Below are 144,179 nucleotides of genomic sequence, written 5' to 3' on the forward strand. Positions count from 1 at the left end.
TTCTAAACCCTTTATCCGTTTTTCCTTTTTTCCAAATCAAGTTAATTCCACGTTCCAATGACATTCAAGCATTCAAGATTCAATGTATAAAGTCCCCTTGTTATTCCAAGAATATCACATCATACTCATTGATTCTATCCAAGAGCACATCAAGACTTGACATTCAGAACCTTGGAGTCATCCCATTGGATCATGTAGTTTAGCACTTAGGAGGATTTTGCTCAAGAGAGTATAGAATACTAAGTATTTTATTATGTGTTGCATAGTGCATAAAAATCACTTCAACAAATTCCTAACTAGGAATAAAGGAATGCCCAAGACATCACTACACATAAAAAAGGTAATTTCACTTGTGTAACTTGGTTAAGTTTTCACTTCAATCTAGTTATAGAGAAGTTGCTTTGAAAAGAAATTAATCATTGCACACACAAATATATTCCCCATTACTTGGGTATTTTGTGGTTCTCATCTTCTTAATTTCTTTTGCATCTAGATTGGTTGACTTAAATGAGTTTAAACAAGATATAGGTTTTGGAATGGTTTAAGGTGTACAAAAATACATTGAGTATTTTCCCAGTCAAGTCGCCATTTGTTATGACCAACATAAACATCCCATAATTATATTTTATAAATCATGGATAAACCCATTATTTTATCTTTCTTTGAATCCCTTTAGTTTAGTTTATTAGTTTCTTATCCCTTTTTCAAATTTTCCCCTTAAGATTTCACCTATTTCTAAGAGATTTTGAAACCCTTTAAGTTTGTGTAAAGCCACGGTCCCACTTGGAACTTGGAACTTAGTTACAAGTTCTTCCAAATCCTTATTCACCATCATTTTTATTTCCTATATGGGTTATTGTTGAGCCACAAAACCCACTTGAAATTTCGAACCTAGGTTCTAGGTCTTGGGTTCAATCTATGACTGGACTCTCAACACCTCTTCCCACCTACTCCATCCTTTGCACATTTATGACACAATGATACTTAACTTGTAGGATTATGTACTCTTCTCTTAGTCAATTTTTATGCAGTTTGCACTATCAATATATTCTATCTTTCTAGAAATCGTATTGCCAAGTGTAATTGGTTACCATTAATCTCCTACTCAGAATAGTGACTTGTTTGAAATTAAAAGAACCCTAGCCCTCACATGTGCTTGAGTTTCCACTCCCAACTCACTCCTTAAGAGTCCTCTAGGTGATTTCAACTTTGAGGTGGGTCTTTGTTCCTTGTTCTTTCTCTTCCTATTAGAATAGTTAATTTGCAATATTTTAGTTATTTTTTCTTGTTGTCATCCAAAAAACCTAATTTCAACCATGTACTAAAAGGTTGGCTTGAAACTTTGGTTTTGAGTTGAATCTTTCAACATTTTGTTAGATTAGTTTTTAGTTTTTTTTTTAAATTTTGGGTTGTGGGAATTAGATGAAACCCAAAACTTGGAAACAACATTCCAAGTTCATATTTCCATATGATCCCTACCTCCCAATTCACCACTTCACCTAAGCCTATGACCATTCACTACTCCATGATGGGTTGTGGACATGAGGTGGAACTATGGACCCGGGACCAATGTTCCAAGTTTGCATTACCACCCATGTACCATGTTAATTTTTATAAAGCTTCAATTGATAATTTCTTGATTTTCTAGCCTGTAACCTAGGATCCAATCATAATTAAACTTCCTTGCATATTTCCTATCAGATTCTAGAACCTGATAGAAATAAAGAACTTAGTTCCAAGTTCCTAGTTCTCTTAGCTCTCACCTTTCATATTTATTTATAATTTGAACCCCTTCCTAAAGGATTCCAAAGCTCGATAGGAAATAGGAGCATGGTTCCAATTTCTTGGTCCAACCCATGACTCAAAACCAGCAACCTTGAAAAGCTAAGTTCTAGGTTCCCATTCCAACTCAACTCTTGGACTCAGCCTATATAGAAAAATACCAAATAAATAAATTAATAGCATTTTGCAAGATAAACCCCATGATTAGCCTTGTATTAGATGATGGGTATAAATACCCAAATATCATAACAAATTCGATAAACCAACCTTATGGGAAAATCCCATATTGAAAACAAACAGTAACAAAATATAAAAAACAAACAAACATAAATACAACCTATCTACATGGAAATATTGATGGAATATGGGAAAATCCCATATTGAAAACAAACAGTAACAAACTATAACAAACAAACAAAAATTAAACAACATATCTATGTGGAAATAATGATGGAATATCCAACATTCCCCCCTTATTACATCATTGTTTTATAGTACTAATAAGATAATCCTAAAAACTTTCAAACTTCACACATGCAAGAGGCTTGGTGAAGATATCCACACGTTGTTCCTATGCGGAGCAGAATTGGAGTTGAATGTTGTTTTGTTGAGCATGTTCTCATATGAAGTGATAGTCAACTTCAATATGCTTCATCCGTTAATGAAACATTGGATTACAAACAAGCTTGAAAACACTCTGATTATCACAATAGAGGATTGTAGATTGGTTTTGTGATACCTCCAATTCTTCTAATATGCGATGTAGCCAAATTGCTTCACAAACTACTGCACTTGCTACATGATATCTTGCTTCTGTTGAGGAACACGCAATTGTGGCTTGCTTCTTACTTCCCCAAGAAATAGGTCCTGAACCTAGGAAGAAAACAAATCCAGATGTGGATTTCCTATCATCAACAAAACCTACATAATATGCATTTTTGTACCTTGTCAAGAAGAATTGATCACTCCTTTTATATTCCAAACCATGATCCGTTGTGCCATGTATATACTTTAGGACCCATTTTGCTGCTTTCCAATGACATTTTTGGTTCTTGCATAAATTTTGATAGATAATTCATAGCAAAACTAATATTTGGTCTAGTGTATGTCAAGTAAATCAAACCTCCAATCATTTGTCGATAGAGAGTTGCATTCACCCGAGGAGATGGATTAGAAACCAATAACTGCAATCTTGATTCCATAGGTGTGGAGAAGGGTTTGGAGTCCATCATTTTGGACTTCTCAAGCAGTATCTTGGCAAATTTTCTTTGACATACAAAGATGTGGTGATTAGTTTGCTATACCTCTAAGCCTAGACAATAATGCAATAGCCCAAGATTTATCATATCAAAAGACTTTTTGAGATCATCTTTGGTTGTTTCAACCATTGCCTCTGAGTTGCCTGTGATAATCAAGTCATCAACATATACATTAATGATTACAATATCCCCCCCTTGATCTTTGAGGTAGAGATTTGGATCATATGGATGCCTTCTAAAACCACATTTTAACAAATCTTCATCAATTTTGATATACGAGGCTCTAGGAGCCTATTTGAGACCATATAGAGATTTTACAAGTTTGCATACCCTTTCTTCTTTACCAAGTGCAATGTATCCCTTCGGTTGAGTAGTATAGACCTCTTCCTTAAGGTCTCAATTGAGAAATGCACTTTTTACATTCATTTGATACAATTTCCATCCAAATTGTGCAGCTAAATCAAAAATCATTCTAATTGTTTTATTTTTTGTAGTGGGGGCAAATGTTTTCTTATAGTCTATCCCTTCTTTTTGGGCATAACCCTTGACTACAAGTCTAGCCTTATATTTATCTTTACTACCATCTGCTTTATACTTAGTTTTGAATATCCATTTACATCCCATTGCTTTCTTACTAGGTGGTGTTCAACAAGCTCCCAAGTGCTGATTTTCATTAGGGATTGATACTTTGCATCCATAGCCTTTTTCCAAGGCTTTGATTCTAGTGCTTCATGTATAATAGATGGTTCAAAATTGTCAACAACCGAAGTCATCGAGGCTAGATTTACCTCATTGTGAGTCATGTTGTGAGTCCTCGGACTTGAAGTTGAAGTGTCTAGGACTCCATCTAGCTTTGCATCGCAAATGGTAAATGTTTTGTGACATTTGTGGGTGTTGATTTACTATCAAAATTCCCATTATTTTTCTCATCCATATTGAATATAGGAGTATTATTTGAAGTAGGGGATGATGTCGGTAAATAACTTGACTCACTCTTCTCATAAAAAATTACATCTCTACTAATATATATCTTCTTTGTATAAGGATCCATAAGTTGATATGCCTTAGATTCATTACTATATCCAAGAAGAATACATTTCATGGATTTTTCATCTAGCTTCTTCATTTTTTTGTTTAGGAATGTGCATATAGGCAGTGCATCCAAACACACAAAGACGAGAGATAGAAGTCTTTACCCTCATCCATGCTTCCTCTAGAGTGATGCCATCAAGGGCTTTGGTTGGTGTACGATTCAATAGATAAACCGCGATGTGTATAACATCAGCCTAATATGCATGTTCTAGTTGAAAATCTTTCAACATACTTCAGACCATCTCCACGATGATGCAATTTCTTCGTTCAACAAATCCATTTTGTTGAGGTGTGTATGTTGCAGTCAATTGACGTCAAATTCCATGTTCCTTCGGATATGTGGAGAATTTTGTGTTGGTGTATCCTCCCCCACCCTTGATTTGAGCGGAGGGCACAAATACGATGATTCGTATCTCTCCAAAAGAGTGTGAAACTCTGTGAAGTAGGAAAAAGCTTCATCTTTATGCTGCAAACAATATATCCACATTTTTCTTGTGTGATCATCAACAAAAAGCTGAAAATATCGGCATCCTTTATAACTAGGTGTCATAGGGCCACACAAATCAATATGCACCAACTAGAAAGGTTGGCTTGCACGATGCTCACTTGGAGAGAAGGGTGCTCTGTGTTGTTTTCTAGCAAGACAACTAGTACAAATAACACTCGACTTCTCAAGTGAGGGAAGCCCTTGGACCATGCTTTTTAGACTAATTTTTAGCAAGAAACTAGTGCTCAAATGACCAAATCTACGATGCCAAAGCATAGAAAGATCATTGTCCTCAGTCACTAAGGCTTGATTATTAGCAGTTGTATCAAGCCTAAAGAATTTACCAATCTCCGTTGCACTGACAATAATCTTTTCATTTTTATACTTATCTTTGATAAGACATATTTTTATCCTGATTTGTATCAAATTCAATCCTAAGATTATGATCAAGAAGTTGATAAACAGAAAGAAGATTTTTGGTAAGTCCTCGCACGTATAGGCACGTACAAGACATTAGTAAGCCTGCAACTATGTATGTCATGTTAGCAGCAGCCAAGAAGGAAGATTGAGAGGGGGGGGTGAATCAGTCTTCACCGAAATATCAAACAAAACACAGATATGATAAACTGCAGTAATAAGACAGATAAGCAAATTAACAACACAACACACAACACCAAGATTTTGGTGTGGAAAACCCGGTTAAGGGAAAAACCAAGGTGGGAACCTACCCACAGTAAGATGATAGATGATAATCTACGGTAGTATGTGAAAATGTTACAATGGGGAATGCACATGCATTTAGGCACACTGCCTAGAGCTCACTGCTCAAATATAATGGCTCGGAAGGCTACAACCCTCAGGGAAGTCTCACTGACTTATAATAAGATTCATACTACAATTTGGAAGAAGTGAACTGAAATAATAGCATCTTCAAATGCCTGATTATAGTTCCAATTAAGCACAAATGTCTACCCTGCAACACCAATATCACCTCAAACTCAACACCGAAGGATAAATCACTTGTTCGCACACAAACCTCTCTCTGATAATGCAAACACAACATCAACACCTACATTACATGACTATATCACCTATATAGACAATTCATCAACCTTGACAACAAGGTCGGCTAAACCCTCAATTACAAAATTACATCTCACGATACAAAGATCAATCACCGAACCAATACAATGATTTACATAGCATAACATGGTCCTAAATCAAATTCCCAAATGCACAACTTCATCGAAAATTACGCCAAGATCAACTGCAACACGCTACACCACCAGGAAGACCGCATAACACGAAAATCATCACTGGTTAATAGAAACCACCAAAAACTCGCACAACGATCAATGCGAATTGCCAAACAAAATAGGACATGACTAAGAAACATCAACAAGCACGTTAGAATCATCAGGAACAACTACACTAACACCACTTTTCAAATCTTCATCGGTCAACATCTGAAATTTCAAGAATACAACCAATCAACAACTCTGACGAAGAAAGATAACTTGTGGAGCACCAAATCATGATCCATCTGAATTGAAGATACATAAGACCATCCCAAGCAATGTCCCAAAATCTTAGCACCAGATCTGATCACACCGAAATATACCAGAGGATATACCAAACTTTAGAAAACAATGATCAACAAACCAACACTACAAATTGGATCATACGATCTTCCCAATTTGCAATCACCAGAGCAAATCACAAGAATATGTTGACATCAATGACAACAACATATCCTAGTAGCAACAATGACCAACAATATTCAACATGTCAAACCTTAGAGATATCACCAATACCTTTGATGTCGTAGGTGGTATCATCTCCAAGAGTGATTTTACCATGATGAGGTTTCAATGTGGGAAACCACTTCTTTTGTCTAGTCATGTGCTTGGTAGCACTTGAGTCCACATACCATATAGAGGTATATTGTGAACCATCTTCTAAACTGTGAGCTGAAAGTATGTATTCCTCATCTAGAGAATCTTCTACTTCAACAAGATTGCTTTGTTGTTTTTGCTTTCCTTTTGAAGGTGGTTTGTTGCATGATCCTTTGTTGAAGGAGTTGTACCAACAATTTTTCACATCATGTCCAACTCTGTCACATATTAGACACTTATGTAATTGTATACCCTAGGCATGTTAATCGGATTTATATAGTTAATTATGCCCTAGATTGTAATCAGATTTGCAGTATTTTAATAAGCCAACATTCAGTAAAATCAGAAATAAAATAGTAGACAAACAAGCATACCTTGGGAAAACCTCCAAGGAGGAAAAACCCAGCATGAAAGACCCACAGGTCAGATTATATATTCTCCTCTAAATCATAAGTACAATACTTAGCTTGAATTTGATCTTCACATATCAGATCTGTCCCTTTGCATGCTTCAGAACTGCATCAAAATATACTATGTCCTCTTGGACAATTTCGCACAAATCTAGATAGGTTCACTCTCTTCCTTGAAGTTAAGTTCGCACCCTTCTTGGAGAATTCGCACCTTAGTAGCAGAGCTAATTCACTTTTGCATGAGATTTACTTGATGTGTTTGACTTGTGAAATGTCCTTCATTTATATGCACTTTTAACCCTTGTTTGCAAGTCGGCCTTCTTTAAGTTTTGGCACCAAAATTATTGTGGCGTGAGATATTTAGGATAGTGTGAGAGATAAGGTTGGGCCTAGGCTTGGGCTCACGTTACCCTTTAGGTCCCAGACCTAAAAGGGTTCGGATGTTGCCTTAAGGCAATCCGAACCCTATATAACCCTAGTTATAAACAACACTCCCTCTTAACTAGGGAAGAGGAGAATACATAATCTGAACTTTTAGAGTTCCATCTAGCACACAAGCATAGAGTGGATCTAGCACACAAGCATAGAATTACGTCTTCCACCTAGCACACAAGCATAGGATGGTTCCAACACACAAGCATAGAAAGTGTAATACACAAGTGGGTCTTTACATAATTACAATCATCCATCTAGCACACAAGCATAGATTGGACATAGTTCATTCTTGCACACAAGCAAGAGATGATTCAAAGTGTTGTAGAAAGAGTCACTGAGATTGCAGCTCCCTCTCAATCAGGGTTTCGTTTTCCACAACACCAAGTCTGTCTCTGAAGTACTCGAACTTCACTCTGGATAAAGGTTTGGTAAGGATGACCGCAATCTGTTCATCTGTGCTAATGTACTTTAGATGAATTGCACCTCTTTGCACCATGTCCCAAATGAAATGATAGTGTGTTTCCACATACTTGGACCGATCATGGAATACGGGATTTACTAACATCTTTATACAGCTTTGATTATCACAATGAATGGTGGTAGGATCACTAGCTTGACCAAATAGTCCAACAAGGAGCTTACGAAGCCACACTGCTTCCCTGGATGCAACAAATGCGGCAATGTATTCAGCTTCTGCAGTGCTTAATGCTACCGAAGATTGCTTTCTACATGCCCAAGAGATCACTGCGGAGCCCAAGTTGAAGTAGATGCCTAAAGTACTTTTCCTGTCCTTGACACTTCCTGCCCAATCTGAATCTGAGTAGCCTTTCAAGAGGATTGGGGTATTAAGTGAATACTTCAGCCCATAACCAATCATGCCACGCAGGTATCTTAGAATGTGCTTGGCAGCAACCAGGTGAACACGTTTAGGTGAGCTCATGAACTGACTGAGAGCATTCACAGCATAACAAATATCTGGCCTAGTATTGACTAGGTACATCAAGGAGCCAATCAACTGCCTGTACTCAAAGGGATCTGTAAAATCAGAGTTAGCTGCAGAAACACTTAACTTCTTTAAGTTAGATTCCATAGGAGTACGCATAGGTTTACAATATATCATTCTAAATCTTTTCAAAATATCAATAGTGTATTTTCCCTGACTTAGAAAGATTTCATTAGCTCTTTGCCATACTTCTAACCCTAGGAAGTAATGCATTAGACCTAAGTCCTTCATTTCAAATTCTGAGGCTAATTCCTTTTTACATCTTATGATTAATTTACTTTCACCAATGAAAAATAAATCATCCACATACAAAACTAAATAAGCATCTCATCATTATAAACTTTCAAGTAAATGTTAGCATCAACATCATTCTTGGAAAATGCTAAACTTAGTAAGTACTTATCAATTCTTTCATACCAAGCACGAGGAGCCTGTTTGAGCCCATATAAGGCTTTCTTCAACCTGCAAACATGAGAATCCCTTTTGTGGATTGCATAACCTTCTGGTTGCTCAATATAGACTTCCTCCTCAATGACACCATTAAGGAAGGTTGTCTTAACGTCCATTTGATGCAGCTCCCAACCTTTGGCTGCATCAATAGCTATAATAGACCTAATGGAAGTATATCTAGCAACAGGGGCAAAGGTTTCTTCATAATCTATTCCTTCCTTTTGAGAAAAACCACGTGCTACAAACCTAGCTTTATATTTTTCAATACTACCATCAGCATTATGTTTAATTTTAAACAACCATTTAGAGGAAACAATAGACTTACCTTTGGGTCTAGGTACAATGTCCCAGACATCATTCTTGATGATAGACCCATACTCTTCATCCATGGCTAATTTCCAAGCATGATGGGACATAGCTTCTTTGATATTGTGAGGTTCAGACTCAATTATATTGCACATCATAGAAATGTAGTTGGTGTGATTTTGGAAACTCTTGCTATTTCTAAAGGTTCCTCTGGGAGTAGCAAACCCTTCAACATCTTGAATCGTGTTTCTAACCAAAAGTGGTATCTTCTTGCAGACCACAATATCCTGAGGTATATCGGTAGAGTGCATGGGTTCTGATGGGTCATTCTGAACTTCCTGATCTGGAAGGTCAGTAGACTCCTCCTGTAACTCAGGGTTAGCATCAACTATTGAATCTTGTTTTTCAATCACCATATCATTATTGTTGGTTAATGAACCTTTAGATCTTTTGAAAGCAATATCTTCTTCAAAAGTTACATCTCTACTTACCTCAACATACTTTTGACCTAAAATGTAGATCCCGAAGGCTTTGGAAGATTCACTGTATCCTACTAGGATGCCTTTCTTTCCAGATGGATCCAACTTGGTTCGTTTTTCTTTAGGCACATGAACATACACAGGGCTTCCGAATATCCTTAGGTGACTAATGTCAAGTTTGATTCCTAAAAAGGCTTCTTCAGGTGTCACATCCTTTAGGATGCGATGAGGACATCTATTCTGAATATAGACTACGGTTTTGGATGCTTCCGCCCATAGAAAAGGTTGCAAGTCTTGATCATGGATCATGGCTCTTGCAGCTTCAACAATAGTCCTGTTCTTTCTTTCAACAACTCCATTTTATTGAGGGTTGTAGGGAACACAGGACTCCCTCTTAATTCCTGCGTTAACACAAAAGTCATAGAAACTACTTGAGGTGTATTCACCTCCATTGTCAGACCTCAAACATTTAATTCGATTTCCTGTAGTATTTTCAACTAAGGCTTCAAATTCTTTAAATCTGTTTAGGACTTCTTCAGACTCTTTAGATTTAAGAAAATAGATCCATGTTTCCTAGAGAAATCATCTATGAAGATAACATAATATAGGAAACCGCTAGGAGATGCTACAGACATAGGACCACATAAATCTGAATGAATAAGCTCTAACCTTTCTTTAGCCCTACTATCACTTTTATGAAAAGGATTCTTTACATTTTTACCCATTACACAACCTTTACAAGCATCATCATGAGATAAACTGAGTTTAGGCATACCTTTGACCATTTTACTGAGAGTGGGAAGAGCTTGAAAGTGAAGATAACCCAATCTTCTATGCCATAGCTCGCATGATTCAGGGGTCTCATGAATGAGAGCTTGAATTGGATTAGCTGCAAGCTTATATAAACTATCACATCTATTTCCAATAATACGAGCCGATTTGAAATTAGATTTCTTAGGCCAAGCGAGTACTTTCCCTTCAGAAAATGCTATTTGCAAACCCTTATCTTCTAAGGCAGAAATGGAAATAAGATTTCTTTTAATACCAGGTACAAAGAGAATATCACAGAGTCGTAAGAAAATACCAGAATCTAGTTTTAAAGAGGTAGTGCTAGAACCTTTTACCGAGTATCAAGCATCATCATCGATTACTACATGAAGATTGGTGTCTTTTTCAATCAGATCTGAGAGATGCTCACGAAATCCTGAGATGTGTCTGGAGGCACCACTGTCAAGTATCCATGTATTGTTGTCCGTAGGAACATTGTTGGATAGAGTAGAGATAAGAAGGTAATCTTCACTTTGTTCGACAACTTCATTTAAATTGGCTTCCCTTTCCTTTGGGTCATTCTGACAATCTCTGACATAGTGACCATACTTATCACATCTGAAGCAACAAATGTGAGAGGAATCTCTTGACTTTTTCCTTGGATCATAGGAGGAGGATCTAAAATCTTTGCTTCTCTTCTCTTTCTTCCAATGACCACCTTTCCTAGATTTAGTTAAGAGAACATGATTATCTTTGAGAGAGTTCTTGAGTTTTCCTCTTACCTCAATTCGAGATTCCTCTTCGATGCAATCAGATTGAAGACGCTCAAAGTTGGGACGATCGGCTCTTCCACCAATGCTACGAATGAATGGTTCACATTCATCAGGTAGACCATTTAGTGCAATCATAACAAGATCTTTATCTGAGATTTGGCAATCAAGAGTGCTTAGCTTGTCCTTTAGTTCATTGATCTTCATGAAGTAGGCTATGATTGAGTCTTCTTCTTTCATTTTCATGTGAAGAAGCTGTTGTCTTAGAGCAAGGGCCCTGCTGAGATTGTTAACTTCATACATCCCTTCCAAGTGTTTGATCATTTCTCTGGCAGATACAAACTTTGATATGACAGTGACAAGATGATTCTTGACGGACTCAATTATGATCCTTTTAGCCTTGAGGGAATCTTTCTTGAACAGTTTCAGCTCTTTAGCATCTCCTAGAGGAGACATCCTTTCTTCTTCTACAAATTTCAATAGGTCGTTCTCTTCAAGGATCAATAGAATACGAACTTTCCAAGCAGCAAAATCAATGGCTCCCTCAAGTCTATCTTCAGCCTTCAAACCTGACATTTTAATCTGAAAACAAACAACGGCTATATGCAACAATTGATTTGCTAAAATCATAAGTTAGTGACACCTTAGCTCTGATACCATGTAATTTTCTACCCTAGGTATGTTAATCAGATTTATATAATTGATTATGCCCTAGATTGTAATCAGATTTGCAGTATTTTAATAAGCCAACATTAAGTAAAATCAGAAATAAAACAGTAGACAAACAAGCATACCTTGGGAAAACCTCCAAGGAGGAAAAAACCAGCATGAAAGACCCACAGGTCAGATTATATATTCTCCTCTAAATCATAAGTACAATACTTAGCTTGAATCTGATCTTCACATATCAGATCTGTCCCTTTGCATGCTTCAAAACTGCATCAAAATATACTATGTCCTCTTGGACAATTTCACACAAATCTAGATAGGTTCACTCTCTTCCTTGAAGTTAAGTTCGCACCCTTCTTGGAGAATTCACACCTTAGTAGCAGAGCTAATTCGCTTTTGCATGAGATTTACTTGATGTGTTTGACTTGTGAAATGTCCTTCATTTATATGCACTTTTAACCCTTGTTTGCAAGTCGACCTTCTTTAAGTTTTGGCGCCAAAATTATTGTGGCGTGAGATATTTAGGATAGCATGAGAGATGGGGCTAGGCCTAGGCTTGGGCTCACATTACCCTTTAGGTCCCAAACCTAAAAGGGTTCGGATGTTGCCTTAAGGCAATCCGAACCCTATATAACCCTAGTTATAAACAAAAACTTCTTCTGCGATTCAGATGAATTACTAGATTTGGGAGGTCCATTGAACTACTTCATAGGCTTCTTGCCTTAATGACATGCAGTCATGGCATGATCCTCCTCACCATGATCATGGCTTATAAACTCCTTCTTTGAAGGAGATTTACCATCTTCTCAAAATTGGGTGTAGTCTCAATGATATTCAAAGTTGTCACAAAGATTTTATATCTGGAAGGTAGTGCTCGTAGAATAATAGACACTAAAACTACATCATCAAGTGTTTCCCCCAATGCTTGTACATTGAGGCTCTCAACTCTGTAATCCTTTTGAGAAAGGATTCTAACTGTTCTCCTTTCTTCATTTTCAGGCTGTGTAGCTGACTTTGCAAATTTAGGATCTAATTCTGATTATTTGCCCTAGACACCGTCTTTAGTTTGTCCCATGTATCTTTGGCTATGGACGAGTCACAAAGAAAAGGATTAACATCATTATACACACTGAACAAAATGATCAAATTTACCTTTTCTGTCAGCTTGATCAAATTTCTTCTACTCATCAACATCTATTTTATGGCTTGTTGTGGTTCCACTAACCACTTCCTAAACTTCCTCAAACGAGGAAATAATTATTCCAAGCACAGTAGCCAAAAATCTGAGAGAAGGAACTGTGAAGAACTTCCAGCCATATCAAAGAAGGAAGAAAAATAACACCCCCTTTAAAGAAATGAGAATTACATAATTTATTTCATAGGGTTACATTTTTTTATTTTTATTTTTTTGAACTCTCCTTGCATATCACCAATCTGCAGAACTCTCCTTGCATGACACCTAGATGTGGTTATGCCCTTTTCCATGGTCCCGACACTTTGCATACAACTTTGGTCATGGTCAAGACTTTATAAAAAACTAGATCAAATACTTTTGAATTGCCCACCATATTGAAATAGTCAGATCTCAAAGCAGGCTTGATCCAAAATTTAATACCATTTGCCAAAGATCTCGACAAAATGAAGAAATTGATGCATATAAATGTTGATCAAGCATAAAGAAACTTCAAACCAACTATGCACCGAAACTCAATCTATCAATTGTCAAATGGGCCGCTTATATGCATCTGTCCAAATCCACATACACACTTGCTCATAGGCTCCGAAACTTGATCTATCTATTCCAACGAAGAAGCCTTGCAAGTTTGGACACTGCATCTTCTTGAACTCTTTTTGAAAGAGCGTTGAAAATGACATCAACAATCAACAGTTGTGGCTCGAGGATCAACTCAATCCTGTCATTGAATTTCCAAATCAAATTTGCTTGCATTTTCTATTGTTGGAGCTTCAGAACTCAATCTTCAATAATAATTAAAAATCCTACACGATTCTTGCAACATATTGGGTATCCCCTTGAGGCGATTTAAACTCCTACCAATGCGGTGAGAACAAAGGACCGCATTGTTATGAGAATGATCTGCCAAGCAATGCAGAGTGATTGAACAAGAACACTTGCCAATATACGCCCAACACAAAGATAATAAGGAAGAAAAATGAATAGAAGTGCCTACATTAGAGTCTGTTGTCCACTAAAGTCGATCTCTGATATGAAACTTTATCGAACTGCATTCCAAAATAGTTTGAATATGATAACTGTGTTCTCTAAAAATCACCAACAATGACAAAGACAGGTAGAAGCAAAATGCAACATCTTCAAAACTTCAAAATGTAGAGACCCATGGAGCAAATCAAATGTGACTCGCTAAATTCAAAATCCACATAAAGATCCTCAACCTCATATGCACCACATGCACGGGAATACTTCGTGTTGCTCAAATACCATAATAGCATTTTGCAAGATAAACCCAATGATCAGCCTTGTATTAGATTATGGGTTTAAATACCCAAATATCATAACAAATTCGGTTAACCAACCTTACGGGAAAATCCTATGTTGAAAACAAACGGTAACAAATTATAACAAACAAACAAACAAACATAAAAACAACCTATCTAAGTGGAAATAATGATAGAATATCCAACATTACCAAACTTCCCCTTCTAGAAAACATTTGGTAGTTTTTCTAGGTTTTAAAACATCCCTTTTAAAATATAACAGCTGAAAAAACTAGAGAAAATGGTAAATTTCTAAATATGGAGATTTATTAGATTATTGCCTATGCAAGATGACTGACAAAGTTACTGGCGAGATCACTGACAAGGTTGGTGAGAAGTCAAAAATGATTCTCATCATCATTAAGTATGAGTTTCAAGGGGTTCCTAAGGTATCAAATGTTACCTCCACATTCGAGGACTTCTTAGATATAGATTTGGGTTATATTGACTTGCATAACTTCAACAAAATAAGTTTTGGAGATGGTACTGTAATGTCCCTACTTTGAAACATAATTTACTAATAAAAAGGATAATAAAATTAAAATATTAAAAAAAAAAAAAAAATTAAATTAAAATATAAAAGAATATAATTAAAATTTAATTAAAGTTAATGAATGGTCAAAAGGCATGAAATGATAAGTTGTGACTCCTCCAAATATGTCGTATAAAAGGGAGAAGAGAACTCATTTGAAAGGGGGGATGATTGGGAATGAGAAGTGCAGATCTGATTTAAATAAGGAATGCAGATCTTATTGTGAAAGGTCGTGTCCCTTTCAAAGGGCAGAAATAATGAAGAGTTGCACTCTTTCAAAGGGTGCTAATGGTGAAAGGGCGTGTCTCTTGCCAAAGGGCATCCATAATGAAGAGGTGTGACCTCTCCCTCACATTAAGAGATATAAAGGAAAGGAAACAATAGCATCCAGTGACATCATCGTCGATCAGATCAGATCACAACTGTTACTAAGTTACAGGTAGTAACATCCTTGTTCTGGGTGGTGTGCATGGGGATGTGCTTAATATATATGTTTAATATATGAAGCCTGATAATGTTCTTATGCAAAATTTAATAGTAATATTAATATAGACTATGACAGTCATAATATACATCCACAGTACAAAGTGATATTGCCGTAACTTTGTCCTAGGTCATAAATCTATTCTAATCCTTCTATTCCCCAAGGGAGATGGGTGCTGCTAGGGAAGGGCACAGTAAAACCACTTCAATAAAAAGCCCCAAGGGTGAAAGGACGACTCCTGAAATCTGGGTTGCAGGCCCCAAGGGTAAAAGGACTCCTCCTGAAATCTGGGTTGCAGACCCCAAGGGTGAATGGACTGAGTTTCGGTAATCTGGGCTACATTAAGGAGGTGGTGTCAAGTGCCCTAGGCAGCCAAGATCTCTTTTGGGAATGGGGTCAGATTGGTTTGGGTTTATGCATGGTTTTAATGGCATCATTATATTACAAAGAATTAGTTAGTTATGCTCAATTAATAGTGATAAAAGGTAGTAACATAGATGTTGCTCTTGGGAATTACAGTGTATAAATAGGGGACATTACAAACCACTTGCCAATCTCAAATCATAGTTAACTGTGGCTTGGCTCACATAGTTGGATTCCCAACCACTCTTTAGTGCCAAAAGTTTATCTTGGGAGGTGCAATATATCACAGCCTTGACACCAATAATTCTAGAGACCAAGATGGAAATATCATTCATGACATCAACCTAGATCTTATAGCATGTCTTTGGTTTTCCCTTCAAGGTTGTGCTGAAAACATTAACAAAAGAAAAGGCTCTAAAATCCCTTGGGCAGAAAGAAGAACAACATATAAGGCATCTCACCAATTCTTGGTTAGCAAAATTGAGGAAGTCTTTCATAAAAGTGCTCAAGAACCTCACTAGGTTATATTTCCATTAAGAACTAGGAGAAACGATCACTCTTCTAAGCAATGTAATGGCGAAGCCAAAGTCTTGGGTATATCATACCTACATGTATAAATAATTTATGTAATCTTGAAAGATAAGGAATATTTTGACTAGGCTCAAATGGTCAACGATAAAATTCATGAAAAATTGATTGATGTCCATGCAACTAAGAAAAATATGATGAAAACATGAGGAAAATTATCTACTGTGCAATCTCATAAAGATGTTCATCAACAACATCAGCACATATTGAGGTTACCACATCACAATGGCAATGATCCCTTAATTGCTCATAGAGATTATCTATTTTATACATCCCTTTTGATTTGTAGTGGAAAGTTGAATTTATTTGTGTGGAATACAATGATTCTTTAAGAGGGCTAGGTACATAATTGAGAAAAATAGCACTTTTGTATTAATAGCTTTTTATATCCACAATATTTTTATAAGTTACTATAACCAAACCAAGCTTCCCATCATTAGATAAAATTTCATGATATGCGATATGAAGGTAATAAATAATCAGTGAAAAAGTGCGAAGATAGATTCTACTCTCACCTTGGTTGTATCATCACAAAGACATGGCCAACTCCAAAGCTACTGCAACCATTTATCTTGATCTTGATCAAGGAACAGGTAATGAGGATATTAAAACTTCCAATGGATGCTTTTCTTTTTCTCAGCCCTACAGATTTTTATATGAACCTAGATTAATTGTTTCCCGCTTTTAAAGGAGAATTATTGTTACCCTTTTTTGCTGTCTGCAATATTTTCATTAAGCACCATATGGAAACCAAAATTCCCTGCATCATTGTTGTCTGCACAATGTGACATTAAGCAGACAATTGACCACCTCAAACATGCAATGACCCATGCTACTGTCACCTGTGTAGCGTTATCACGAATGTGTGTGAACATCTTCTTGCTAGTGCGCACCATTAACTTCTACACTGATCAAGTGCAAATATAGAGAATGTTCATCATTAATTTTTGCTCGGCACTAAAGGGTTTTGTATAAATTTATTTTGATAGAATACAATCTTCACAGGTAGAAAATATTTCATAAAAAACATGATTCCTCTAAGTTAAATTACATATAGCATGCATGCTAGACATAATTTTCATCTTTAAGGTTAGTTGGTCATAACTGAAAACATTCTAATGGTATTGCAATGCAAATGATTTTATAACCGTAAGTGTCCATTACATAACTGGTTATCCACTACCTACCAGAAAAAATAAAATCTAGATTAAACTAATCCACATACCTCACTAGATGTATTGAATCATTGATATTCTTATAAGCTTTATATTACAATATAGTGTGGTGATTCCTACCTTTGATTGTAAACAAGAATAACCAACCAACTTGTCTTCTATATGGTTTACAAGTCTCCATTGTCGAAGTGATTTCTATCACCAGTACAATACTAGCAGTTAATGTTTTCCACTGAATTGGGACACGACCAACAAAAGATATTGACCACTTGACAGAATATTTTGCAGGTAATGGAATCACAACAAAGTCTATTGTTACGTCCTCTTCATTAAACTTAAATGCAAAGCCAACATTCCATTGATAAACTGTTTTCTGGCATTCCTGTATTTTTCAAGAAGAAATTGAAAACCTTTGAATGCTTCCTCAAACTTAACCTCATTGCAAAATTCGGATTTCACTTGCAAGAATGCCCTTTCATAATCCAATATTTTCACTTGATCTGGTGGAAATATCTCCTTCAAATATTCAGAAGGATCATTCAGACCATGTTGACTGCTTGAATTAGTGTCTCCTGAATATAGATGCCGAAGCCACTTCATCCAAGGGAACAAATCATAATCAAAATGGCTCACATTAATTTCTATATGTCTATATGCAACTGCAAAGTTGCATCGTCTTCTTACCATGCCTACTAAGCTAGAAAACACTTCCTCTGAAGATGAAACTTCTTCATCGCATCCAGGTGAATTAGTATCAATGTTTGTACCAGGTCCAAATTCAACTTCCCACTCTTTGTTCCTTCTGTTACAATGCAAAAAAGGTGCAGCAACTGTACAAGCCTTTCGTAAAAGGCTGTATGAATTTCCCAAGTCCCTAATTGCAATATGTAATATTTGTACTGCAATGTAGAAATTTTTCTCTGAACCATAATTGTGTATAATATTTTCCATTTTTTGGCATTGTTCCCAGTAATGAAGAGCAATGTGTATGATACCTTCCCACCTTTAACAGCAGTGATCACAGTAATATAATGTCAGTAAACACAAAACAGCATCCAGCATTAAGCATTATTTAATAGATTAGTTCTAAATTATTGCATCAATTTCTTTATTTTACTCGAAAACGGAAGACCCAAAAAGGGAATAGAGAAAAGGTGACTAGTATCGGAAGTCATGAAAAAGTGATACGTAAACCAATTGAAAAGATCTTCAAATGTAAATTTTGTAATTTGCATTACCAGACATTACAAGTATACATAGCTTTCGTTAATTACGAGTCAGAAAGTGCACTTTGCTGGTTTGATGTGTCTCCTTTTACATTAAATATTAGAATATTACTAATGTTTAGCATCTTGAATGCACCATTTAACCATTTAACCATTCTGCATTTGCTTTTTCCCTTTTCCACAGCAGAAATATATTTTGGAACCAGAATTAAAGACTGGCCATAGTGTGTGACAAGTAAAACCCCATAAGCTACATGGATGAGTCAAGGTACCATATACCAGCCACAACAAAATTCCCCATCTGGTAAGGCTGCAACTGAGCAAATATACTCAGGCATAAAGTAAAAAGTTGTGGGTGAGTGGCAGGCCGTAGGTGGGACATAGTGGTCACTCAAAAATTAAATGCAGTATTTAACAAAATATGATAAAAAAGAGAGTCATGAAGGATGCTATAGTTTATAATTAAAGATCATTAATTATCGAGAATAGACAGATATGACCTTAAAAAAAATTCCACTCCTCTTAAACAAAGTTAAACCAATGAGTGACCTTCTAGACTTACCCTCTTCTCAAATACCCACACAGATTTCACTTTCATACAGTTCACAATTTTGACTGAAGCAGCTACAAAGCAGAATAAGCATGAAAATTGTTTTAGAAAGAAAGTATTCTTTTATTAAAAATAAAACTGAAGGTAAGATGAATTTCAGGTCTCAATCAGCCGGCAGGCCTACTGGGCATTTGAGACTCTCATTATAGGAACAAGAGAATTTTTTCAATTTATCTTAATATTAATTTTAAAAAAATTGTACAGAAAGGGATTCTGAAGTCAAAACAAGAAATAATGCCTGTTACAAATTGCTTTCTCCTACAAATTCATAACATGATGTATTTAAGAATTTTACCAGTTCATAAAGCAGCTCATCTGTTAATGTTTTCAACGAAATTGCCTTTGAGCATTTATGTCTGAGGTATTCTTTTCAATTTTGACCATTTCCTTTTTCATTTGGGATAAATTTGTAACAAAATCAATAGAAATACTTTTCAATTTATGGTTGGAACTGAATGGGTCAATAGATTTCCTCTAACAGAAGGATTTCTTTCAGTTTCGTTCACTTAGCATTTATCAAGTGTTTTAAGTCTTTTTCTCTTCTTCATTTGTCCTGTTTTCCAACGCATATGTATGCACATGCAAGTGTAGTTTTTCAAGTTTTTGTAATAAAAGCATCTTATACTACACCAAAGAAAAGACTGCTACACTACTAGTTACATCACCTAACAATCGTAGTCACATGGAAAGTCCCTTCCTCTAAAAGCAATAAATGCTACTGTACAGACCATTTCAGGGAAATAGAGTCGACATCTGTCCAGAGACCATTAATTCTATATTTTAATAAAATTAACTGGCATATTCAATATATATTAGAGATGGTATTTCAGATCTCTGATTCCCTAAATTTAGTAGGTTGTTAATACATACTGTGAGATTGAATCCTGCCATTGAGTATCTACAACCAATGAAGCAATAGTCTGCAAAAAAACGCGATTATACCTGATTAATCCTGAATCATGGAGCTTACCGATTTATTCCCCGAAAAAATCCCGATTCATGAAAAAATTGTTGAACAAGCTTTGACCCAATTTTCAAAGATTTTTTGCATTTAAATCATGTTAAAAACCCCCAAAATGAAAAAAAGTGAAAAAAATCATTGTAAAAACTTGCAAAACCCTAGAAAAACGCGTAAAATTACTGAATTGCTTAGAAATAGGGTTGGTCTGAGACAAAATCAGAGTAAATGTGGATTCAACGTCAAAAAAGTTTGTTATTTTGTCCATTTTCGGGGGTTCATCATTCCCCACACTTGTTCAAACCCACGAGCTCAACGACCCAACAAAGGTAGAAAGCCCACGAGCTCAATGGCCCAGTAGGGGTTTGAACCTTGGTGGCTACCTCACCAATGGAGTTTTTCTACCACAACACTAAACCTTCAAAGAAATATTTAATATATGTAGATATAGATATATGATTTTTAATTTATAATTGATATAGTTAATTTTTGCTCAAACAAAGACATACAACTCATTATGTGGGCAATATATCTAAAGTGCTCCACAAAATAAATCTGAATGACAACAAACAAGCTTACATAGTTGTAATAAAAGAGCCTCCAACACACAATCATTAAAATTTGTCTCTACCTAAAATAGTAGTTGCAAGCTAGGTATTGCCAAAACCAGTGGCTTGCTAATCTTTTACTTCAGCTAAACAAATGCCTTTTGTTGAATTCTACCCCATATAAAAGACTTACCAATTTCCATCACGGAATATAAAGCATTGCAACTATGGAATATGATTTGATAAGCTTTCTCAAATATTGAACTAACCCTAGAAAACTCCTTGCCTCAATCACAATGAAAGTCTTGGATCACTTCAAAATGGCTTCCACTTTTACTAAATTCCTAACGATTGTTGGATCTCTGTCTAATAAATTTTGATCTTAGCTACTACATAGACTTAGCTAATCTTTGATCTCAGACTTGGACAACTATTTGGTGTATTTGGTGACTGCCCTTTTAAAAAGTTAAATGAATATTTGCCTATGTAATCAGCAATATGAATAGAAACAACAAAAATCTATTTTCTACAATTCATGGGTTAAACTCCTTGTCTCAATCACAATGAAAGTCTTGGATCACTTCAAAATGGCTTCCAATTTTACTAAATTCCTAACAACAGTTGGATCTCTGTCTGATAAATTTTGATCTCAGCTACTTCATAGACTTAGCTAATACCCCAAGAAAACTCCTTGCCTCAATCACAATGAAAGTCTTGGATCACTTCAAAATGGCTTCCGCTTTTACTAAATTCCTAACAATAGTTGGATCTCAGTCTGATAAATTTTGATCTTAGCTACTTCATAGACTTACTAATTGTTGATCTCAGACTTAGACAACTATTTGGTGTCATTTGCCTATGTAATCAGCAATTTGAATATAAACAACAAAATCTATTTTCTATAATTCATGGGTTAAACTCTATTTTATTTACTCTCTATATCTCTATCCTATGGAAATGCCCTTAAGTTTTTAAAATGAAGTAGTTTGTTTCTATTTTTCTACAAATTTTTACAATTTTTAAAAATCCAATTTCTTACCCATTTTTTCAAAAAATCTTATACTTTTGGTTTGCTGAGTTTTTCCCCAAATGATTTTTGTTACTATGATATAAAGCATTGCAATTGTGGAATATGATTTGATAAGCTTTCTAAAATATTGAATTAACCCTACAAAACTCCTTACCTCAATCACAATGAAATTCTTGGATCACTTCAAATTGTTCAAAATAGCTTTCACTTTTACTATTTGTCGGTTAGCTTTTGATCTCTGTTACTTCATAGACTTAGTTAATATTTGATCCGACTTAGACAAATATTTGGTGACTGCCCTCTTAAAAAGTTAACTGATTATTTGCCTATGTAATCAGTAATATGAATATAAACAACAAAAAAATATTTTCTTCAATTCACGGGTTAAACTCTATTTTATTTGCTCTTTATATCTCTATGCTATGGAAATGCCCTAAAGTTATTTAAAAAAGATAGTTTTTGTCTCTTCTTCTACAATTTTTTATGTTTTTTTTTTAAATCCGATTTTTTCCCGATTTTTTCAAAAAATCTTATACTTTTGGTTTGCCGATTTTTTCCCTAAACGATTTTTGCTACTATGTCTACAACCACTGCCCACTCTATTCATTGTCCTGCAAGAATGTGCCCTGCTGCATGAACTCTGCATAATTTTGATCTTACAACCAACCAAAGGTCTTGATTATTCCAATTTTGAGGCTTTCTTTCATATTGCTTGATTATCCCCCTCATATCTGCAATGCGCCACTCAACACCGTTGGTGATACCCAAGTACCTTATTTTGCCTGTGTGATGTCCCCTATTTAGCTAAGATAGGAAAGACAGGACAATTGCTTCAATTTCCCTTCTACTATGTCAATTGAATACTTATTTAAGCAAGTAGTGGAAGATAAATCAAAATCAGTTGCAATTCCTGATGCAATTATCAGTATCAATGATACCAACAATGTCTGATATGACTATTATGAAGTATGCTATGTAAATGTTTCATTATCACTTATAATGATATGCAATATCTGATATACACTTCGATTATGAAATCGTTATTTATTGCTTACAGCAATGGCTATAATATCTGATCAATCTGATTATGTATGCAATAATTGATGAGAGGATGTCGCCAAGGGCGATACAAATTGCTATGTCTGATCTTTCTTTATGATATATGCAATGGAGTCTAATATGTTGCTTATAGCAAAAAGCTTGCTGTTTCTGATATGTAATTAAATACTTCCAATGCATGAAGTAGTGATCGCTTTGTTAGCAATATGGTTGCTGTGTCGAATAGGGATATAAATACTTGCAATGAATGCTGATGCTGTGTCTAATATTTCTATGGTTATAGCTTGCTATCAATGATGGATGCTATCTCTGATATGCCAATATACACTTGCTCCAAATGCCAACGGCACGTCATTCTAACCAGAGCAGATCCATAAAGGATGAAATAACAAAGAGAAAATGATCCAAAATGATCCTGATTGAAGTGATTTCAAATGTCTTCTTATATGTTGCAATTGGAACGACAAGTTGTGTCCATTCACCATCGTCTCCCTTCCTCATACTAATCACACCTCTTGAAGATGATTATGGTTATCAGTTAGACTTCTTAATTGCTGCCCAATGAATGATCTGATTGTTATTGCTGTATGTAATTGAATGTCACTTTATATCCCATAGTTAGTCTTCTTAATAGTCGGTGCTTGCTAACAACTAAACACTTCTGTGTTTTCCCACACTCAATGATCATACCATTATCGATTGTTATATCACTGACAATATTTATGTTTCCGTTAATCGCTGTCCTCTTACCCACATACGATTAGATTCCTTGTATGGTTCGATGCCTTTCATGATTAATCTCCACTTGTCCAATCAAAGTTATTAATCGATGTTGGCACTTGTCTTTCATTATATATGCCATAGGCGACTTGTATACTAATCTCCGATCTGCGTATCATACCATACTTGATACCTTCAGAGTCTAATCGTTATATATTAGTCAATAAAGAAAATATATCGAGTTTATTTGATGCTCATTATTTGTTCCAAGCTTGATGATCGATCTTCTCATGTCTTACTGCCTACTTGTGTCATTGTTTGGTTTTCCTATGTGATCGTTCTTGGATATGCACTGTAATAATCTTGTTAGGCTGCTTACGTTTCTATACCCCTACTGTTTGTACTTGGTCATAGTCTACAATTCTTTTGCAATTTTGTCTCTTTAGAGACTTCACAAAATTGGATTCCTAGGATGACCGAACAGGGACATTACAGCCTGTGAGTATAATCTAAGGATAGCATGGAAGATGTAGAAACTAGCAGTTGTATGGATCCAAGTTTAACCCCCCCACCCAGGGTGTGGTGATAAGGCTTAGTGCAAGTCCAGGGTGACTTCGATGCATAGGTTCAACCCAATGTGTGGCATATTAGCCTAGGTTGATTTTTTTGTGTATTTATGCAGTATTCTTAATTAGAAACACTTTATTTCACCCTAGGTTTATGATATTTCACTTCTTTATTCAACCAAGTAGGCAAATTTTCTTTACCAAACACAATAACTTCTATTGGTTTTCCCACTCACAACTGTCCCCAATGCTTCATAAACATCTCTAGACTCCAAAATCCAAACTATTGAGTCGAGAGTTCATTAATTCCCAAGTCCAAGAGATGATGTTTCAAAAACAAGTCAAAATCAATACACTGATCTCCATGTTTGGATAAGTCTCTCAGATTATTTCCAAGTTTTGGCAGGTCCTGTGCATGCAACTTGGGCGCCTTGAAAAAAGAGGCAAAAAAAGATTCTTACATTGAAATTTTCAAGTCAAAGACCTTGGAGAAGCCAATCCTTCCAATGTGTTTTTGAATTAGTTTTTGCAGAGTTTGAATCACCTTAGTAAATTGGTCTTCTGAGTCAAGTCTCATAACAATGATCCAAACCAACAAAGGTGACTTCAGTTGACCAGTAGGACTGTAGGACAACATTGAAGGCAAGGTTGAATGACTGCAGATTGCACATTAGCTAATTGGGTACCTCTTGGTGGGATAACTCCTTTAATTTCTTCTTCGATCTAACTTAATAAAAATCCTGGAGCATCTACAAGACTACAACAATCACATAAAGGTGGGGTGTCAAACAGTATCACTATCTAATGGACCCTCTATAAGCAAATAGAACAAAGAGGAATCACATTCACAAATGCGAGGAAGAGGCCCTTTTAAAAAGTTAACACCAAGCCAATCCAGGATGTGAGATATGCCGTTTGACTCGATCCTATTTTTAAATCTGTGGAAATCAGTTTTTGAAAGGAGAGCTTTTGACCAGCTGTGTGTGCCCATTCAATAAAGGATTCCATTTCGCTTGATAAATGAATGCTATGAATTGGTAGAGGAGTTTCGAGTAAAGGGGATCATTGTTAGGGACAGCCATTGCACTTTTTTGCAACAAAAAGTTATTTTCTATTCTATAATTAGAAGCTATATAATTTTGTTTCAAAGTGTTCTACGCAACAATGTTTACAAAAATGTGTTTCTAAGACCATTCTCTAAGGAATTTCTGTTCTAAGGAGATGGAATATGCACAGGAAAAGGAATCAGCTACAATATTGCTTTGTCCTCAATCATGACTGATTTTGGGCTTGTATTTGTTAAAACCAATAACTGTCTATATTGTTAATTATCGCCTGGATCTCCTAACAACATGTATAGGAATTGCTTATAGCCTTACTTCTATCTTGCAGAAAATATTTCAAAATTTTGTTTGCATATAATATTATTATGAATCCTTGGTTGAAAACTGGGTGTTGTTGTTTAGCATCTTTTATTTTCCTCTTTGAAGGCAACTCTTTTTTCATCCTATCATAATAAAACACAATTATGTTCCAAATTCCAATAGCATCAGTGCGTATAGTAAATGATTTGATGGGTTTGTTAATGATTATTTCAGTGCTTTTTTTAGGGTACAAAGGAGTTCTCTTATTTTATCTGTCCATTACAACCTCCCCATTTAGGAGTTCCTTTAAAGAGTTTGTTGTTTGGGCAAACCCATGTACAATCTTTTGCAAAATTCTACAATCTTATGAAGCTTCTTATTTCTTGGTCACTTGTCAACATTTATAACTTTATTTTGATTTTGATCTTTTAAAAGCTAATTTGTATAGCATTTTACATTCCTCTATTACTTAGGAAGGCTACCTCCTTTCTGAAATAATCACATTTTAACATTGGTTGTAGTATGTTTACTACCAAATAATAAGAAACTATGGCCCAATATCTCATCTTGATTAAGGAAATTGTTTCCACAAGGCATTAATGTACTCAACTCATCAATCATAACCTATTGAGCATATTGTCTTCGGACATGTAATGCCGTGGTTAAAACACTTCATTGGTGAAGCGGCCACCAAATTTCAAATCCCTGCTGAGCCACTAAGCTCGCATGCCTTGTGCTTTCGCTGGGCCGTTGCGCTTGCAGGTTTGATCAAGTGAAGTGTGGGAATGAGGTCCCCCGTTTGTGGCCTCACTGGTTCATTTCTCTGGGTCAAAAGCGTTTCATGTGGAGTCAGAGGGCATGTCATGCCAGCATCACCAGTCACGTTAAAAAGTTTACCAAGCATAGAATAACCAGAAAAAACAAAAACCTATCAAGCATATTCACTCCTCAATACAAGCATATAATGACATGACAATGGAAAATCTCACACACTCCTCATTATAGGCATACATAATATTGGGGAATCTCCTTCAAGCTTGTTCCCAATCAAATCCCAATCCTTTCTCAATGAAAATTATCTACAACATTTGTTTCTTGCTGAGAATTGGAAATATCTAAAGGCAAAAAACAACCAAAAAAGGTTTTCAATGAAACATTCTGAAATGAAAAACATTGTCATAAATGTTTGTCATCCTTTTCAATGTATTTTTATCTTAGCTTCATGTTTTGTCAAAAATGTGGTTTAGTGGAAGAAAACCCTTGCAAATACATTTGAATATTTTTTTTATTACATAATTTGCAAAGAAATAAGCATGACATCCAACTTTTATCAAAAACTGAGTTGATAGTGTGTTATACTACCTTTGTAATGATGGCAAGGGCAAGCATAAAACAAATATCAGTGTTTCCAAATTTTATTATAAAAGTGGAGTTTATCATTTCTCTGAATTTCATTGGGGTATTACCTAGAACAAAATTGTTTTTCAGAATTCATATTGTTTAGCTCTTGTTGTAAACATTATTTTTGCAACATTAGATTCACTAATTCTTACTTGATAACTTGATAAGTTGATAATATCCACTTTAAAGAAATAAAGAAACAGTTATAATGTTTAAAAGTGATCAAGGAGGTCAATGGAACTCATATGTACATTCACTTAAAATAGCATAATGTAGGAAAGAATCCTAGTAGTTGGAAAAGCAATTAAGGATGAAACAATGAAAGCGTGAAAGCATTTCTAGAGGTTGGCCTTAACCAGGTGATCCTTAACCACAATATACAAGAGCAAATATAGCTAATGTAATAACATGAAATAGACAAAATAATAAAACATTGAGGTGAATGAAGATCAAAAACCAACAAATGAAAATGTGTTGCTAGATTAGAGACAAGCATCCATCTAGTCCAAGTTAGTTTCATTTTGCAGATGCTTCTGAAATGGGGAAAAAAATACAACAGAGAGCTTGAAAATATTTTACACTTTGCCTAGTGAAATGTGTGCACAAGGATTCAGTTGCAAGTGCATTTCCACCACACTTCCATGTCAGTAAAAGATTTGTACAAGACAGCTTTCCAAAAAAAATCAGTAGAGCAACATTTTATAAAATACAAACAAAATACTGAAATATCAATTCAGAAAACTTACTCAAATGGAGGCTCCACCTCAATTCCAAAGGTCAGATGCAATGAGTATCCATCCCTAGCAGATTCATCTGCAAATTTCTGTGAAGCATCAAATCCAGTAGCCTTATGGAATAAGTGGTAACTACTTTTATTGAGGCAAGCTGACTGTGATGCCTGGAAATTATCAAAGCCATGTGTTTGCTCAGTCATGTTTGTCTTTATAGCCGTAATACTAGGGTGAATATCATGGCCACATAGACATGCCTCACAAAGCTTTCTCTCATCTGACATTTGATTATTACAAATAGTGTGTGCTGCATGTGGAAATCCTCTAGGAATATACAAAATATCTCTTTCCATCAGCAGAACTTGTTTAAAGTCAGTAATGTCAACTTGTGCATTATGCACAGCACTTAAAGGTTCATATAAACGAGGAAGCAATTTTTCCGGAGAAGAGATAGCCCATATCTTGTTTCCTGCAAGTTGGCAAACTAGGACACAATGATCATCATAATGAACAGATAGCCCCTGAGAGTTTGGAGGAGTCAAGTAGAGATTGGCACCTACAGATGCTTGTCCAAATATCATGGCTAAAGCCTCTGCTACTTCAGCAATCTTATGAGATCGGAATTCCATGCCTCTTATTGCAATTGTATAGCCCATTTCATATGCTTTCTTACAGTCTTGCAAACAGACAAAATTAGGCATCTCTGCTTCTACACTGTGATTTAACCCTCCAAAATAGTGTTCTTCTTTTGTCCTTGGTATTGTCTTTGAAAACTCTCCATTTACCTCTTCTGTAACTGATCTTATAATTCGAATGTCCTGGCCATAAACCATGGGATGACCCAGACTGTCCTGTATCTCTCTGAGAAAATCTATTACATCTAAGTTATCTGCTGAGACAGGTGGACAAGAAACCATTCCTGTCAATATCTGGTCTAATATATCATCAATACTTTGCTTTGATGTTGCTCCAATCAATAAGGAAATGAGGTCATTGTCACTTTCTCTCTCTTTTATTTTTCTTATCAACATTGGACTGCTCTCCCAATGATATCGTGCAAAATGTTCAAAGCAAGAACCTGCATCTTTAAAAATGCTTTTCTTCACCATATCAACAAAGCATGTTGAGCAATTGAGGACAACTTGCTCTATAGCTAATCTAAAAATCACCTTTGCTATCAAATTCTTTGCAGAAAAATCTGACCATTTACTGTTATCTTTACAACTTACATTCTGCATTTGTTTCTGATTCTGCTCTTGGATCCTAGCCCACAGTTTTTGCATGAAAGACAGAGAAACAAAAACAAGATCCTTTGACAGGAATGCCATACCGTTGCCATTGTCATCAGATACCAGAATTGATATTGCCTTGAGAATCAGCATCAGAAACTCATCCTCTTCCATCTGTAAGGCAGAATGTGTGCCACTTGATCTTGACAAATGCTTTTGATCAGCAAATTCTACTTTACCTTTGCACAAAGAATGGGAAACCTGACAAAACATATAACTACCAAAAGTCATATTAGCAGTGATGTTTATATCCTGAACTAAATGCAAAATGGCATATGTATCATAGACCCTTAATAAAATACGCAAGGAAAAAATATGTATTCTACTTTTCTGAGATGTATAAAGGACAGAAGTAGCTACAAGCCTACAAATATGCAACTAAACAAATGGGCCTATCGTTGCAAAAGTATATTTCCACAATCCATGCAGCAACTAAAAGCAATGAGAACCCAAGTGAATTCTCTGGCTGTCCTTCAACTAGCATAGTTGATTTACAATGTCAATTCAATTACCACCAGTTGGCATTGCTCATATACATGTAATGTAAAGATTTACTAGATATAAATTCCATTGAGTATAAAAAGTTTATTGCATCCTATTAAAAATATCAAATTGACACTGACAAACTAAATGAGTTCTTTTGGGGGCTCAGAACTCAGAACTCAAAAAGGTATAAAGTGGCAAGGAGAAAATAAGAATCTTCCAGCCCTGAGCTTTGCACACTGAACAAAGGCAAAAAATGTGAACTTGGAATTTGAAACTTGGAAAGGAGAACACACTAGAGATAAAGGATGATTCTCAATCTTTGAAGTCCAAGTGTTAACTGATATTAAAATTGTCTTCCACTACTCCCTAGTAAGGTGGTGCTTGCAAATGCCATCTGAAGGAAAGCAGATTTATTACTGCAGTTAATGCATATAAGTATTGAGCGTCTATGCATATGACAGAAAAGGCAGATTTTTAAAATCGTATTAATCCTTTCTTTACCTTTGACATTCAGAAGAAAAGCACTCAAACCTATCAGGAAAACAGGGCTTAAACAAAGGAAGTGAACCTGCATGAAGACATTTATTCTACAATCATAGTAACACGTCATGACTAAGGTGGCTCCTCCACACAACAAGTTGTGCCAACCTCAAAAGCTCAACCCCCCAAAATAAACAAACTTCTAAATCCCACCCTGCCTGTACATTATGTAGATTTGTTTCTCCAATTTTTTGAGACAGCAGGATATGGGATGCGTTTCTTAGACAAAAAAAACACTTCCTGCATTCTGGGGATGGCTAACAACAAAAATTATTATATTGCAAAGCATTTTGTTGCTTTTCATATGTATAATTAGTATTTCCAAAGGGGTAAATCCCCTGTCTTCCCGGAAGGAAACTTCTCCCCACCATTCTCCTTTGTGGCATCCCTGCAGGGGCCTGTCCTAGAGGTGGTCCTGTCCTGCAGATGCAAGAACGTCCAGAACATTCTTTGGGGAGAGCACTTTGGCAGCCACTAGATGAGCAAACATGCCTCAACTGTCTCAGGGACAGAGTCATCCCCACATCCTTTTATTTTTTAAAAACAAAACAAAAAAAAACTATCACCGAACATTTAAAAGAAATTAAAAATAACCCTAAAAGGGGAGCCCAACAAGGCCCCCACCCTAAAGAACCATAAATACACTTGCTGATGCTCAATTATAATCACCAATGGCAAGAGCAGGAGGAAGAGGAAGAGATATGTTCCAAATCTTTGATTTCCCAAATTCAAGTTTCTTCTTCAAAGTTCAAATTAAAATTTTAAATGGTTGGTTTTTAGTTTCTTAAATCTTCCAATTTCAAGTATTTACTTTTAAGTTCAAACTAGATAGCTGGTTTTACTTTTTTTTCTTCCCATCTTCATGTTTTAGTTTTTACTTCAAAAGTTCAAAGTTAGCAATAGATTATCTTATTTTTATTTCCATAAATAAATTTATGTTAAAAGAGATCAAACTTATATGTATCTTCTTTTATGCCTTGTGTGATCTGAAGTAAGAAAAAAGAAGGAAAATCAGAAATCCTATAGCTTTTTTAATTTAAATTTTATATAATTACTAAATATTAGATAAATACAAAATAAGACGCTAAATGGGGTTTCCCTTTTGTGATTCCTCTATATTTGCACTTCATGCAATTCAGTGTTCCCCAGGGATGCATTCCCTAGGTAAAAACCACTGAAAGTAGAGCAGGGATGTCTTGGGGACAATAATCTTCAAGTGCCACTGAAGGGTCATCTTGAAGACATTCCCCTTTGCAAGGGATATTCATTGTCATTAGAAACAAAAAAACTTGTTTTTAAATCAAAATTAATCCCTATAAAATTTATTTTCATTAATATTTATGAGTTTAAAAATCCTCGTTACTATTTATTGAGAATCAAGCAAAGTAAAAAATAAATTAAACGAATTACAACATTCCACTTGTTCAACCATGCAGCCCTCGCCCTCAATCCCCATGCCATATAAAATACAAACCCTCTTCTATAACCTTTGAGCTATGTTATCGAGCTTCCAGGACGGGGACGGCAGGGGACGGGTGTTGTCGGGTGATTATGTCATGTCGTAATTAGAATGTTAAGTGTGTTAAGGATCGGTGGTTACCTGGCGGTTGCCGGCAGTTGTCACCAGGCAACCTGTACCGACACCTATATATATGTACTTGTCTCTCTATTTTGGGATGTGGATATTGCTTCAGGAAACTATGTTTTAAATGTACTGGCATTTTGGAATCAATGAATACAGACATATGAGTTCTTCTTACTTGCATCTTTGTGTATTGTTAAATTTCCTATATCTCTATACTGATATGCACTGAATGCACACACCCCTCGGGGGCAAAATATTTGGCGCCGTTGCCAAGTTAAACCTGGGAATGACAGGAGCATACTACATGGCACGACGATAATGAGACAACCATTGAGCGAGGAGACAAGTAGCAATCCCAAGGAAGAGCCAAAGGAGTTGTTCGAAGGCGAGAGGGCACTGATAAGGGACTTCACCTGCATCTTACAAGCATCAATTGAAACTTACGTACGAAGGGAAGCCACAGAGGAGGACGTCCCTGAGAGCGCTGTGTGGAGTGCCCTTGCTGTAAGTCCGGCGGTGAACCGGTTGATGAATAACTTGCCTACCCTGTTGGCACAAGCATTTCTTGCCCTAAAAACTTGCCGAGAGGAAACCTACCATGAGAACCGTTGGCAACAAATTTTACAACAATTCGAGGAGAGGAGTTGACAAGAGGACGACGAACGTGACGAAGGCCGCCGACAAATCTTCCACTCGACGGAACGCAAGAATTGATGCATGTGACGTTGAACAAAGACAGAAATCGTGTACCAAAGGGACAAGAGGAAGACGGGCACGAGGCAACAGCGAGGGCACTAAGGTTGGAGCAACAAGCCGAACAAAGGAGACAACTGAAGAAAATTGCCAAGGAAGGAAGTGGAGGGAATGGCAATGATGGCTCCACTGGCGAGGGCTAAGTTTCTATATTGATAGAAGCCACGAGGAAGCAGTTGGGGGACCTTTCCCTCACGTTGGAGGAGATTGGCGATGGGAGTACGGTAGAGCCGTACACGCCATTTAGAGGTGACGAGACCTGGAGAGAAAAGGAGATCGAGACCGAGAACAAAGAAGTGGGAGATACCAGTGCAGCCGAAGGTGTTGGGAGGACACAAGGGCACAGTAGTAGAAGCAATCTGTTCGGTTTAGGCTCATCAAACCCTGGTAGTCAGAGTAACCTGGTGGGACCCAATGTACCAATTTCTAGAGGGCCGAGTTCTGGAGGGCAGAGTGGGCCAAAGCCAAGAAGCATAATGGCGAACAAGCAAAAGTTGCCTAAATTCACTGGAGACGGGAAGGAAGATCCTATACGGCATTGTCGTACATGTGAGACGATCCGGTCGGCCAATGGAGTGACCGACAAAGATGAATGGGTGGTATAGTTTCCCGCCACCCTACACGGGGTAGCCATCGACTGGTACTTTGATATAGACAAGACGAAGGTAAATACTTGGGACGAGTTAAAGAAAGCCTTTGAGATAGAGTTTTGACTCCTTTGGGACGACAATGAAATCGTCGCTGAAATCTTGTGCGCAAAGCAGGGGAAGAATGAGACTATACGAGCATATAGTCGGCGACTCACAGTTGCTCGGAAAGATGGATAATCAACCCACTGACGGATTGAAAAAGTGGTGGTTCGTGGAAGGACTAAGATCCTCCCTCATGAAGAAGATGAAGATTGTCCCTCCCACCTTGTACGAGGGCGCATACAACCGAGCCATGGACCTCGAGAGCGAAGGCAAGACCTCGAAGAAGGAGGATAAATCATTGGGTGACGATGGTTCCTCTGAGAGCAGCAGTGACGAGGAATCAAGCAAGAAAGTTCACGCTCTACAGAAGGACATGCATAGGATGATGAGAGAATTCAAAGCAATGAAGGGAAGCAGCAGTAAGAACGAAGGGGACTTGTGGTGCGCAGATTGCAAGGAGGGAGGTCACACTAAGGGTACGTGTCCAAAGAAAGCTTTCTATGACATTTGTCAAGTATTGGGACACTCCACCAAGGAGTGCTTGTACAATATGAAAACAAGAAGCACCCAAATGCTTCTGACCCAGGAGCAACCTTCCATAGCCGCAGCAGCTGCTAACCCACAACAATCGGCCAATACCACAGCATTTTCCGGCGGGTACAGAAGCAATAGACAAGGAAACAATAACAACAATAGCAACCGCCAAGTGCAGTATGATGCAAAAGGCTGCCCGATGATCCAGTGTCGAGCTTGTAATGAATGGGGACACTATGCACGCGATTGTCCCAAGGGAGACACCCCTCAGCATATGTGTCGATGGTGCGGGCCAGGAGATCACGACGACAAGAGTTGCCCAAAGTCTGGAATAAATTTGTTAACAATTGAAAAGCCCAATGAAAGGGAGACGCTTGCCATCACTAGAGCGCAAACGAAAAAGGCTACTTATCCTAACCCCCGTACAAAGAAGGAACGAGTACGAGAAGCCAAGGCCGATATTGAGTGGGAAATGAGGAAGGAGCCCCGAGAAACCCCGACAAGTACATCTGCTGAATCCGAACATAACATCCTTCGACAAGTGTTGCAGACCAAGGTACCCATCAAACTTCAAGACCTCCTCAACACCATGCCCAGATTAAGAGAAGCCATCACTAATGCCATAGAAGTGTCGACCCGTACAGCAACACTTCACACAGAGGTATCGGTTAGCCCCTTGGCTGACCCCATGTTGTTGGCGGTGAACAGCGGTGTTGTGACCTTTTTCATACATCGCCCCATTGCAAATGGGGACCCTCTCTTTTTTCCTACTTTCTAGGGTTTTTGTTAGTGCTCGTTGCCTTCCACTTCAGTTCTGCTCCGTTCTATCAAGTTTTGAATGGTTTGAGTCTAAAAGATTGAAAGTCAATTTTTGCGAGCCAAGTGATAACAAAGTCCGGATACTGCCAAAGTGCCTAGAAAGGCCAAAGGACGAAGAACGCAATTGATTTGAACGAATTTGAACAACTTTCTATTTTTAGAAAGTTTGTTTTTTTTCTTTTTCCTATTTTTTAGGAAGTTTTGTTATTGGCATTTTTAGCCCGATCCTCGGTATGGCTATTTTTAGAAAGTTTTCCCTATTTTTTAGGGACGTCTACTTTTTTCTTTTTCGGAATGGGGGCCTAGGGTTTGCACTGGTAGCACTGGCATGCATCGAAAGCTATCGAAAATTTTCAAGTTTTGACCCAGAAAAGCTAAGTTCCTATATTTGAGGGGGTCATGGCACATTCAAAAGATAATCAGCTCGAAAAATCATCTAAGTCTGGAAATTCGCATATGTCATCCTGATTTGCCCTGAAATTTGATTGTCTGAAATTTTGAAAGATCTCCTAAAAGTATAAGAAACCACTCTCAAACATCCTGACAATATATATGAAATATAACTTAAAGTATAAGTGGTCTTTTCTCTTTCTTATACTTAGATGTTATATTTCATATACAAACAGAACAGACTTGGTGTCAAGAATTGTTCCATCCTCAGAGTGCACACTTCAAAGTCCGCCTTGGAGGTAGTCTTCAAAGTCTACCTTGATGATCTCTCCAAACTCCACCCTCCAAGCAAAGTAGTGGAGCCTAAGACTTACACTCCGCCCTATGAAGTGAAAGGTTCTCAAACACAAAAAAGTCCGCCATGTGGAGAGGGATGAAAAGTCCGCCCAAGCTGTGGTCTCAAAAAGTTCGCCCTATGGAGAGGGATGAAAAGTCCCCCCTATGGAGAGAGCTAGAAAGTCCGCCTTGATCAAGCTCTCCAAAGTCTGCCTTAGGATGAATAGAATAGTTCCTTGCCTTGTGTCATGAAGCTCAAAGTCCGCCCAAGCATGATGATGGAGATGCCTAAAAGTCCGCCCTAGGAGGAAGGCATATGAAGTGAACAAGAAAAAGTCCGCCTTGGTGATGGTCATAAACTCCGCCCAAGCAAGTGTTATAAGTCTCAAAGTCCGCCCTGAGGAAGAGGCCTATCTCTCCAAACTCCGCCTAGGAAGATGGTTTCAAAGTGAACAAAGTCCGCCCAAGCAAAGTGGTGTGTAAGACTCACAAAGTCCGCCTTCATGTGCCAAAGGTATCAAGTTGAACAAAGTCCGCCCTTGGAAGTATGAATATTGGAAATGGACTCCAAAAAGGTCCGCCATGATAAGTGTACCCCTCAAACTTCGCCCTCTTTGTGGTTGAGCTCCAAGTCTTCAAGAAAGTCCGCCCAAGCATTATGATGGAGCAGCCAAGAGTGATGACAGGAGGTATAGAAAGTCCGCCTTGGGTGATGAAGGAGTTTCAAGGGTATCATCAAATTCCGCCCTGTGAAGTGAAGAAAAGTTTCTAAGTATTGGCCATGGTGCAAGGAAGTCTCACCAACTCCGCCCAAGTAAGGCACTTAGCTGTTCAAAGTCCGCCCAATGCTGGAGCCACTTACCTATTAAAATCCGCCTTGCTGTAGGTTGAAGTGCCTAACTCTTCTTCAAAGTCCGCCTTCTTGATGCCTTGGTGCCATGTGTTGCTCAAACTCCGCCATCCATGAGCTAGAAAGTCCGCCCTACACTTAAAGGTCAAGCAAAGTCAACAGCAAGTTCGAAAATAAGTCATTGCTAACTGATTTAGAAAGTATTGGAAGAAGATATAGTGCAGATTGAGAAAGAATTCGAACTGTGGATGGAATTAGAAAGTTTTGAAAGAAGATATCTCAAGATCAAATTCGAATTTATGGACTAAAAATCAATTTAGAAACTTGCACTGTGTGGACCAAGAAGAAGATTTTCGAACTTGAAGAGATGACAAGCGAAATATAGACTAAAATAGAAACTTTCTCCATGAATATTCAGGACTGAAGCTAATTTAGAAACATGAATTGGAAGGATATTTGCGTGTTTCTAATTGTGAAAACCAACTCTAATACAAATAAATCATTTCTCCTTTCATTATTACACAACAAGAGTTCGAATTTTGTGAAGAGTGAGAGCATTTTCAAGCAAGCTTCTTGAAGGTCTGAGAGTTTTTAAGAAGTTTTATTGCAGAATGGAGGTGTTGCATGGTGATCTCTTGCAGATTGAGCGAACTTTTGGAGGAGTTTTAATGTATCTGCAGATTTTGGAGTTCAATCAACTAATAGAAGGCAGAACTTTCAAGTTTTCTGAGTTTTGTTCCTTCTATATTCTCATTTCTGTCAAAGGTGAAGTTGATTGGTGGGCAGACTTATCAATTTTCTCAATATTTTTTGAGTGTATTGGGGGTGTCTTTATCAGGTTTATCCAAAATTTTGATAAGAGGATCATTTTGGATTGAACGCTCTTTCTTTCAAGCATAACCTTCTAAGTATTCGCAGCTTGTTTCAAAGCTAAAAGTATTGAGAAATCGGAAGATCAAAGCATTCTGCCATCTAACCTTCGAAACTTTGCACTAAAGATAGATTTCTAACTTAATTTCCTTTGGTTTTGCAGGTCGCAGATGGTAGTAGAAGTGGGATCATCTTAGAGATCGCAGCTGGAGTTTCAAGCCAAATGGAGGATTGAGGACAAGTTCACGAGCAAGGTTCATCCGAGTGTGAAGATAGCCAAAATTTGGCTTAGTATGGGAAATGTTTCTCAAAGAAAATTCCAATTTCCTCAATTATGATGAAGGCATGGAGAAATTCTTCTCCAAATTTCAGGGTATCAAGAAGGAAGGCATGATCACAACTTGATCCTATCATTTCATATTTGCATGGGGTTATCTAGAGCTTTCACCCTCCTCTCACGCAACATAAATTGGGGCCACGAAGAAGCAAGCATAGAGTCGTCAACAAGAAATCATTCGAAGAAATTCAACAATTTTCCTTCCGAGCTTCATGGGCCTGCCAATCATTCCTCCTGAACTAGGCAGAGAACCTTGTCTAGTACTTCAGCCAGACTTGGTATTCAGCGACGAACAAGAGCACGTTATCACAGAATTGTACAGCTTGGCGTGGTAAGTGAAAAGAAACACTCTTGATTGGCATCGCTTGTGTTTTATCCTTGATGAGGAGCTAGAAATTGCCCCACGTATCAACGCTGAGATAAGAAGAGAACAAGAGCCATCTCCCGTACCTGCTCCTGCACTGCCTCAACAAGATTAGGAGTGACTCACGCTACAGTGTCGCCTCATCATCTTTCGACCAATCAGATTGCTCCAAGTCAACATGTCCAGGTTCAATGAACCTGACTTATCCAAAAGCTTCTAGAAGGGCACACTTCACAATGCAACAGCCTTCTATTTTCATTAATGGTTCATATTTAGCAAGAAGTATCCTAAATGTAATTTTCTCATTGGTCAAGGGTAGTTAGTTTTGGGAAACCCTAATTAGGGTTTGTAGCTTTCAATTTGGGCCCTTGATCACTGTTTTGATCTCGGCCATTCATTATTTTCTGAAAACTATATAAGGCTACCTCCTCTCATTTGGAGGGTGTGAGGTTTTTTATATATTGTTGCGTGAAGGTCATATTTTCAAATAATATATTACATGTGCGCTTTCTCTTAAGGCTTTGTAAAAATTATTGTTTGAGTGATTAGCATGGTTTGAATTTCCTCAACACATTAGTTAAAATTAATTTAGATTTGCTTTCATGTTGTTAAAATTGAATGAAGGATTTGATAAGTGTTAATTGACGGTGTACCTCTGCTCATACTTTTGGTGAATGGATGATTTCCATTTCACTGTGCAAAGTTAGTCTGAGCCTATCCCCTGTGTATGCCATCATTTCGATCATAAGCACAACCCGTTGAAGATTGCACCCGCTTTGTGTAGTTGTCCTCAGTGTGGCGAAGCAAAGTGCGGTTTCCCGAGAACACCTAGTTAATACCGTCTCCAGAATTCATAGGATTAGATCAGCTTTCTTAAACCCTATTCCTTTTTCCCTTTTTGAAAGTCTAAATCTCGAAAATCCAAAAAGATAGAGAGAGAGAGCCTGAAATCGATAAATCTATCTAAGTCCAGAAGCTTAAAAGACATTTGTTAACGTAAGTCCCCCTTGAGATTTTCAGCAAACACTATCCAAGTAGCTATCCCACTAAAGTCGCTTGTTCACACATATAGACCTTGGAATTAGTAGTGATTTTTCAGGAGAGGATAGAATACCTTTGGGTATCTTATTCTAATGTTTGGTAGATGATAAAATAGACAGCAACAAGCGGGAGACACCCGACAGTGGTGGAAATGGGGATATTGGGTATGATCCTGACCGACACCAGCATAGACCCGTTCAGGGTGAATGTAATTCCTGAGGAGACTTGGCGAAAATTGGGCAAGCCAACACTATGGCCGCCGACCTTCAACCTGGTGCGTGCCGACCAACACGGTATCAAACCCATCGAGACATTCATGGCTCAACAGGTGACGATCGACACTCAGCCCTTCGTTTTGGACTTTGTGGTGATCCCCTTGAAGAAAAGGGGCTATGACGCAATCCTTGGAAGAGGCTGGCTGATTAAAGCCAAAGTAAATCACAACTGGAAGCAGAACACGTTGTCCATGGAGAGTGGGGGCCGGAAATTTATCATCGACCTCTGGACACAGATGGTGAGTGAAGAAATGGCCTCTTCTTCAGATTCGGACTCCAATGGGGACCCGGGGTGGATGAGAACAAAAAAAAGCCAAACAAAGGTGTCCTGGAATTAGAAGACTGCTCTGAGGATGAGGTAGGCTCGTTGAATGGGCTATTCCACTAGCAGATGGAGGACTATCAAGTCTTCCATCCTGCATGCCATATGCTGCAAATTGAAGAGGAGCCAAGCGAGAAAGATGAGTTTCCGCCAGAATACAAGGAGTATAAGGAGGGAGATGCCACAGTGAACGACGTTCTGGCATACGAGTTTGCAAAGGACAAACCGATGCGATACGAAGACCCCACCCTGAAGGAGACGAACCTAGGGGATGCTGCAACCCCTCAAAATATCTTGGTGGGAGACGATTGGAATCTCGTGCTGAAGGCGGGAGCCTTCAAATTTTTTATGGAATACGAGGATGTGTTCGCTTGGACCTACAAAGATCTAAAAGGAGTCACGCCCGAACTGTGTGTCCATCAGATACCGTTGGTCCCCAGAGCCCAACCGATACGGAAGAGGCCATACCGCATGAATAAAAACTATGCGTCTAAGGTGAACGAAGAAATCAAATGGATGTTGGAGGCCGACATCATATTTTGGGTGGAGACAAGTGAGTGGGTCTCACCGATCATGATCTCGCTAAAGGAGGCTAACCAAATCCGCATCTGCGTGAATTTTAGGTGCCTCAACGCCCTCACCATCAAGGATCCATTCCCTATACCTTTCACAGACAGCATCCTGGAGGAGGTGGCTGGCCATGAAATGTACTCATTTCTGGACAGCTTCTCGGGATACAATCAAATTTCAATAGTTGAGGAGGACAAGTTAAAGACCACCTTTGTGGTGGAGGATGGAGTATATGCGTACAATCGAATGCCGTTCGGTTTGTGCAATGCTCCGACAACATTTCAGAGGATAGTTCTCCACATCTTCGACAAAATGTTTGTGGGAAACTTTAAGGTCTTCTTGGATGACTGGTCTATTTTTAGTAGCGAAGACACTTGGTGGCACTGTGGGAGTGCATGGAGAGATGCCGGAGGGTCAAGTTGGCCTTCAATCCGAAGAAATGCAGATTTATGGTGTCGCAAGGGAAGCTATTGGGCCACATTGTTTGCAAGGTTGGATTAAAAACTGATCCGGATAAGGTAGGGTAATTATGGAGATGGAGCAGTCCATTGACGTGATAGGAGTAAAGTCCTTCCTGGGCCATATAGGATATTACCGGAAGTTCATTAAGAACTTTGCTCAACTTTCATTCTCATTGGACAAGCTGACACAGAAGGGCGAACCGTACGTGTGGGGACCGACACAGGGGGGAGCATTTAATATACTCAAGAGGAGACTGGTGGCCGCACCCATTCTGGCCTATCCAAATTGGGACCGAGAATTCCACGTACATGTGGATGCCTCAAACTATGCAATTGGGGCTATGCTAGCACAGGAAGGAGGACATGGATTAGACCACCCCATATATTTTGTTAGTCGCTTGTTGTCGAAAGCCGAGAAGAATTTTAATACCACCGAGAGGGAAGCCCTCAGAATGGTCTAAGTCGTACAAAAATTTCGGCACTACTTGCTAGCAACACCATTCACTTTTTATGTGGATCACTAGGCGTTGATGTACTTGGTGAATAAACCCATTACTCAAGGCAGAATAAGCAAGTGGCTACTACTCCTTCAAGAGTTCACATTCACAATAATTGTATGGCCAGGAAGGAGCCATGTGATCACGGATCAATTGTCCCGGATTAAGTTGGGAGAGCCACCAGAGGGAGTCAATGATGACTTTCCCGATGCACATCTGTTCCAAATTGCCGCACTACCTTCGTGGTATGCAAACATCGGGGAATATTTGTCCACTTCTCGGTTCCCAGCCGATATGTTGCCAGGAGAGAGGGAAATTGGTCCTGAGAAGCGAGACATTCCAGTTGATTAATGGGTTGCTCTAAAAAATGGGACCCGACCAAGTCCTCAGAAGGTGTGTGATGGAAGAAGAGATTCCAGGAGATCTATGGGAAGCACACGAAGGGCCCGCAGGAGGCCACATGGGTCCAGACACCACCGCACGCAAAGCATTGTTGGCAGGTCTATGGTGGCCGACCCTTTACAATGATGCACGCGAATGGGTAGTGGGTTGTGACACTTGCCAGAGGGCAGGAAAACCATTGAAGAGGGACTTTATGCCCCTCAACCCATCCCATGCCCAGGACTTGTTCGAACGCTGGGGCCTAGATTTCATTGGACCCTTGAAGGCCAGCAGAACATGGAGGTGTCATTACATTGTGGTGGCGACAGAGTACCTCAGCAAGTGGGCTGAGGCACGAGCATTGCCAAGTAATTTATCGAGTACGGCTAAGTTTATTTATAAACAAATCATCACAAGGTACGACATTCCGATCCAACTAACTAGTGATCGAGGTGGGCACTTTGTGAACCATCTAGTCAAACTGCTCATGACGGAATTCAAAATCTTTCATTCCTTGTCAAGTCTGTACTACCCAAGGGCCAATGAGCAAGCCGAAGCCACTAATAAAATACTGGTGTCTGTGATCTATAAGTCTCGTGGAGTTGAACAGGAAGATTGGGAAGAGAAGTTGCCATTGATACTGTGGGCGTATCGGACCACCTACAAAGTGACGATAGGTCAGACACCCTTCCAGTTAATGTACGGCCAAGAGGCCATTGTGCCAGCAGAGATCATGGTCCCGAGCCTAAGGATAGCGATTGAGAACCGGCTAGGACATGGAAAGCTTGCGGGAACAACTGTACGCGTTGGGCAAGTTGGATGAACGAAGGATGATGGCCCAATGGGCCACCGAAGCCGCCCAACAACGGAAATTTTGGCACGATAAGCACATCCGATGTATGGAATTCCGTCTGGGACAATGGGTGCTGAAGTTCAACAGGTGGAATGAGATCAAACCTGGAAAATTCAAAGTTAGATGGCTGGGCCCATATAAAATTCACAAAGTAGCTGAGAATGGAGCCATTAAGTTGTCCACATTAGACGACCAACCAATAAAGGAGACGGTGAATAGGTCGAAACAAAAAATGTATCACCGCAGGCAGCAGCGGAATGACCTAGTTCGTCCAGAGGCGGGGCCTAGCTGGACAATTTGAAAAGGTAATTATTTTATCTTTTAGTTAGAAAAAAAAATAATAATAATCATAATTTTGGAGAACTTATCGTACGGCTATGCAAAATTGACAAGGAAAAAAAAAAGTGTATGGCGATCTAGACACAATAAACACACTAGTGTACAACAAAGGTAAGGGAGCAATGGTGTGTATGGCAAAATATGATAAAGGCAAGGAAGCAAGTATATTGCACGAGGAGAAAATCGCAAGATGATGTACACCAACAGATCAGGAGGAGTCGTACGGTGAAAAGGCAGATCCATACATAAAATCCGTACGAGATAATTTGCAGAAGTCGTGTAATTGAAGGGTGAAATTCGTACAGTGGCAACAAAGAGCAATGAAGTTGAAATCCGTATGACTGCCGGTGGAGAAGAGGACCATACGGCCGCAAGAGAAGAAGAAGCATCGTACGGCCGAAGGAATGGACAAAGGGGTTGTATCGAGACATCAAATCTGAACGATTCAATTTGCAGGGGCCATACACTTTGAGGACGAAATCCGTATGAAGGAGCACTAAATCCGTACGGTCAGGCAACATTTTCATACAGCATAACAAAGGAGGTCGACAGGAGCATAAATCCGTACATCGGCGGCAAACGAGATGATGCGTACGACAACATGACTTGGAGAGGGAAGTCAGTACATCTACTGGAGGTGTTGAGTGAAGGGGTTGTACATTGAAATCTGTACAAGCGGAATCCTGAAGAGTAATTGCTAGAAGAACACTGTACAGGAGCAGACAAGAATTCCGTCCAACGTCGTACAAGTCAAAGTCTTCATGAGTAGGAAAAGTCATATCAATAACGGTAATTGGAATTCATAAGTGTCGCTGGCAATTCAAAGAATCAATTGATGGAGTTAGGAAAACCAAGACTCGGGAAGCTGGACTGGCGAAAACGGTTGCAGCAGTTAGAGCGTTCCACGGAGCAACCGTCTAAGTCAGGAAAGATGGTGGAAGCAAGCACTGCAGGCATGGACAAGGGAAAGAGAGTATTGCAGTCTGGAGTAAAAGTTGCAGGGCCAACAGACATAGCAAAGGGCAAAAAGAAGACAATGCCGGTAAAAACTACATCCGACACCATTACATTTGAAGGATTAAGTGGAAGTGTATGCAGAACCTGGTGTTTGGAGACCCCAGATAATAATTTGATTAAGCAGTCTCTCAAGAAAGCACGAGTGCACTTGGCAATTCAAATGCCCATCTTTGTGATCAGGGATTTTGAGCCATGTATGCGAATGATTGTGGCCACATACGACACCGCAACAAGGGTATCGACATTCTCTTATCAGCAGAGCACTGTGACAGTATCATTTGCATCCGAGGATTTTGCCAGGGTCTTTGGCATACCAGATGAGGGGAAGAAAGTAGACAAGAATGCCACCAAAATGTCGCCAGAGAGGAGGGAGCAACTGCTACAGTTGATATGTCGAAGTGATCTCTTAGAGCAAGAATGGGCAACAATTAAGGCACCTTAGGGCAGAGGATTGAAAAAATCGTACATAGTTCCAGGAGAATGGTAGTGCCTGCTAGATGTCATGAAAGCAAACTTACTGGAGCCAGCAGGGCATCAGACATGGCGGTACCCATGATTGCACTCATGAATGGAATGAGGAAAGGGACGGTATACAACTGGGCTGCAGTCTTGTCAGATAGAATTCATGAATTTTTGACCTTACGGCACAAAGCTTTTTACATGTCGTACCATGCCATTGGGTTATTCCTTGATGTTGTACGCACACAAGTTTCTCCAGAGAGGCATGTTTGGAAACCTCGATAGATGTTGGAATCTTCGCAGCCAACCATATTCTATTGGACCCACCTGGATACCTTCACGGGTAGTGGGGAAGCCCATTCCAACAGGAAGCGAAGGAGACCACCACAAGTAGTAGAGTCAGAAAATGAGTAGGAGTCAGAGACAGTTGAAGTCGACGCTGAGGAAGAAGTTGAAGAAGAAGATGATAGTGCAGAGGAAGGGGAAGATTCTGATGATACTTCTTCTAGGAGCAGCCAAAGTAACGACGCATTTTGCCTTGCTAGTCGAAAAGGAGAGAAAACCCCTGGTACAGAGGAGAGGTTGGAGAGTAGCCGTCGTGCGGTGTCTTTTGGGCACGTGACGAGAGGTATCCGTGGATTGCCGGCGAGTGGACTGCGACCTGTGGGAGTGGGCCGACTGGTATTTGCGCCAACAATATTGACTTCGGATGGAGGATTGACACCACTCTCAGCTTCGGGGGTGACGATGGGAGTAATACTAGCTGTGCCCATTCCAGGATTTGGGCAGTTGAGACCTCGACCTTCATTGCCGACACCCTCTACTGTCGCCAAAGCAGTTCCGACAGGAGACGTACCAGTGGTTCAGGCATAGAATGTGGTAGAAGGAGTTGCAGCAGTATCATCAGTTCACAACAACCCTCCTTGCACTGAGTCTGTTGCATCGAGGGAGCTTGTACATAGAGGTAACGACAGCGAAGGGCACGGTGACCATAATGGACACAAATGTTGATGCCACCATGGATGAGTGGTTGGGTCGCTATGAGATGCCTCCTATGTCACTAGTGGGACCCCCGCCTGCCTCACCCCAGCCATGTCCTTTTCCCGAGATTGTGGACCTAGATGAGGGTAGTTCTCATCAGGAGGAGGGGCGGCAGGAGTTGGCAATGGACTTCCTGCAGGACACCGTTGGGTTTGGGGAGGAGACGAGAGATGCAGTAGCAAATGATGGCCACTACCGAGAACCAGCCAGGGATCATGGAGATGTTTCTGGCAGAGATGGGAGCCACCATGCAGAGAATGGCAGCGAATGTAGAGGCCAGTGCACGGAGATTGGCAGACTCTATTCAGGAGTAGGCTCTCGGGCAGCCCGCGATTGAGGGTAGAGCAAGCATTTTGGGACATGTACTACCAACTCCGACGTACCCAGCATTGTGCATCTGCAGTAGAGACAGAGCGGGTGGCGACCATCACAGCTCGGGAGGAGTTAGTCACTCGCCTGCACACAAGGGAGATGGAGTTGGCACAACAGAGGGCTCGAGCGACCAGTCTGGACGAGGAGTTGGCTCGTGCCAAGGCAGGATTGGCCTAGGAGACGGCGGGGTGAGCACAGGAAATGGTAGAGCGAACAGCTCTTGAGATCCGTCTCACATCTACCCTAGAGGAGTTGGACGAAAAGCAAAAGGAGCTCATGGAAGTGGTTTTTATGGTGAAGAAATCCAGGGAGAGCTAGTTGGTGGTTGAGCGAGATCTGAAGCATAGGACACAGCAGGTCCACCAGTTGAGGGAGCAGTTGGCAGCAACAGCACCGTCGGCCCCTTCTTCATCAAGGAAGCCCTCTGTACCCCCTCAACTTTGATTTTTCTTGTTTGGTTTTGGTGTCATTCCCCATTTTGTTTGTAAGTCGTTAGGAGACGACTTTTTTGGGGGGTATGATGTTGTCAAGTGATTATGTCATATCATAATTAGAATGTTAAGTGTGTTAAGGGTCGGTGGTTACCTAGCGGTTGTCGGCAGTTGGCATCGAGCAACCTATACCGACACCTATATATATGTACTTGTCTCTCTATTTTAGGACGTGGATATTGCTTTAGGAAAATATGTTTTAAATGTACTGGCATTTTGGAATCGATGAATACAGACATATGAGTTCTTCTTACTTGCATCTTTGTGTGTTGTTACATTTCCTATATCTTTGTACTGTTATGCACTGAATGCACACAACCCTCGGGGGCAAAACAACAAGGGGGACACGTTTTCGAGACGGTGAATTTTTTGCCAGTTTTGGAGATGGCTAGGGGACGGCTATATAAAAATAGGGAAATTTAAAATATTCATATGAAAACATGGATAAAGCATGCACATATACATTAAAGAACCTTAACATATAGGAACTAGCATAATTCTTATGCCAAATTTGTGTTAAATTGAGAGTAACAGTCAAATTTCTTATAAATTCACTATCAATATGCAGAATTTAGGGACCTCCCCTAGGCATCCCCTGTCCCCAGGATGCTTGAAAAAAAACCCGGGGACATGTCCTTGAGTAACGTAGCCTTTGAGCTATCGAAGAAAAATCAAAGAAATATTTAAATCAATATCAGTTGATTTATTATTAATTTTGTGTTCAATAAACCTTGATTTTCAGCTAGATATAAGAACAAATCACTTCAAGGTAAATTTTCTGCTAATTCAAAATATTTATCATATATTTATAATATATATATTGACAATCCCCTATTAATGGGGCTGGTAGTGTTGAGAGTCTTGAGACCCTTGAGAAAAGGGCAAAAGAGAGATGGGAACCTCCTCAACAAGGATGGATCAAATTGAACTTTGATGGAGCATTGACGGGAAATCCCAGCCTTTTGGGTGCAGGATATCTTATCCAAGATTGGAAAGGCAACACTATATGTAAAGTCTCAAAATGTATCAAGGATGAAACCAATAATGAGGCCGAGCTCCAGGCATTGTTGCTTGGGTTGCGAATTTGTCTAGACTTGAAACAGCCAAAAGTGATCATCGAGGGAAATTCTACACTTGTAGTTAATGTCTTGAGGAAACATACTCTTCAAAATTGGAAGCTAAAGTCATTTCTCTGGGCAATCCAAATAATATTCTTCAAATTATACGATTTCATACAAAATCATGTTTATCGTGAGGCCAACACGGATGCCGACTCACTAGCCAACTTGGCAATCAACAAAGAAACTGAACTAATTTATTAAGTACTAGATAATAATGAAGGTGGGATGAGAGATGAGGAAATAGAGTGAGTTTCACATATCCTATCTCCAAAATCATTAATTGTTAGGCGTCAAGCTTTTATTGCATGTAACACTTGGTAGATGAGCCTATTTGATAAATACATGGAAGAACACAAAACACATTTGAAAGCTAGCATATTATGATGGATACTCCGATCAGACTCATATTTTGCTAACAACAAATGGCCATTTTAGGCACTATCACTGGGCAGCACTTACAATGTCTCTTCAAAACTAAGTACAACGCAATTCTTTTTGCTATACAATGAGTGCTAGGGGAAAACTTCTTGCACAGACCATTGGTATAGGGTTAACGTACACATTGCATCCATGTTCAAAGCTACAGTGCTAGATTTAGGAGAGGAGAAGACTGTGATAATGTGTTTAGTGACTAGCCTAATGAAATGTCAGTTCCTGGACAACCTGGAAGAAATCCTAAAGGTGGCTTGCTATGGGAATGAGATACTCATGCCTTCTGACTTCAACAAACTCAAGTCCCATTGAGAAAATGTGGAGTGGTACCCTTTAGAATTCTCCAATGGTTCCACCTCTATCATTGCTCAGAGATACCTGGCCTCAAAAGAAGTGGAATTTCTCAAGGAATTTTTTGGGTATGACTACACAGAGGGTCTCACATTCCTGCCTGACTATATCAAAAAATTTCCAGCTGAATCTATCTACAATCCCAAGTGAAGAGATGAAATGTCTGCTAAGGGAAAATGTGCTGGATTAGAATAAGTGAATTATTGTAATAGTATAAAGTTGCAAGATATGTCACTTTTTATTTGTGCACTGGCTGTAATCCTTACTATAAAGGTTAGAAGTGTACAGGCCTATGCTAGATTTTGTTTAACACTAGCTTAAGGTAGGAATAGATAAAGTATTGTGGTATACAGAACTGGTATTGTAAGGACAAATGCAAATTTGAAACCCAATGCCTATGTAATTTTTTAAAAGCAACAGAATGGGAGCAACCCCCAAGGTTGCATTTATAAATTATTTATTTGTTAATTTACTTATCTATTGAATTGTTTATGTAAATGATAAATTGCGATTTCTTTTCCTATTTTTATTATTAATTTTTCAACAATTAAATATTATTTAGCTGCCATCCCCCATAGTCCACAAATTTTGGGAAACATTTTGGATTCCCAAAATTCATATTGCCGTCCTCTAGTTCCAAGAGTCCATGAAACTAGTGTGATCTGAAGTAAGAAAAACGAAGAGGAAAACCTTTATCTTTGTACAACTAGTGATTGTTTCTTACTTTTGTTGGACCGGGCTAATCAAATAATATCTTAGGATTCTTATACAACTCAAAAAAGAATTGCAACTTTTGTGGATCCTTTGCTTCTACGTTTCATGTGACTTGAAGAAAGGCAAAAGGAAAATCTTTGTGTGGGTACAACTCATTAATTTTATTGTATTGAGCTAATCAAGCAATCTTAGAATCTAACTCAAAAAAAAATGCAACTTTTCTGTATCCTCTACTTCTATGCGATGTGCAACATAAAGTAAGAAAAACAAAATGTGTATCATTAATCTTTATTGTATTGAGCTAATCAAACAATCTTAGATAACTCAAACAAGGACTGAAACTATTGTATATCCATTAATTCTATGCTTTGTGTGAGTTGAAGTAAGGAAAAATAGAAGGAAAATGCTTGTGTTTGTAACTTCGTACAACTCATTTAAATCTAATGTATTTAGCTAATCAAAGATAAACAAGGATTGCAACTTTTATGTATCCTCTACTTCTATGCTTTGTGTAACCTAAAGAACGAAAAAGTATAAACCTCATAACAAGTCCTTATTTAATTTCATAAACTATAAGTTTTACTTTTAGTTTATTTCTATAGTGAAAATATGTGATCCTATAGCATAGGTGACAATGAAGAGGAATAAAAGAATCCAGAAATAAGCAATATAACTATGGGAAAGTAAGGGGGAGTATTCAAAGTAGTTCAGTTGAGAGTGTTGTGAATTTCAGTTACCATTCCAAGATGTTGGAAAATTTTGCTAAGGGTTAATGCTATAAAAAGACCCCTTAAGGGCAATTTGTGACAAAAACAGATTCCAACAAAAGTACTAATTCAAGGGGGATTCACCTATGGAAATGTCATTTTTGTCCCCTTGAATATTATGGCAATATTACAAGAGTGAATGAACACCTTGTTGGCATGTGTTTTGTGACCACACCCAACACAAAATAAAGTTTCCCAACGGCTACCTTATCCTCGATCAAAGTCAAATGTATGCTAAGATTGCAGGAAGATCATACGATGACTCCAAGGTTTCAATTGCGTACTAGCGACTTGATGTGGATATAGGCTTGTGTGGTGATATTGGTATCCAAGGGAACTTACGCACATTTTGAAGAAGATTTAGACAAATTAATAACTTTCAAAGAGATTTTAAGTGAATGATTTGGCTATGAATGGCTCTTTTTTAGGACTTTTTGATTGAATACTGCTGAAAGTAAATGAGAGGGTTTAGAAAAAGCTACTCTAAAACTAAGAACTCCATAGATAGCAATGTTTAGGATAGGATCAACCGTGCTTTACTTTGCCACTAGTAGACAACTACATGAAACGGGTACAATCTTCAGGGGATGTGTTTAAAAGATTTTAAACTACTGATGAACTCCATCAGAGAAGAATTTTCATCCAACAATTCAAGTTAAGCATACACAAAAAAAATAGCTCAGTCCAACCTTGCACTACTAATAGAAATTATCTACCAACAAAAGGTATGAACATACGATCTTCTCCTTAGAACACTGCAATCAACTTCATTCGCCTAAATACTTGAAATAAATCTATGCTAAGTGAGGAAAGTGAAACCATGCAAACTAAGAAATAACACAAGTGTACACCATTAGAGGACAATGTATCACAATTTATTACTTCAATAGCTTATCGCAACAATTTCATACAATCTCCCCCCCTTACAAATGAAGGGGTGAACCCCTTTTATAGGCCTCCAACTTGAAAATGGACGGCCTAGATTACAAACCAATCAACAACCAAGATTAAACATGAAAACCCTAATTAGGGTTTGACCAAAAGATTCCAAGCATGACACCACATAGTTGGAATAAATATTAATGATGCATCACGCCCACTATCAATGAATTACCCTTTGCTCAAAATGGCGCCCAAAATAGATTAATTACCCATTACATTCAAAAGTTGCCCATTATGTAATTAATGCACCATCATCTCCAAAATCGGTCACTTTGCATTAAATACACCACTTCATCCAAATTCGTCCAACCTGCAATAAATGCTCCACCACCTCCCATGCACTCAATACATTTCGCCATGCAAATGGACCCCACCATCATAGGAACTTTTATAATTTTCCGAGTTGTGCTTCATTAATACAGAATATTCTCTTTGCATGTTGCCAACTCATCCTTTACAAGAATCTTTCCATTCTGGGCTCACAAAAGACATTTTGGAGGATTTTCCTGCCTTGGAAGAATTTCAACAATCTTTTCCACTTATAAAGGATTCTTGTACGTCTGGAATTCTAGGAGAGAGAAAATCTTTGTAGAGAGATTTCTTTCTTTCCTAAAAGATAATTTCTATGTTCTTGTGCATAGTTCGTCCTGTAGAGAGATTTTTCATCAACTGACCACTTTTTCCATGTCTAGGGAATTTTATCCTGTCTGAAGTTCTTGGAGAGAGAAAATCCTCCCTTAGCCAATTTTCCTCATGCCTTGAAATTCTTCACCTTGGGTACATTTCTTCCCTAAGGAAGGAAATTTTGAAATTTTCCTCCTTAGCCTTGAATTCCACATTCTGTTTTGTCCTTGCGCACATTTTTAAGGTGGTGAAGGATTTCTTTGGAATTGACATTTTCTTTCTTGACCATGTTTCTACATTTTCTACTTGTCCTGGAGCGCATTTGCTAGGGAGTGGAGGAATTCTGGAAAATTAGACTTTTCTTCCTTAGTGTCACTTTGGCATCCATTCCTTTCTTGGAGCACATTTTCTACATGGTGAAGGAATTTTTGATGTGGAGGAAAATTCCTCCTTAACCTCATTTTGGCGCCCAACCTTGTCCTTGACTCTACTTTGCCCCGGAGGAAGGAAATTCTTCATACCTTAGCCAATTTTTTACTATTTCCAAGAATTTTGTCTTGAAGGAAGGAATTTCCAATACTTAGTCAATCTTTCACTTTCCTGGAATTTTCTTCACCTTGGGCCTAAGTTACCCCTAAGAAAGGAATTTCCTTGAAAAATTGAATTTTTTCTTCCTGGAATGCTGAATTTCACTTCAATTTTGTCCTCAGGAAGAAATTTCTACCTTGTGGAGAATTTTGGAAAACCTTTGAAAATTCCTCCCTCACCTCTTTCTAGCACTCCTTTTCCAGTTTGGGCACCAATTTGACCTTATGCAGGGAATTCTTCATATGGAGGAAAATTCCTCCTAAACCATGTTTAGGCACTTTGTCTCCAACTTGGACGCTAAACCACTTGATGCAGGAAAAATGTACTTGGGAGGAAAATCCTCCACTATCCTAGTTTGGCGCCCTTCACTAGACTTGGGCAAAATTTTGACTTGCAAGAGGAATTCTTGCATCGGAGAACAAATCCTTCATGACCCCTTTCTAATGCTCCATCCTTAACTTGGGCGCTAAAACCACCACGTGGAGGAATTTCATACTTGCTTTTCTTTTCCTCCACTACCCTTGTTTGGCACCCTTTGCCTCTGCCTGGGCGGATTTTTCACTATGTGAAGGAATTTGGACTTGAAAGAAAAATTCCTTCCATACCCCATTTTGGCGCTCATACTTATCCTTGGGCGGAATTTTCCTTAGGTGAAGGAATTTTGGACTTGGAGGAAAATTCCTCCTCAACCCTTTTTTAGCGCCCATACCCTTGCTAGAGCACCATTTGCACTATGTGGAGGAATTTTGATGATCCTTGAACTTTCCTCCATTACCTTGATTTAGCGCCCTAACCTATCCTTGGAACATTTCTTAAGCATGATGAGGGAATTTCAATTTCCTTCTCTGAATTAGCCATTTTTTAATCTTTCCAAATTTGGATGCTATTTTTGGTTTTGAAGTAGATTTCTCTACCTTAAAATATTTTCAATGCTTTTTCCACTTCATGAAAGAACTTTGTACTTAGCCATTTTTTGATCAATTGTCTGCTTTTTCAACTTTCTAGATTTAGACAGATTTTCAGGAATGCTTTGCCTTCAGTGTTGTGACCACTGCTTGAGATGGACCTGCCAAAAATAGACTTACTAAAAATAGTAAGTACTTCCAAACTTCAAATTAGGGCAAACCAAGACAGGATGACACTAAAAATAGAAACTAAAAATAGAAATTGCTAAAAATAGTAAGTTTGATTTATGGCCAAATAAAGACAATCCGAGACACAGTGAAACTTACTAAAAATAGTAAGTGCTTAGAATTCACTCAAATTTCATTGGTAGCTTCCTTGAAGAGCTCTGATTTCATTGCAACATTCAGATTTTCCAAAACCCGAAGGAAAAGACCTTAAACCTAAGTCTAGAGGAAAAAAACCCTAAAATAGACCAAACAAGTTCCAAACTTAGCCAAATTCGCTCAAACGACTTGCAGACTTGATCAAACTTCATCAAAAACACTTGCAGATTGGGGAGACCAAAGGAACTGCTGCGAAAAGAACCAAACAACCAAGAGGACGAAAAAAGTAGGGGGTCCTCATTTGGAACGGGGTGATGTGTGATTAGGTCACAACACACCTCCTTTGCATCATTAATAAAGGGGTTCAGATATATTATAGTCTCTCATTGCACCAAAGGGCAAAAATAATGAAATTGTTTAGGGCAGATATATTATAGTCTCTCACTTCACCAACATTGACACCTTCTAGGACTACTCCCTCTCAACAAGCACAAGTCACTCGTTTTGTGTCAAGTTTAGAATAGCCTAAGGGGAAACATAATGCCAAAATTTCAACTCCAATTCCAAAATTGGTGGCATAAATGTCCAATCTAGAGACCAAAGATGAGGCAAAAGATATCATTGGCAAATTCTTATTTGCCAATGGCATGCCATTCCATATTGCTTGTTCTCTTTATTTTAAGGAAGTTTTGACCAAGTTTGCACAAACAAGGACTTAATATGTGCCACAAAGAGACACACAACTAAGGACTACTATCTTCGATGAGAACTATTACAACATAAATATACTTATGGATGCAATGGCAGCCATATTGGACACATATGGATGCAACATTATCATGGACAATTGAATGGGCAATAGACATTGTCAATTCATTAATATCATGGTCACACGTACAAAGAGTACTTCCTTCAGGCAATTGATTGTTTATGGCACCACAAGAAAGTGGAGTTTCATTTTCAAACCTTCCAATCTTTCCACCAAGGCCTAAGAGATCACACTAAAATTTTGTGCATATGCCAAGAATTGACAACATTAATTATAACCTAGTGAGTTTGATGAATAACCTTATTGGTCTTGGAATAAATATCCCATAGATGCTTGATTCCCCTTTTAAAGAACTTAAGGGAATGAATCCAAGGAGTAGTTGTGAGCAGCTTGTCTTGAAACAAGGTGGTGAGAGACCAACAAAGTGAATGTTGGTTGGTGTATAAGCCATTATGAAATCCTTCTCCATTCTAGAGTAGCCATGGCTTGATAGACTACCAAGCTTTCCATATACTTTTGGCAACAATATTGTCATTAATTTTGATGGTCACCAAAACAATATAAAGATAATGAAAACCAAGGCAATTCCAAGTAGAATGCCCATATGGTGAGCCAAAGGCAATGCAATTTCTCAAAATAATTTTCTACGCTTCATTGCCATAACAAGCTCTAACAATCCATTTAGCACAAAGAAAACCCTATTTGCTAACATCAATAAGACCTAGTTCTCAAGAATCTCTATGTAGACAACATTTATCCCAAGCTACATGATGAAATCCTTTATTATAGTCTCAATTAGCCAAGAGGAAATCCTATATGATCTTATCTAGCTTGTAGTATGACACCATGGAGGACACCTAACAAAAGGAATAGTAGACATGAGTTGTAACTAGAACTTTAGAGAAAATATGAAACTTACCCATTAACGAAAATAGCTTGGTAATCCAATAAGCAAGCTATTTTGCAATTCTAACAATGAGACATTGACGAAACTTGGACCGGCAAGCTTGAAAGGCAAAAGGGATTCCCAAAAACTGAAAGAAAATGTTGTGACCAATGAATTTCCAAAGTATGAAGCCAAGCAAAGGATTGAGAAAAAGATTTCCTATAGTATTGTCTTATTCAATAGGATGCTAGAGCCAAACGCAAGCAAAAAGTGTGAAGACGTTTCAAAGATTGATGAATATTGTCCTCCCCTTCAATGAGATTCAAGAATGAACCATCCATAAAATTCCCATTGACCAATTCTTGGGAAGCAATGTTAGGAAAGAAAATTCCTTTGACTTGTCACTACAAAATAACACAATAAAAATAGTAAAAATGGACCAATTGCTTGAAAACACTCCAAAAAGTGTCAGTTGGAATTTCCTTACATGTTGAACTCACTGCAACACTCAAAAATGACAAAGAGGTTCAACAACATGGTCTCCAAGATTTGTGGAGTACACTAACCAAATTGCATTAACCTATGAGAACCCATGGAATAGGCTAACTTTCTCCAACGGTCAACCGCTTAGGAAGGGAACATTATAGAACCAAGTCTCACTTTTGCCAATTCTTTATTGCATAGGCAAATGGCCTTATTTGTTAGATGCTACCTTGTAATGTCCCTTTTTGTAAATGCCCTAGTTTTTGTCCAAAATTACAATTCCAAGTAAAACAAGAAATGGAATAGAGGAACATTAACTTAATCATATGATATACCTAATTTATTGTTGGAATTCAACCATAGGGAAGCTAGGATGAGGTAACTTGATAGGGTTCCCAAGAGATCCTCTAACCTAGGCCCAAGAGCCGATATACCATCTTGTTGTGACGTATTCACACATCACCCCATTGCAAATGTGGACACCCACTTTTTTTCTTTGCTTTCTTGGATAGTATTAGAGTCCTTTGCTATTAGCCTTTGCTTTGAAGGGGTATAGTTTCTTAAGTAGCCAGAGGGTTCATCAAGTCAAGTTTGTCTCCTTAGGTTTTAATGAAGACAATCAGTTATCAAGGCTTTTGGAATGGATGACTCGTCTTCTTGTAGGGCTATGATTGGAATGAATGACTAAGATAGGTCAAGTTGAGCATGGAAGTTGGATGGAGGAGCCCTTTATATCAAGCCTAGTCAACATTACAGTGTTTCCTTCATCATCTAGATGATTTGAGCATACTTCAATGAGAGGTGAGATCCGAGAGCAAAAACTTGACTAAGAATAATAAAATTTCCATTGCTCCCTGGTTGGAGCAAATTCTGCTTCCATTGCTCTCTTTCAGGAGCGAAATCCCTCTCTAGCCCTTCAAATAACCTAAAATTACCCCTAACTATCATGAGATGTCTTGGTTAGAGTAAAGGATTCGATCTTTGATCAAAGGCCTTGAATTAGGTTAAGTATGGGGGTAACTTCCTTTGCTCCCAAGTTGGAGTGAAATGGACTTCCTTTGCTCCTTCTCAGGAGCGAAATCCTCTTCCATTGCCTCTATTTTGGAGTGATTTGAACCTCTTAGGTATATATGAGGATGTTGAGCTAGTCTAGTGCCTCCACAATCACTTTGATCATGCAAATTCATCAAATGCATCAAGACTTTGACTAAGTAATGGAGGGAAGAAGGCAGATTTGAGTCATTTCCATTGCTCCTCTTCGGGAGCGAAATTTACTTCCATTGCTCTTCTTTGAGAGTAAATTTCCCTTCCATTGCCTCTGGAGTAGAGCAAAATCATATTCAAGGCATTCATTGAGGTCTTTTGATGCATGAAAGCTAAACCTTAGATGTGAATTAGTGAGACCAAGCTAGAAGGTAAGTTTTAATTTCATTTCCATTGCTCTAGGTTCAGAGTGAAAATGGCTTCCATTGCTCCTTAGTAGCAGCGAATTGCTCTTCTTTTACCCATTCATAGGAGCAAGGTTATTTCTAGGGTGTTCATACGGGGTAACTTGATTACCTTTTGTGCATAAAGAAAAAACCTAAGGTATAAGGTGATAAAATTGAGCTAGAAGATGCATTTTGAAGTCACTTCCATTGCTCCCTAGTTAGAGTGAAATCCACTTCCTTTGCCCTTGGTTGAGAGCGAATTTGCTTCTAGATCTCACATTGAGCGTAATACAATGCACTTGAATGAAAGTTGATGAGTAGAAAAGAGTTAAGTTTCAACTTGAGAGTTATTTCCATTGCTCTTCCTTTGGAGCGATTTCCACTTCCATTGCTCCTCAGTGGGAGCGAAATTGCCTTCCTTTGCCTGAGTCTAGGAGCTTTCCTTTAAGTTGATTCGATGCCTCCACTTGCATAGATGACAAATCACCCAAGCATGAGTCGATGAAGGGCAAAATTTGATTAAGTGTGAGAGAATTTCCATTGCTCCTCTCTAGAAGCGAAATGTCATTCCATTGCTCCTCATTAGGAGAAAATTTCACTTCTATTGCCTAAATCACCTCCAAGACATTTGGTGAAGGAAATTCGACAACTCTTGCATATGACAACTTAAATTCAAGAGATGAGTTGATGAGTGAAGAGCAAGAATTTGACTAAGCATCAAACAATTTCCTTTGCTACTCTAGGAGCGAATTCTTGTTCCATTGCCTTTCTTTGAGAGCAAAATTTGCTTCCTTTGCTTTTGCATAAGAGCGAAGTTGATTTCAAAGGTCTTCTTGAGGTTATTTTGACCTATTTTCACCCATGGATGACTGGAACCTAGAATTTGAGTTGATAGATTGGAGATATTGAATGAAATTTTGACTTTTCCATTGCCCTTCTTTGAGAGCAAAAATCTTCCCAAGGCAATTTTGATGACAATTTCAAGCATTTCACATAGGAGAGAAGGTGATTTTGAGGCATAAGAATGTGAAATTGGTGAAATTTACCTAAGAAAGTCGAGTTTCTAACCACTTCCATTGCTCCTCAGTGAGAGCAAATTTCATTTCCATTGCCCTAGTTCACGAGTGAAATCCCTTCTAAGGTTCCCCTTGAGGCTAATTTGACATATCTACACACTAGGAGGGCAAAATCACAAAGTCTAGGTTGATGCAAAGGCAAGAAATTGATAAAACCTAGCTAAGAGGCGAAATTGTGGTGTATTTCCATTGCTCCCATTTTGGAGCAAAATCTACTTCCTTTGCTCCCTGAGAGGAGTGAAATCACCTGCCTTTGCTCCTTCGTGAAAGCAAATTCACTTCTAGGGCACTCATTGAGGGTAATTTGATGGTTTTTGCATAGAGACTAAAAAAAACTTAAGGAATGAATGAGGTACAAGAGATCAATTGATGAAGAGGTGATGGAATGATACTGAAATTCCTTTGCTCCTCGTCAAAAGCGAACTTGGTCTCCATTACTCTAACTTCCATTGCCTACCCTTGGGAGTGACCTCCTCTTATCAAACCTGCAAATCACATAAAATCAGAGATTATATCAAATTAGGAAGTTATATAGAAGTTATATATCATGTGTGCTTAATACCATCTTTGTTTATTTTGCGGGAATAACTAATGAAAAGGATGGAGATGTAGACTGGAAGCAACATCAAGAACACAACACAAGGAGGAAAGATTTCATTGGCAAGCACAAGGGTATCAAGTAAGGGAGAATCTCATGGTATGCAAGAACTCTCATCGCATCATGATGACATGAAGAAGACAAAACCTTGAAGTGTAAAGGAGGAATCACACACCTACCTCAAGGCAAGATAAGCAAGTGAAGATAGAGGAATGACTCAACTATAACGATGCTTCCCATCACCACCACATTGAGCAAGCTTGAAATGTTGAGTATCAAGAGATATTGCTCAACATTCCTTCATGATGATCTACCAAGTACAAGTGCTAAGTGAGGTTGCATCACAGTCACCATTTCACCAATCGGAGAAGTTCCACCTCAGCATGTCTTGATTCATTGAACCAAGCTCACCCATGGGGGCACAAACTCCAATGTACCTACCCCCCTTTTCTATTGGTTCACATTCAGCATTGAACCCAAATGTAATCTTCTCATTGGCCAAAAGTTGTTTTAACAAACCCTAATTAGGGTTTCATTGTAAAATCTTGGCCATTCATTGTAATGAGCTCTCTATACAAAGCTTAAGCTCTTCATTTGTAAAGGTTAACAGAATAGTGTGTAGTCCAAAGATAGATAGATTAGAAGATAAAATAGATGTTAGATTAGGAGGAGGAATTGTTGTTAAGACTTGTAAATGAGATACTCTTTTCATTGAAGTTATGGTGAAATGTGTTATTTCAACAAGTCCCATGGTTTCTACTTCTCATTTGCTTTCATGTTGATTAGATTGAATGGTGGAATTTGTTGAATGCATTTGTGTGGAATCTGTTTAGTCCATACCACTAGCCTCTTGTTGATTGTAAATGTGCCTTGTGTGGTCAACTGGAATGATATGAGCTTAACTTCAAATTGTTATATGTCCATTGTTTATGCGTTAACTTGAATGGTAATCAATGTTTGATGATAATGATTTGAACATCTTTGAATTACACCTTAGAAAATTGCACTGAGCTTGTGTCAAACTGTTCGGTTTGATGGTGAGACCTTGCCTAGTAGGATTTCATCAAATCATTCACTCTTCTCTTGCATTCTTAGGATTAAATTAGACTCCCTAAACCCTATGTCTTTTGCCCTTTTTTTATTCTCCAAGCAAATAGATAGAATCTAAGTTCCAGCAATTCAAGCATTCATGTACAACATAAGTCCCCTTGTGATTCTAGCATAATCACATCAAACCATTGAGCTTATCTACACGTCGTGACCCGACATTGAAGAACCTTGGAGTTGTCTCAAGTGATCCTTAAGCTAATCTTCAGCATTTGAGTAACTTTGTTCAAGAGAGGATAAGATACTTTTGGGTAATTTATTTTGTGTTAGACTGTGCATAAAAAACACATCAACACATCCCTCTTGGTCTCATGTGGTATCAAAGCCATCCATATGAGGTGGTGTACCTAGTGAGGTGTCCTATAACCGTTTCCCCTTCATCATGCCATCCTATTCCATTCCCTATGATTGGACTCCTTAATTTGATGGTCAATCATGGTAGGGTTTTGGGGCAACTACAATAGGGTGTCCCGAGAGTCCTTCCCTCCTAAGCCCAAGGGTAGCATTCCTTGCACCCCCATGGCCTCATGGGATCATCGATGACCACCATGTGGAAGTGTGCTTAGAAGAGAACCTCATCGTTGTTTCCCCTCCTTGCATTCCCTTATTATTGCTACTATGGTTTTAGCAAACCTAAGTTGCAAGGTTTGGCCCTCCAAGCTCTAGTACCAGTCCGGTCCGATCCTAGTTCGGATCCTGGTCTGGTTTGCTTGTGGGTCCGGCCAAGGTTCACTCTCAAGCGAACTGGTTTGGCCTACCCGGACGTCCGGTGACCCAAAAAGTGATTTTTTTTTTGCAAAATTGAATAGTTTTTTGAAATCTGCCACTAATGAAAATTAAAACCCTAAAAGTGACATTTAAAACATAAATTTAGTTCATTCTCCTCATTTGTTTTGCAAACATCAAATTTTACATTGCAAGTTGAGCAAATAGGAGTTGAAGGTTGATTTTTGAAGCTTGAACAAGTGTTGCAGCATCATTCTACACATTTCCAAGCTTCTATTGGCTGAAAGAGGTAGGCTTTTGTACATCTTTATATTTTTTCAACCATTTTTGTTTCATAATTTATTTGTTTAGTTTACCTCTTTTTTTTCATAATTTTTATTTTTTTAATGTGTTCATATTATTTCTTGCCATAGGAACTAGAGTGGCATCTACCTATTCCTCCATAGGCACAAATGAACAATCAAAACAAAGAACAAATACAAATTCTCCCCTATGGAAGTATGTTGACATTACACGACCGCTTCCAAGAGGTGGGGAATTCTGTTGGAAATGCCAAGGATGTGATGTAGAACGTAATAGTTCATATTATCAGGTGGTAGGCCATTTGTGTTGAATACTAGGAAGAGGCATCAAAAAATGCCCTGGAAAAATGGTGTTCTTATACCACAAGAGACGGTGTTGAAATATATTAGGGAGCATGAAGAAGCATAAGAGAGAGAAGCTCGTAGATTAAATAAAACCACTCCAAAAAAAACAAAGGGAATGCAGCCCCCATCTAATCCCAATGTTGTAGTAGACAACCACCCCTTCTTTTCCATAACTGATCTTCAAAGTGAAGCACCCATTGCACGCAAAAGATCAAAGGGGCCTTTAGAAACCGCATTTCAAAATGAGAGACGAGACATTGCCAACCAAGATGTAGCAAGATGCATCTATGGAACTGGGTTGGCTTTCAATGTTGTTCACTCCCCATATTGGAAAAAAATGTTGAAAAGTGTTAATGAAGCTCCAAGAGGGTATAAAGGCCCAAGTTATGAGATGGTACGTGGAACCTTATTGGAAAGAGAGGTGAAGGGGGTTGAAGATGCATTGAAGCCCATAAGGGATTCATTGGCTGAGACAAGTGTATCAATTGTTTTAGTTGGGTGGAAAGATTCTAAAAACCATCCCTTGATCAATGTCATAGTGGTGTCCGCTAAAGGGGCAATGTTTTTGAAAGTTGTGGATTGTGAGGGCCAGGTAAAAGATGGGCAATTTATTGCAGATATTCTCATCTTGGCCATTGAGACAGTGGAACCCCGCAATGTTGTTTAGGTCATAACGGGCAATGTAAAAAATTGTAGAGCTATTGGTTTTTTGGTTGAGGGATGCTATCATCACATCTTTTGGACACATTGTGCGGTTCATTCACTCAATCTTATGCTACAAAAGATTGGGAGTAAAATTGATTGGATCAAACAAGTGTATGCAGAGGCTGAGGACATTCAGATTTTCATCACAAACCACCACATGTCTCGCGGGATTTTTAGATCTTTTTCAAATTTAATCCTATTGAAGGTAAGTGAAATAGTAATTTAATTTTACATTTTCTGATTTTTTTTATTTTCAATGTTCATAATTTGATTGTGTAAGCTATAATGTGTATTCTTCTTTAAAGTCTGGCTTTATTTTTTTATCATTTTGGCATTAATTTGTGTTATAGGTTGCTGAGACCCATTTTGCATCAAACACAATCGTCTTGAGAAGACTTGTGAAAGTTAAAGTGGCACTTTGCAATATGGTGATTAGCCAAAATTGGGCTATATGGAAGCAGAGCAGCACTGAGAGGGCAGTAAAAATTAGGGTTAGGATATTGGATGAGTCATGGTGGGATCTTGTGACATATCTCCTTAGTTTCACTGGGCCCATTATGAGCATGTTTCGCTACACTGACATGAATAGGCCTTGCATTGGAGAGATTTATAATGGCATTGACTGAATGCTTGAAAAAATGAAGTGTATTATTAATGCAAAAGACCAAGACCCCGAGAAGAAATTCTTCAAACAAGTGGAAGCAATTGTTGTAGAAAGGTGGAATAAGATGATCACTCCTCTACATCTTCTTGCCTATGCCTTGACACCAAAGTACTATAGCAATCAATTTATTGATCAACTAGGAAGGCTTGCACCATGAAGAGATTTAGAAGTGTCTAATGGGTACAAGGCAGCATTCCTTAGGCTCTACCTTGAAGATGATGTGCGAGATGTGATTACAGATGAGTTTGTAGAATTTGCAAATGGAAATTGTCTAAGTGATGACGCTCTTCGTCATAGATTCAAGAAGGAGCTCATATTGGTGGTACTTCCATGGCACGTGCTTCCAAAACCTACAACCTCTCGCAGTCAAAGTTTTATCACAAGTTTAATTAATTAAATTTATCACAAGTTTTTTTTATTTATAGTTTACTTTGTCTTCATAGGTTGCTAGTATTTTTTTATTTTATAAATTTATAACTTTAATGGTTTACTTTCTTCATAAGTTGCTAGCTCATCTACATCATAAAGAAATTGGAGCACATACTCTTTCATCCACTCAGTAAAGCACAATAGATGGCAATCAAAAAGAGCGGAGAATTTAGTATATGTGTATTCCAACCTATGCCTTCTTTCACACAAGCAAAATGACTACAAGCAAGGGGAGACGAAGATGTGGGATATAGAGCCATAGCATACTCATTTGGATACTTCCGCTTCTCAGCTTGTTGCATTTGATGACTCGGATAGCGAGCAAACTTATAGTGCAAGTGCAAGTGGCATTGGCATTGGTTCATCTAATGTCAATGTCAATGATGAGGAGAATGTGGAGGATGAGAATGATGACATTGATGAATTAGAGAATCCATTTGATGATTAAACTTTAAAAATTAAAACTATAGTTCCAATTGTTGAAACAATGATACTTGAACTCGATATTATTATTTTGTCATTTTGATATTGAACTTGATGTATATGATGCTATGATGGTATGATCATGATGCTATGATTACAATTTTATGTTGGTTTTGTTGTTTATATGATGCTATGTGACATTCTAATCTTAATTCATGCTTCTAGGCTGCATAAATATATATATATATATATGCTATGAGTACAATTTTATGTTGGTTTTGTTGTTTATATGATGCTATGTGACATTCTAATCTTAATTCATGCTTCCAGGCTGCATATATATATATATATATATATATATATATATATATATATATATATATATATATATATATATATATATTACATTTTTTTTACTAGCAAACCCAAACCCCTTTTCAAAATTTTGCCGTACCGGCATACTGGGTTCTCGAACCCGGACCCAAACTGGCAACTTAGCAGCAAACGCATAAAGAACTATACATTGATGTCTATATTCAATATATAAAGATCACATAATAATATTATATTTTCAGATTGCATACACATTATTCATAAGCAAGTATTTATAAATAGGACCCCCTATACTGTCTATCATAAGAATCAACTCTTCATACCAAATTGCAGTTATAATAGCAAGTTTCTGTATTCCTGAATATGACTGCCTTGAATCAGATCTTATCATGATTGATGCCTTGTTCCAAGAAGAGGTTTGCCTTTGCCAAGGATAACCTTTCTCAAAAGAGATGTTCCTCTGCAGAACTGCTGCCTTATTATTTCAGTCGGTCTGAGTTTCTGATCATAGATCTAATGCATCCTTCCATATATCCCCTTGTCTTCCCCCCCTTCTAATGAATTTTTATACCCTCCAATATGAGGGAGAAGTCATGCCTTTTCATCATCTCTACCCCTTTGAAAGGGTCATGACTCTTCCTCTTAACCGCTGGCTAAAACTTAATTATATTTTGTTAATTTGTTATTCTAACAATTCGCTGCCTTATACATAATTGCTGATTTTAATACAGATCGCTGTCTTATACATAATTGCTGATTTTAATACAGATCGCTGCCTTTATGATTTTTTGATTTCCCCCTGATAATGATTGCTTCCTTTTGACGTGATCATACCTTTCTACTTCTTAAATGCACACCCCTTGCCATTAGTGAAAAGGGAGTTGGCCTTAAGGCAATATTAATTTAGTTTGAACCTCAAACAGGTCGGCCATAATACCAAGTCGGCCAGAAAATGTAAAATTTATTTTTTTGATGAAAGGCATCATGTTACTTGGAGGTCAGCCATAAATAGATTCAGTCTAATTTTGTTTTTCTTTATTTTGAGTCGGCATTCCTTAAGGTTCTATGATCTAGGTATAAAGCCCTCATCTCAGGCGGGGCATGACATACCTAAACCTTATTAAAGTCACCATTAAGAACCCACTGCACTGATTGAAGGTCACATACAAGCCACAACAAAGTAGAATCCTTTCAACCACATCATTCAAGGCATAGATATTGAAAACTCCAAGAGCTTGGTAATCAATTTTGAAAAGGGCTCATACCGTTATATTAGACAGGTCAGGAACATGAGTAACATGGTGGGGTTGTGTTGTGACCATTTCACACATCGCCCCATTGTAAATGGGGACCCTTGCTTTTTGCTTTTTAGGGTTTGTTTTCTAGGTCTTTTAGGGTTTTGTCTGTTAGCCTTTGCTTTCGAGTGTCGCCAGGGGAATCACCTGGATAGCAGGTTCTGCTTGAGTTAGGTCAAGTTGGTGAGTAATGAAGTCTGGAATGTCCTGATCCTAAAATTTGACTAAGTCTGGAAACTGAAAATCCTCCAAAAACTAGATTTTGCAATATAGCTCCTGGAGGTCTGAAACCACTCTCAAACATCCTAAAAGTATATATGGAATATAACTTAAAGTATAAGAAACTTATACTTAAATGTTATATTCCATAAAATGATCCTGACGGAGAGTTCAAAAAGTCAAATTTCGCTCCTGACCCTTCCTGAGGGTCCAAAGCGAATTTCGCTCCTGACCCTCTCAGAAGGTCCAAAGCGAATCTCGCTCCTGACCCTTCCATAGGGTCCAAGGCGAAAATCAACCTAGGACTCATTCCTTGCCTTATTTGACCAAATTTTGATTTGCAAAGCATTTTGTTTGGACTTTGGAATTGATTGAGAACCTTGAAGAAAATGATGGATTTTGGCCAAGATTAGGAATTTCGCTCCTGACCCTTGCTGAGGGTCCAAAGCAAAATTCATTATAAACTTCATTTGCCACCTTGTTTGAGCTTGAAACCTTGTTCCTGGCCTTGAAAATGATCTTACCTCGCCCTGTGAAGTGGTTTGAAACTAAGAGATTGAGCAGTTTAGCCTAGATTGTGAATTTCGCTCCTGGCCCTTGTTGAGGGTCCAGAGCGAAAATCTTATTTGAGCTTATTTTTCACTGACTTTGGCTAAATTTTTATGTGCAGGGCCTCCTGGAATGAAGATTGGACGTCACTTGATGCATTTGAAGGTTTGAAAGCATGAAAATTGATGTATTAAGGGCAACAAAGGCAAATTCGCTCCTGACCCTTGCTGAGGGCCCAGGGCGAAATTTTGAATAGCTCTCATCTTGCATGGAAAAAAGTCAAGTTTTGGACATAGATGAAACAAGGACATCTCCCTTTACCCACCTAAGAAAGTGTCAATTTGAAAAAGTGAAGGATTTTGTTGAAAATGCAAAATTCGCTCCTGACCCTTGCTGAGGGTCTAGGGCGAAAATCTTGTGGGAGATGTTTTTTGCTTAGTCTTGGTTGAATTGGAATGTCGAAGAGGTTTCAAGGTAAAAAGTGAAGCATTTTGGTCTAGATGGCAAAGTTCGCTCTTGACCCTCTCTGAAGGCCCAGGGCGAAAATTTGAAAACCCTCCACTTTGCCCTGCAGAAACAAAACAAGCTTGGATGGAGTGGATAAGGAAGGAAGTTACCTAGTGGTGAATGAAGTTTCAACGAAAAATGATGATGGACTGGGTCTTAATTTGCAAAATCGCTCCTGACCCTTGCTGAGGGTCCAAGGCGAAAAACTTGGAAAGAAGATTTTCTTGCTTGGTTTGGAAGCATAAACATAATCTTGCTTGGTGAAGAAGTTTTTTGATAAGGAAATGAGGATTTTTAGTCAAAATTGAAAAAATCGCTCCTGACCCTTGCTGAGGGTCCAGGGCGAAAAACACCAAAAATACACTTTTTCTCCTAAGTTGGATAGAGCTAAGTCTGGAATCCAGTGAGAAGACCTATTTGAGATGTCTTGAAGAGATTTTGAACTTTGAAAAATGCCAATTTTGAGCCAAATTATGAAAATCGCTCCTGACCCTTGGAGAGGGTCCAGGGCGAAATTCCTCTAAAAGCATTATTTCCTTCAAGATTTTTGATGAAGTAACTTGGTGGCGCAAGGAAATAGATCTTGGAAATTGCGTTGAGAGTTCAACAATCGAAGCTAAGGTGGATTACAACCTAAAATGAAAAAATCACTCCTGACCCTTGGAGAGGGTCCAGGGCGAAATCCACACTTCCACCTAAATTCCTCATGCAGAATACCAAAATTTGAAGTGCACGACCTTAACTGGATATGAATTCACCCTCCAGGAGATTTTAGAGTCAAGGTATGAAATATTCAAGGATAAATTTGGAAAATCGCTCCTGACCCTTGGAGAGGGTCCAGGGCGAAATTCCTCTAAAAGCATTATTTCCTTCAAGATTTTTGATGAAGTAACTTGGTGGCGCAAGGAAATAGATCTTGGAAATTGCGTTGAGAGTTCAACAATTGAAGCTAAGGTGGATTACAACCTAAAATGAAAAAATCACTCCTGACCCTTGGAGAGGGTCCAGGGCGAAATCCACACTTCCACCTAAATTCCTCATGCAGAATACCAAAATTTGAAGTGCACGACCTTAACTGGATATGAATTCACCCTCCAGGAGATTTTAGAGTCAAGGTATGAAATATTCAAGGATAAATTTGGAAAATCGCTCCTGACCCTTGGAGAGGGTCCAGGGCGAAATCACTAGCAAGCTTCATTAAGACCTTGATTTAAAAATTGATATTCTCCAATTCGCACTAGGCACCAAAATTGCTAAATTTGAGACATTTGGAAAATTAAAATTAAATTCGCATTAATTTAAAAGCATTTTGCATTTAATAAATTAATTTTTAGGCCTTGAAATAAATGAAAAATTCCTCTTGGAGGCATCTAAAATTAATTTTTTGAATTAAAATTTGTTAGTAAGCGCTCAAGGCATTATTTTGCCTTTATTTGGCAAGTCGGCCCACCTTTTTTAAAGGTTTTATTTATTTTTAACCTCCTTATTTGCAAGTCGGCCTTGGAGATACAAGAGGTGAGCGCTCTATATAATGGGAGATGTTCTTTAGCAAATTCAAATCATTCTTGCATTATCTCTCATGTGAACTTGAGGAGCAAATTGGAGAGGCGAATTTCTTTCTAGATTGGAGGATAATTTCCAGATTTTGGAAGGTATTTGAAGGCGAATTTCCAGATTTTGAAGAAGCTGAGGAGGGTGAAATTCATTTTGAAGACTAAAGGAGGCGTAATTCATCCAAGGGAGGACTATAATCTAAGCCTTGTCCACCAAAATCTGGTCTTCTTTCATCATTTTTCAAGGTTTTGTAGTTAAGCATTCAAGGAGGAGGTATGAAGAATCATTTTTTTGAAGTTCTTATTCAAGACTTATTGTGATTTCGTAGCAATTTTGTAAAGTGTAAGTCTTGAAAATCCAATTTCCATTCATAATTAATTTGAAAATGTGTAATTCTTGATTTATCATGTTTTTTTTCAAATTAATATCTTAAACTATTCCTTTGAAAGGTCTGGAATTCTATGCTTTAAGGTTTGATACTCAAAGACTAACTTTAATCTTTTTGTGTAGGCATCGAATGGCGACCCCGGAGTCGGAAGATCAACTACTTGGCGGGCCCTCATCAAAGAAGATCAAGTCAGGACAAGGACGACCTCCTCCAATCCAGCATCAACAAGGACGACCTTCTCCATCTATCTTTCAGTCCAACATTTGAAGGAAAGCATCACCAAATTGGCATCAACCAAGTGTTAGATAAGGTGACATCCCAGTCATCACTCCTCCATTCGGATTGGTCCACCTCAGCATGTCCAGATTCAATGTACCTGGCTCATTAAAGGTGGCACAAACTTCGATGTACCTACCCCAGCTATCCATTGGTCGAATATTCCAGAGACGACATGTGTCCAATTAATACAATTATTTCATTGGTCAGAATTGAGTTTGTTGTAACAAACCCTAATTAGGGTTTTCATTGTAGAATCTTGGCCATTGATCTCAGATTGATCTAAGCCATTGAATTGTATTATGGGCACTATATAAGCCCCGGTTCTTCATTTGTAAAGGCTAATAGAAAGTAGGGAGTGAATAGTTAGAATAGTGAATTAGTCAGTTAATAGTATAGCAATTAGAGTAGAGTAGAGAGAGAAGGCAAAGATTGTTGCCAAGATGTTGTTGTAAAAGACTTGTAAAACTTCATTGAAGAAATGGTGAAATTTATGGGTCGATTCAACAATTTGCATGGTCTCTATACTTCTCATATTTGATTTCATGTTATTAGATGAGTGGAAGAAATGTGTTTGATTGATGGTGAAATTTGTATATCCATACTACTAGCAGTTTGTTGATTGCAGACTTGCCTTGTGTAGTCAACTGGAATCATTCAGCTTAAGCTTAACTTCAATTGTCGCTTCTTCATTGATATGCATCAGCCTGATGGTGTCTATGCCTGTAGTGATGATCTGAACATCATAAAGCTTTCCTTCGAAGATCGCACTAACCTTCTGGAGATGATCTTGTGATGTCAAAACAAGACTTAGTTAGAATTTCATCAAAAAATCATTCATTGCTCCTACATTCTTAGTGTCAGAATTAGATCCTTTCCTCGCCCTCGTCCTTTTCTCCTTTTTTCAAAATCTAAGCCAGTGAAATCCTGTGTTCTAGCAATATTCAAAGCAAATCAGACATTTAGGTCGTCAAGTGTAAGTCCCCTTGTGATCCCAACAAATCACATCATACCACAGAGAGCTTATCCACATGTAGAGATCCTACAGCAAAGAACCTTGAAGTCATCCCGATTGATCCTTTTCGCGACATCTTCAGCATTCGGAGGCTTTATTCAAGAGAGGATAAGGTACCCTTTAGGTATTTTATTCTGTGTTTGGTCGTGTACAAAATACACATCAACAGGTTGCCACTTGGCATCATTGAATGTTACTATGCCACCACCTTGCTCATGATTATTGCTTAAACAGCAAAAATTTAGCCATATGACATGGAACACAATTGAAAGAAAAAATCCAACAACCTTAAGCTCTTGAAGGCAAGGAATGTTTAGGAGGCAAATCTCTACCACAAATCACACACCCAAACTTTGCAGTTTGAATCTATCAAACCCCATACATTCCATGTGATACAACATGGAGCAAGAGGATCTAAGGACATTTTCTCAAAGTCCAACCCTTGCAATGTAGAAAACCTAATTTGCTGAAAAGTTGTATTGGTGTTTAGGAGAAAATGCTCCAAATTGCATCTACCTTTTCTAAAGAACATATTCTCATTCTTCAACCTCTTAGGGAGGGCTATGAGGTCATTTTCTTCCCTTGATTGTGGTGCAATTGCAACTCCCAAAATTGGCAAGGAAAGAACACTAGTTGGAAGAGGGGTTCTTGAAAATCACAAACAAAGACTATCTAAAGAGACAAATCTTTGTCAAAGGTCATGTTGCCATTTTATGACACCCTTGGTCCATCAGTGAGAACCGATCAGAGATATGTTCTATGGACCAGCACTGCCCCAGTTGATCAAGGAAAGAACCAGTGGAATCATGAAGTGTTAAGTGTTGTCTTGTCCAAAGGCAAGTTCCCAAAACCTGGAAACTCGAAATCCAAGGTTTCCCAATTCTTCCTTCATGAACCTGGAAATCCAAAATCCCAGGTTTCCCAATTCTTCCCTTCATGAACTCGAAAACCTGGATTCCTAGGTTTTCCAATTCTTCCCTTCATGAACCTGAAAACCCGAAATCATAGGTTTCCCAATTCTCCCTTCATGAACCCGGAAACCCGGAATCCCAGGTTTCCCAATTCTCCCTTCATGAACCCAAAAACTCAGAATCCCAGGTTTCACAATTCTTTCTCTTCATGACCCCGAAATCCCAAGTTTCCCAATTCTTCCCTTCATGAACCCAGAAACCCGGAATCCTAGGTTTCCCAAATCTTTCCTTCATGAACCCGGAAACCCGGAATACCAGGTTTCCCAATTCTTCGCTTCATGAACCCGGAGACCCGAAATACCAATTTTCCCAATTCTTCCCTTCATGAACCCGGAAACCTGGAATCCCAGATTTCCCAATTCTTCTCCTTCATGACCCCGAAATCTCGAAATCGCAGGCTTCCGACTTCCAACGACTTGCGACACTTCCAGATGGCGTGATCAACACTCAAGGCTCTTAATGCTCTACCAACCTGTTGTGACCATTTCACACATCGCCCCATCGCAAATGGGGACCCCCTCTTTTTGCTTGTTTTTCGCTTGTTTTCGCTTTCGTTTTTAGGGTTTTGTTAGTCCGTTAGTTGTCTGGATTTAGGGCTAAGCCTTAGGGTTTTAAATATTGCCTTTTCAAGCCAAAATCCAGTCACTTTTAAGAGTTTTTTTTGAGCTTCTTTTCTAGAATGCAAATTTTGAATGCAATGATTTCGCCAAAATGGTCTAATTTTCAATTGGAATGTTCATGCAGAGCTTAAACTTGTCTAAGTGTTGACCGTCAATATGAATTTTTGTCTGGCTGAATATTTTGACCAAATTTTGACTTTTTTGAAGTTTGATCCTGGGCATCGGAATTGATTTGTTTTTGCCTCGTGAAGTGTTAAAATGTGAAAAATCTTGTTATTTTGGCCTGTAGGAGCAAAATCGCTCCTGTCCCTCAGTGAAGGACGGGAGCTCAATTTCAAATATCTCATCGTCCCTACAGAGTCCAGACAAATTTTACGTTTGAAATGATAGAGAACGACAAGATCTTTCATTTGAATATAAATTGAAGATTTTCATGAGCACAGAAATGCCTCCAGGAGGAAAATCGCCCCTGTCCCTCAGTGAAGGACCGGAGCTACAATTCAAATTTCGCCTTGTCCTTGCAAGATTTTGAAAACTTAATGATTTGAGGACGTCCGAAGGAAGATACTTTGCCAAATGAATATAATTTGAGATGCAAAAAACGAAGGAAAATGACCTATATTCACTAAATCGCTCCTGTCCCTCTCCAAGGGACCAGGGCGAGGTACCTTGTAGCTCTCCTCCCTCTCCCAGGGACCAGAGCGATTTCCTCCATTTTGCAAAATCCAGACAAGGGTCAAGGCAAGTTTACGTTCAAAAACGAAGGAGAACATGAGATGAATGCATTGAATATAAATTGAAGATTTTTGGGACGTCCATACCAGCATTAAATGCCTAGTTCGCTCCTGTCCCTCTCCAAGGGACCAGAGCGATTTTTGATATAATTGCCTTTGTTGCAAAATTACAAACAATGTCAAGGCATGGGCGGATAGAGTGAAGAAGGACGACTCCGTTGAATATAAACTTGGAACCTGGCAAAGTAAGATGAAGGCCACAAAGGAAGGATCGCTCCTGTCCCTCTCCAAGGGACCAGGGCGATACAATGGTGATGATGCGTCCCTCCAGAGTTCAAGGTCGTCCCTCCAAGGTTCAAGGCCGATCCAAGTTAGGACGAAGGGTGGCGAGGACATTTCAAGGCATTTCCATCAAGCGCAACGTTGCAAAGGTCATCACATGGAAGGATTTGCACTATAAAGACCTGGATCGCTCCTGTCCCTCTCCAAGGGACCAGAGCGATATTTCTATTAAAGCATCGATTTCAAAAGACAAGCAAGTTTCAAGCTACCAAGAGGGTCGAAAGGACATCATTCCACGCAATGAAGATGATTGCAAGTCGGTACAAACAAGAACAAGCATGTTATGATGAACTTCGCTCCTGTCCCTCAGGAAGGGACTAGAGCGATATTGATATATTAGATTAATCCATGCAAAATTTACGTAAGGACAAGACATTGCAATGTTTTGGAAGGTCCATGGTATGGTAAAAAGATGATAAACAAGAGTTTTGAACGTGAAATGATCATCATTTTGAGCATGGAGAATAGATCGCTCCTGTCCCTCTCCAAGGGACCAGGGCGATTTGCTTTGGATTCCTTGTTTTGCTTCAAGATCAAGCTAAGTCAAGACGTCTTAAGATAGCATATGGTCCAAGGCATCGTTTGAAGACAATTTGCAAGAGTTTTTAACGTCCAAACATTGCTAATCGAGGTAAAAGTCTCCCATCGCTCCTGTCCTTTGGACAAGGACCAGGGCGATATCATTAAAAACACTCACGTTCCTTCAAAGATCAAGGCGACATGAGGATAGGAAATGCGAGGGACGACATTTGGAGGACATTGCAAAGGAGATCAAAGTGTAAAGTTGCCAAGGTCAAGGAGAAAACATGGATCGCTCCTGTCCCTCTCCAAGGGACAAGGGCGATGGTCCCTTTAAATACGTCCAAACACATAATGAAGCGAATAGGAATAAGCGCAAAGGACACAAGCAATGATTTTTCGAAGGTCAAAGATACAAGATGAACATAAAAACATGGAGATCGCTCCTGTCCCTCTCCAAGGGACCAGGGCGATAATGGTCATAGGATGCACTTGCTCGCACAAGGAAGAAATTCAAGTTCGAAAGACCACCAGATGATCGATTTGGGACGTGGAAATGAAGGAATTAAACGTCGAAAACGCAAGAATCATGCCAAAGATGGTGAATCGCTCCTGTCCCTCATCAAGGGACCAGAGCGATGAGGTACGTCCCTCTATTTACATATTTTTTGGCGCCAAATTAAACAATTCGAATTTACTTTAAATGCTAAATCAATTTAAAAATTAAAAAATCCATTTTTATTGGCATTTAATGTGGCGTTAACATTTATTAATTATTTTTGCCTTATTTAAAAATCGAAATTTGCAATTAAAAAACGCAAGGCATTAGTAATTAATTAATTAATTAATAAAAAATCGATTTGAGCGCTCATATATGGAGGTCGGCCTTGTTATTTCATTGCAAATCATTTAAAAAATGGTTTTGTTTTTATTAAGTCGGCCTAAGGGGTAAAGGATGCAAGCGCTATATAAGGGGGGTAGAATTATCATTTTCTACATCATTATTTTTACCTTCCTTTATGCGAGTTGACAAGAGGCGAATATAGTGCGAGTTTTATTTATCCAAGGTGGCAAAGACACTCCAAAGGTGGTGCGAATTGCATTGAAGACCAAGGGTGGCGCGCTTAGACATTCCAAAGGTGGTGCGACTTCAAACCAAAGGTGGCGTAGACATTCCCAAGGTGGTGTGAGGCGTGCGAAGTGTGTTGGAAGAGGTGCGAATTGCATTGAAGATCAAAGGTAGAGCGAATTTGAAGATCCATCCAAGACCACGCCTAAGGCGAATTTGCTAAGGACTTGGTGATTTATTTGTGCGAAATTGAAGATCACATTCTCTCCAGAGGAGGCGAAATCAAATTTGAGGGGATCATATTGAAGATTATCTTTGTACCTCAATTTTGCTTAGGCAAATTTTGTTTTTGCATTCTAGAGTTAGCTCTCTATCGAGGTATGGCGATTTAATTATTATAGTTTTATTCATTCATCGTCATATTTCAAATTTTGAATTTTAAAATCTCTTAGCTCAATCGTTGTATTTTAGGAAATGATAACTCTAGGGACTTATCATGAGGTTTCCTAAAAATCTATCTCTCTTATCTACGTTATTTATTGCAAAATCTATTTCTTATAATGAAATGTTGTGTAGGTATGGCGACCCCAAAGGCGGGAGCATCCACCAGTCGCTCGGCTCTCATGAAAGAAGATCAGAAGACTGAAGAGGTGGAGACCAAGATCGTGTCCAAGTGGAGCAACATTGGAGATACAAACTTGGGGAACTTTAGCATGAAGAAGTTCCGAGAGGTCCCTTACATCGGCAAGCCATCACCTGTCGCCCGGAGAATAATAGAGAGTGGCATTATCAAGGCGGCCGGTTTTCCTCCAGCTATTCAGTGCCACGAGTTGATGATCGAGTGTGCCCGTCATTACAATCCACAGTCCAGGACAATTGTGTCCAATGAGGGAAACATTTTGGCGTACCTTTCAGAGGAAGCCATAAGTGAAGCCTTCCATCTTCCAGAGCACAGGGACATGATATACAAGAGCATTGAAGGAGCCAGATCAGTGTACGATGATGATCCAGATGCTTGTCTAAGCATAATCAACAAGAACTGGCTACTCAAGAGTCGTCCCCGTCTGAGCAAAGTACCGAACACACCACACCGGATCGATTTCCAAGAGGAGTACAGAGATTTGATTACCATGCTCAACAGAGTTACAGGAGCACCTCATGCCTTCTATTTTGAGAAATGGATGTTTTATTTCATCCAGGTGATTGTTCAAGGAAAGGGTACAATACATTGGGCTAGGATAATTAGCCATTGCTTAGACGTACAGTTGAGAAGACTCAGGGCTACTAAGTCCTTCCACATGAGTTCATATGTCATCTATGCCTTAATCAGGAGCGTTGAGTACGCAGGACTACCTCACAGAGGAGTGATTGGAAGAGGACCCGGCGAGGTCAGAGTTTGTGAATCCTATACCCACTTGCATCATCCACCAGGGAAGAACTACAAGTTAATCAATGATACTTTCACGATGAACATCACAAGGACGTTGCAAGGAGGGATTCACAATAGATTATCTCAGGATGCCCAGGAGTTAATCAAGAGGTACGGTGCTTGGTTCATTCAGTTTCCCAAGTTCACTTACATTAGAGTGTATGGATGTCCTTTACCTCCATATATGTTGCCGAGATACCCGACAGACAGGATTGTGTTACTTGAAGTAACAAGGCAGTTGGCAGCATATGTGAAGGCATTCAGACACAGACATCAGAATGGAGTTCAGGTACCTATTATTTTGGGTAATTCAGTTGAGGTATGTCCCAATGTCTCAGCCATGGATGACGCAGAGAGGGAGTTAGCCTTGTATCCTTTTTCATCTTTTGCTTGGAGGAATAGTTTTGATCCACATGGACATTTAGAGGAGACAGTCGGTAGAAGATTTAGACATGAGTACCAAATTGAAGATTTTATGATGAATCTCCTAGATGATCTTGAAGTAAAACGCAAGATACATTCTAGATTGCCTTTGGATTTCATCAGGAAATGTAAGATTTACAGAGTAGCCGACCAAGCTCAGGACAACGGCAGGCACATCCAATCTTCATATGATAGGGAGAGCAAAACAATAAGTTTGAATTGGAATGAGCCCGAAGCCGTGGATTTAGATGATTTGATGGCACCAGTCTTGTCTTGTACTCGCAGATGGGTAGACATTCAACATCAGAAGTTGAGAGAACAAGGCATAGCCATGTCTTTTACTTTGGAAGAAAAGCCAGCCGAAGGTGGAGCCAGTGTTAGTGAAAGCAATCCTAATCCTAGGAATTCAGGAGAAGGTAACCTTCGATGTGCCAGTGAGGGCAATCTCCATCCGAGAGGTTCAAAGAGAAAGGAAAGATCAGAAAAGAAAGAGCCTTCCAAGAAAAAGCAAGGTGCTAACAAAGATCAAACACCAGGTACTTCTTCCAGGCCAGAAGATAGAACAGTTCGAGTGGAAGAATCCATGGAATCGATGGTACAGAATGATAGACAGGAGGAAGAACAGGCACAGCATGTTTCATCCGATGGATCTCTCCAAGACTATGATTTAGATAATGATAATGAAGTAACATCTCCTCCCAGACAAGAAGAAGTAGTACACAAAGAAATTCAAGTTCAAGAGACAAGATCAAATATCCCAGATTGGTTGAAGGAAAGATTGACTAAGGTGATCGTAATTGAGGACGAGGACAGTGCAATCGATCTAGAGAGCCTTGTTGGACGCTCACATATGACAACAGAGAAGAAGAAGGCTACAAAGATGTCCAAGATGATTCGAGATGAGACTGGATCTAGAAAACTGCAGATAGCTACACCGGCGGCAGACAAATATGAGGGTGAGATCCTAGCAGAAGACTATCATATACAGACTATTGAGTTAGGACCATCCACAGCAGAGCAGACTTTAGATGATGCCACCGACACATTTGAGGCATTGAAGGATAAATTTAGAGAAGAAGTAGAGAAGAATAGAAAGCTTGAGAAAGAGGTCGGTGCCTGGAGAACATATTTCAGTCACATCAATGAACCTTTGGGACGTCAGGATCCAGTTAGATCACCATTGCAGGCATTGCCCCTTCAATCAATCAATGAAGCAGAAAGATTCAGGAATATGGTCCAGCGTACATGTAATTGGATGGATAGATCTCACACGGTGGCCATTGAGTTTATTACAAGGATGTCGAAGATCACCCACCAGGCTATCCAAGTTCTTGAGATAATCCACAGATTGATGGCAACAGTAGCTGCATTTGCTCATACCAAGGACGTTGTCATTCCTGTCTTGAAAGTTATAAGACATACATCCAGAAGAATTTTAGCACAAGAGAAGATCTTGGAAGGCGATTCTCACAGTTTGTTTCAGTGGTCAACCTTACTCCATATAAAGAGTGTTCTCTTTGAGGACATCAGTATTAGATGTGGTCAAGTTGAGGAGGTGATCAATCCGATCCAGGACAGAGTATTTGAGGTACTCCGTACCATTCTTGGCAGAAGGATCGAGGTCGAGACAGATGTGGATTTACAAGAATTTGAAGATAGAATCAAGATCATCTTCCGCAAGGACGCAGATGTTACAGATGAGCAGTATGATCAAATGTATGCCACCATGCTCCTGATTGATAGAACAAAGGAACTTGAACCTACTTGGGACACAGCTCTTCTAGATGCATTTGATCAGGTTATCCACTTAGAAGAGAGTATCAAGAATCTTCCCGAGATTCCAAGCACAGAAATCGAAGGAATCGTGACAAAATTCATTGCATATGCTAAGAAAGAGAATTGGAAAGGGAATAAGATTCTAGATGAAAGGTTGTTACAGATGACATGACATCTTATTTCTCATTGGCTGATACCTCCTAGATTTTTGTGCCAAATTTAATATTTGGCTATGTATTTAATATTGTTCAGTAAAAGGGAGGTCATTTGTAACAAACCCTAATTAGGGTTTAGGTGTCATGATCTTGTCCATTGATTTACTTTCAATCTGGACCTTTCATTGTAACTGGGGATGCTATTTATACCCCCATTTTTCATTTCATTTGTAACAGAATAGTCAATAGAGAAATAGAGAATAGAGTTGAGAAATTAGAGTTGTAAGCAATTTTTATTTTGTAGCAAGATTGAGTCTTGAAGAGAGAAGTTCAAGCAATTGTTGTATATGATGACTTGGAAATCAATAAAATATTGAAGTTATGGTGTTTTGTTGCAAATTTCTTAAGTTATCTTCATGGTTGTTGGATGTACTTGAATCTCGCTCAATCAAAGTAGTTTGTTAATTTGAAAGGCTAAGTGTGAGATTTGATATTTGGTAGGATTCGCAATCCAAACCACTAGCTTCTTGTTGATTGTAGGAACGCCTTGCGTGGTCGACTGGAAAACATTTTGAGTCCTTAACCTTCAAGCATTTTCGCATCTAGGATATGTACCTTCGTAGTAGTGTCCTTGGTCTTTGATGCATTGAATACCATTATTACCTTAGAAGATCGCACTAATTTCAATTAAGTTGTTATCTTATGGCAAAATTGAAGTTGGTTGAGTCTTGCCAAATCTCATTCATGCTAAGTCGTTCATAGGGTTAGGCTAGATTAGACCTCTTAAACCCTATCTTTTTCCATTTTTTGAAAGTTCTTTTTAGATTAGTAAAATCTTCGAACTATTGAATCCGTAAGAAGCCTTGAAGGAAACAGCAAATCACATCATACCACTAAAAGCTTGTCCACACGTGGAGACCCCACTAAAAGAACCTTGGAGTCTATCTAACTGATCCTTTTTGCAGATCTTCAGCAGTTAGAGACTATTTTCTCAAGAGAGGATAAGATGCCTGTCGGTATTTTATTCTGTGTATGATCGTGTACAAAATACACGTCAACAGAATTGGCGCTAGAGGGAGGGGTTTCTTTAGTTTCAAAGTTCGAAGTCCGAAGATTTTGAAAAGAGAAAAACATTGCGAACATGATCATGAAGTACGATGGTGTTGCCAGATGAAGGACGGAATCAAGTGGTGCAACCCAATTTGCAAATAGGCAATACCCAAGAAGACATCATTTCCGAATTGAATCAAGTAGCTTGGAACGCAAGGAGAAGTCAAGTCGAATATAACAGAGTCAGAATCATCTTAGAGCAAGAGGAAGATATAGCCGAAGAACATCAAAGGGTCATAGCTAGGAATCTTCGCAATCAAAGGAATCCACAATAATCCCTGCAGAGACTTCACGCTGGATCGCATTGGTTCATTCTCGCCCGAGAAACATCAAAGGTTGTTGAGGTCTACACCAGGCATCAAAGATCTAAGTGAACTTCAGTTCACTTCCAAAGCAAAGCGAGTTAAGAGAGAGGACACCCCCAAAGAGTTCGAACTAAGATTGGAAGGATCTCCTGAGTCATCACAAGTTCTCCAAGAACAAGTCCAAGCAGCGATCCAATCTAGTATCCAAGCAATTTCACAAACAAAGAGCCAAGCTAGTTCATCAAGTTCAGTTTCAAGGAATACAATGGCTCATCGTGCTCCACCACCACCTCCTCCTCCTCATGTACTTAATGGTGCGACGTGGCTAGTCAACAATCCATCACCGTTGGAATTTGCAGTTTATCATGATATGCCGAAGAATCCAGAACACTTTTGTTCCAAGTTCAATGTTAGCGATTTCCATCGCACGGCAGAAGATCACATCAAGATGTTCGAGGACCTTCTTCGTAACAGACAAATTGAATATGGAGATGTGGCATGTAGGCTTTTTCCCTACTCATTGGGAGAAGAGGCATACTTTTGGTTTATTCATTTACCTACAGGATCCATCAGGACTTGGGACGCGATGAAAGACGCGTTCATTGCTAAATTTGGCATCCCAACTACGCCAGCAGAGTTATATAGACAATTTGTTGAGGTTCGAAGGAGAGAACATGAACCTATTACTTCCTTCAACGACAAATTTCACCGAGCATACACAATGCTACGTCCTCCTTATCTTATTGCAGATCCAAGGGAAATTTACTATGGAGCCTTAGATCATCTCACAGCCATGTTCGTAAGGACACATCCAACTCCGAATGATCTAAATGCGGCATATACAAGAGCCATTGAAGTGAGTAAGCACATGGGACAAAACATCACTGGACCACTACTACATATGGGACCCGTCGCAGCACCTAACCAGATGCAGGCAGTTGGCACCGCTTTGGCCAACCAAACTCCAGTCATGAATCCAATTCCGCAAGCGACATATCCCAACGTACAGCCAGCGAATCAGTTGGTCCTTCACCCAGGAGCTCCAATTTCTCAAGCCCCACCCGCTCAACCTGTGTACCTGCAAAATGCTACAAATTCGTCAAGGACACAAGAAGAGAAAGATGAAATGAAAGAGCTGATTGAGCAAGTCAAGAAGTTATCAACTGAGGTCACCCACCTGAGGAACCAGAATAATCAACTCCAGAGCATGCAGAGGGCCAACCACGGCCAACACGCGAACAACCAGAATTTCCAAGGCAATAATAATCAAGGATTCAGAAACAATTATCAAGGAAATAACAATCAAGGCTTCCAAAGAAGACCATGGAATACAGCTCCGAACAATGGAAATGTGGTGACGCCTTTGGACAATCCACCAAATGCGCAAAGCCAAGAGAACCCCTCTTCGGGCAAAGTGTTTTTAGCCGAAGCGGCCTTGTCCAGTTGGTGCAGACTCCACAACACGAACCAACATTCCGAGTTGCAGTGTCCTGAGTTCAAGATTGCGGCTGACATTTTCCAACAAGAGATGCGTACTACCAATCCGCCTGAAAACCCTCCCACCACAGGGTACGAAATTGTTCCAACCACGCAGTATGGTCAAACCATGATCGTTGAAACCTGCAGGTATTCACAAGAAGAAACTAGTCAAGAACAAAATGGGAGATTTCCTCCAGAATCGGCCAATGGACCAATGGTGCCACCAGGATCTCAGTTTCCGCCAGCGTCTGCAAATGGACCTGTAGAGGATTCAGAATACTATTTCCCACCATTGAACGACAGTGTTTTAGTAGAAGGAATCAAAGAAGTATTCCACCAATCGTCAGGAGGTGCAAACCAAAGAGTTTATCACAGGAATCAGAGAAATCCCGAACCATTAACAACATCGATTCCTCCAAACAATTTTTCAACTCCGCCGGGTCCCCAAGCCAGCAACGTCCCTGAATATCCACAAAACACTCAAGAATACAGACAAAGAAATATTTCACCTCCTGCGGGAAATGAAATGAAAAGATTGGCCGCCTTGGTGTTAGATGAACTCAAGAAAGTCAAGGTAAGTTTACCACTCTATGAGTTGCTCAAAGTGTCTGAAATTAAAGAGGCAGTGATCAATAGTTTGAATGAACCTAGTGCAACGAGGTCAAATGTTCAAGCCACTATCAATGTGACTCAAGAGGAAGCCGATTCTCAAGAACAACCCGAGCAAAATGAGTGCATGGTTCAAACTATAACCTTCCCAGCTAAAAAGGAAGATATGTTGGAAGGAAAAGTATTACTCAAAAGAGGCGAAACCAAGAAAGCTCAGCCTACAGTCAAAGAGAACCTCACCACTAACTTGGTTCTACCCGAGAAGGAAGTTACAATCAAGAAAGAGGTGGTTAAAAAAGGAAAATCTGCAAGCCAAGCCAGTCAATCAAAAGAGGAGAGCCCAGCGAAGGAAGATCACTCAAAGATCAATCAAATTAAACATCAAGAACCAAGTGAAGAGAATTCAGTACCTTCTCAAGGAAAGGACGAACCGGCCCCGTTCCTGCTATCGGTCAGAATATTTGGAAAATTATTGCACAATTGCCTTTATGATTCCGGAGCCTCAAGCAATGTCATGCCCCTAGCCGTTTGTCAAAGACTTGGAATAACTCCTGCACCTACCAAGAGAAAAGTCACTCAGCTTGACAAGACAGAAGTTCCAGTCATGGGGGAATTGAACAACATTCACATGCAATTGGCCGCAGACCCAAGAGTCCAGAATTTTATAGATATATCAGTAGTGGATATTCCAGATTCATATGGAATGCTCCTGAGTCGAGATTGGTCCCGAAAGTTGAATGGATATGTATCGACCGATTTCGCACACATGTGGCTACCATGGAGAGGAGTTCCAAACCAGATTAAAATTGATAGCACCCCAAGGTTGAGATTGATGATAACTGAATATGGAGAGGACAATGAAGTCCTATTTTTAGAGTCCGACCTAGGAACATATAAACCAAAAGTAGAAGAGATCTTGATGATACAAGATATACAAGATGAGAATACCCAACAAGAGGTCATGGAGTCAACTGAGATCGTCATTGAAAGCGATCAAGGATCCGACCAAGAGGACGAAGGGATGTTTGAAAACTTCAGAAGATTTGTACAAAGAAACATCCAGCAAAGTGTGCAACTTGGCAATCTAGCATCTGTTCGAGAGTTGCTCCTTCCGAATTGGTGTAGAATTCACAATGCCGTCCACTCAGAATTATCTTGTGCTTTATGCCAGACCGCATTGGAGCAAGTAAACAAAAGAATCCCGCAGACACTAATTGTAGAGGAAGCTCAAGATTCAGAGAATGAAAGCTCTACAGACACCGAGAGTTCTGTAGAAGATGAAGTTTCGTCCGATACAACAGATGAAAGTCATGAAAGTCCAGAAACAGACAATCAAGAAAATCAGATATGGACACTAAGGTTCGACGGATCTAAGTCCAAACAAGGATCCGGAGCCGGATATGAATTAATTAGTCCTAAAGGAGAAACATACCTTGCCGCTCACAGATTACAGTTCCCTTGCACCAACAACGTAGCAGAATATGAATCTTTGGTCCATGGATTACTGTTAGCCATCCAAAAAGGGGCAAAGATACTGCAAGTATACGGAGACTCAGAAATCGCAATAAGGCAAATTAGGAAGCAATATGTTTGCCATGACAAAAGGCTAACCAAGTATAGAAATCGAGTCTGGGATCTAATTGAAAGTTTTGATGCTTTCAATATCAATTCAATTTATAGACATCAGAATCAAGTGGCCAATTCACTTGCACAGGCCGCGAGCTCATTGATTCCATTAGCAATGGAAGGATTAAAGAAGTTTACAATCGAGTTAATATCAGTTCCTTCAGTCCCAGATAACATTACCAATTTCCAAGTTTTCGAAGACGACAAGCACATTTTAGACTTCCTATCCAGCACGGACGTCTTCTTAACACAGATCATAGACGAAGATGAAGTAGGTGAAGCTGAGTTCGATGCCGAAGGAGTTCTGAACTTAAAGACAAACACTATTCCAAAAGGAATGGTTGAATTAGAAAGGATTTTTGATCCTGACAAGTTGAAAGAAAAGAAGAATCACAGTGTAGAAGGCAATATGTGTGACGCGATCAATCTAGGTGATGAGACACAAGTTAAAAATGTTTTCATTGGAAAGTCCTGCACAGCAATTGAAAAAGAAGGAATCCTAAAAAACATGAGGGACTTCCCAGATGTCATTGCATGGAGCTATGAAGATCTCAAGACCTACGACACTACGATTATCACTCACACAATCCCGTTGAAACCAGGAAGCAAGCCATTCAGGCAAAGACAAAGACCCGTCAATCCTTTGTTAGAACCGCTGATATACCAAGAAGTGAAGAAGTTACTCACTGCTAAAATCATCTTCCCAGTAAGACATTCGACGTGGGTCGCCAACCTGGTGCCTGTTAGAAAGAAAAACGGAGAGATCAGATTGTGTGTGGATTTCAGAAATCTTAATAGAGCGTCAGAGAAAGATAACTATCCGCTCCCATCATTAGATGAAGTATTGCAGATCGTCAATGGATCGCAAATGATGTCCTTCCTAGACGGATATTCAGGATACAATCAAGTCCTAGTCGAACCTGAAGATCGAATAAAGACTGCTTTCACCACCAAATGGGGAACATTTGCCTATAAGAGAATGCCTTTTGGACTCATAAACGCCGGGGCCACATTCCAGAGAGCTATGGATATCGCTTTCAGAGATTTAATTGGTAAAAGCATTATTATATATATGGATGATATCACAGTTTTCTCTAGGCAGAGAGAAGATCATGTGGACGATTTGAGAAGAGTCTTCCAAAGATGTAGAAGATACGGTGTCTCCCTTAATCCAAAGAAATGCATATTTGGAGTCACAGAAGGAAAGCTTTTAGGACATGTCATCTCAGAGAAAGGAATATCTATTGATCCTGAAAGGGTGAAGGCCATATCTACTATCAATTTGCCAGCAAGCAAGAAAGAGCTCAAATCATTTTTCGGCAAAATCAACTTCGTCCGAAAATTCATTACCGGATTTGCCGAGATTGTCAGACCATTGAATGAAATGTTAAAGAAAGATGCAAAGGTTGAGTGGACTCCACAAGCCAAAAGGGCATTTGAAGAAATAAAGACCGCAATCATGGAGGCGCCAGTTTTGATTAGTCCTGATTATCTCAAACCATTTTATTTATATTCCTTCGCTTCTGATTACACTTGTGCCGCCATTCTCACCCAAAGAAGTGAAGAGAGGGATGAAAATCCCATTGCTTTCATGAGTACCCCATTGAAGGATGCAGAATTGAGATATCCAAACATTGAAAAGCAAGCATACGCATTAGTAAAGGCAGTAAAGAAGTTCAGACATTACCTCCTGAGAGCCAAGATTTATGCAATAGTGCCTGATGCGGCAGTCAAGACTCTTCTCATGCAAAATGAATTAGGTGAAAGAAGAGGAAAGTGGGTCGCCATTATCCAAGAATTTGACATTGAGATTCAGCCCATGAAACTTGTTCGAGGACAAGCTTTGGCACAGACATTAGCAATAGATGGGCCAGGATTAGTCCAACAAATTTATGAATTAGAAGATGTCACGCCTGATGAATGGTACAAAGACATTGTGACATATTTGCTTAATCACAGATGTCCCGCTCATATGGCACCCACACAAAAGAGAGCATTAAGACTAAAGTGTCAACATTACGTGCTTCAAGGATCTGTCCTATACCGGAAAAATTATGAGGGAGTGTACCTGAGATGTGTTGGCAAAGACGAAGCAAAGCAGATAATTGAACATTTCCATTCCAAGTTTGGAACCGGACATGGAGCCAACCTCGCCACAGCTCACCAGATCCTAAGAGCAGGATATTACTGGCCTACGCTTTTTAAAGATACATTCAATCACATTAAGACTTGCCACACATGTCAAGTCGCAGCTATTAGAGAAAGAAATCCTGCCATGCCACTAAATCCAGTGATTGAAGCCAGACCATTTGCTAAATGGGGAATGGACTTTATTGGGGTTATTAACCCCGCATCCTCAGCACAACACAAGTACATCATTACAGCTACAGATTATTGTACCAGATGGTCAGAGGCACAGGCACTTAAGGTTTGTTCTACTGAAGTTGTAATCAAGTTTCTAGAGGAGAACATAATCACAAGGTTCGGATGCCCTTATGCGTTGGTTTGCGACAATGGATCGGCATTCACATCATTGAGATTCTCAAATTGGGCTTTTGAGTACGGGATAACTCTCAAGTTTTCATCAAATTATTATCCTCAGGGTAATGGATTAGCAGAATCCACAAACAAAAATTTGCTCAGTGTTATCAAGAAATTATTAGAGAGAAGCCCCAGAGAATGGCACACCCAGTTGAGATTTGCTTTATGGGCAGACAGAATCAGAACAAAGAACGCATTAGGCATTTCGCCTTATTTTCTAGTCTATGGCCAAGACCCAGTCTTCCCTATGCAACTCAGGATTCCAACCTTGAGATTTATTCAGGAGTACATGGAAGACACTGATGCAGTACAGGCCAGGTTGACACAGTTGATGAACCTAGAAGAGAAAAGAGATCAAGCACTGGATAACTTTGCTAAACATCAAGGAGTGGTGAAGAGATGGTTTGATCGACAAGCAAGAGTCAAGGCGTTCCGAATTTCGGATCTCGTCCTGTATTGGGACAAAGCGCATGAGAAAAGAGGAGAACATGATAAGTTTGATAAGCTTTGGAAAGGTCCTTATCAAATTTCAGAGATATTGGGAGAAAATGCATTTAGGTTGCAGACTTTAACTGGAGAGGACATTCCGTTGCCTGTCAATGGGAGATATCTCAAACACTATTTCCAATCCTAAAATGCCAAGGCCTTCCCTTGTACATAGCTAGTTTAGTTTGCTTTCGTCGTTTTCGTTTGTTTGTTTTTCTCGCGTTGGTTTGCCTTTTGTTTTTCTTAGTTTAGGTGCTTTTGTTTTTTTAGGTTAGTTGTTTTTTGTCCTGAGGGGTATCCATTTGACATTGGGTGATTCTGTTATATAACGCTCTGACTTCCTGCCGGATTGTTGGATGCATTTGGAAAATCATGAGGTCTTTTGGAATTACTAAGGGAGTTTCTTTTAATGAAGCTTTGAGTCAGGACATATTTGCATTGAAGTAGATTAGCTTATTGAACTCACGTATTTTTGTCCTTCAGTTATTATATTTTCACACACTTATAATCTCCGAGTCATTATGGTTTACAGGCGAAGCTGTGATCAGTGAAAAATCTAAAGTCTAGCTTCAGCGCCACCGCAATCCTCAAACCCTAGTGGGTTTCACTACTCACGAGCCAAAGAATTGACAGAACTGAAAAGCAGTATCAAAAGAAAAGATGAAAAAATGAGAAAAATCAAAAGAAAAGAAATGAGCTAAGAGGAAATATCAAATTGGCTAAAGGGAATATGCGAGTAACTCCATCGGGGCTATAGACGCCTGGCTGGCAATGGAGCAATGTTCGTGAGCTTGCGGCGATAACCTCGTCGGGACTATGGACGTCTGACTGGCAGCGAGGCTCTATCCAGGATGCTTTTGGAGTTTAGACGAACTATGTAGCTTATCACAGGGGAATGATTGTCTTGTTGAGGGGAATTAACACATTTGCACACACATGGGTAACTGTGGACTTGATACTTTGTCTCAATATGATGGTCTCTTCTTGTAAGTGTTTCTTAACTCCTGGTTTTGTTGAGGGAGGTTTTCTGAGTCTTCCTTGAGAAAGATTGATTCCCAAATGTTTTGCAACATTTCTTAGTGGTGTCGCCAGATGTTGTGACCATTTCACACATCGCCCCATCGCAAATGGGGACCCCCTCTTTTTGCTTGTTTTTCGCTTGTTTTCGCTTTCGTTTTTAGGGTTTTGTTAGTCCGTTAGTTGTCTGGATTTAGGGCTAAGCCTTAGGGTTTTAAATATTGCCTTTTCAAGCCAAAATCCAGTCACTTTTAAGAGTTTTTTTTGAGCTTCTTTTCTAGAATGCAAATTTTGAATGCAATGATTTCGCCAAAATGGTCTAATTTTCAATTGGAATGTTCATGCAGAGCTTAAACTTGTCTAAGTGTTGACCGTCAATATGAATTTTTGTCTGGCTGAATATTTTGACCAAATTTTGACTTTTTTGAAGTTTGATCCTGGGCATCGGAATTGATTTGTTTTTGCCTCGTGAAGTGTTAAAATGTGAAAAATCTTGTTATTTTGGCCTGTAGGAGCAAAATCGCTCCTGTCCCTCAGTGAAGGACGGGAGCTCAATTTCAAATATCTCATCGTCCCTACAGAGTCCAGACAAATTTTACGTTTGAAATGATAGAGAACGACAAGATCTTTCATTTGAATATAAATTGAAGATTTTCATGAGCACAGAAATGCCTCCAGGAGGAAAATCGCCCCTGTCCCTCAGTGAAGGACCGGAGCTACAATTCAAATTTCGCCTTGTCCTTGCAAGATTTTGAAAACTTAATGATTTGAGGACGTCCGAAGGAAGATACTTTGCCAAATGAATATAATTTGAGATGCAAAAAACGAAGGAAAATGACCTATATTCACTAAATCGCTCCTGTCCCTCTCCAAGGGACCAGGGCGAGGTACCTTGTAGCTCTCCTCCCTCTCCCAGGGACCAGAGCGATTTCCTCCATTTTGCAAAATCCAGACAAGGGTCAAGGCAAGTTTACGTTCAAAAACGAAGGAGAACATGAGATGAATGCATTGAATATAAATTGAAGATTTTTGGGACGTCCATACCAGCATTAAATGCCTAGTTCGCTCCTGTCCCTCTCCAAGGGACCAGAGCGATTTTTGATATAATTGCCTTTGTTGCAAAATTACAAACAATGTCAAGGCATGGGCGGATAGAGTGAAGAAGGACGACTCCGTTGAATATAAACTTGGAACCTGGCAAAGTAAGATGAAGGCCACAAAGGAAGGATCGCTCCTGTCCCTCTCCAAGGGACCAGGGCGATACAATGGTGATGATGCGTCCCTCCAGAGTTCAAGGTCGTCCCTCCAAGGTTCAAGGCCGATCCAAGTTAGGACGAAGGGTGGCGAGGACATTTCAAGGCATTTCCATCAAGCGCAACGTTGCAAAGGTCATCACATGGAAGGATTTGCACTATAAAGACCTGGATCGCTCCTGTCCCTCTCCAAGGGACCAGAGCGATATTTCTATTAAAGCATCGATTTCAAAAGACAAGCAAGTTTCAAGCTACCAAGAGGGTCGAAAGGACATCATTCCACGCAATGAAGATGATTGCAAGTCGGTACAAACAAGAACAAGCATGTTATGATGAACTTCGCTCCTGTCCCTCAGGAAGGGACTAGAGCGATATTGATATATTAGATTAATCCATGCAAAATTTACGTAAGGACAAGACATTGCAATGTTTTGGAAGGTCCATGGTATGGTAAAAAGATGATAAACAAGAGTTTTGAACGTGAAATGATCATCATTTTGAGCATGGAGAATAGATCGCTCCTGTCCCTCTCCAAGGGACCAGGGCGATTTGCTTTGGATTCCTTGTTTTGCTTCAAGATCAAGCTAAGTCAAGACGTCTTAAGATAGCATATGGTCCAAGGCATCGTTTGAAGACAATTTGCAAGAGTTTTTAACGTCCAAACATTGCTAATCGAGGTAAAAGTCTCCCATCGCTCCTGTCCTTTGGACAAGGACCAGGGCGATATCATTAAAAACACTCACGTTCCTTCAAAGATCAAGGCGACATGAGGATAGGAAATGCGAGGGACGACATTTGGAGGACATTGCAAAGGAGATCAAAGTGTAAAGTTGCCAAGGTCAAGGAGAAAACATGGATCGCTCCTGTCCCTCTCCAAGGGACAAGGGCGATGGTCCCTTTAAATACGTCCAAACACATAATGAAGCGAATAGGAATAAGCGCAAAGGACACAAGCAATGATTTTTCGAAGGTCAAAGATACAAGATGAACATAAAAACATGGAGATCGCTCCTGTCCCTCTCCAAGGGACCAGGGCGATAATGGTCATAGGATGCACTTGCTCGCACAAGGAAGAAATTCAAGTTCGAAAGACCACCAGATGATCGATTTGGGACGTGGAAATGAAGGAATTAAACGTCGAAAACGCAAGAATCATGCCAAAGATGGTGAATCGCTCCTGTCCCTCATCAAGGGACCAGAGCGATGAGGTACGTCCCTCTATTTACATATTTTTTGGCGCCAAATTAAACAATTCGAATTTACTTTAAATGCTAAATCAATTTAAAAATTAAAAAATCCATTTTTATTGGCATTTAATGTGGCGTTAACATTTATTAATTATTTTTGCCTTATTTAAAAATCGAAATTTGCAATTAAAAAACGCAAGGCATTAGTAATTAATTAATTAATTAATAAAAAATCGATTTGAGCGCTCATATATGGAGGTCGGCCTTGTTATTTCATTGCAAATCATTTAAAAAATGGTTTTGTTTTTATTAAGTCGGCCTAAGGGGTAAAGGATGCAAGCGCTATATAAGGGGGGTAGAATTATCATTTTCTACATCATTATTTTTACCTTCCTTTATGCGAGTTGACAAGAGGCGAATATAGTGCGAGTTTTATTTATCCAAGGTGGCAAAGACACTCCAAAGGTGGTGCGAATTGCATTGAAGACCAAGGGTGGCGCGCTTAGACATTCCAAAGGTGGTGCGACTTCAAACCAAAGGTGGCGTAGACATTCCCAAGGTGGTGTGAGGCGTGCGAAGTGTGTTGGAAGAGGTGCGAATTGCATTGAAGATCAAAGGTAGAGCGAATTTGAAGATCCATCCAAGACCACGCCTAAGGCGAATTTGCTAAGGACTTGGTGATTTATTTGTGCGAAATTGAAGATCACATTCTCTCCAGAGGAGGCGAAATCAAATTTGAGGGGATCATATTGAAGATTATCTTTGTACCTCAATTTTGCTTAGGCAAATTTTGTTTTTGCATTCTAGAGTTAGCTCTCTATCGAGGTATGGCGATTTAATTATTATAGTTTTATTCATTCATCGTCATATTTCAAATTTTGAATTTTAAAATCTCTTAGCTCAATCGTTGTATTTTAGGAAATGATAACTCTAGGGACTTATCATGAGGTTTCCTAAAAATCTATCTCTCTTATCTACGTTATTTATTGCAAAATCTATTTCTTATAATGAAATGTTGTGTAGGTATGGCGACCCCAAAGGCGGGAGCATCCACCAGTCGCTCGGCTCTCATGAAAGAAGATCAGAAGACTGAAGAGGTGGAGACCAAGATCGTGTCCAAGTGGAGCAACATTGGAGATACAAACTTGGGGAACTTTAGCATGAAGAAGTTCCGAGAGGTCCCTTACATCGGCAAGCCATCACCTGTCGCCCGGAGAATAATAGAGAGTGGCATTATCAAGGCGGCCGGTTTTCCTCCAGCTATTCAGTGCCACGAGTTGATGATCGAGTGTGCCCGTCATTACAATCCACAGTCCAGGACAATTGTGTCCAATGAGGGAAACATTTTGGCGTACCTTTCAGAGGAAGCCATAAGTGAAGCCTTCCATCTTCCAGAGCACAGGGACATGATATACAAGAGCATTGAAGGAGCCAGATCAGTGTACGATGATGATCCAGATGCTTGTCTAAGCATAATCAACAAGAACTGGCTACTCAAGAGTCGTCCCCGTCTGAGCAAAGTACCGAACACACCACACCGGATCGATTTCCAAGAGGAGTACAGAGATTTGATTACCATGCTCAACAGAGTTACAGGAGCACCTCATGCCTTCTATTTTGAGAAATGGATGTTTTATTTCATCCAGGTGATTGTTCAAGGAAAGGGTACAATACATTGGGCTAGGATAATTAGCCATTGCTTAGACGTACAGTTGAGAAGACTCAGGGCTACTAAGTCCTTCCACATGAGTTCATATGTCATCTATGCCTTAATCAGGAGCGTTGAGTACGCAGGACTACCTCACAGAGGAGTGATTGGAAGAGGACCCGGCGAGGTCAGAGTTTGTGAATCCTATACCCACTTGCATCATCCACCAGGGAAGAACTACAAGTTAATCAATGATACTTTCACGATGAACATCACAAGGACGTTGCAAGGAGGGATTCACAATAGATTATCTCAGGATGCCCAGGAGTTAATCAAGAGGTACGGTGCTTGGTTCATTCAGTTTCCCAAGTTCACTTACATTAGAGTGTATGGATGTCCTTTACCTCCATATATGTTGCCGAGATACCCGACAGACAGGATTGTGTTACTTGAAGTAACAAGGCAGTTGGCAGCATATGTGAAGGCATTCAGACACAGACATCAGAATGGAGTTCAGGTACCTATTATTTTGGGTAATTCAGTTGAGGTATGTCCCAATGTCTCAGCCATGGATGACGCAGAGAGGGAGTTAGCCTTGTATCCTTTTTCATCTTTTGCTTGGAGGAATAGTTTTGATCCACATGGACATTTAGAGGAGACAGTCGGTAGAAGATTTAGACATGAGTACCAAATTGAAGATTTTATGATGAATCTCCTAGATGATCTTGAAGTAAAACGCAAGATACATTCTAGATTGCCTTTGGATTTCATCAGGAAATGTAAGATTTACAGAGTAGCCGACCAAGCTCAGGACAACGGCAGGCACATCCAATCTTCATATGATAGGGAGAGCAAAACAATAAGTTTGAATTGGAATGAGCCCGAAGCCGTGGATTTAGATGATTTGATGGCACCAGTCTTGTCTTGTACTCGCAGATGAGTAGACATTCAACATCAGAAGTTGAGAGAACAAGGCATAGCCATGTCTTTTACTTTGGAAGAAAAGCCAGCCGAAGGTGGAGCCAGTGTTAGTGAAAGCAATCCTAATCCTAGGAATTCAGGAGAAGGTAACCTTCGATGTGCCAGTGAGGGCAATCTCCATCCGAGAGGTTCAAAGAGAAAGGAAAGATCAGAAAAGAAAGAGCCTTCCAAGAAAAAGCAAGGTGCTAACAAAGATCAAACACCAGGTACTTCTTCCAGGCCAGAAGATAGAACAGTTCGAGTGGAAGAATCCATGGAATCGATGGTACAGAATGATAGACAGGAGGAAGAACAGGCACAGCATGTTTCATCCGATGGATCTCTCCAAGACTATGATTTAGATAATGATAATGAAGTAACATCTCCTCCCAGACAAGAAGAAGTAGTACACAAAGAAATTCAAGTTCAAGAGCCAAGATCAAATATCCCAGATTGGTTGAAGGAAAGATTGACTAAGGTGATCGTAATTGAGGACGAGGACAGTGCAATCGATCTAGAGAGCCTTGTTGGACGCTCACATATGACAACAGAGAAGAAGAAGGCTACAAAGATGTCCAAGATGATTCGAGATGAGACTGGATCTAGAAAACTGCAGATAGCTACACCGGCGGCAGACAAATATGAGGGTGAGATCCTAGCAGAAGACTATCATATACAGACTATTGAGTTAGGACCATCCACAGCAGAGCAGACTTTAGATGATGCCACCGACACATTTGAGGCATTGAAGGATAAATTTAGAGAAGAAGTAGAGAAGAATAGAAAGCTTGAGAAAGAGGTCGGTGCCTGGAGAACATATTTCAGTCACATCAATGAACCTTTGGGACGTCAGGATCCAGTTAGATCACCATTGCAGGCATTGCCCCTTCAATCAATCAATGAAGCAGAAAGATTCAGGAATATGGTCCAGCGTACATGTAATTGGATGGATAGATCTCACACGGTGGCCATTGAGTTTATTACAAGGATGTCGAAGATCACCCACCAGGCTATCCAAGTTCTTGAGATAATCCACAGATTGATGGCAACAGTAGCTGCATTTGCTCATACCAAGGACGTTGTCATTCCTGTCTTGAAAGTTATAAGACATACATCCAGAAGAATTTTAGCACAAGAGAAGATCTTGGAAGGCGATTCTCACAGTTTGTTTCAGTGGTCAACCTTACTCCATATAAAGAGTGTTCTCTTTGAGGACATCAGTATTAGATGTGGTCAAGTTGAGGAGGTGATCAATCCGATCCAGGACAGAGTATTTGAGGTACTCCGTACCATTCTTGGCAGAAGGATCGAGGTCGAGACAGATGTGGATTTACAAGAATTTGAAGATAGAATCAAGATCATCTTCCGCAAGGACGCAGATGTTACAGATGAGCAGTATGATCAAATGTATGCCACCATGCTCCTGATTGATAGAACAAAGGAACTTGAACCTACTTGGGACACAGCTCTTCTAGATGCATTTGATCAGGTTATCCACTTAGAAGAGAGTATCAAGAATCTTCCCGAGATTCCAAGCACAGAAATCGAAGGAATCGTGACAAAATTCATTGCATATGCTAAGAAAGAGAATTGGAAAGGGAATAAGATTCTAGATGAAAGGTTGTTACAGATGACATGACATCTTATTTCTCATTGGCTGATACCTCCTAGATTTTTGTGCCAAATTTAATATTTGGCTATGTATTTAATATTGTTCAGTAAAAGGGAGGTCATTTGTAACAAACCCTAATTAGGGTTTAGGTGTCATGATCTTGTCCATTGATTTACTTTCAATCTGGACCTTTCATTGTAACTGGGGATGCTATTTATACCCCCATTTTTCATTTCATTTGTAACAGAATAGTCAATAGAGAAATAGAGAATAGAGTTGAGAAATTAGAGTTGTAAGCAATTTTTATTTTGTAGCAAGATTGAGTCTTGAAGAGAGAAGTTCAAGCAATTGTTGTATATGATGACTTGGAAATCAATAAAATATTGAAGTTATGGTGTTTTGTTGCAAATTTCTTAAGTTATCTTCATGGTTGTTGGATGTACTTGAATCTCGCTCAATCAAAGTAGTTTGTTAATTTGAAAGGCTAAGTGTGAGATTTGATATTTGGTAGGATTCGCAATCCAAACCACTAGCTTCTTGCTGATTGTAGGAACGCCTTGCGTGGTCGACTGGAAAACATTTTGAGTCCTTAACCTTCAAGCATTTTCGCATCTAGGATATGTACCTTCGTAGTAGTGTCCTTGGTCTTTGATGCATTGAATACCATTATTACCTTAGAAGATCGCACTAATTTCAATTAAGTTGTTATCTTATGGCAAAATTGAAGTTGGTTGAGTCTTGCCAAATCTCATTCATGCTAAGTCGTTCATAGGGTTAGGCTAGATTAGACCTCTTAAACCCTATCTTTTTCCATTTTTTGAAAGTTCTTTTTAGATTAGTAAAATCTTCGAACTATTGAATCCGTAAGAAGCCTTGAAGGAAACAGCAAATCACATCATACCACTAAAAGCTTGTCCACACGTGGAGACCCCACTAAAAGAACCTTGGAGTCTATCTAACTGATCCTTTTTGCAGATCTTCAGCAGTTAGAGACTATTTTCTCAAGAGAGGATAAGATGCCTGTCGGTATTTTATTCTGTGTATGATCGTGTACAAAATACACGTCAACACAACCCTTATGACTTGTCTACTTTCTTTCATTGAGCTACAAGGGTGCATTTAATATTTTTTGCAGGATGGCCATCATGTGGAGTACAGGACCATGCTTATTTATGGTTACTCAATGGCCTTCATGTCAAGCTTGCATGCTCTGACTTTGGAATGTCAAGCAATCCACCTTCTAGAAGAACTTTTCTTCTTGGGATTGCCTTGTCAAGGTATGGCCAGGTTGCTTGCATGTATGCCATGTCAGGTCTGTGCACTTCTCTGCCTTCACTAACTGAGATTCCTATGCACACACAAGGGTCAAGGCTTCCCTTCCTTGACCAAGGGTTCTCTCCTTGCTGGCTTGAGTTATTCTATACCCTTTCTCTTCTCTTGAAGACTTGTATTTTTCTTGCATTTTTGCAACTTTAAGTTTGGCCATTGGCCTTAGAATGAATTGAAACTATCATTCTTGCGTTTCTTCGACTTATGCATGTTGTGTATGTTTTCTTACCTTCATTATAAGTGTATGTTTTGTGGCTTTCTCTCATGTATATGCTATGTTAACTTGTTTCTGAGTGTGACTTGTGGGAAACCTTCTCCCCTTTGACATTCAACAAATTCTAACCTCCATACATGCATTTGGGGTCATTCATGCAACAGAAGTTTGTGCATCTCCTAGATATTTTGATTGGTTCTTTGTGTCAAATCTGGGTGGGGAGAGAAACACCTCTTATATGCATCACCTCCTTTCATTTTAGCATTTCCTTCTTCCCTTTTCCTCTGCAAGCTGTTAGAATAGATTTAGAAGTAGATTTTGGAGTGTTGAGTTGGTTGCACTTGGATTGAGAAGGACGTCAGCCTTCTTCGGAGATTCAACTCCCTTGCGCAAGGTCCCACACTTCAAGGTTGTTTCTATGTTTCACAAGGTTGCTGAGTTGATAGCTCACCAAGGGTGCAAACTTTTAAGACAATAGGTCACACACAGTAAGTGTAACCCAAAAAAATTGAGCAAGATAGGCACCTTAAGAGCCTATTGGTTAGACACGATGAAAGCTTCAACTCAAATAAAGCTAAGAATGCAGTAGGTTCCATAGTAGAGAATTGTGTCTGCATGGTTGATTTCTACAAAGCAAAAGAGAAAGATTACTTCGGTTAAATTCTAGATAGCATCCAACTTAACTCCACAAGGAACCCACATAGTGTATATCCAATTGTAGAGCATGCTTTCAAATAGAGCACAATAAACAAATAACCATTGAGAATAAAATACTCAAACCATTTACATGCATTATCAAAATTAGGCACTAGAAGAACAATGTCTAATGGGTTAACAAAAGACATACTTCATGAAAAGCTTTGGGTATTGAGGTTTCTTTAGTGGCACCATTGCTCACTCCAATTCCTAATGCTTCCACATTAACAGCCAAAATAAAAAAATTGGATGCCACTAAAAGAACCATCTTAAGGGCAAGAAACCCTAAAAATTGCCACAATAAATGTAAGCAAGATTAGAAAATCCCATGCCTCATGAAAATCTTTAGGTACAACCTTTTGAGGTTCCTTTAGTGGTGCCATTGCTCACTCCAATTCCTAATGCCGATTCATGCTTTGGCATTAACAGCCAAAATATAAAAAATTGGATGCTACTAAAAGAACCATCTTAAGGGCAAGAAACCCTAAAAATTGCTGCAATAAATGCAAGCAAGAATAGAAAATCCAACTACCCTATTGCATGGTGCTATGAAAAAAAGAAGCAAGATACACAGGCATCCAAACCACTACCAACTTCTCTTACTTGCTCCCTAGAACTCTCTAAATCATCTACAAAATTTAGAACCCAAGGAATTTTTTCCTACCTATGGGTGGTCAATGCTTTGTTACTAGTTTGGCACATCTTGAAATAAAGGAAATGCAGGATTTTTCAAGAAGAGGTGTTAGCTCTGGAGGATGTGCTTGTAAGTTAGGAAGCGGCAATCTCATAAGTTGTTATGGCAAGAATAAAAAAGTGGTATCAGAAGAAAAGAATCTTTTCCTCCTAGGACAAAAAAATTATAAAGTTGGCAGCAAGTCTTAACCTCCATCTAAACTCTCTCTAAGGAAAGAAGCTAAATGGACTCCTACTCCTAATGGATCTTTCAAAATGAATTTTGATGGTGTTTGTGAGATAATCTTGGGGCTTCAATAGTTGGTTGTGCAATCAAAGATTCCTCAAGCTCTCTTACTTAAGAAGGTTCAAAGAAACAAAAAAATGTAATAAACAACAAAGCGAAGGCTCATGCTTTGGTTTTGGGTATACATCTTGCTTAATGTGGCATCTCTTCTCAAATTGAAGGAAAATTCATGGAAAATTTTAATGCTATATGTAATTGTGGCTCCATGAAGAGGAAATTGGAGAATATCCTTCATGAAGCTTAGCCTCTTTTGGGCTCCCTAGATTCCTTCTCTTTTGACCATCTTTTCCAAGAAAAAAATGGGGTGGTGGATTTTGTGGCCAATTTTGGCATTGAAATTAAGGAAGAATTGACAATTGCTAACACTATGAATAGATGAGGCTTAGTTGATAAATGGGATGTTATTCCTCATAAGTTTTAATCTTTATTGTTTAATTATTACCTTAATACTTTGAGTGTCATGAAATAATTAAGTGATGCACCTCCAACTTTGATGATTATCCTTCTCACACTTCGCACATGAAAAGGAGTGTTGGGAGATGGTGAGGACGGAATGCCATCTCCCTTTTTAAAGGGAGTTTCTTGTGTATGTTGGCAATTTTTTCCTGTTGTTTCTGTTTGTTTACACTAATGACTCATAGTTTCATCTTTACTCCGAGAAGCACAAGATGTCTTTCAGGTGCCCTGTCTCAGACCAACTGCTGGGCATCGTTTTCATGTTGCACTTAAGGATGACTGGGAATGCAGTCAAGGAGGTATCTGGCTCTAGTTACCTCGAAGCTGAAATTCACATCAAGGTAAATTCTGATATTAACTATATGTTTGTTTCAAATCTGTTGGTTTTTATGAACAATAAGGGCTGGTGAAAACTTTGCCTATCTTTTGCCGAGTTCAGAAATGGCCTGGAGAAAGCTTTAGAAGTGACTGAAGCTTATCCTGGTAGGGTACCATCAGTGGCAGATGTTGAATACCGAGGATTGTTATCATTGCTGTCTATCATAAAGCTGAAAACTTCTTTTTAAGCTTTGGCAAGGTGGTAGAGAAACTACAGAAATTTGTTGTGAAAGGTAGTGAAGGGTTTGTTCCCAACAAAAAATTGGCTCGCCTGTGGATTCCTTTTAATTTTCCATCACCTCGCCAAGGCAGTACAAGAGCAGAAAGCACCAAATGAGCAGTAAAATATCTGATTCAAATGGCTAGTTTGCAATATGATGGTATTGGTGCCAGGGGTTCAGGCTAGCCTCCCATGGGTGTTGGAGAGAAAATCTAGGTTTATATGCTTTGTTTTTTGTTTTTAATCTGCTTATGATAGTTGTGGTTTGCTTCAGGTGGGTTTCCAGATTTTCAAGCTAGAATCATATGGTTGTGCTTTCCCTGTTAAGGGTGAAAAAGTACATGAAGTGTATATTTTGTTTCTCTGATATAATTATATATACAATGGGAGAGGACCGTAAGTCCCTCATCTCTTGTATCAAAAAAAAAGTTTAAAATTAATTTTATATTCTCTGTTCATAGCTGTCTCCAAAATATGGCAAAATTTTTGCCATCCCTCAAACTGCAGCTCTGCACCCCCAAAACTCAGAGAAACGCTAGTGATCAGTCAACAACATTTTCATATAAACTTATCTTTTATCATTCAATAAATCTGGAGTAGATACATTAGTGTTGGACCTTGGTTTATTCAATAAGTTTCTAACTTATAAATTGTTAAATTGTAGCTGTGCTGCTTTGCACAAACATTATTTCAAGAGTTTCGTAAAATCCCAACAGCTTCACCATAGAGTAGCTTTAATCTGTGTCTGTTCAAAACTATATTTCATTGAATCCTGTTTTTTGAGGACTGAAGAAACACAGGAATAAAAACGATGAGGATGCCTAGAGGCTAGAAGTATACCCCAAAATCCCAGAAATGATACTTGAATTGGAAAACAGCATGATGGGAACAGTGACAGGAACGGGAATCTAAAGAGGGACGCACCCCCAGGGAAGGTTTAAAGTTAATTTCATCTCAATATTCATGATATTAATGAGTCAAGGCCCAATGCATATGGCAATGTAATGTCCCCTTCTTAGCAGTAATCAGCTCAGTTGGCCGTTAGCCTATTCCAAAGACCCGTAGGCTAGTCGGAAGTAGAAATTAGGGTTTCCTCCTTCTAGGGGGATGTCTGGACATTTTTGATGGCTCGCATGTTGGAATTTTATAGTTTTGATTCTGGATTCCTTCTGGGTTTTCAGAAAGATTCGCAATGATGGTACATGCATAGCAAGTAGTGAAGTTTGGTAAACTTACTATTTTTAGTAAGTGGACATGCAAAAGAATCCGAAAACTTTTCCGAACTTACTATTTTTAGTAAGTTGCGATGGTTGCTTAGAATGTGGTTAAAATGCATTTGGGCACACTATTTTTAGCAATATGCTATTTGTAGTAAATGCTATTTATAGCAGTGCTATTTTTGGCAAGGTTTTTGCAGCTTAGTGTAGTGACTATATCTAGCAGGGCAGTTCTCTAAGTTTGGTTTCGCATATTCTTAGAGCTTGTTTTGGCAAGTTTAGTATTTGATGGAAAATAGTGTTAAAATTGGATTATAGCTTAAGGCAAAATGGACGATTTATTAAGGAATTGCTTAAGTTATATTTGTCATTTTCTCAATTATATGGTGGGCGCTCATATTATGTATTATTGGCATTCTAATAAAGTGTCTTTTCTAGGCAAAACGAGGTCGACTTGGGGCTTAAAGTATCAATTTTATGACTTAAGGTGGGATGCCACTTTGGAGGTATTTTCGTTAAAAAGTTTATAAACTTTGCAATATATTAACATTAGCTTATGATGGCGTCCATGTGATGTCCCCACTCTAGTCAGTTTCTGTGACTGATGGGTTAGCCTATTATTTTGGACTCTCGTAGGCTAACATTCTGGATAGAGGATCTCAGTGGCAGTCCCACTTCTTCAATTCAGTCTTGGGTTCAGTTCCAGGGCCTCAGTAGTTAGTTGGTGGGCTTAGTTGAGGGACTTACTATTTATAGTATGTCAATCTAGTAGTTGTGCTATTTTTAGTCAGGGCACCTGGACACATAGGGGTTATTCAGTATTCACTCCAACTTCAGACAACACGTCAAAAGACTGAATAAAGAAGGAGATATTAATATTCTAGTGGCTAAGTTATTTAATTAACTTATATGGTAATTATAAAGTCATAAAGTGACTTTATTAAATTAAAAAGCCACTTAATATTATAGAGTGATTTCTATTAAATCGCTTAAATGATTTTGGGCGCCCAAGTTGAATATCAAACTATGCAAAGTTAATTAAATACATTTTAATGTATTTAAAATGCATTTGGGCATACTTAATGAAAATAGTGCCATTTGAGGGTTATAAGGAAATTGGAAGCAATTGAAACTCCATTATTGATTATTTAACATTGCTTGATATTTTCTCTGTGGATTGTCTGAGACAAGGGTTTCAAAGGGTTTGCTATTGAAGAATGTTCATTCTTCATGGATCTGTGATTCTGAGGCTGTGAAAGATCAGCTGAATTATTGAAAACTGAGAGGGCATCACACAAAAGTCTTCATGTGCTTCATCAGAGGTTATTTGTGTTAGTTATTTGCAGATTTTGAATAAGGAAGGAGGCAATACAAATTAGACGCCTCATTAGCAACATTGTACCTGTTCAATAACCAATTGTACAAGATTCCTTACTGGCCGTACCAATCAGCTTTGGCACGTGGGCTCCAGAGAGAGGGTGTTTTGCCTAGGACGTTGAAACGCCTACCCAAAGTGCATTCTAAGTGCACATTTCCCAACACCTAGTCTTTTCAAGCTATTCCATCTACTTTCTGGCTCAGAGAAATCACATTCTGGAATTGTACGGCCATTTTGGTTAGTTTCCCAGTTTTGGCTAGCAAACGGCAAATTTCTTCATTTAAAATAAGCTAAGGACCCACGGGTATGCAATTAGCAGTAGGATTTATTGTAGCAGTTATCTTATTCATAATATAGTCGCAGTTACTCTCAAATTTGTTTCTACTTGGTTTTATGTGCAATTCTCGCTCGGCACGTGTTATTTTCTGCTTTAAAATTGTTCAAAAACCTTGAAAATCCAAAAACACAACAACAATAGTATTTCAAGAGAGTTAGAACCAGCAAGGTTCTTACGGTCCACTTGAAGGAAATATGTGATTTTTGCTAGACAAATATATTATTGCTTGGGCGTCCAAGTTGGATGGAGTTTCATTTCATTTCATGACAATTTGAAGGGAGTTAAATTTGAATTTAAGATCTTTTCTATAAATTAGGGGCTCTAACATTAGCTTAAGATGGCATCCACTTGAAGGAAATATGTGACTTTTGCCAAACAAATATATTATTGCTTGGGCATCCAAGTTGGATGGAGTTTCATTTCATTTCATGACAATTTAAAGGGAGTTGAATTTGAATTTGAGGAGATCTTTTCTATAAATTCAAGGTTTTGCTTCTCATTTGGGTTATCTTTGCTTAATATAACGAAGTGCTATCGAAATTATTTCAGACTCTTACTTTGAGGAATGCATACCTCCTAGCCTCCTTCAGTTTCGTGTTTTGAAGATAGCCCCTAGCTGAATGTTGTGACTGTTTCTCATTCAGAGGAGTAGATTGAGCTCAATGAAGATGAAGTTATTTGATGCTTTCTGATTTTGGAGTGTTGTTTTCAGATTCTGGAGTTTGTTGTGTGTATGGTGTTGAAAGTGAAATTCATTCATAAGTCTCTGAGAGTTAAGTTGTTGTTTCTGGGTATTCGTCCTATGTTTTCCTCATGGCTAGGCAATTCATTTTGCTAAGTTTCGAGATTTTCGGAGCTGATTTGGATTTTATAGACAAAATCGCCCTATCTCTCAGGTCGTACCATGTTGGAGGTTATTGAAATGTAGCTAGGTCGAATCCCTAGCGTAATTAATTTTAATGTGGCCCTTGGCCTTAAAATTAATTGTATTAATATAATTGATTAATGTTTAGGGCTGAGCCCCAATTTGGATAGCTTGTAAATGGGTTGGACCCAAATAGATATCAATGTAACTTGTGAATGTTAAGGGCAGACCCTATTTGGGCGCTCAACTTATGTAACTTATAATGGTTATGGGGCAAGACCTATTCATTGTGTAACTTGTATTTAACCTAGACCTATTCTTCTTGGCGGGAATATTGACAAGGCCAACCTAGGCATAAGGGTTAAAGGCATGTATATAAATGAAGTGACTTGAGGTCACAAGACACACATTCAGCGACTATCCTCTATCTTCATCAAGTAGCGAATTGCCCTCTGTAATCAGCAAATTATCTTCAGTGATAGCAAATCAGTATTAGAAGTCAGCAAACTTGATTGGAAGATCAACGAACATAATCTAGAGGTCAACGAACTCCTTCCAGCTGTGAGCAAACTACTAGTCAGCAATCTGCCCTTGTGTTCTGATCTGCAATCTTCAGCAAGCGAAGTAGAGTTACAGCCCAGTGAACCCTATCAAGACTAAGCGAACATCTTGCAAGGCTAAGTAAACTTCATACAAAGACATCGAACTCAAATCTGGGCTGCCAAATTGATCTACAAGGATTTGATTCATCAAATTGTTATATCTCAGATAAGTTGTGCTTGTGCCCTAGAAGGCTATATTGTAAATCTGCTCTGTGGTTAATATAATGCAATCTGAGATAGTTGTTGTTGGGTTTTTCACCTCCAAGAGGGAGGTTTTCCCAGGGTACATGTGTGTTATGCATATGATTTACTTTGCATTCTGATATTCTGTTCTATACTGCTAATCTGATTGCTAAAACTAAAATGGTATCGGAGCGGGTTCCTTCTATAAAGCCTAACAGCTTGAAGGTAGATCCTGTATTCTTTTTTGCAGACTAGGGCTGAAGAAGTTTAGCGTGAATGATTGGGAATCGATTGTATCAGATAGTTCTACAACAATATAACAGCTTGAAGATTGAGGGCATCGATGGGGCCGTAACAAGAGTATGAAGGCTTCAGATAAAATCATAGAATGCAGGTGTCCTTATTCCTCTACTCTCCTTTGTTTACTTCTATTAAGAAGGGTTCGAGGATTTGTTTGCTTTGTTGTTATTGGTATTAGTTCCTTTTTGGGGTCTTAACTAGAGCACAGGGTTTTCTTGTTTGTTAACTATCTCATCAAAGATATGTTGGTTTTGTACATTTGTTTTCTTCTAGCTTCAAACCCTAGCATTCCTTGTATTTTATTAAGGGTTTGTATAATTGTCATCCTAGGGTTTGTGACTGTCACCCTAGTTTGAGCTTTGTCTTTGTGTTAAGAATTTGTTCCAACCCTAGTTCGAGTTATGGAAGTTGGTATTCGGTTATTCTCTATTATGCACACCTCAACGCTATTCTTAACCCAAATTCATGATTTGCTATGAGGAATATGCAATGATCCAAATATCAATGATGTTATTGATCTGAATATTGATGACACTTTGATGCGGTGATCTGAATATATCATAAAATATAGTGGTCTATTCTTCTTCATTCATCGTGGCACATATGCTTGGTATTTAGTTTGTATGGGAACACTCCCTATTACATTTTGGAAGTAAACATTTATTAAATAGTAATGCTTGATTAGTTTCTGTTTTCTTTTCATTAAAGCAGAATATACTTGAGACTTTGTTCAGTTTCTTGATGATGAAACCTAAGAACAATGCAGAATAAAAGTATCTAACCTATTGAACAGACAGAATGATGTGGGCACTCCCACCATGGAGATTTTGTGGCCTCGGTTCTTTTTGGTATTTATCAATCATATGTTTTTGCTCAACTATACAATGTGTCTCCTCAATTGAGTGGTTGGTGCTTACATAATTATCCTGTATTCCTTCTGATTAGTTTTACGCATTGGCTGAAAAGACAACTTGGCTTATGTACACTGTTTTTCTAAAGACATACACTTGTTTTAGTTCTTCTGATCAGTCATTATTTTTGTAATTCAATAATACAATAATATGATCAGATGTGATCAACATATGACATTTTCAATTCTTGCACAAGCATGGTTATCTTACTGTTATTTGTTCAACAATTTACAGAATATGGTGTAGTTTTATACTATGATTGAAGGTATTCGAATTGATCCTATTATATCACAGCGACCTCATTTAGGAAGAGAGATTGATGACTAGAGAGCCACCAAATTTGAATTAAGGCAATTCACAGGGTTGAAGGGTGAAGTTTTGATCCGATTTGCAATGGGTTGTTGGTCTTGGCTTGGACGCCTCCTCTCCGAGGACCATTTACATTTGATTTCAAGTCATTCAAAGCTATGTGGAGAAAGTTATGATATTTTTATTCTTGCTGGTCTGTTATTTCAGTATACTGTTCTTCATATCAGACTTGAGTTATTTACCTGTTTGGATACTTTTCATATGCTAGATAGCTCATATTTGCTAGAAGATCAATTCCTAAAATTTTGGTATTTTTGGATATCCATTTCCTATTATAATCTGCAAGCTAATGCTCTCATTGTAATGCTGAAATCAGTAGTACTGATCAGCCTTTGTTTAATTGCATTTTACATTTTGTATTCCCACTAAAAAAGTGGAAGAGGATGGCCTAGCCTCCTATCTTTTAATTTCAGTTGGTTTCATAGTCCTCCCACTGAATAAGTGGTTGAATGATTTTATTTTCAGTATTGTAATAATTGTCCTCCCGCTGAAAAGTGGTAGAGTGATTTACATTAAGTTGTTCTTGCCCGCTGGACAAGCGAAAGGGGTTGGCTTGCCGCACAGCATTGTACTTTTAGTTTGTTTTGGAGCTAATGATCCCCTATTCACCGTATGCTCTCACCTCACCCACACTGGGCTCTTGGTGATCAGAAAGTGGAAGGGTTACCTTTCAGCAGTATTGTATTTCTTTTTCCTAACCTTAATGGGTGCATTGTGGTGTTTAAAATTGAAAAAAAGTAAGGGGGACATTTCAGGCAACAATCTGTGTTTATCAAGCTTGTAAATATTTTCAATCTTTCTTAATGATTGACATAAATAACAAATCAATTGCAAAGTTTTCATCTCTTTCGTAAATATTATAGATCTAAGTTTAATTAAGCAAACCATCTCTTGATCAGGAGTGCAGTCTGATTACGATGCAGTGAATCTGTCATTTAACTACTGCTGCAAACAACAGCATCTGCTTAATATCAGTGTACAGTCACAGCAATAACAAGCACATATAATAATCAAACCAACATGTCTCAATAGAGAGATTATAATTAAATTAACTTCCTATATCATGGATACATACCCATTTTAAGGAATTTGTATGATATGATGTTGGAGGTCATACAAAGTATAATTTAAATAGGCAAAAAAAGAAAAAAAAAAAATGTATATCCACCCTGGCAAGAAAGCAGGGTTGGCAGAGAAACAAAGGCAAACAGAGAGCGGATGCAAAGAGCTCATTCTTGCAGCCCCTAACACCATAGGATGCACTGAATAAGCCCAAGAGAGAATATTTTCCACTCCCTTTGCATACAATCTACAAACCTTATGACTGGAAGTTTTCTGATTCATCAGTTATACAGTTTACCACTACAGAGAAATGGCTTGTGGATGTTGCTTGGTTTCAACAGTTACATCTTCATCTCCACTTTTAGTGAGTCTTCATGAATGATGTTCTACATGGGGACAAAATAAGTAATTTCTTCCCCATATTACATCCTTCTTGATTGAATCGTTTGTGTTACAGACCATTCTCCATATGACCTGACTATTCTTGATTTAATTGTTTATGAAATATGTTACAGAATATTTTCCAGATCACCTGCCTCTTATGTGAATTGAACAGAAAGAAAGTTGGATAGCTTATCTGCCAAAGGAAACATTAAAAACAGAAGAATAACCTGAGAGACTTATTTATTTGAAAGCATAGTATGTTTATATTTTCCAAAATAATAGAGGGAACTAGTTTTTGTCCTCACAACAGTTGTTTGATAGCACCAGCTTCTCGAAGCTTTTCTCTTCCAGCCGATGTTGTTGCCAAATCCATCAGTGTATTGCAAGCAGCTCCTGAAATATCTGTGTTTTGATTCCTTATCATGGCTACAAGGGCGGTGACAATTTCTTTATCATTAGCAACTTTCACATTCATTTCATATGACCAGAGAACCACTGCCCCAAGAGTTTCTGCACTCCAGAGAGATACCTGTGACAAGCTGAACCATTAAGAATTAACTTTCGCAATAACCTGTGTTGTTTATGCATTTCATGTCACTGCAGAAAATTAAAATAGTTTTCCACATAGGACAGTACCACCTTCATCCACTGCTTTTTATATCACAAATGATTTTGCAACCATTGCTGAAAACTGAAACGCTAAAAAATAAGCGGTAGGCAGAATGTACAAAAACTGTCCCAATAACTATAATGGAAAGCCCTCCAACTCACATAGCAAGAAGGAAAAGCATAGGTCATTGTAACTAACTTCAACAAACTAAAGTTTGATGGACCTTCATAGCCCTTTGAATATATAGAATCTTCAGGAATAAATTAGGATAGAAAGAGAGAAAGCATCCCCACCTTTGTTTAAGGTTAGTGATAAGCTTCCAACAATGAAGCTGAAATAATAGGAAAGATTGGATATTGCCTCTGAAAACTAGATAAAAGAAATCATTCTAGAGAGGACTCTATCATAGACATAAATATTGCTAACACTACCTGGAATATTAAAATAAATGAATTCAGTATATGAGATAAAGGAAATTGATTAGCTTCTCTGAAAAATGAGAGTTAAGGAACACTCCACAGAAAGAATACTTAGGAATCTTGGCAGATAAACAGATCAAGGTTTGGAATGGAAGATAAAAAGTCATAAAACATCTGCTGCCTTTTATTCATTTCTCCGAAGAAGAAATTATGGAGATTAATTTTGCAGCATTCATTACTTCCCAGAATTGCAACATGAGCTAGGAATTAGGTGCAAGCATCTTCTAGAAAGATTAACAATTAAGACAGGTGAAGCTCATTGTTCTGCAAATTGTATGAAGATCAACAGATAATTACAACTTAAGGGCAGCCAAAGCAGATAAGAACTCAATTCTTTGGGCACCTCTAGAAATAAAAGCATATCTGCAGAGCTTTTGTGAGAGATGTGTAAAGAAATGCAAGTTAACACCGGTGTGGAAAATAATGGGCAAGGATTTTTCTGAGAGTTCAGCCAGGGATCCCAAAGGAAGAAAGGGAAAAGCATAAAAGGTTGGAAATTAAGAAGTTAGTACACAAACTGGAGAAGTTGGATATTATCCCACATATTTACTTGTAGAAAAATACAATGCTGAAGATTATAAATCAAACTCTAGGCTAGAAAAGTTTAGGAATGCAAGATACACAATGTGAGTAGCAGCCTTTTGTAATCTGAGCCAAGGAAACATATAGAATAAATCGGGTAAAATTCAGACAACAACAAAGATTAATCCTTGATCCATTCATGAATCAAGTAACCTCAATGAAGAATGAAAGGAAAGAGTCTTTCTGATAAAACCTGTCAAAAAGCTAAATGCTTAAGTTCAACAGCTTGTTCACACTTCCATTCTTACTTTCACAATAATTAGCTTTTCAAATTCCAAATCATCATTAAAAACTTTATTAAAGATGTTGTTTTATGGCACATGTACTGAGAATTTTGAGTTCTTGGATGATATGCAAATCAAGATTATTGTTAAGCTGAAAATGTTCCTTTCCTGCCACGGTCTAAAAATGGAAGCTACTAACAAGCACAGGTTTCTGTTAAATATAGGAAAACTTATTGAGAAAAGTACAAGGATTGCAAAGAAAAAAACAATTCTGTCCTATGCACTTATATTAATAACAGTCTAACAATTACGAAGTAACTAGGAACTTCTATTAGAGAGGGTTTTGGTTTTGGTTTTGGGCCTTTGGCAGCTGTGTGTTGAAGTCTTTGTGGGTCCAGAAGTTTTGTTGGACACTTTCCTGCACAAAGGTAGGAGGTGGGGCCAAGACATACAGTCAGACATGGTTACAGCAATAAACGGGGGTTTCCAAGACAGAAGTTGCCGAGCAGAAGTTTTCTTTCTTTTTGTGGATACCCAAGAGATTTGTCAGGCCCATCAAAAAAGGAAAACGGCCACAAACTCAAGACAGGTGAGTCCCACCCAGCACTAGCCTGCATTCTTTCATTTTCCCTTATGAGCTGTAAAACAATGTAATAGTCTTTTCAAGACAAATCATAAAAACCAAACAAAGCAAAAACCTCATTCAAAACCAAACAGGGGTAAACCCAATGAGTGAAAATAGTGATTTTAAGAAAGGTTTAACAGATCTGAGTGAAGCAAACAATTTTACTACACAAACTAGTTCCAAAATTATAACAGAGCAAACTAGGATAGCAAGTTCAAAAGCAGATATCACAGAAACAGGCTTAAAAAAAACAGTAGACCAAAATGGGTTAACAAGATCAGAGGAAGTCACAACTGGGAATTCGGAAACAGAAAAAATGTTTCAAGGAAATAAACAACCACAGAAGCCTATGATAGGAATGATCACTCATGGAGGCATTTTAATTCCTTACAACTTTCAACGAATTTTTCAGTGGGTTCTCCAACTGCTATTCCCAACTCCAGCCTCAACACCTATATAGAAGCAGCAAATGGTGCATGGGGGGTATGCAAGTTAGAATATCCTCAGGATAACATATTAAACACACCAGAGAGATGTGTATATGTGAATGCAAAACAATGCAAAGGGATTCTAAGGTGTAGGCAAATTCAAAAACTGAAATATGCAAAAAGGGAAAACTCACAGCTATTTTACCAAGTAGTAGGTAAAAATTTAAAATAGAAATCCAACAAGAGCAAAGTGAGCAAGAACAGAGTAAAGAAAAAGAAAAGACGAATTTAACATCCCATATGGATTTAGTTGCAAAACAACAAGGTTGAAACTCAACCAGCAGATAAGGAGGAAAGGGATGAAAATAGGCTCATAGATACATATAGCCCTATGTCAACACCATTAAAGTGGTCCTCCGAATTATATGTAAGTGAATTAATAGGCATGAAGAAGAGACTTCAATCTCTAGAAGCAAGGGATCAATTTGAAGACACTAAGATAAAGGAGATCACAAAAACCAATTGGCAAGGGAGAACAAAATGCTAAAAGAGCAGGTACACAAATTACAAGACAGCATGGCAAAACGCGAACAAGAGCTGATCTCGATAAAGCAGGTTTTCAAACAAATCAAAACAGCAGAAGAAAACAAGGTAAAAGTTAATTAAGGAAACAATGATTCACAGATAAAAGAGATTCAATTTGTAATGGCAAACATGGAGATAAATGAAAATCAACTAAGAGAACAGCTAGAAGAGCTCAGATCTTCGACCCAAGTGGTGAGAGGACCATCAAACACACAAAGTGAACTCATAGAAAAGCAAGGAAGCAGATAAGAGAAGAAAAGGACAGAAATGATAGGGCTGTAAATATCATTATTGAAGGGCTAAAAGGTTATGGTGAGAAAGAAAACACAAAGGATCTAACAAGAGTTTTTAAAGACCAATTGCAATGGTCAAGAAAACACAAAGGATCTAACAAGAGTTTTTAAAGACCAATTGCAATGGTCAAGAGTCATTCAACAAGCACAGAGGATTGGAAAATAGATAAGAGATAAAAAGAGTAGGCACATAAGAGTTACTTTGAGGAGTATAGAAGAGGAAAAATAAAACATAATATTAAGGAACGAAAGGTTCCTTAAAGGTACACAAATATATCTTGACGAGGACCTAACCATAAGCCAAAAATAAGAAAGATGAAAAGAGTGGGAAAAAGCAAAGGCAGCAAGAAATGCAAGCAAATGGGCTTGGTTACAAAATGGAAAGGCCCAAATCAATGATAGAATGATATGCAAGGAATAGAAATTTGGGCCCCCCCAAGAATAAACAGTAGTAAGTTGGAATTGTCGAGGTTATTTGTGGAGAAGAGGACCTGGGTTAGGGCCCATAGCAGAAAATAAAGACACTATTTTGCTTACGGAGACTCGTGAACATGAGTGCTGTAAAGTTCTAGAATTTGAAGGATATAAAAAAACATAAATTTGGAATGAGGACTGATAGTGACAAAGGACATGGAGGGGTTACAATTTCAATCAAAGAAATTTGGGCCAGATTTATAAAGGTAGAGAAAGAAGACCAAAACAAGCAATACATATGGTTGAAAACTACGTTATTGGGTTCGCATGTTTAAGTTGGTGCACCCGCACTAGGTTCGCCCCAGGGTTCACCTAAGTACAGCCCAAGTGTCTTAGGTAGATTGTGGGTAGGTGTACTTGGGGTGCCTAGGGCATACCCTAGACGCACCCGCACGAACCCACAAGGAACCTATAGATCAAAGAAGACCCAAACAAGCAATAAATATGGTTGAAAACTACGTTATTGGGTTCACATGTTCAAGTTGGTGCACCCGCACTAGGTTCGCCCCGGGGTTCACCTAGGTACACTGCAAGTGTCTCAGGTACACTGTGGGTAGGCGTACTTGGGGTGCCTAGGGCATACCCTGGATGCACCCGCACGAACCCACAGGGAAACTGTGGATCCTTGCATAAAAGAATGCCCAACAACTTTAAAAAAAGCCCAAACGACATTAAAATAACATTTTTTTACTAAAACCCTAATTTGCCCCTTCAGCCATCATTTTGCCCAGACAAAGCACATTTTGTCTCTTCACTCTCTCTTTTCTCATTTTGGCATTTAGAAGGGCAGCTATTTTTTTTCAAAGGGGATCGATCAAAGAGTGCGAAAGGAGGGAAGATAATTTGCACAAAGGAGATTTAATCAGCTATAAGTGAAGCTTTTCATCTTCCAAAGCAGAGGGATATGATCTACAAGAGCCTAGAAGGAGCCAAGTCTATCTATGAAGATGATCTTGATACTTGTCTGAATTTCGTCAATAAGAATTGGTTGCTCAAGAGTAGGCCTCGCCTAAATAAGATACCCAATACACCTCACAGAATTGATTTCCAAGAAGAATTTAGAGACTTGATAACCATGCTTAATCGAATTGTAGGTGCCTCTCAAGCTTTCTTTTTTTGACAAGTGGATGTTCTTCTTTATACAAGTGATCGTTCAAGGGAAAGGGATGTTCAATTGGGCCAAGATTATCAGTAACAACCTATATGTGCAATTGAGGAGGTTAGTCCCTACTAAGTCATTCCACATGAGCTCATATGTTATATATTCTCTAGCCAGATGTTTTGAGTATGCGGGACTACCACACAAAGGAGTTGTTGGGAGAGGGCCCGGAGAGATAACAGTATGTGATTCTTATGCCCAATTGCATCATCCACCTAAGAATTACTACAGGCTAGTCAACGATACTTTCACAATGCATATTGTTGTTTTTTAGTAATCAGATTTATTGTAAATAACAGAAACTGAAAATGTAACACATTATGGCACAAAACAACACAAGAACAACACAGCAGTACCCTGAGAAAACCTCCCTCCTGGAGGAAAAACCCAGCAACAAGATTCAGCTCCGATTATATTAATATCAACAGATGTTCAAGTACAAATTTCCCACCTAGGGCATAAACAAACTGACTTATTTGAATCTTGGATTCGGATCAGAACATGACTGAACCTCAATCACATATAGGGCAGATCTTCAACAAACTTGAAGCACAATAGTTTGAAAATACTTCGCTCTATAAACTTGCCCTCCTTAAATGAATTTGCTCAACAAGTTGACTCAATATAGCTCAGACTGTGATTGCAGACCTTCAATCATGATCGCTGACCTTCAGACTGTGTTCGCTGATCTCCAGAATGTGTTCACTGACTTCTTGAAGAATCACTTATAGTTTAGTAGGAAATTCGCTGTTTTGCAGACATAGATCGCTTGTATTGGATAATAGTTTGTCTTCAAATCACCTTGTAGATATAGGTGACACATGCCTTCAATAACCCTAAGTCGGCTTGCATATATTATGCCAAGAGTTTGAGTTTTACACGTTACAATTATATAGGTCAAGGTCTAATTACAAGCTACATATTTGATAGGCCTTGCCCCATAACAATTACATAATACATAAGTTGAACGCCCAAACAGGGCTTGCCCTATTATTATAAGTTACAATGGAGCCCAACCCAATTACATGAATAACTTAAACTAGAATCCGATTCTAGCTACATATTTCAACACTCCCTCTTAGCTAGAGAGGATTCTATGAATAATCAAGTCACATAGTGGCTACCACCATGGCTACTCCCATGGATGAAACACATGATACGTTCACCATAGCTACTCCCAGAGGGTGAACGAACTCATCATGGAATTTCTTCCATGATACCCACCATACCTACTCGCAGAGGGTGGGACCACCATGCCTACTCGTAGAGGGTGGAATTTCTTCAATGATACCCACCATACCTACTCGCAGAGGGTGGGTCCACCATGCCTACTCGCAGAGGGTGGAACGAGGACTCTAACCTCAGACTTCTCCCAGAGAAGAATGCAACACCACCATGCCTACTCGCAGAGGGTGGAACGAGGGCTTTCACCTCAAACTTCTCTCAAAGAAGAATGCATTAACCAAATAATGCATCTTCCTCTGAAGCTGAGAGAAGCAAGCTCCCTCTGAGCCTAACAGGCTCCCTCTGAAGCTGGCAAGCTCCTCCGACATTTCCTCCTTTAGAAAAGGATGTCTTCATTCGACCTTTGCTCCTCCTGAAATGTCCCTATGTCAACTTTTGCAGAAGAAGCAAGAGGAGCAGTCCTGAATTTGCAGTCCCGAGTAAAATGTCCATACTTGTCACACTTGAAGAACTAAATGTGAGATAAGTCCTTCCTTTTTGATTTAGGGGCAGGATTTGAATCTCTGTCTCTATCCCACTTCCTTCCTTTGCCTTTAACCATATGCGAAGCAAGGACTTGATTTTCTACATCATAATGATCACGCTCAATTCCTCTTGCTATCAACCGTGACTCTTCTTGTATGCAATCTGCTCTCAAGTGATCGAAATTGGGAAGTTCTGATCTTGCACTAATTCCTTGAATGTAAGACTCCAAAGATGTCGGAAGACCATTGAGAGCAAGCATGGTCAAGTCACTGTCATCAACAACCTTCCCAATGGATGAGAGTTGATCTCTCAAATTAGAAATCCTCATGAAGAATGCTATGACAAATTCACCTTTCATCATCTCGATGTGATGATGTTGCTGCTTCAAAGCTAGGGCACGGCTGGTGTTGTTGATTTCATACATCTCTTCCAATGTCTTGAACATTTCGATGGTAGTCTTCAGCTTGGAGATGATAGGTACAATATGATCCTTCACGGAGTCAACCAACATTCTCTAAGCTTGAAAATCTTTCTTCCTCCATGAAGTCTTTTCCTCTTTTGCCTCAGGTTCAATGGATGATCTCTCCACAAAGTCTGCAAGATCACTTCCATTCAATGCAAGCATGATTCGGAATCTCCATGACGTGAAGTTGGATGCACCATCCAATCTATCTTCAACCCTGAGACAGTTCAACATTTTGAATCAAGTGATAAGAGCAAATAGGAAGAGGAGGAACAACTACAATCAATCTGATTACCCCTACTTCGAACCAAGCTTTGATACCATGTTGTTTTTTAGTAATCAGATTTATTGAAAATAACAGAAACTGAAAATGCAACACATTATGGCACAAAACAACATAAGAACAACACAGCAGTACCCTGGGAAAACCCCCTCCTGGAGGAAAAACCCAGCAACAAGATTCAGCTCCAATTATATTAATATCAAAAGATGTTCAAGTACAAATTCCCCACCTAGGGCATAAACAAACTGACTTATCTGAATCTTGGATTCGGATCAGAACATGACTGAACCTCAATCACAAATAGGGCAGATCTTCAACAAACTTGAAGCACAATAGTATGAAAATACTTCGCTCTATAAACTTGCCCTCCTTAAATGAATTCGCTCAGCAAATTGACTCAATATAGTTCAAACTATGATTGCAAACCTTCAATCATGATCGCTGACCTTAAGATTGTGTTCGCTGATCTCCAGAATGTGTTCACTGACTTCTTGAAGAATTGCTGATAGTTTAGTAGGAAATTCGCCATTTTGCAGACATACATCGCTTGAATTGGATAATAGTTTGTCTTCAAATCACCTTGTAGATATAGGTGACACATGCCTTCAATAACCCTAAGTTGGCTTGCATATATTATGCCAAGAGTTTTACACGATATAATTATATAGGTCAAGGTCTAATTACAAGCTACATATTTGATAGGTCTTGCCCCATAACAATTACATAATACATAAGTTGAACGCCCAAATAGGGCCTGCCCTATTATTATGTTACAATGGGGCCTAGCCCAATTACATGAATAGCTTAAACTAGAATCTGATTCTAGCTACATATTTCAACACATATCACCAGGACACTACTAGGAGAAATTCACCAACGATTGTCTCCAGAAGCACAAGAGCTCAAGAAGAAACATGTTGCGTGGTTCATTCAATTTCCTAAATTCACCTACATCAGAATTCATGGATGTCCTTCACCTCCTTATATGTTGCCAAGGTATCCTACGGATAGAGTAGTACTACTTGAAGTGACTAGACAGTTGGCAGCTTGTGCTAAGGCATCAAGACATAAGCATGGGAATGGTATCCCTATACCTATTTCACTTGGAAATTCAATTGAAGTTTGTCCTAATTCTCAAGCAGCTAAAGATGCAGAAAAGGAGCTATCTCTCTACTCATTCACATCTTTTGCTTCGAGAGATAATTTTGATCCTAGTGGTCATATGGAAGAAACAGTTGGGAAGAAGTACAAGCATGTATTTCAAGTAGAAGGCTTTTGGATGAATGTTCAAGATGACGTAGATGTAAAAAGAAAGATGCACTCTCGATTATCCCTCGATCTCATTAGGAAATGTAAGATCTATAGAGTAGCAGATCAGGCACAGGACAATGGCAGATATCTTCAATCTTCCTATGAGAAAGAACACAAAGAAGTGAAGATCGATTGGGATGAACAAGAGGTCCCGGACTTGAGAGCATTGATGGATCCAGTCTTGAATTGTACTCGCAGATGGGTGGATGTCCAGTATCAAAAGTTGAAGGAATAAAACATAGCCATGACATTCAGCTTAGAAACAAGAACGAAAGAAGGAGAGGCGAGTGCAAGTGAGAACACTTCTCATTCTAAGGGGACGAAGAGAAAGGAGGGACCTAAAAATAGAGAATCGTCCAAGAAGAAACAAAGAGTAAATCTTGATCATCCCTCTAGTGCTTCTTCTAGACATGAAAAGGAGATAAGTCAAGGAGAGGATCAAAGAGAGAAGGTGTATGAGATAGATGAGTCCATGGAGTCCACACAATACAAAATGATAAACAAGACAAAGGAAGGACACCTCAGCAATCATCAAGTCAGCCTCTTCCTCTCCAAGTCTGTGATAATGATCAGCAAGAAGAAAGAAACGATGATGAAGTGACATCATCTTTTAGAGGCGAGCAGCCATTGCCTGAGGAAGTGCAAGTAAAAGAAGGAAAATCTTCCATTCCAGATTGGCTTAGAGAGAGGCTTACAAGGGAAGTTGTAGTTGAAGAAGAGGAGCAAGTATTCAATTTGGAAAGTCATCTAAGCAAGTCTCAAGAGAGGATAAGGTACCTTTGGGTATTTTATTTTGTGTTTGAACGTGTATAAAAGACACATCAACACTTCCCTTTCGGAGTATCAACAATGATTCGATTAGTAAGTTACCTAAAGAAGACTCCAAATATGGAAACACACTAATGGCCTAATATCCTTATGGAGGAAGAGTTAACTAGAAAGAAGAACACATGGATGAAACAAAATAACAAATGGATGAAAAATGAGACATTACTATGAACGAATGCCCAATTACTAATGAGGAAATAAAAAAGTTTGTGAAAAACAAAATTCAGAAATGGCATAGGACAAAATAGAATGGGTGAAAAAAAACTTACTATATCAAAGAATTTAACCCCATGAGAGATCATGAAGAAAAAGAGCGACTATTAAATAAAAAATTGATAGCCCAGCTAAGGGCAAGTTCTCATCAATTGAGATGTGAAACGGGTAGATGGATGATACCTAAAGAAGAGAAAAGAATATGCCTATTCTGAAACACGGGAGTGGTAAAGACAGAATGGCATTTCATCGTGGAATTCTCAGTGTATGGTGACATTTGCATCAGCTATAGATGCATCTTAAAAACTGACTATCTAAGTGCATTATTTGAAGATGCACGGCTGGAAAAACAGTAAACTTATTGATCAAAATTCATTGTTGAAGAACAGATCTTGAAAGGAGGTTACAAACCGCTTAAGAATACAGTGCCCTGTTGCTGAAGGGTTTTGTGCTGTTCCTGAGTCCCATAGGCTGCTTCGACTTGTGGACGTTACTAAAATCTTTCTTTCATTCACTCATTCAATGAAAATGGTCCAAGGATTGCAAAAGAACATCATTGGAAAGAGTTCAAATATTATAAAAGTTAGATTTAACAAGGACTAACAGATGCAGACAGGGCAAAAATCGAGTGCATTGCCTACACATTTCAATAGGATCCAACAGACCAATTCGTTCTAATGCACATTACAGGTCATCACCATCATCATCAAACAATGAATTACGTCACTAATTTCACTAAATGATTACCGAAGAAACAAAGAAATCATAGGGTTTGGGTACGTGTGGTTATGACTTACTTACTTACGATCCAGAAGCACGGGTAATGCTGCAAACAAGGCATCAGAGAGAAGCTCTTCGGAAGAGGAATCCATGGATGAGTTTCGCAGAGTTGTGAGTATAAAATCCAGCAACCTAGCAGCTACAGACTGACCAATAACTGTTCTAATCCGAGAGGATGATGTCACTGCAAGTAACTGAGCTGAAACAGAAGCAGGGCTAATATTTACAACACCTGGATGTCCTATTTTCTTGCGTGGTCTGCTACTACTATGAAATAACCAGTTCTCTGGGTCGACCCTCCTTTTTGCGCTCCCCTTAACCATTTGATTTACAAACGTTTATTCTTGGGTTTTCAGTGCTGCTGTTCTTTGAATCCAGGAGATTCAGGAGTCACTTGGTGAAAAATAAAATCTAGATGCTATTCCCCACATACAGGGAAAATACAAGCTAATAATTCGTAACAGAAATTTTTTTGATAGAGACTTTGATCGCTTGAATTTTTACTTTGAATCTGTAACTTCTCGGCCTTTTTTCAATCTGTTGGTCTGAGCCCGATTACCGTCGTAACAACTTATATAGGATGTCCGTTAAAATGTTTAGCCTACTTTTTTTCATTAAGGCGAGGGGCAGTTCATTGGTAAAAATACAAATTAATTTACCCATACATCAATTGAATAAGAAAATTTCACAGCTCAAATAAACTATCAAACCACCAAAATTAACTATTGTGTTTGTTAATTAATTTAAACAAAGATACATTTCGTTGGCCAAATGTGGTTTGATTTGGAGGTGATGATATGATTATTCTCTTTTTAGCTTAATTTAGTATTTGCCTAACAAAAATCTTAGAGTTGTCTTGTTAGAATACAATTGTATTGAATTGAAAGAGTCGTTATCAATTGTATAGAATGTAGTATGATAGTATTTTTCTATTTTGTGTATCAACATGTTTTCTTTAAAAAATGAATAAATAAATATGGATGGAGGATATAGACAATTTCAACTAAGATATGTAGTCAAGACAAATATAAATTTTGAGATATGAAGTCAAGATGAACATAGGTAAGCAATCATAAGTCACATATACATCTCATTTTTTCATGAATGGGAAAACCACAATGAATTTGTATTTTAGTGGTCATATGAAATATAGAGTTATGAGTGTTGCAAATATAGTAAATCCTTTGATATTGTTTTGATTCTTTTTCAAAATGTTGATTGTTGTTTTCAATTGTGCATTTGTTGTGCTAACTTTAATTGTAGTAGTATTGAACTTGTTATAGTTGAGTTAAATTTATACTCACTAAGCTAAATGAGTATACAGTTGACTTAATTGTTGTAATTTTTTAGAATGCAAAATATATTACAATTGTATATTATAAAATGATCTAGTGAGATTAAATTTAGATTTAATTCAATTTGATTGGGAGTTTAAATTAATATCTAACTTTGGATAACATAACATTTACTCATGCCTAAATATGTACATTCTATTGAATGCAAGATTGATTATCACATGTCCATTCATATTGTTAAAAAGTATGGTAGGTTTGTCAATTAAAAATAAGCATGTGCACAAATTAAAATTTGTAGGTGTGATACATGCTAGTTGTTAGTTAGAGATAGGGTCAAGTTGTAAAATGTGATAAATCTAGGAGGTAGTATTTGAATCAAATAAATAGGTTATCTTAAGATAACTTGAAAATCTTTTTTTATATTCACTATCGTGGAATCTGGAGGTGTCCTTGCCGAAGCAAGACTAATCCCCCAGTGTGTACAACCCACTCACAAGGTAGCAACACACACAGAGTTAACACAGTCGGGGACTCGAACTCAAGACCATGGGGAGCATACCCACGCCTTAAGTTGCGATCCACGACCGGGTGAGCTAGGGCCGAAGCCCATACTTGAAAATCTTTGACATTTACAATATGAATTTATAAACAAACTTCTTAACTTATTTCAATGTCTAGATATTTTAATTTTAAAATCAACCACATAGAATTATTTAACACAATTGCACAAATTTCACTCACTTAAAATATTCATCCACTTAAGAGATAAAAATGTGTCAAATTTAATTTTGCAACTCCCAATGTGGGAAGTGGCTATGCAACCAGATAAAAAGCAAGTTATATAAGGGGCACATGTTACGATGTGCCTTTTTTCTCTTATATAACTTACTTTTTTATGTTGTTGCATAGCCACTTCCCCAATGTGATGTTGCATCAAATCTATCATAAATTTATGTAAAACAAAACAATTATCAATAATGATTGAATTTAAATGTTGCTACAAAATAATAAATGTAATAAAGTTGAATAAACTAAAAAAAAACCATATCTTATAAACTACATCAAAATTGCTATCTTTTAAGATTGAAATGGCTTCTCTAGACTTTTAGTATTTCTTATTATTAAACCATTTAATTTATGGGTCTCTATAAGAATTAATGATGAAATCTTTGTGGCAAGAAATGAAAGGTGGTTTGTACCATAGATTCATTCTTCAATCTCTTCAATACTAGATTAAAAAAGATACACATTGTGTCAAGTTCTTATCGATTGTGTGGTTGTTCTTTAGTTATTTGTGTGTAGAATAGTTATGACATGTAAATGAGGTTAATTTTTATGTATAATATGGTTTTGTTACTTATGTTTTTTTCCTTTGACAAAGTTGAAGTGTAAATGTTATGTTAGGGTTGGGATCACAAATTATCATGACACTAGTTGAACATATGTCAATAATGATTAAATTATAATATGCAAGTAAATATTAGAATAATTGGTATTTATAATTTTAATAAAAATATTTATTGATTTTATTTTATTTAAATAATGATTAAATATATATAATTTGCATTGGCTCGATGCTTGAATTCTTCAGGGCTTTCCAAAATGTGCTTAATTTCTTTTTTAAAGAGAAAGAATGAGAATGCATGTTGTTATCATCAATGTGTTTCATTGTTCCAGATAGAGGTCTACCATGAAAATAATGAAATTGAAACACTTGCTCCATTGATCTTCCCTTTGGGCCACACTCTTTGTTCATTGAGGATTGGGTGTTTTAGGAAACTGGGAACTCTTGACCCAAGTCTTGTTTTTGTTTGCCTTTGGACTTTTCTATTGGCCATTGGGTATTTGGTTGGACCTCAAAATCCCTTTTACCTTTATAGTTGGGTTGTACTTCTTGATCATGGGCAATTGGGGCTTGGAATGGGATTGGGAAGCAGTTGGTGATTATTCCTTTTATGGAAATGATCTTCATTCAAAGGTTCTTTTCATTTCAACCTTCAAGAAAAGGTTCATGTTAATTCAAATAAATATGTTTTATTGAAGCAGTTTGACAACAAAAAAACTCTCAACCTACGTAAAATTTTAATGTTTCACTAATTAAAATATTATTGTGGGTCCATCCCTTTATAAGAAAGGTAGCACCATCATAAGATGGGATTCGAGAATTTTCAAGTGTATGCTTTTTAACGAGAAAGAAGGAAAGGAAAAGAAACTAAAACTAAAGAGAGAGAACCCTAGGTTGGATAAAATTAGGCAAAAAAATGTAGAGTTTCTAAAAAGAAAAAAGAAAAAGAAAAAGTGTGTAGGAAAAAGAAGGAAAAACACATAGATTCGTTCCTTAAAAGTTATCATAGATGGAAAGTAAATGTAACAAGGGTTTCGAATATATAATGTTGCCTAACGTATGAAAGGTACATCCTCATAGGGTTTTATGACTCGTAGATTAAATAACAACTTATTATGAAAAGAATTATTTGCATTCTCGTGTAATAAAAGATATTCAAACAAAGGTTTCCAACTAAATGTACAAATAATTTCTATAACATAAAGAGACAACACTCTCGCTCGTAGACCAATCATATCTATTCAATCTAATATGAAGAGCTCAAAGACTCCTTTGCTCCTACACAATGTTTTAAAATTATTGTCCTCAGAAAAGAACAACCCCTTTTCATTCAAAATCCTCCCACTTATAACGTTTCCCTCCATAACTAATTATTGAAAAGTAACAATTAAAATAAATATTATTTGAGTTTAGTTTTGCTTTAATTTTCTAGAAATAAGACTTACTTTCTAACTTTAGTTACCATGAGTGACTTAAGTCACTATTCAAGAAATACAAAAAGAGAGAGAAATAACCCTTCCAAAAGTAGCAACATGCTCTTCTTCAACCTCCAATATACATGTGACATCCACACCATCTATTTTTGATACACTAACAGTCATGCACACCTTATCAACACTATCTTCTTTTCACATGATTCCACAATCCTCATCTGCTACATTTTTATTATAACTTTTCAAGTAGTTTTCCCTTCATGCAAGCATCTAGGTATTTGAAACACAACTAGCTTTAGTATATGCCCTTACTATATCATGTGTGTGTTTTATCTCAGCATAACAATCTCTTTCTTCTATAGGAGAACACTTGGCTATTTTTTTTGTTGTCTCAAAATCTTATATCATTTGGAAATCTTAAAGGTTCTATCAAGTACGTTGTTGGAGTAAAAATAATTTACTCATATGCTTAAGTTAACTTAGGTAACATTATTTCCTACATTACATATTATTTGTGCATGTATAGTTGTCAAGGGTGGTTGAGTTCTAACTACTCCTACCTATACTTGCATTTCATTGAGCCACATGTCATCATTGTGTACTCTCAACTCTCTTACTTTTGCCTATTTAAACAAGACTTATGCACATTGATATTTATCTCAATACAATCTATTATTTGATAAAATATTATTTTTTTCTTGTGAAGATTTATAGCTGTTTGTGGTATTGAATGGAGTCAATACTCCAACTTGGTATCAGAGCCTACTTGCAACGTCTCCTTCCTTTGAGAATCTTCATCAGCATTTTGTTTGAGATTAGATTAAGGAAATATAGTTTGCAGTTGACGCATTTCATTGCACCCTAGTAATTTCAGTTGCTGGCATTTAAAAAATTTTAAAGAAAAAATTCTATTTCCCCTGGTTGCATTTCCAATTGGATCCAATTCATTGTTTGCAGACCAACGTATTTGTTTGTGGTTGGCATAATAATTTCGGCTTGATTTCAACTATTGTCCAATTGAGCTTGGTCGAGTCGTGTTTTGTTCGTAGTTTGTTGCTAGAGGCTGGCGATATTTCATTCTTTCATCGAGGTGAAGATCTGTTATTGATCTGCGCCTTATTGACAAACTAGCTGCATATTGTATTCTTAGTGATCAGCAGGATAGTCGGTCTTATCTTAATCATGGTTTGCAGACAAGTGCGCATCTATTGCGCCTTCTATTGCAAGATTGGTGGTTATCTACAAGGCTTGATATTTTAAATTGGCCGTGTTCATATTGCATTGGTCAATTATTATCACTGATGGTGTGAATATTGATGTTTGGTATGCTGTGATCATTCTATAGTTGTGGCATTTTGGCTGATTGGGTGAATTGTTTTGGTCGGCTTTGTTGGAATTAGCCTACACAACTATCTTCAGATCTACATCCTTGTCAATCTTATTGTTTGGATCGGTGTTGTTATTTGTTGTGATGCTCACGTTGAAGGACTGACCAGTTTTTTTAACTAGCAACGGATTCAACCTTGTCACAGGCGATTTCTCTTTGTTCAGGCACATTATATTCCTTGGTTGGCACCTTTTCATCTGATTTCATTTTGGCAAAGAATTGATTTCATTGACTAGCGCTTCTATTGGAGGACGCAGTTCACAGGCGGCTCATTATTCATTTGGAGCAATGCATTTGTTCTTTGCGGATGAGTGGTGTGCCTTTGCTCGAGCTTCCTTTTGAGCGATTATTGCTTGCAGGCCTGGCTTTTGGATCACATCATTCCTTAGTGTTTGGAGATCGCCAGCTAGTTTGCAGAAGGGCTCTCTTTGTCGTGGATGATTTCTTGATGACTCATGGATCCCACTCCGGCTGAGTGGTAACATGGTTGCTTACTTGTTGGCTTGTGAAACCGCTTGGACTGGGCCAGCCTTAAACACCATACTAAGCGACATATTAAGTCTAGAGAATCTTTCTAGTCATTTAGCGATTTGATGTTTGTGGGTGTTGATTTATGTGGTAACTTGGTTCATTTTTTGGTCATATTTTATTTTTGTGGGTGCGCTTTGAAAGTGGCAACATAGCGCCCAAAGCATTCACAATAAAAAAAAATTCAAACTCGTGCAATTGAGGTTCTTATTGGCCCCATTTATGCCTCTAACCCCATGTCCCCATGCGACTACTTATGAACATTTTCTGCTTAAATTTAAGCACCTGGAGTGTTCCCATGTAAAATTATAATTAAGGCAAAAGGATAAATTGTAATCTTTCCCTATTTTATTGGAGCAATTGTTGCTTAAAAATTGAAAATAAGCTTTGAAAAAAAAGGGGGATAGAAATAAGCATTGAAAAAAATGACACGTGGCTTCACCATGTTTTTTTGCTCTCCTATTTATTTGCCTACAATTTTTCTTAGGAGTTTTATTTGTAAGAAATATAGCAATAATTTCATTTACAAAATGATTTAAGAAGATTGCATAAAAATAAGCAACCATTTTATCATCCACGGGGCCACCTGCTCCACAAATTGCTCCTTAAAAAGTAGAGTAGCCGCTACTAGCTAAAATAAGCTAAGCAGCAGCATGGGCACCTATCCTAAGGGTTTATTTGTTTTGCTCACAACTTGGACAAACAAAGGCGAAATTTGGCAAACTAGATGTCAACCAAAAACTATTTTTGTTAACTTCATGGTGGTGAAGGTATTTTTCAATTATTTTGTTGTATGATGCTGAAATTTTGTTTGTTGAAGTTTGAATCTTGATTTGCATAATAATAAAGTTAACAAATGACAAAAATAAAGTTACCAATCTTCTTATTATAATGAATAAAAAATAATAGGCATAAATCTTAACCTTTTTCTAATCACAATAATAGATGTATTACATTCAAATTGTTCTACAAAAGTGCATGGAAATGGATACAAAAAGAGGGCCAAAAGTGGTCACTTTTATCTTGAAATCAACTAGACTTAAACTTGGATGAGTAAATTGAGATCCATGCACTCAAAATTTGAAGATACAATAAGAGCAAGAATTGTAGTACTATGTCTCTAGTTTCTAAAATACTAACTAAAAAATGATTAAGTTAATAGGATGAAATGTGTGGACACATAAAAGTGTTCTTCTTCTTTTACTAAAATATAACATAGTGCCTAGTGTGTGCCCCACTATTCTTTTTTATTCTATTTAGTATTAAAAAAAATACAAGTTGACACATATATAATTAAGAGTGTTGGTTAATGGTTTTTTATTGCAAAGATCACCAAACTCGCCTAATAGACAGTAACAAAACACACTAAAAAATTAGAGAAATCGTAATGAAATTAATGATTTTCCTCTATATTTGAGTGGGGCAACTCCATTGTATGATAATTTTAATATAAAAAATAGAAATATAATAAATTTTAATATCAATCCAAATAAAAATAATAATATAAAAAATTATAATTCATATACTAACTTACTTACAATTTTTATTCAATATTTTTTTTACATTTTTATAACATTTGAAAAGCAAATTGAAACAATAGAAATTGCATAAAAATCTATTATAGTTTACAGATTTTTATATTTTCAATCAAGTACTATTTAATATGAAGAATAAAAGGGTCCCCTCCCTACACCTTTCAAGAAAACACCTAGAAATGTTCAAAAATTTCCATCACGCAATTCTGCCTGGAAAAAAAAGCGACGTAAAGCAAACCTAGTTCATAGGAATCCCCCAAAAAGCACAGCATTGGACACGTCATTAAAACAAACTGATGAGCTGGCGCTAAAATAAACTCGTAGGTGAAAGGCATCGAAAACACAATACATTATATTCTAGTGTTTGTTAGAGATCTTTGCGATACGATTTTCGGTTCGCAAGGTCTCGCGTTCGAATCATGAGAACAAAGATGGACAAAGAAGAAGCTCTGCATTAAGTATCCCTAAGAAACCCTTGTGAGACGGTTTGCGATTCGCGAGGTCTCGCGTTCGAATTGTGAAAACAACGATGGCCGAAGAAGAAGCTCTGGACTCTTACGAGGGGAATGGCAAGCGAGTCAAATGTAAGCACGCACTGAACATTGTCTTAAAAAAGGAAGTCTGTAGATCTTAAAACCCTTGAGGTTGCTTGTGGTTAATCTGGATGTTTTGTTTTTCTTAATTTTGCAGTGAACAAGTTCGAGCGTAAAAACGTTCTTGTTAAGGCTTCTCAACACAGAGAGTCGATCCACTATCTACGGTCAAATCACGGAATGAAGGAGCTTTTCCTTTTCGTTCATTACAAGACCATTGAAGACAAATATCTTGATCATTCATTCCGCAAAGCTAAATAGCGCAGATCGAGGTTGGATTTGTACAAAAATTGCTTATTTAGTTCTTGTGTTTCAAACCTTGAGGGCACACGGACAACCTTTGCTAGCTATGCTTTGTTTTTGTTTGTTCTTCAGCATCCTGAATCCGTGGTCGTTACTTACAATAGCTGGTTTTTCATTTTCTTTCCAGGCATTGCAAATGTTATGCGCCACGCAAGCCCGATGATTTGATGGTGCTATTTAGTGTTTTCCTGCAAGTAATAGAGGCCCTAAAAGCACACATTGCCAAAATATAGGATTTGACGAAGTGGAGGTCACTAGAATGCAAAGGGTCCAAAAGAAGCTCTGTCTGAGAAAGGGAAATGGCAAGCGCGTCATAGGTAAGCATGCACAGAGAATTATGGAAAACAATTGAAGTCTGCAAATCTGCAGGTCGTAGGTGTAGCGTAATCGGTTAAGCTGGATGTTTTGTTTTTCTGTGTGTTGCAGTTGGGAGTGTTGAGCTTCTACGCGATGAAGAAAATTCAAAGCAAGGCACAGAATAACGCTAGCTGCGATGGTATTGGAGACCCGAGGAATTTATCTGCGTTCTCAGTCATTTCACAAAAACGAGGATCTCCCGTTCACTTAGGTAGCCAGTGCCGCATTTAACACCCCACCTTGAAATCGATGGGGTCGTACCGCATTTCACATTTGAAGTACCTGATCAAGATAGAATCAAGGCTAATCTTCAGACAAAACCACGCATTCGAAAATCATGAGGAATAAATAAAAATAAAGCATATGGGTTAAACTAAGAAGATGTCTTGGGTTCGAAACACAAGAAGAACAATATACGTGAACAGGAAATCCTCGTTGCTGTTAAATGATTTCGGACGTAGATTGATTCCTAGGATCGACGATACCACCGCAACTAGCGTTATTCTATGCCTTGCTTTGGATATTCTTCATCGCAAAGAAGCTCAACTTTCCCAACTGAACACACAGAAAAACAATTAAATCGATGGGGTCGTACAGTATTTCATATTTGCAATACCTAATAAAGATGGAATCAAGGCTAATCTTCAGACAAGACCAGGGATTCGAAACACAAGAAGAACGGCAATGGCTATGCAGCGGACAAAATGGCCCGCGCATGCCATGCCTTCTCCATGGATGCCCCCCATGTCATGACCGACCGCACGCACCGCCTTCCGTCCTCTTGCGCAAACGTCGGGAACGGCCAATCACTGTCCAATCAAACCGTACACGTCCACCACCATCAATCCATCAGCTCGATAAGTTATATATTTAATTTTTTTATTTTTATTTATTTTAATATAATTGTATTATAATATATAATTATGTGATTTTAACATATATGTAAATTTTAATAATATTATTTTTTAACTTTTTAAAATACATTAGGTAAATAACAGTTTAATTTTTTAATTATATATTTCTTTTTTTAATAATAAATTTAATTTAAAAATAAAAGTAAAAAAGTTGTAATTAAGTAAAAATATGTGTAACTAATATAAAAATTTAACACATATTAAAAAAATTATTAATATAATATAATTAAAAAGAAGCTTTAAAAAATATAAAAAATATGTGTAACTTGGTTAAATATTTTTAACTAACTTAGTTACTTAGTTCCTTTTATTTTTAGTTTAGTAAATTTTTGATATTTCTTAACTTAAATATGTGTAACTTAGTTACTTAAATATTTTTAACTAAGTAACTTAGTTACTTTTAGTTTATTTTTTAATTTTTTTTAGACTTAAATATGTGTAACTAATCATTAATTTTAACTTACATATGTTAAAATCGCTTAATTAGTTATATATTATGGATGTTAAAATTTTACATTACTTACACATATTTTAATTTTATTTTTAAGTTATATTAATATTTTTTTAATATATATGTTAAATTTGTATATTTTGTATATTAGTTACATAGACTTAATTACACATATTTTTACTTTTATTTTTAAATGAAAAAATATCAAAAATATGTGTAAGTTAATATTTTTATCTTAAATATTTTTAACTAAGTAACTTAGTTACTTTTATTTTTACTTTTAGTAAATGTTTTTGATATTTTTTAACTTAAATATGTGTAACTTAATTACTTTACTATAATATTTTTAACTAAGAAAATTAGTTAATTACTTTTAGTTTTAGTTTTAGTAAATTTGATATTATTTTTTAATTTTTTACATACATATAAATAGGTAAATAATAGTTTATTTTTAGGTAAATAATAGTTTATTTTTAATTGAGTTATACATATTTAAGTTAAAAAACACTATCAAATTTACTAAAACTAAAAATAAAAGTAATTAACTAATTTTCTTAGTTAAAAATATTATAGTAAAGTAATTAAGTTACACATATTTAAGTTAAAAAATATCAAAAACATTTACTAAAAGTAAAAATAAAAGTGACTAAGTTACTTAGTTAAAAATATTTAAGATAAAAATATTAACTTACACATATTTTTGATATTTTTTCATTTAAAAATAAAAGTAAAAATATGTGTAATTAAGTCTATGTAACTAATATACAAAATATACAAATTTAAAATATATATTAATATAACTTAAAAAATATATATATTAATATAACTTAAAAATAAAATTAAAATATGTGTAAGTAATGTAAAATTTTAACATCCATAATATATAACTAATTAAGCGATTTTAACATATGAATGTTAAAATTAATGATTAGTTACACATTTTTAAGTTAAAAAAAATTAAAAAATAAACTAAAAGTAACTAAGTTACTTAGTTAAAAATATTTAAGTAACTAAGTTACACATATTTAAGTTAAGAAATATCAAAAATTTACTAAACTAAAAATAAAAGGAACTAAGTAACTAACTTAGTTAAAAATATTTAACCAAGTTACACATATTTTTTATATTTTTTAAAGCTTCTTTTTAATTATATTATACTTTTATTTTTAAGTTATATTAATAATTTTTTTAATATATGTATTAAATTTTTATATTAGTTACACATATTTTTACTTAATTACAACTTTTTTACTTTTATTTTTAAATTAAATTTATTATTAAAAAAAGAAATATATAATTAAAAAATTAAACTGTTATTTACCTAATGTATTTTAAAAAGTTAAAAAATAATATTATTAAAATTTACATATATGTTAAAATCACATAATTATATATTATAATACAATTATATTAAAATAAATAAAAATAAAAAAATTAAATATATAACTTATCGAGCTGATGGATTGATGGGGGTGGACGTGTACGGTTTGATTGGACAGTGATTGGTCGTTCCCGACGTTTGCGCAGGAGGACAGAAGGCGGACGGAAGGCGGTGCAGTGCTGTGCAGTCATGACATGGGGGGCATCCATGGAGAAGGCATGGCATGCGCGGGCCATTTTGTCCGCTGCATAGCCATTGCCCTGGCTATGGAGCCATGTAAACCGCACCTTATAGCCTAGGCCCTCCTCCCTTCCACTCTGCCACTGCCGTATATTGTGCACTTATGCTTAGCCAGGACAACCGTGGAGGCAAGTGCAAGTTTTTTTAAAGGGCAGGTCCCTTTAAAAACAATGTTATTTATATTTTTTATAAATTTTATTTAATGTTGTGTGTATTTTATTTAATAAATTTTAAATACTTTTTTAATTAATTTATAATATATTAAATTTTATATTTTATATAATAAAAGAATGTTAATATAATATAAAATATAAAGTTTAATATATTATAAATTAACATCATAATATAATTTAATTTTTATAATTTAAAGTTTTATATATAGTTTAAAATTTTATATTTAATATATTAAATTTTAAATTTTTTATTTAAATTATATTATATTAACATAATAAAACTTTATAAAATTGATTATTATTTATATTTATAAATTTTATAAATAATATAAATATAAATATAAATAATAAAACTCTATGCATTTTTAGTTCATAAGTACAAGTTTATTATAATATAATTTTTATATACTTTATATTATATTTGAAAAGTTTAAATTATATTATATTAAAATAATAAAACTTTATAAAGTATATTATTATTTATATTTATAAACTTTATAAATAATATAAATATAAATATAAATAATAAAACTCTATGCATTTTTAGTTCATAAGTACTTAAAGTTTATTATAATATAATTTTTATATACTTTATATTATAATTGAAAAGTGAATAAATTTTCACTTTTAAATTCAAAAGTAAAAGCTTTGTGGTGGGAGAGAGAGCAGTCTGAAGCTAAGTGTCCCGTCGAGAAGCACCTTCGACAGCAAAAGGGGAGGCCCTCATAATCCAGCAGTTGAGCCCATGGCTTATCCCCAACCATAAGCACCACATCCCTAGGGAGGGATAGAGATATGTCAATATCAATCAATAGGCGAGCAAAGGTAGAGTGACCCATGGAGGTCATGGCATCATCAACCTTCAGAAAACTGCCAATGGAGTTATCGATGCCTCAAAGCAAGAAGACTCTTAGAAATGGAGGGGGAGATTGGGGAGGTGAACCCAAACCAGACAAATAGATAGAGATTCAGTAAGGGGGTTGAAGGAAGAAGACCACGGCTTAATGGAGAGAGAGTGATCCCCCCAAGACCACAACTTTCCCAAAACCAAATCACAATCAAGATTAGAGGTAAAAGAAGCAATGAAAAAACCTTTAGCACACGAGAAAAGCTCAATGCCATAAGCAACTAAAGGCTTCCAAGAATCACTCACCCAATGATGAAGGTCTGGAAGGGAAGGCCAAAAGAATGTTAATATAAAATATAAAGTTTAATATATTATAAATTAACATCATAATATAATATAATTTTTATAATTACGCCGAGAGGCGTAACCTATAATGGCATCATATAGGGGTCATCAGGTCTGTCGGTGTAAGAAAAAAGAAATGTTTCATATTCCTAGCAGTTACACGGAGAGAGGCATCTCTACAGTCGTAACAGAATTTAAGAGTGTGTTACATTTCAAAGAGGCATCTCTATAGTCGTAACAGAATTTAAGAGTGCGTTACATTTCATGCACAGTAATGGTGAGCATAAGAATCAAGATGCTAAGTCTAACGTACCGTGAGCATAGTGGAAGAGCAACGGTACCACCAGCATAGTGGAAGAGCAGCAGTTCCCTCCCACACTGCAATGATAGTGGAAGATTGGAAGACGATCTCTTTAAATGAAACCATTGTGCTCCTATATCTCTATTATTCTACAATCGATTTTTTTGCAACCTAGATGAAGATCCAAGTACAGATTACAATAATGGCATTATTGGTGAGCAGAATTTCAATATTTGTTTAAAATCTATATTTTCTTTCTCTATTAGATTTAAGCAATATATTCATTTTCAGGTTCAAGTGCATCATAATCGGGGTTTCTGTCAATCTATCAATTCGTTATTTACTTTTCCCTTTTCATGCATAAATCGGGTATGCTTTTTTTGATTTGTTATTTACTTTGCCTGTCTCCTATCTGCCCAACAACACTATACAGGTTGATTTAATCCTCAATAATGGTGAAACATAGGCCTAGCATCACTATTTTGATAGAATGATTTTGAATGAATAAACCTAGACGAGGAGAAGCGCAATAAGCTCAGTAAGTCCAACATTTCCATGTATTATTATGCTTGATTGCACATGTAAAACAATATTCATGTAGATTAAAATCTAGACGCTTCCATGTCTATATGTCTGGGTCTTCATGAAATAAATGTCTTAATGGAGGCTATCGATGAGGCTGATGAAAGAGTTAATGAAGCCAACCACTAGGTGACTGAAGCCAACAATGGTTTCAACAAGCGCTTACCCAGATTGATCACTTCAAATTTTCTACCGCATTCTTGTTTTTTGCTATCTTCTGTTTTCCCTAAAGTCACATTCCTTTCTCTTTTGTATTATGATGTCTTGAAATGGGCTCATTTGTACTTTTGTTTTGATGATCTATGTTCTTGTATGGATGTTTGTAGGTGAGCAAGGTCAAAGATAGATGAAGCTACTATCATTATTTCTTGCAACTGTTTTGTTTCTGCTTGCTACTATCATTATTTTTTGATGGATGTCCATACCCGTATCCCATTCCAATGCTTTCATTTTTTTGCAGACAACACACAGAAAAGAAGAAAAGCAAAAGGATATGTTGAATGCGCAGATCAAGTAGGCCATCCAAGTTCTCAGGGTCCTCTCCAGTCCATTGTTGCATTTGTTCCTGTATTTTTTTAGTTTTTTCTTTTAAACTATTTATACTTTATTTGCATTCCACTCATGAGCATATATTTTTCATCAGTAAGGAAAGAATATCATAAATAAAAGTAGAGATGTATATTACCCTTAGTTTCTAAAGGGTGCACAATGAATGTCCAATAGGTTAAATCCCTATTTAAGCAGTTTGTTGGGACCCTTTATGTTCAATTTATATAATGTATTTCATCTTTACTTATATTATATTTGTAAATAGATTTGTTTATAATATTGATAACACATGGTGTGGATTATTGGTTGTTTCATAATTTTATAATTAAATCAAAATTTTAAAAAGAAATTAAAAACCTTTGAGGAATTGTTGATAATTTGCAGTTTATTTAGTTCATTTAATTATTAGTATCAATTCAATATATTAAATTGATTAGTATCAATTTGATATAAACAACTTTTTCATTTCTATAAAGTGACAAAACAAATAATTTTTATCTTTTTGGCAAAATATTGCTTCTTAGAAAGAATGTTATTATTGTTAATTATTTTTTCAGAAATAATAAAAATAAAAGCAATAATTTGATTGAAAATGGAAGGAAACAATTTTGCATTTAGAAAGACCAAAAAGACTTCTTTTGCTTGTAAATTTTAAACATAAAAATATAATGTTACTAAATTCAATTATACTTTTAATTTTCAATTTAGAAATATTAAAACGTGTTTCTAAATTTTAATTGATGTTTCTATATTCAAAAAATCAAAATTACATGCTACAAAAGTATAAGGAATAAAAATAGTATATAATTTTCAATTTTCAATTTAGAAAAAAAATTTAAAAAAATGTTTCTAAGGTTTAATCATAAAAATATAATGTTTTCTAAATTCAAAAAATAAAAGTTACATGCATGTACACCAACTTTTTTATTTCTATAAAGTGATAAAACAAATAATTTTTATCTTTTTGACAAAATATTGCTTCCTAGAAAGAATGTTATTATTGTTAATTATTTTTACAGAAATAATAAAAATAAAAGCAATATTTTGATTGAAAATGGAAGGAAACAATTTTGAATTTAGAAAGACCAAAAAGATTTTTTATTTTTTTTTGTAAATTTTAAACATAAAAATATAATGTTACTAAATTCAATTATACTTTTAATTTTCAATTTAGAAATATCAAAACATGTTTCTAAATTTTAATTGATGTTTCTATATTCAAAAAATAAAAATTACATGCTACAAAAGTATAAGGAATATAAATAGTATATAATTTAGAATTTAGAATTTAGAAAAAAAATAAAAAAAAGGTTTCTAAGATTTAATCATAAAAATATAATATTTCTAAATTCAGAAAATCAAAGTTACATGCATGTACACATATTTCAAAAATAATATATAGTTTTTAGTATACAAAGAATATTTATTATTAAAAGCGATTTCTAATTGATGATAAATATGTGATTTTTCTATTTATAGGAAAATGAAAATAAGTGTCCTTAATGCATTATCTTATAATAATAATCCTAATTTTAGCCTAGCCTTAGTCAAAGCTCATCTTATCATAGTTAAAAAATAATCCTAAACTTAACTCTAACCCTAGAATTAAACCCTACCTACAACTTGAACCCTAATCTAACCATAATTGAACCTTAAACCTATTTGAATCCTAAAACTAACTCTAACCCTAATTAAACTCTAATTAAATTGTAATACTAACCTTATTCATGATTGAACCCTCCATAATGCTCCCACTAATCTAATGGAGCCTCAACTTTTGCCATTAACATTATCCTTCAATATTAACCCTAATTGTACCCTAACATTGACACTAAACCTAATCTTACCAAATTTAAACCTAACCCTAAAATTAACTATAAATCTAGAGAATTAAACACTACCTACAACTTCAACCCTAATCTAACCATGATTGAACCATAAACCCAAACTAAACCTTAACACTAATTGAAACCTAATCATAACCTAATCATACTCTATAATTAATCTCTAATTACAACTTGAATAATAAACTAACCATAATTGGATATTATACCTCAACTTAACCGCAACCCTAATTGAACTCTAATCCTCAGCTAGCCCTAACCCTAATCTACTATATACCTTGATCCTAATTGAACTATGATCCTAACCCTAACTATAATTAAATGTCACCATAATCAAATCCTAATCTTAATTGAACCTTAAATCTAATTGACTATAACCTTAACCATTAACCCTAATCCCTCTAATTGTATGCCAACCATAACCTAACCATAAAATTAACTCTAGCCATATAATTAAACCATAATCCTAACAATAGCTCTAAAGCTAACCGCTAACCTTAGCAATAACCATAATCATGATGTAAATCCTAACCATAACCCTAAAACTAAACCTAACCCTAACAATGGTGTAAACCCTAAGATTAATCCTAATAGTAACCCTTAACACTAACCCTAACTCTACCCCTATATTATATTAAATATCTCTAATTATTTAACACTAATCATAAAACCTAACCCTAACCTTGAATCTATCTCTAAGCTAAAACCTAACCCTAATCCAAACCCTAAACTTAAGTCTAACAATATCCATTATCTTAAACCAAATTATGATATAACCCTAGCCATAATCCTAAACCATAACTCTAACTATAATCCTAAAGTCTAACAGTAACCCTACCCCAAAATCTAACCCTAATTCTAACACTATCCCTAACAATTATATACCCCTAACCATAATCATAACCGTAATCTTAACCCTACCCCAAAATCTACCCTAAATGCTAGAATTGTCCCTAACTAAGATACATGTCTAACCATAACCATATCCTAACTATAACTCTAAACCTAAACATAATCCTAACAATAAACCTAATCTTAAGCCCTAAGCCTAACTATAGCACTAACCATAAACCCTAGCACTAAACCTTGAATTTATCTCTAAGCAAAAGCCTAACCATAATCCAAATGCTAAACCTAAGTCTAACCCTATCCATTAACCTAAATTTAACTATGATTGTAAACCCTAGCCATAATCCTCTACTATCCCTAACTATTATATACCCCTAGCCATAATCATAACCACAATCTTAACCCTACTCTAAAACATGGCCCTAACCCCAACATTGTCCCTAGCTATGATACGTCCCTAACCATAAACATAATACTGACTATAACCCTAAACGTAACTCGAATCCTAACAATAACCCTAATCCTAAACACTAACCCTAATAATAACCCAAATCATGATGTAAATCCTAACCATATGGGTAAGTGCAAGAAGTTGTGTCCACTTAATGTGGAAGTTTTGGACTTAGTTAAAAAGTCGAAATCGGGCGGAAAGAATAGAAGACGAATCGGGATCCCATTGGCTCTCGGCATCCCGAGCCTAAAATCAAAGGGGATCTTGTGGGCCCCAGGATCCCGAGCCTAGAGCTCCAAACGGGATCCTGTTTTGAAAACGAAACGAGATCCTATGTTGAATATATAAATTTATTTTTTAACGTAATGCGGTTCATTTTTATCATACGGGATCCCGATTCAAGGTGTGGAGCCCTCATAGGAATTGCCAGCAACTCGCCTTCTTGTCTTCCAGGTATGCCCAATACCCATTTTCATTTAATAAGTCATGTTTAGATTAATTTTTTAGTTGAAAGATTAGATTTTTAGTTTAAAAATTATTTTTTTGTTAATAATTTTTAGTTTTAAATTTATTTTTTTTGTTAGAAAAAAATGTGTTTTAGTTCAATAATTTTATTTTAATTAGAAAAGTATGTTTTTATTTTAAAAAATAGTTAAATTTAGTTTGAATTTTTTTTGTGAATTGATTAGATTAGGAATTTTTTAAAACAAAACGAAAACCCAAAAAAAAATCAAAACCAAAACATTTAGTTTACACGATCAAAACAAAAACAAAAATGAAAACCAAAACCAAAAAATTACAACAAAAATGAAACTATTTAAAACATCTTTAAATTGTATACAACATACCCCCTATGACCACATAGGATCACATCACATCCAACCCCTTACGACCACATATGACCCCATAGGATCAGTCATCGTGTCCAAAGGGGTCATGTATGTGGTCTTAAGGGGTCATGCATGCACATTCTAATGTACATGTGTGACCCCTTAGGACCACATACATGACCCCTTAGGACACTATGCACGATCCCATGGGGTCGCACATGTACATTGTAGAACACATGCGTGTATCCCCTTAAGCCATCTCCTATTTTCAAATTCATTCCCCTTTTAAGCCACATTTGTCCTATAATTTAGTTTGAGCCATGTCTATATTATACCTTGAGTTAGAATGCGTGTATGTGTGTGACGAGCCTTTACTAGGACCACATTCTGTTCTAATGGGTCATAATATGGTCCTAAGGGGTCACACATGTGTTACAACACATGTGTGACCCCTTAGGACCACATATGACCCCTTTTACCATCCTAGTAGTTGGGGTATATTTCATACACTAAGTATAGGATGTTAAAAGGGCTCATATGTGGTCCTAAGGGGTCACGCATGCGTTAGAACACATGTGTGACCCCTTACAACACAATGTGGTCCTAAAGGCCCGTCACACACATGCCACTTTTTTAACATTTATGTACACAACATGTACCCCTTATGACCCAATTTGACCATATAAGATCTCCTATATTGTGTACATACGTCCATCCCCTTAAGTCGAGTGTCTTAAGTACATGAAATTAACTAATTAACTAATTATGACTATACCCCTCTTAAAACATACTATTACAATCATACCCGTTTTAATGTATACTAGGACCTATTAACTATATTTAAAGTAAATCTTCTTATAAAATGATCCCCTTAACTATATGTATACTAGGACCTATAAACTATATGTATACTAGGACATTTTAAAATGTATACTAGGACCTTTTAACTATATGTATATACTAGGACCTTATAAAATGATCCCCTTAAGCCACATGTGTGTTCTATATTTAAAGTAAATATTCTTTCCTTTACTTGCCACATACATCCTATAATCTAGGCAAATGGTATTAAGTCACATACATCCTAATTAGGCCTATCATCTTAAGCCACATACATCCTAATTAGCCCAATCCGTTTAAGTCATGTGTCTTAAATGATTAATTACAAAAGTTGTAGATGCTAAATTTGAAATTCCTATTCTAAACTTACATGAAATTAACTAATTACAACCATACGGGCCTCTTAAATAGCATGTAATAGGTCATATTAACTATATATTCAATTTATTAAACTTGATTATGATCAAATGTAATATAATTTCGACCATGTCCCCTTAAGACACATGTAATTAGGAAATGTTGCACGTACATCCTATAATTTCTAGGCATGTCCCCTTAAGCCAGATACATCCTAGAATTTATGCCTCTCCCCTTAAGCCACATACATCCTATAATTTGTAGATGCTAAATTTGAAATTCCTATTCTAAGTACATTAAATCAACTATTTACAACCATACGAGCCTCTTAACATACTATTACGACAATTCCCCTTTTAACATACTAGGACCTATTAACTATATATATTATTAAATGCCATATATATTAAATAGCATGAAATAGGTCCTATTAACTACATATTCAATTTATTAAACTTAATTATGATCAAATGTAATTTAATTTCGACCATGTCCCCTTAAGACACATGTAATTAGGAAATGCATGTACATCCTATAATTTATGCTCGTCCCCTTAAGTCACATACATCCTATAATTTGTAGTTGCTAAATTTGAAATTCCTATTCTAAGTACATTAAATTAACTATATTTACAACCATACGGGCCTCTGAACATACTATTACGACAATTCCCCTTTTGACATACTAGGACCTATTGACTATATATATTATTAAATGCCATATATATTGAATAGCATGAAATAGGTCCTATTAACTATATATTCAATTTATTAAACTTAATTATGATCAAATGTAATTTAATTTCGACCACGTCCCCTTAAGACAGATGTAATTAGGAAATGCACGTACATCCTATAATTTAGGCTCCTCCCCTTAAGCCACATACATCCTATAATTTGTAGTTGCTAAATTTGAAATTCCTATTCTAAGTACATTAAATCAACTAGAAATAGGACATGTGCCTTAAAAGAGGATCATTTGAACTAAATTATAGGACATGGCTTAAGGGGAGATTAATTGATTAGGACATGAATCGGCTTAAGGGGATGGGTGTACGATTGGGACATGTGGCTTAAGGGGATCAAACTAGAAATAATACTAGTGCCTTAAAAGAGGATCATTTGAACTCAATTATAGGACATGGCTTAAGGGGAGATTAATTGATTAGGACATGACTCGGCTTAAGGGCATGGGTGTACAATTGGGACATGTGGCTTAAGGGGATCAAACTAGAAATAGGACATGTGCCTTAAAAGAGGATCATTTGAACTAAATTATAGGACATGGCTTAAGGGGAGATTAATTGATTAGGACATGAATCGGCTTAAGGGGATGGGTGTACGATTGGGACATGTGGCTTAAGGGGATCAAACTAGAAATAAGACTAGTGCCTTAAAAGAGGATCATTTGAACTCAATTATAGGACATGGCTTAAGAGGAGATTAATTGATTAGGACATGACTCAACTTAAGGGCATGGGTGTACAATTGGGACATGTGGCTTAAGGGGATCAAACTAGAAATAGGACATGTGCCTTAAAAGAGGATCATTTGAAGTATAATTTTAAAGCAAGTATAATCATTTCAAAAGACATACATAATTTTAAAACAAGCATATGTACCTCTATATATTAAAGACTTATTCCATTACATGTAACACAATTGTGTAAGAGCTCTCAATAAGGGGATGGACTTATATATATCAAACAATAATATTTAAACCATCTATATGATCAAATGGTATGTAATAAAAAGAAATTATACATGTACACAATATATACATACATACATTTAACATGTATATATACCTCTTTATTTAAATACTTATTCCATTGTACCATCTGCATCCTCTCTTTTTTCCAAAGCATCTATAATTGTCTCGTGATCTTCCATAGAAATTGTCCACAACTTTTTATTACTAGGTCTGCCGTGATATCTCACTGGTTGTATATTTGTTGCAACAATCAAATGCGAGTAGTGTATTATCTTCTTATGTGTTTCATAATCTTCAAAAGCAGGCAAACCATTCTTCCTTGTCAAATATTTCCTTAGCCAAGTTCCAACAACTACCACTGAACCAGTTGGATAATGAAAACCATCGTCATCTTCTCGAGGATTAACTAGTTTGTGTTTAGTCTCAACACATTGAGCCAACCAATATTCTGTTTCCTCTTCATTGTCCTCAGGTGCAACAACGGCATACACATGTCCTAGACAAACAAAAAATTAATAAATTATCACAATTTAGAATTTAAAAAATGCCATTTTTAATTTACACCAAATATAAAAAAGTTTGAAACTAATTTTATTAAATGGCCAACAAAATAATAAAAAATTATTACCTTTCTGTACAAGGTCTGTAACACGATCATAATCATTTGATGCAAATAGTTCATCATTATCTTCAATTGTGTTAATCTGATCTTGTGCTTGAGTAGGAGTCAACAATCTTTGATTCCAATCTTCAACCCATTCAGTATTCTCACATACATCAGAATCACCTGAAATACAAAACTGACAAAAACATGCAAGTTCCCTTATCCATACAGTCCACGTGCTTGCATTTGAACTCTTAAATGAATGCCATTTCGCTGATCCGCTAATTGTCTCACAATCAAGTTTCAGCACAATGTTTTCCTCTTCAACTAACCAAAAGAATCATTGAATTGTGGAGTTCACACTTGATCCAGTAGATAAGGTTGTGTTACACCAATCTACAATTGCACGTGCATCTTTAAATTCTACATTATCTTCAAATTTTAATTGCTCTCTAGCAAGAATTCTTTTAACACATGCACCAGCTCCATCATGTTCTCCTTTGCCATGTCCAGCTTTAAAAAAACTCCATATATGTTGGATATTGTATTCCTTGTGAGCCCTGCTTAACCAATAAAACATTCGAGCATTCTTGAATTGTCCAATACAATTATCTGACCATATAAGATGTTCTGTCATCTGGATTCCTCTTTCTCTTATATTTCTATAGAATATGCTGAAACAATATTGAACAAACTCTGACGAGTGCATCCTATTATCACTCACATAGAAATGATACTCGCTTAGGATTTTTCTATCATCCTCTGTGCTATCATCTGTTTGTCTATAAACAATATGAACAAAAATAGCAACGAGTGGAATTGTAATATCGAGATTGAATTTCCTCTTGTGGCTTAAGAGTATAGTTTTCTGCAAAGTCCACCATTGATAGTATACTTCCAACTGGAAATGTATTTCTACATGTGCGAAATTGAGAATCAAGCCATCTAGCATGTTGAGAGTGTGTCACATATTTTGGTACAATCTCAGTTTTAAATTCTGACATGAATGCATGAACACTAACCTTCTCTGTGATTAAATCGACACGCTTTCCTATTTTTCCATCCTTTAAGGGATACTCAACATTCTTAAATTTTCTAACATCCACTAGTTGTTGTCCAAAATCAATTTCACTACTCTCATGCATACATTCTACTAGTGATGAAAAATTGCCACAACTAGAACATTGTCCAAAAATACATGAATGTAAATAAAATAATTGTCCATCGATTCTTTGACAAAATAAACTTGCTACAAATTCTTTGATTGATTCAGGTGGCATATCAATACCACATTCCTGGATAAGCATGTTACTATGCAAAACACAACGTATGTATTGAAAAACATCATAATAGTAATGAAATTGCATGTGCATTTTACAACAACAAGAGACTCTTTGCTTGTTAATTTTCACATACTAGGGCTTGCATTTTTCAAATGATCTTTGACTTATAGTGATATTTCTAGGTAACAAAACTTCATCCAAAAATTTTCTATAAAATTCAGTTTGAGTTGTGTCTAATAGGTGTTTTGGATGAGGGTCATGAATTTTACACCCCACTCTCAGCTTTAGAACATCTCTAGCATTAGATGATACCCTTGTATTATCATGCCAAAAAATTTCAACCAAAGATTTCACTTCAATATTCAATTTCATATCTGACCTGCAAAGTCTACCACTAAAACTCCAACTTTGGTTGATTGGATCACTTTCAATACTTTCTCTTCTTTTAGTTGCTCTAACCAATGTTTTAGGATGCATCTTTAAAATTCCACTAATGTTGCTTACCATCCTTTTATTCAAGGTTGCTTTATTCACTATGGCAGTTGTTATAGCTCGTCGCGCCGCATTCTTATCTTTAGATTGACTCGTTGTACCAATAGATTCAATGGCACTTGCAACAGTAGACATAACACGCTTAACAGATTCATCTTTGTTTGATGCTTTCACATAGATGCCTATTTTTTTCATCACTTTTCTCATTTTCCACATTCTCATCAATTGCATCTAAGTTGACATTGAATTGCAAGTTTTTTTCGATAAAAAAATTCTTTGTATATTCTATTGGCATATGTTCTTATCTGTCTCCAAGATCTTACCAGGAAGATTATCCAAAACATTTTTTTCAATTTTTATAAAAAATTTCCCTGATCTTCAACAATTGGAGGATTTTCATTTTCACCATGTTCAAAAGGATTTTCAGTTTCAACATTCAAAAGAATTTCATCTCTACCAACATGAAGATTTTCATTTTCATGGACAATTCTATCAATCTCAACATTGGTATATCCAGCTTCTACTAAATCAACAATATGAAGATCACCTATAATCACATTATCCATGTCTTGCAGAGAAGGATTTGAAGATGTACCTGGATAATTTGAAGATGTACCTGGATTTGAGGATGTTGTACTTGGAATATTCTTCATAATTATTTCATTCGTATCATCATCATCCATAATTGCATCATCTACGTCCATTTGACCCCCAAAGGCATCATCTTGAATGTTTGTCTCTTCCATTGTTGTGGATTCAGAGGCATTAGGATTATTCATTTGTCGAATCGTCATTCTTCTATTCCTTTGACGTTTGGCCTCCTCTCGTTCTTCTTGAATTTCCTCGACGGTCAATTTCCTCCTTTGTTTCTTCTTTTGACGTTGTTTAGACCCCATGACTAAAAACTTATGCAATAAATACCACCTTCAAAAAATGGATATAAAATTGCAACCAAAAAGCATCCAAAGGACAACTAGATCATAATATATCATTTAAAAACTCGCACATTTGAATCGACATGTTTTATTGTGTTAAATGATCATATATTTATATAATTCAAAAAAAATAAAAATGGTAAGAGCAAACGCAACACGGGATCCCGTTTTAATTCGAAACGGGATCCTGTTTGCTTTTTTTTTTAAAAATAATTTGCAATAAAGAACGGGATGCTGTTTTCAACACGGGATCCCGTTCTCAACACGGGATCCCATTTGTAAAAAGATTTTTTTGGGGCTCACTTTAAGGTTCGGAAATAGGCTTGGTAAATGGTTTGAAAAGCCAAACCTGAGGCTCGGAACTGGTTTGACCTGCAACTTCAAGCCTAAATCAAGCTTCATACAAAAAAATGACTTCAAAAATATATCTGAACACCTAATTTTCAAAAAAAATTTAAACAACAAAAACCCATTATAGTACACACTGTCTAGATTCCAAATATATAATTTTTTAAGAGAATGGGTCAATATTTTTAATTTTAAAATTTCTAATGAAAGAGATCCATAAACTTGAAATAACATGGTTTTTTAAAATGTTAATAACTTTTTTGTCTTTAAGTTTTTTGAAAAAAAATTTATATGGCATCAAACTACAGACAAATCTATACAGCTTTTTAAAAAAAAATTAAAAATAAAAATTAAAAAAATGTTAAGTCTAGGTCAAATTATGCTTGCCGTACACGTGGATTTTTCAAAACAACGATTATGCCCAATTAAAAAATAACAAAAAAAAAAAAGGAAAAAAATTACAAAAAATTATCCTCATCAAAGATGAGTGAGTTATAGATCTTTTCCCAAAAGGATAAACAAAAATAGTTTCATTTAGGTCAAATTATGCTTGCCGTACACGGGCATGGTATGGTCCTAAAAAGTGACTTTTAAACTATAGGTTTTAGTAATGCCTATTCAAACTTCCTTTTTAAGATCTATGTATTAAAATAAATTACATATTTGGAAAGTAGACTTCGAGCACTACATTTTCTATTACTGATTTTTTTAAAGGTTCATTCTTTAAGTGCCTCAAATATTTAGGTCAAACGAGACGAAATCGAAAAAAAAGGGAAAAAACTTCCACTTTTTGCCCAAAAAGTGGACACAACTTCTTGCACTTACCCATATAACCCTAACTAAACCTAACCCTGACCATGGTGTAAATCCTAATATTAATTTTAATAGTAACCCTTAACACTAACCCTAACTCTATGCCTAAATTAAGTTATATCTCTAACCATAACACTAACTAGAAACCCTAACCCTAAGCTTGAATCTATCTCTAAGCCAAAGCTTAACCCTAATCCAAACCCTAAACTTAAGTCTAACCCCATCCATTAAGCTAAACCTAACTATAATATAAACCCTTACCAGAATCCTAAAACATGACTCTAACAATAATCCTAAAGTCTAACCCTAACCCTATCCCAAAAGATAACCCTTATCCTAACATTATTCTAAAGTATTATATGTACCCCTAACCATAATTATAATTGTAATCTTAACCCTACCCCAAAACCTAACCCTAGCTTTTTCCTAACTATGATACACCCCTAACTATAACCATAATCCTATCTATAACCCTATACCTAATCATAATCCTAATAATAACCCTAATACTAGGCCCTAACCCTAACTATAATACTAACCATAAACCCTAACCCTAACCTTTAATCTATCTCTAAGCAAAAACCTAACCCTAATCCAAACCCTAAACCTAAGTCTAGCCCTATCCATTAATCTATTTATCTAAATACTATGTAAGCGCTAATCATAATCTTAAATTATGACTCTAACCATAATCCTATAGTCTAACCCTAACCCTACCCCAAAGGCTAAGGTTAATCCTAACACTATCCCTAACTACTATATACCCATAACCATAATCATAATCGTAATCGTAACCCTACCCCAAAACCTAACCCTAATCTGAGCATTGTCCCTAACTATGATACACCCCTAACTGTAACCATAATCCTAACTATAACCCTAACCTAACCATAATCCTAACAATAACCCTAATCCTATACCCTAACCCTCACAATAACCCTAATCACAATGCAAATCTTAACCATAACCCTAATGCTTAACCTAACCCTAACCATGATATAAATGCTAACCCTCACCAAAATCTTAATAATAACCATAACCCTAAGCCTAATCATAATCCAAATCCTAACACTAACCCCAACAATGTGTAAACCATAACCCTAACCATAATCCTAATTATAACTCTAAACCCTAACACTAATCATAATTATAACCCTAAACCTAATCCTAACCATTACTCTAAACCCGAACACTAACAATAATCCTTATCCCTAATTGAAAACCTATCCCTATCTTTAACCCTCAACCTTGACCATAATCCCAATCCTAACCGTAACCTTAATATTTAGCCCTAACCCTAATCATAATCATAATCCTAACCCTAATGATAATGATGATGTAAATTCTAACCCAAACCATTACACTAAACCTAAAACCAACCCTAACTATGATGTTGACCTTGACCCTAAACCTTAACACTAACCTTAACCCTTAACTTAACCCAAACCCTACTCATGATGTAAACCCTAACCATATCCATAACCCTCACCCCAATCATGATATAAACCATAACCCTAACCATAATCCTAACCATAACCCTAAATCCTAGTCCTAATTGAAATCCTAACCATAGCCCTAATCGTAATGTTAACCTAACCCTAGCCCTCACCCCAACCATGAAATAAACCATAACTGTAACTGTAATCCTAACCATAACCCTAATCATAAACCTAAATGCTAAGCCTAACAATAATCCCCCATCATAAAATTAAAATCTAACCCTAACCCTAACCCTAACCCTAACCATGATGTAAATACTAGCGCTAACCCAAGCCTTAACCCTTACCATGATGCAAATACTAACCCTAACCCTAAACAGTAATCCTAAATATTAACCCTAATCGTTATCCTAACAGTAATCCTAAATCATAACCCTAACCATAATTCTAAACCTAAACCAAACCCTATCCTTGATGGGAACCCTAAATGTAGCCCTAACAATGATGTAAACCTTAACTCTAACCATAATACTAACCTTAACCCTAGCCCTATCCGTAACCATAATACTGACCATTAAATAATGTTGTATACTATTATTAATTAAAGTCTTATATATATCTTACATTTTCGTAGCTTGCAACACATACATTTATTAAAAATAGTCTAAATGTATATATTTCTTATATCTCTACATAATAATATAATACTATTATAATATTATAATATAAATCAATTCAAGAAAAAGATACTATATTATTATATATTGCATTTATTTTATGTTTTCCATGTCGTGTCGCGCGACTGCCACTAGCATATATGTCTTAAATTTTAATTTAATCTATATAAAATACGTCGAGAGATATCCTTCTCAAGGCGTCTATTTCAATTTAGGGTGTAAAATTGATTAAAAATAAACGCCTTGAGAAGGATATCTCTTGGCGTATTTTATATAGATTAAATTAAAATTTAAGACATATATGCTAGTTTAAAGTTTTATATATAGTTTAAAATTTTATATTTAATATATAAAAATTTTAAGTTTTTTATTTAAATTATATTATATTAACATAATAAAACTTTATAAAATTTATTATTATTTATATTTATAAACTTTATAAATAATATAAATAATAAAACTCTATGCATTTTTAGTTCATAAGTACTTAAAGTTTATTATAATCTAATTTTTATATACTTTATATTATAATTGAAAAGTTTAAATTATATTATATTAACATAATAAAACTTTATAAAGTTTATTATTATTTATATTTATAAACTTTATAAATAATATAAATATAAATATAAATAATAAAACTCTATGCATTTTTAGTTCATAAGTACTTAAAGTTTATTATAATATAATTTTTATATACTTTATATTATAATGGAAAAGTGAATAAATTTTCACTTTTAAATTCAAAAGTAAATAAAGTTTCACTTATAAAGTTCATTCAAAATTGCTTAAAGTTAATTATAAAGTTCATTAAACTTTACATTTTATATTAACATTATGTTTATTATTTTATATTTAACTC

The 144,179-nt window shown here is 37.2% G+C and overlaps 1 protein-coding gene across 5 annotated transcripts; it reads right to left on the minus strand.

Moving 5' to 3' along the window:
• Positions 1-17,408: 17,408 nt before the first annotated feature.
• Positions 17,409-115,847, minus strand: LOC131040728 (uncharacterized). 5 transcript variants are annotated; one of them, XM_057973676.2, is made up of 5 exons: positions 115,305-115,841; positions 104,542-104,775; positions 29,005-29,180; positions 27,690-28,752; positions 17,409-18,464 (listed from the first exon to the last, which is right to left on the minus strand). In XM_057973676.2, the coding sequence occupies exons 1-5, from the start codon at positions 115,604-115,606 to the stop codon at positions 17,777-17,779; spliced, it is 2,463 nt and encodes an 820-aa protein (XP_057829659.2). In that variant the 5' UTR covers positions 115,607-115,841; the 3' UTR covers positions 17,409-17,776. The 5 variants fall into 5 exon arrangements, with proteins under 5 accessions (XP_057829659.2, XP_057829658.2, XP_057829660.2 ...); XM_057973675.2 differs by having other exon boundaries at positions 27,690-29,180; positions 115,305-115,847; XM_057973677.2 differs by having other exon boundaries at positions 27,690-29,180; positions 115,301-115,841.
• Between the last annotated feature and the right edge of the window lie 28,332 nt (positions 115,848-144,179).

The sequence above is a fragment of the Cryptomeria japonica genome, chromosome 5, assembly GCF_030272615.1.
Source record: "Cryptomeria japonica chromosome 5, Sugi_1.0, whole genome shotgun sequence".
Lineage (NCBI taxonomy): Eukaryota > Viridiplantae > Streptophyta > Pinopsida > Cupressales > Cupressaceae > Cryptomeria > Cryptomeria japonica.

Excerpts from the sequence above, each read along its gene's own strand:
- LOC131040728 (XM_057973675.2), bottom strand. The coding sequence starts at position 115,606 with ATGGTTAAGGGGAGCGCAAAAAGGAGGGTCGACCCAGAGAACTGGTTA. Across the intron at positions 104,776-115,304 it reads CCCGTGCTTCTGGATCGTAA|CTTGTCACAGGTATCTCTCT; the intron begins GTAAGTAAGTCA and ends TTAATGGTTCAG. Across the intron at positions 29,181-104,541 it reads GGTGCTATCAAACAACTGTT|TTATATGTTTTGTCAGGTTT; the intron begins GTGAGGACAAAA and ends GACTTTTGGTAG.